At 56.1% G+C, this 137,258-nt stretch overlaps 8 protein-coding genes and 1 non-coding gene across 13 annotated transcripts in view; all 9 read right to left on the bottom strand.

Moving 5' to 3' along the window:
• Positions 1-10,231, bottom strand: part of LOC129401736 (collagen alpha-1(XXIII) chain-like) — a 69,224-nt gene extending 58,993 nt beyond the window's left edge. Inside the window, exon 1 of the mRNA XM_055124549.1 lies at positions 9,995-10,231. Within this exon, the coding sequence (XP_054980524.1) occupies positions 9,995-10,231 (237 nt within the window). The remainder of the gene's footprint in view (positions 1-9,994) is intronic.
• Positions 10,232-17,771: 7,540 nt separating this feature from the next.
• CLK4 (CDC like kinase 4) lies at positions 17,772-33,577 on the bottom strand. 3 transcript variants are annotated; one of them, XM_004615297.2, is made up of 13 exons: positions 33,450-33,577; positions 29,986-30,146; positions 25,370-25,595; positions 24,202-24,292; positions 23,731-23,797; positions 22,753-22,869; positions 22,465-22,631; positions 22,198-22,292; positions 21,933-22,062; positions 20,271-20,353; positions 19,097-19,176; positions 18,339-18,429; positions 17,772-18,256 (listed from the first exon to the last, which is right to left on the bottom strand). In XM_004615297.2, exons 2-13 carry the CDS (start codon positions 30,144-30,146, stop codon positions 18,116-18,118), a joined length of 1,449 nt encoding a protein of 482 aa, XP_004615354.1. In that variant the 5' UTR covers positions 33,450-33,577; the 3' UTR covers positions 17,772-18,115. The 3 variants fall into 3 exon arrangements, with proteins under 3 accessions (XP_004615354.1, XP_054980223.1, XP_054980224.1); XM_055124248.1 differs by lacking the exon at positions 33,450-33,577 and adding an exon at positions 26,550-26,608 and having other exon boundaries at positions 29,986-30,114; XM_055124249.1 differs by lacking the exons at positions 24,202-24,292; positions 29,986-30,146; positions 33,450-33,577 and having other exon boundaries at positions 25,370-25,510.
• A 1,603-nt stretch (positions 33,578-35,180) lies between these two features.
• LOC129402763 (U6 spliceosomal RNA) lies at positions 35,181-35,287 on the bottom strand. Its single transcript, XR_008628808.1, has one exon. It is a non-coding gene; the product is annotated as a U6 spliceosomal RNA (small nuclear RNA).
• Positions 35,288-40,528: 5,241 nt separating this feature from the next.
• Positions 40,529-43,420, bottom strand: MSANTD5 (Myb/SANT DNA binding domain containing 5). Its single transcript, XM_055124548.1, has 4 exons — positions 43,400-43,420; positions 42,387-42,468; positions 41,250-41,549; positions 40,529-40,953 (listed from the first exon to the last, which is right to left on the bottom strand). Exons 1-4 carry the CDS (start codon positions 43,418-43,420, stop codon positions 40,529-40,531), a joined length of 828 nt encoding a protein of 275 aa, XP_054980523.1.
• Positions 43,421-50,533: 7,113 nt separating this feature from the next.
• Positions 50,534-58,287, bottom strand: LOC129401579 (zinc finger protein 354A-like). Of its 2 annotated transcripts, XM_055124244.1 has the most exons (5): positions 58,126-58,287; positions 57,414-57,485; positions 56,988-57,114; positions 55,782-55,874; positions 50,534-53,289 (listed from the first exon to the last, which is right to left on the bottom strand). In XM_055124244.1, exons 2-5 carry the CDS (start codon positions 57,444-57,446, stop codon positions 51,773-51,775), a joined length of 1,770 nt encoding a protein of 589 aa, XP_054980219.1. In that variant the 5' UTR covers positions 57,447-57,485; positions 58,126-58,287; the 3' UTR covers positions 50,534-51,772. The 2 variants fall into 2 exon arrangements, with proteins under 2 accessions (XP_054980219.1, XP_054980218.1); XM_055124243.1 differs by having other exon boundaries at positions 50,535-53,289; positions 57,414-58,287.
• A 3,681-nt stretch (positions 58,288-61,968) lies between these two features.
• PROP1 (PROP paired-like homeobox 1) lies at positions 61,969-64,776 on the bottom strand. The gene is made up of 3 exons (XM_055124257.1): positions 64,581-64,776; positions 63,451-63,668; positions 61,969-63,044 (listed from the first exon to the last, which is right to left on the bottom strand). Exons 1-3 carry the CDS (start codon positions 64,687-64,689, stop codon positions 62,703-62,705), a joined length of 669 nt encoding a protein of 222 aa, XP_054980232.1. The 5' UTR covers positions 64,690-64,776; the 3' UTR covers positions 61,969-62,702.
• A 4,903-nt stretch (positions 64,777-69,679) lies between these two features.
• On the bottom strand, positions 69,680-77,478 carry ZNF454 (zinc finger protein 454). Of its 2 annotated transcripts, XR_008628410.1 has the most exons (5): positions 77,227-77,478; positions 74,291-74,417; positions 73,051-73,110; positions 70,679-72,646; positions 69,680-70,019 (listed from the first exon to the last, which is right to left on the bottom strand). XR_008628410.1 is itself a non-coding variant. In XM_004615347.3 (4 exons), exons 1-4 carry the CDS (start codon positions 77,401-77,403, stop codon positions 71,343-71,345), a joined length of 1,668 nt encoding a protein of 555 aa, XP_004615404.3. In that variant the 5' UTR covers positions 77,404-77,478; the 3' UTR covers positions 70,657-71,342. The 2 variants fall into 2 exon arrangements, 1 of the variants encoding a protein (XP_004615404.3); XM_004615347.3 differs by lacking the exon at positions 69,680-70,019 and having other exon boundaries at positions 70,657-72,646.
• Positions 77,479-83,977: 6,499 nt separating this feature from the next.
• Positions 83,978-100,278, bottom strand: GRM6 (glutamate metabotropic receptor 6). Its single transcript, XM_004615349.2, has 10 exons — positions 99,766-100,278; positions 98,707-98,923; positions 98,321-98,456; positions 96,837-96,991; positions 93,980-94,120; positions 92,746-92,946; positions 89,571-89,716; positions 88,866-89,489; positions 86,180-86,491; positions 83,978-85,135 (listed from the first exon to the last, which is right to left on the bottom strand). The coding sequence occupies exons 1-10, from the start codon at positions 100,276-100,278 to the stop codon at positions 84,935-84,937; spliced, it is 2,646 nt and encodes an 881-aa protein (XP_004615406.2). The 3' UTR covers positions 83,978-84,934.
• Positions 100,279-116,451: 16,173 nt separating this feature from the next.
• ADAMTS2 (ADAM metallopeptidase with thrombospondin type 1 motif 2) overlaps positions 116,452-137,258 on the bottom strand; it is a 100,291-nt gene continuing 79,484 nt past the window's right edge. Inside the window, exons 11-22 of the mRNA XM_055129197.1 lie at positions 136,841-136,986; positions 134,241-134,416; positions 132,434-132,567; positions 130,550-130,673; positions 130,200-130,280; positions 129,377-129,543; positions 127,713-127,872; positions 127,018-127,150; positions 124,992-125,199; positions 123,721-123,850; positions 122,640-122,729; positions 116,452-117,516 (exon numbers count right to left, since the gene is read on the bottom strand). Of these exons, the coding sequence (XP_054985172.1) occupies positions 116,819-117,516; positions 122,640-122,729; positions 123,721-123,850; positions 124,992-125,199; positions 127,018-127,150; positions 127,713-127,872; positions 129,377-129,543; positions 130,200-130,280; positions 130,550-130,673; positions 132,434-132,567; positions 134,241-134,416; positions 136,841-136,986 (2,247 nt within the window). The 3' untranslated portion in view covers positions 116,452-116,818. The remainder of the gene's footprint in view (positions 117,517-122,639; positions 122,730-123,720; positions 123,851-124,991; positions 125,200-127,017; positions 127,151-127,712; positions 127,873-129,376; positions 129,544-130,199; positions 130,281-130,549; positions 130,674-132,433; positions 132,568-134,240; positions 134,417-136,840; positions 136,987-137,258) is intronic.

The following is a 137,258-nucleotide window of genomic DNA, read 5'->3' as shown; positions in this document are numbered from 1 at the left end:
TCTCTCCCCTCCACGGCTTTCCAAGCTTCCTTCGGCTCAGTCACGTCTCACTCCTCAAACAACAAGTGCGAAGGGAACTAAACATCACTGTCACTGTCATCCCGTTGCTCATCGATTTGTTTGAGCGGGCATCAGTAACGTCTCATTGAGAGACTTGTTGTTACTGTTTTTGGCATATCCAATACGCACAGGGAGCTTGCCAGGCTCTGCCGTGCGGGCTTGATGCTCTCAGTAGCTTGCTGGGCTCTCTGAGAGGGGCGGAGGAATCGAACTCTGGTCGGCCATGTGAAAGGCGAACGCTCAACCGCTGTGCTATCGCTCCAGCCCAACTAAACGCCAAGCCACAGGGAGACAGAGTCCCTCTGCCCATCATGCAACTTGCCCCCGGGTCACCCAGAGCAGAATGTCAAGGACCCTCTCATCTGCCCTTAATTTCTGTTTTGTTTGGGGGCCACCCCCAGTCATGCTCAGGGCTTACTCCTGGCTCTGCACTAAGGGATCACTCCCGGCAGTGCTCGGGGGACCTTAAGGGATGCCGGGGACTGAACCTGGGTCGGCCCCGTGCAAGGCAAGTGCCTTACCCACTACTACATCTAAACACTACACCAAACCCGAAACACAAGGCCAGAAAGTGGGGCCCAGGGGTTGTGAGTGATGCTCTGTGATGGGTCCTCAGCTCTCCGTGCTCCTCTCGGCCCTTCACCCCTACAATCCTTTCAGTGGGATCTTGAATCTGGGGCCAAACCCACCAGGACTCGGGTTGTTTCTGGTTCTGTGCTCAAAAGCGCCCCTGGTGGTGCTCAGAGGAACTGCAGGAGAAGCCAGAGATCAAACCTGATTGGCCACAGGCAGGTTAGCGACATAACCCCGGTACTATTTCTCTAGCTCGCTCCCACCTCCAGTAGTTTAGAAGATAATCTGCAAAGGTGTTTCCCTCAGCTGGGGTGCCAGTTCAGCGGGCCCGAGTACACGCTTCACGTACAGGAGACCCTGGGCTGGTGTCTGGCATTACCATCAATAATGGGAGAGTTAGTAGTGATCACGGTACTTGCTTTGCACATGGTTGACCTGGGTTCACTCTCCAGCACCCCCTACGGTCCCCAAAGTCCCGCCAGGAGTGATCCCTGAGCACAAAGCTAAGAGAAAGCCCTGACCACAGCAGGGTGTGGTCCAAAAACAAAGCAAAAGAAGAAAAGGGGCTGGAGTGACAGCAGAGCAGGCAGGGAGGGTGCTTGTCTTGCCTGCAGCCCACCCAGCTTCAATCTCCCGCACCCTAGAGGGCCCCCCAGTTCCGCCAGGAGGGATTCCCGGGCGGACAGTGATGAAGGGGGGGCCCAAAATCCAAAGGAGAAGGGGAAAATCTGCTTCCTCCCGCCTGCCCTGGGAGAAACTCATTCCGTCCAGATTCCACCTTCAGGCACGAACGAATGAAGCCACAGCACTGCCCAGTTGAGGCAGGGAAGGTCCCACTCTGCCGTTCCAAACCGTGTCCAGGGAAGAGATCCCCAGCACGAGGACGGCCGCTGCAGAATCACCGAGACGGGTGACTGGGGCTGCAGATGGGGCCCGCACAGCCGCGGAAGCAGCAGAGCAGCCCTCTCCCTCCCTCTCTGCGCCGGTGCAGAGGGCTGCAAGTCACGAGGACAAGTGACAGAGGCCAGGGAGACTGCAAAGGCTCCCGTGCTGGGACTGGCTGAGCGGGCAGGCTCCGCACGGGCAGGCGCCACTCCATGTCGAGACCGCGCAGCTCCCGGCAGGACCAGGGGGTGCCCCACAACAAGCCAATATGACCTCCCAACCCATCTTCCTCCCTCTTTTCTTGGGAGCTTCGGGTCGCCCTGGAAGTTCCCAGAAGCTCGGGGCTCTGCAGCGCCCCCGCTGGTGATTCTCTTGAGCGGCTCCTGGCTAGATGCTCGGGAGCTCCCCCTGGTGATGCTCAGAGGTTATTACTGGCGCTGGGCTCAGTAGCGACTCCTGGTGATGCTCAAGGGAGCACTATGGTGAGGAGGATGTGCGCAGGGATGCAAAGCAAGCCTCTTGACGCAATGCTCTGCACAGCTCCTTCCCTCTTTAAAAGAACCAGGGCCAGGGGCTGGAGAGATAGCACAGCGGGTAGGGCGGTTGCCTTGCACACGACCGACCCGGGTTCGATTCCCAGCATCCCATATGGTCCCCTGAGCACCGCCAGGAGTAATTCCTGAGTGCAGAGCCAGGAGTTACCCCTGAGCATCGCTGGGTGTGACCCAAAAAGTAAAAAAAAAATTAAAACAACCAGGGCTAGAGTGATAGCACAGCAGGTAGGGCGTTTGCCTTGCATGAGGTCGACCCAGGTTCAATTCCCAGCATCCTATAGTTCCCCCGAGCACCGCCACGGAGTAATTCCTGAGTGCAGAGCCAGGAGTAACCCTTGAGCATCGCTGAAATAAATAAAAAATAAAACTACCACCACCACCACCACCACCTTGCTTCTGGGCTGTAGAGTCGCTAAACCACGACAGAGAACGGACTGGGGAGAGGGGGGAAGGAGGGAGCTCCGAGTCCACCTTTGCCCTGCTGTTTCTGGGTTGGCCTTGCTTCCATGTGACTGTCCTGGGGAACAGAAGGGTAGCCCACCAGCAATAAGCCGCTGCAAGCCAGACTTTTCTCAGTGGGACAAACTACTTCTCTCTCTTTGCACTTTTGCTACAACAAATGCGCATGGGGATACGCTAATAACACATTTACCAAAGGATGTGATGGATCACTTGGACGAGATTGCTAAAACGCTTATTTTATTATTATATTTGTTTGTTTAGCCTTGGGGGGGCATCCCTGGCGACACACCGGGCTCACTCTTGGCTCTGCACACAGGAATTACTCCTGGAAGTGCTTGAGGGTCTCTACGGGGTGACAGGGATCAAACCTGGTTCGGCAGCGTGCACGGCAAACGCCCTACCTGCTGGACTATCACTCCGGCCCTTATTATCATCATCATCATCATCATCATCATCATCATCACCGTGGTTATTATCATAACAGGCTTTAGCCACACCCATGGTACTCGTGTATGACTCCTGCTCTGTGTCCCTCCCAGGTCACTTCAGGCAGCGCTGGGACCAGAGACGGAACCTGGGCCTCCCAAGGCCGAGTCTGCACCACACCCAGACCCCTGGGCCATCTCCCCAGTGCCCCAAACGCTTTCCAACGCCGTCCAGCAAATGCTCGCTTTGTATCCAGAGTCTCGGGTCTTACCAGCGATACGATCACTCAGGACTCTTGCTTCAAAGTTGGTGTTTTCATGTTCTGAAAAACCATTTCTTTGGGAGCCTGGGAAGCAAGGCAGCGGGGCCCGCTGCTCCCGGAGCCCATGAATGCCCCCTTCTCTAGCTCCGGGCTCTTATCAGGCACATCAGACAGTCCCCCAAAACAGGCACTGCCCAGTCCTGCTCCCGGGGAACAAAGACAGTGCAACCCGTATTAAGCTGTGGTTTTTCTTGGATGGAATACTTTTTTTCCCCCCCTGACATTAAAGTTCTGTGTGGTTGGCAAGAATTTTTCTTCTTTAATTGGGACATGACTTCTGCCTCCCAAATGCTGCAAACAAGCTTCTTGGTGAAAAAGGATGAGTCGCCCCGCCCCCACTCCTAACCACTTCAGCTCTGAATTAAAAGGAGGCTTCACTGACAATAAATGAGAACTGAAAACTATGGTCAAACCTCTTTGGAAAAGATTTCCAGGGTCACTATTCATTTGTTCTTCTCATAGTTCTAGGGGGTTGGGGGTTGGGCTGATTCCTGGCTCTGAACCCAGGGCCGAGCCCCAGCTCTGTGCTCAGGAGTCAGTCCGGGTGGGGCTCAGGGGACCTTGGGAGGTGTCAGGGATCAAGCCAGAGTTGTCCAGGGCAAGGCAGGCACCTTCCCAGTCGCACTGTTTCAAAATAACATCTGACACCGGTGATGAGGTTGATGCTGTAACACTGTATAACTTAAAATTAACTATGAATAACTTTGTAACTCGCAGTGCTGTATAAAAAAAAATTAAAAAGACAGGCTAGAGAGATAGTACAGTGGAGAAGGTGCTGGCCTTGCATGCGGCAGGCTTAGCTTTAACCCTCCGCATGCCACACAGTCCCCTGAGCACTGCCAGGAGTGATCCTTAGACACAGGGCCAGGAGGAAGCCCTGAGCACAGCCAGGTGTGGCCCAATAAAACCAAAAAACTGCAAAAAATAGAATCTTTGAGGGCCTTTAGAGATAATACAGTGGGTAGGGTTCTTCTCTTGCATGCAGCCGACCTAGGTTCGATCCCCAGGACCCCCTATGGGCCCCCAAATGCCGCTAGGAGTAACCCCTGAGCACTGCCGGGTGTGGCTCCCCCCAAAAGAGAAATAGTATCTTCGGGACCAGAGAGAGGTTCAACAGGCTAGAGTATATGTTTTGCACGTGAGGGACTGAGTTTAATCCCCAGCACCAGGTCCTTCCCTGAGCACCATCAGGTTCAACAAGAAAACTACTGAGCACTGAAATGGGAGTAGCCCCCAACCCTGCCATGTGTATCCCCCAAATAAAGAAAATATCTATTTTTTTGTTGTTTTGTGGGTTTTTTTTCTTTTTTTGGCTTTTTGGATCACACCCGGCAATGCACAGGGGTTACTCCTGGCTCTGCACTCAGGAATTAACTCCTGGTGGTGCTCAGGGGACCATATGGGATGCTGGGAACTGAACCCAGTTTGGCCACGTGCAAGACAAACACCCTACCCACTGTGCTATCGCTCCAGCCCCAAGAAAATATCTCTTTTGGGGGCCACACCTGGCAATTCTCAGGGGTTACTCCTGGCTCTGCACTCAGGAATTACTGTGCTTGGGGGACCATATGAGATGCTGGGAATCGAACCCGGGTCGCGTGCAAGGCAAATGTCCTCCCTGCTGTGCTATTGCTCCAGCCCCAAGGAAGCATCTTGAGGGGCTTCATGAGCTGTAGCTTCAATCCTCCGCACCCCGTACCCAAAACAACTACAAAATAGTATATTCCAAGCTTTATCCTTGTGCATGTGTGTCTGTGTGTGTCTGTGCATGTGTGTGTGTCTGGGTGTGTCTATGTGTGTGTGCATGTGAGGGTCTGTGTGTCGGTGTGTGTTTCAGGCCTCTCCTGGCAGGGCTGGGGGTGACTTCCTCGTCCTGCTCCCAGTGGAACAGAGCCGGCGACGAGGTGAGCCCTTCCCCCACGCTCTCCCACCCCTGGGGATCTAAGCGATGAGCAGTGCCCACTCCGTCCTGCCCGAGGCCCCCCGCCCTGCCCGCCAGGCGGAGGGGCTGCCCCGTCAGCCGTGCTCCTTCCGTTTCTCATTACAGTGCCGGGAACAGTCTCCCTGTGTGTTTTCCCTGCCCCGCCACCGGCTCCTGGGCTGTGGAGCCACTTGCGTTTCCTTGCTGGTTGTCAGACGCAGCCTTGGCCACTGGTGCATGTGGCGATTTGCTGGTCCTCAGCCGTCCTGCTTCTGCCCGTGCCTGGGTATGCGTGTGCAGCCAGAGTCGGAGGCTATCTGCACCTTGACATGTTCTCCGCCGATTGGTTTCCATTATTTTGTTTTGTTTTGTTTAGTTTCTGAGCCACACCTGACAATGCTCAGGGGTTACTCCTGGCTCTGTGCTCAGAGGTCACAATTGGCCTGGTGCTCGGGAGACCATACGGGATGCTGGGGACTGAACTCGGGTGGGCTGCGTGCTAGGCAAGCACCTTCCCTGCTTTACTCTCTCTCCAGCTCTCTCTTACTTTATATTCTTGACTTTGGGGGGGGGGAGGGAGGGAGGGAAGGAGGGAGGGGCGAGGTGATGGGGATCAAACCTGGGGTTTCACAGGCAAGGCTGGGGACCCACCACTGAACCTTCTCCCCGGTTCAGTGGCCCAGTTTTGACCACGAGCCAGAGGGAAGGGGCCAGAGAGACAGTGCAGTGTGCGTCGGTGCTTGTCTTGCACAACGCAGACCTAGGTGTGATCCCCGGCACCCCACAGGGTCCCCCGGAGTGAAGCCTAAGAGCAGAGCCAGAAGAAAACTCTGAATACTGCCAAAATGAGTGAGGCCCCCAAACAAAACAAAACAAAACAAAACACAAGAGTCGGGGGGGGAGAGAGAGGGAGAAAGAGAGGGGAGAAGGAGAGAGAGAAAGAGGGAGAGAGAGAGGGAGAGAGAGAGAGGGGGAAGAGAGATAGAGGGAGAGGGAGAGAGGGGGAGAGAGAGAGGGGGAAGAGAGAGAGGGAGAGGGAAAGAGGGAGGGAGGGGGGGAGAGGGGGAGAGAGAGAGGAAGAAAGAGAGGGAGAGAGGGGAGAGAGAGGGAGAGACAGAGGGAGAGAGAGAGGGAGGGAGAGAGAGATTTTGTCTAGCAACACTTTGTTCAGGACTTAAGAATCAAATCTTGGGGCTGGAGCGATAGCACAGTGGGTAGGGCATTTATTTGCCTTGTACACGGCCAACCCAGGTTCGATTCCCAGCATCCCATATGGTCCCCTGAGCACTGCTAGGGGTAATTCCTGAGCCAGGAGTAACCCCTGAGCATTGCCACGTGTGACCCAAAAAAGAAAAAAAAATCAAATTTTAGGGATGTTTGCCTTGCACATGGCTGACCAGGGTTCAAGCCCCGACATACTCCTGAGCCCTGACATTGCCGTTTGTGACCCCCCCAAAAGGAACAACTTTAAAAAAATAATCAAATTTCAGGATTGGAGAAATATCACAACAGGCTTAGCACATCCTTCCTTCTTTTCTTTCTTATTTTTGTCTTTGGGCCATGCCCGGCCACGCTTCGGGCTGACTCCTGGCTCTGGGCCCAGGGATCACGCCTGGAGATGCTCAAGGGACCCGATGCAGGGCCGGGAATCAAGCTGGGGTCAGCCACCAGCAAGGCAAGCGCCTTCCCCCGTCCCGTCTCTCCAGCCCCTGAGCCGGGCCTTCGCGTGCAGGAAACCTGGGTTCAGCTCCCAGCACCACGAGGTCCCCCGAGCACTGAGTTGTGAGTTGTGGAAAAAGAAGCTGTGGCTCCCGGGGGCTGGAGCAGCAGGTCAGCGGGAGGGTGTTTGCCTCGCGTGCAGCACGCAGCAGACCCGGGTTCAATCACGCAGCAGACCCGGGTTCAATCCCCGGCATCTGACCCCCGAACACCACCAGGAGGGAACCGTGAGCACAGAACCAGGCTGTGCACTGAGTCAGCTGGGCGGGGCCAAAACAAAAACAAAAACAACAAAAGAAAAAAAGTGTGGCCCACCGACCCAAGGAAATACTTGGCATCTGTACGCAGAGACGGACTCATGAGGGTCCAAAGATAAAGAAATGAATAAAGTTGGAGCTGGAGAGAAATAAAGAACCTGTCTTGCATGCAGCTGACCTGGGTTTGACCCCTGGCCCTACTAAGGGTCCCCCAAGACCTCACCAGGAGTGAGCCCTGAGCACAGAGCCAGGAGTGATCCCGAGCACAGAGCCAGGAGTGAGCCCTGAGCACAGAGCCAGGAGTGAGCCCTGAGCACAGAGCCAGGAGTGAGCCCTGAGCACAGAGCCACGAGTGATCCCGAGCACAGAGCCAGGAGTGAGCCCTGAGCACTGCCAAGTGTGGTCCCCAAACCAAATACAAAACCAAAAATACCATAAATGTTAACACCTTCATTAACTCTTTGGCCTAAACAACAATAAAAGTAAAAACCAGGGAAAATAAATGAAAGGAATTTTCATGGGGGAGGGAGGGAGGGACAGTGAAATATCCCACAAGGGTGAGGTGGGTTCAATCCCCAACAGGGAAAAAAAAAAATTCACATTTCTTAGCACTGACTGTTTTTCCCAGAAGCCCCCTACAAACTCCAACAGGCAGCATTTCTGAGTTCCTCATAAAAGGTTTTACCAGAATTTCCCAGGGACTCCACCGTGGCCGGCAGTTCAGACACTTAGTAAGCAGGTCCCCAGCTAGGGAAACAGGCGGGTGTGCAGAGCAGCAGCGCAGCGGGAGGGCGTGTGCCTTGCACCTGGCCGACCCGAGTTCAATCCCCAGCATCCCAGATGGTCCCCCGAGCACACCGGGATGGGTGCAGAGAATTACTCCTGAGTGCAGAGCCAGGAGTAACCCCCGAACATTGCCAGGTGTCACCCCCCCACCACCGCCCAGGCACACATACAAAAATAAATAATAAATAAATAAAAAGACAGGTGGAGCCATAGGTGCTGCTGGTAGGTGCTCACCTTTCACCTGGCTCACCCAGATTCCATCCCTGCACCACGTATGGTGGGCCGTTGGGAGTGATCTTCCTGACAGAAAAGCCAGAGTAAAACACCAGATATGACACTCCCCCAGAGAGAGGTGGGGGAGGAAGAGAGAGAGAGGAAGGGAGAGAGAGAGGGGAGGGAAAGGGAGTGAGGGAGAGAGAGAAAGGGAGGAGAGGGAGTGGGAGAGGGGGAGAGAGAGAGAAGGGAGGGAGAGAGAGGGAGGGAGGGAGAGGGAGAAAGGGAGGAGAGGGAGTGGGAGAGGGAGAGAGGGAGGGAAGGAGAGGGAGAAAGGGAGGAGAGGGAGAGGGAGAGGGAAGAGGGAGAGAGGGAGGGAGGAGGGAGGGAGAGCCGGCCAGGACAGCGCAGGGAGAATTCGCCTTGCAAGCAGCCCACAGTAGTTTTGACTCCGGGATGCCTGAGCCAGAGTCAGCCCCCGTGGAGTTAGGAATTAGTCCCGAGCACAGAGTGAGGAGCGACCCCTGAGCACAGAGCCAGGAGCAGCTCCAGGTCTCATCAACTTGTGGCCCCCAAACCCCAAACTCAAGTTAAAATAAACACAAAAAACCACCCCAGAGATGAGAGGAATAGTAGAACTGGACCGCTTCTCTAGCCCTCAGCAGGAAACGGGGCGGGGGGGGGGCAGAAAGCACCCCCACACCCGCGTCTGCTCACAGCACCCCCAGAGAGCTCGCACCCCTGCAGGCACCACTGCAGGGGAAATGGGAAATCATTTCCTGAAGCAGCAATTTTGCCCCCATCTGAAGCCAGCCGGACGGGATGCGGCATCCATCAATCACAGCAACTTCAGGGCGGCTGAACTTGAGATGCGGCTTTCCTCGGCCTGAAGGGTTCCCGATCCTGCACGCACTGACCCGGGTCCAATTCCCAGCACCGTGCAGAGGTCCCCGGCAGTGACCCCCGGAGCAGAGCCGGAGTCAGCCCTGAGCACAGCCAGATGTGGCCCAGGAGCCAAGGAACAAAGGAAAACAAGCCGGGACGATGGAAGCCCTTTTCCAAACGTGCGGAGGGTCAGGACAGGCCAGTGGGGAGGCCACTGGCCTTGCACGCGGCCACCCTGGGTTCAATCCCCGGCACCCCATAGGGTCTCCCAAGCCACCGCCAGCAGTGACCCCGGGGTGCAGAGCCAGTGTGTCTCCATCTCCGGGTGAAATCAAAGTACGGTGGGTCCAGAAGGACAGTACAGCAGGAAAACGACTTGTCTTGAATGCGGCTGACCCCAGTTCGATGCCCGACATCCCATGGGGTCACCCAGACCCCACCAGGAGTGAGCCCTGAGCACAGAGCTGGGAGTCAGCCCCGGGCACAAACCTGGGAGCGAGCCCTGAGCACAGATCCGGGAGTCAGCTCTGGGCACAGACCCAGGAGTCAGCCCAGGGCACAGACCCAGGAGTCAGCCCTGGGCACAGACCCGGGAGTCAGACCAGAGCCAGGAGTAATCCCTGAGCACAGACCCGGGAGTCAGCCCTGGGCACAGACCCGTGAGTCAGCCCTGAGCACAGAGCCGGGAGTGATCCCTGAGCACCGCCCTGGGAGCCAGCCTGAGCACAGAGCCGGGAGCCAGCCCGAGCACCGCCCCGGGTCAGCCCTGGGCACAGACCCGGGAGTCAGCCCCGAGCACAGAGCCGGGAGTCAGCCCTGGGCACAGAGCCGGGAGTGATCCCTGAGCACCGCCCGGGGAGCCAGCCCGAGCACCGCCCCGGGAGCCAGCCCAAGCACCCCCGGCGCCCCCCGCGCCCCCCGCGCCGCTCACCTCGCGCACCAGCTGCTCCAGGCGCGGCAGCAGCTGCAGCTCCTGCTCGAGCGCCGCCACCCGCCGCTGCAGCGCGGCCGCCTGGACGCCCAGGCGCAGGCACGCGGCCGCCGCGGCCGCCGCCAGCAGCAGGCAGAGCGCGCCCAGCGCCCAGGCCGGCCGCCCCCCGCCGCCCCCCGCGCCCCGCGCCCCCGGGGCTCCGGGCAGCGCCGCGGCCCGCGCCGGGCCGGGGCTCATGGCGCGCTCGCGCGGGCGGGGGTCGCGGGCCGCGGGCGGGGGTCGCGCGCGCTCGGCGTCGCGAGGGGCCGCGGCGACGGCAGCGGCGGCGACGGCAGCTGGCGCCGCGCTCGCCCCCACCGCTTCCCGCTCGGTGGCCGCGGCTCCGCGCGACTGCGGCCACTTTGGGGGCCGCTTCCTCTATGCAAATCCCCGGCCCGAGGAGGCGCGGGGACCCACCCTCCGGGGGAGGAGCGGCCCGCCCGGCCCCGGCCCGCGGGCGGCGACGTGCTGCGCGCGCCCCGACGACCCCCAGCCGCCCCCCGCGCTGCGCCGCCGCTCCCGCCTGCGGAGCCCCGCGCGAGCCCCGGAGGGCCCGAGGCGCAGCCCCCTCCCGCCGCCCGAGCGAAAGAGCCGGGACACCGTGACCCTGGTTTTAAAAGAACATTGCAAAAAAAAAGAAACAAGTTTGCAAACTTTCCAGCGCTTGGGGACAGCTTCGCGGGGGCGTCCCGGCGTCGCGCGAGCGCCGCCTGCTGGCTGTAAACGCCTCCTGCGCAATCCGCGTGGAGGCGGGGCCGGGGCCGGGGGCGAGGGGGCCGGGGAGGACAGTTAGGGCGTATTACGTGGGGGTGTTAGGGCATAGCCTGCCGTGCTTCAGGTGACACTCAGCTCTGTGCCCAGGACTCACTCCTGGCTCTGTACTCAGGACTACTAGCCCTGTGCTCAGGACTCACTCCTGGCTCTGTGCTCAGGGCTTACTCCCGGCCGTGCTCAGGGCTCACTCCTGGCTGTGCTCAGGAAGCACTCTTGGCACGGCTCGGGAGACGCTCTGAGATACTGGGGCCGCTCCAGCTTGGTGGCATTGCAATACAGGTGCCATAACCCCTCCTAGCTTTTGTGCCCCAAGAGCTTCTTCTTGTCAAACGCAATTTGGCTGGAACTAATGATTCTCGAAAGCAGCAGCTTTCCCCTGGACTGGGGTTTGCAGTAAATGCCACACGGGGAACACCACACTGCAGACAGCCTGAACAACAGTCCAGTGGGGGAAGGCCCACGTCCCTCGGAGGCCAGAGAGACCCTGTCACCCCACACCCCAGGTGTACTTATAGAAGGTGGGTCCCCAGCAGGAGAGAGGGGGAGTTTCTACGTCCAAGAACATTCAGAGAAAGGCAGAACCTTCTTGCTCTGATCTGTAAGATTTGGGTCAACTCACAACTGCTCTGAACAAAAAGGCCTTTATTTCCTTTATTTGTGGGGAGGGGAGATGGTGGTTGAGTCACAACATGCTATACTCAGGGCTAACCCCTATCTCTCGGGGCTCGGTCCTGGCTGGCAGTTGCTTGGGGGGACCATGAGGTGCCAGGGATCAAACCCAGGGCAGCCGCCTGCGAGGCAAGAGCCTTAATCTCTGTGCTCTCTCCAGCCCTTTTCTTCTACCTCTGGGTTATTATTTCCTGGGCCTCAAGACCCTTTTATTTGTTTTTTTTTTCTTTTGCTTTTTGGGTCATACCCAGCGATGCTCAGGGGTTACTCCTGGCTTTGCACTCAGGAATTACTCCTGGCGGTGCTTGGGGGACCATATGGGATGCCGGGGATTAAACCCGGGTCGGCCGCGTGCAAGGCGACCGCCCTACCCGCTGTGCTATCACTCCGGCCCCTCAAGACCCTTTTAAAAGGGTGGGAAACAGACTGAAAGAGATCGGACAGCTGGGAGGCGCTTGTCTCTCATGCGGCTCATCCAGGTCTGATTCCCGGCACCACATGTGGTTCCCTGAGCCCTGCCAGGAGTCACCCCTGAGTGTGAAGCCAGGGATGATCCCTGAGCTCAGAGCCAGGGGTCAGCCCTCAGCACAGCTGGGTGTGGCACCAAAATAAAAGAACCGGGGGTGGGGGGGAAAGGAAAAAGAAAAGTCAGGGCCAGACAGGGGTTAAGTCCTGAGCACTCTGGGTGTGACTCAAAAAAAACAACCAACACTTTTTTTTTTTTTTTGCTTTCTGGGTCACACCCAGCGATACACAGGGGTTACTCCTGGCTCTGCACTCAGGAATCACCCCTGGCGGTGCTCAGGGGACCATATGGGATGCTGGGATTCGAACCCGGGTCAGCCTCGTGCAAGGCAAACGCCCTCCCCGCTGTGCTATCACTCCAGCCTCCCCAACACTTTTTTTTTTTTTTAAAGAAAGAAAAGCAAGAGAGGGCAGGACAATTCAGGAGTAACGGCACTTGCCTTTCGCAGGCCCACCCAGTTCAATCCTGTACCACAGGTGGCCTGATCACTGCGGGGGACACTGGAGCATGCAGCCAGGAAGACCCCTGAGCATCTTTCGGTGCAGCCCAGACCCCTCACCCCAACAGAAAAGCGTAGAAAATGCATTTACAGCCCAGTTCTCTCACTTTATTGGTTTTTAGTTTTTCCTTTTTGAGGGGCCGGGGGGCAGGCAACAGCACACCCCAAAGTTCTCAAGAGCTTTCTCCCAGCTCGCTGCTCGGGGCTCACTCCCCACATCGTCCCACAGCCCCCGTGTGCCGGAGATCAAACCAAGCCCACGCCGCTTGCCTTCCGCACACTAGCCCGCAGCCTCTCCATGGCCTGACTGTCGCTGTTATCTGTGTGAAAAGACAGTCTCTGTGCAGTTCTCAGCGTCTTTTCCAGAGTGCACCGTGCTGACCTGGGTGGTTGATCCTCTCTGGGGAGAGGTCAGCAGGTACCCGCAGCTGGGGTGAAGGACAGCAGCTAAGTCCCTTGCCTGGCATGTGGCCCACAGGGTTGACCGCCCCGCACTACGTACCACGCCTCAGCCCAGCTAGGAGTGGCCCCGGAGCACAGAGCCACGAGTAAACCCTGAGCACCACTCGGTGGCCCAACAGCCCCCACCAAAAAAAAAAAAATGTAAACAAGTGAGCACTTGCCCTGTGTCAACACAAAGTGATTCGCCCATCAACACCATGTGCACCACACTAGTCTCCAGGATGTTCCAGAAGTTTCCACACATTGAAGCCCACAGGCTCCTTTTAACCTTTGGCCTGACCAGCCACCTGGAATTTCCCGCTTGCATTTTTTTTTTCTTTTTTGGGTCACACCCAGCGATGCTCAGGAATTACTCCTGGTGGTGCTCGGGGACCCTATGGGATGCTGGGATTCGAACCTGGGTCGGCCGCATGCAAGGCAAACGCCCTACCCGCTGTGCTATTGCTCCAGCCCCTCGCTTGCAGATTTTTGTCCCATAAGCTCCTCCTCACCTCCTGGTCAAAGATCCCCTGGTCCTGAACCTTTCTGAAAACATCTTCCTCCTTGGCACGCCTACAGTGATGATTTACCCCGCCCCTCCCCACCACACGCCTCACCCCCGTCTGGGTTCCTCAAGGGCTCAAAGTTCTCACTGGCCAGGATGCTCAGAGCTGACAGCAGGCTCCTCCAAGGACTACTCCCGGGAGTGTTTAGGCGGCCATGTGTGGGGCCACGGGGCACACCCCGGCCTGCCACACACGCCTGGCCCAGGGACTCGTCTGGAAACCACTTCAGGAACCAGATTCTTCTCATCTCTCCAAGGTCAAAAGTGTCTAGTGCCTAATGGGAGCTCAGTGTTTGTTGAGTGACTCAAGGGGAAAACACTGCCTCCATCTCCTTGGAGAAGATGGGACGCAAACATGCCCTGTGGTGGCCTTTGGGGAATGAGGGCGAGTGTGGGGCTCTAAGGGGCGATGCAGGGGAGCCAGGAAGCGGCGCTGGAGGCACGTGTGGCTGCTGTCTGCTGGCTGTACGGGATCTTGCGCCTGGGGGGCCATAAACCAGCTCGTGCCACCAGAGTAGCTGGCGTTGGACAAGGGACATGAGCTCCACCAAAGCTGAACTTGGAAGGCGAAGCACGGGGAGGCCCTGGACTCGGGAGATTAAGCGCAGTCTCGCCTGCTTTTATTGTTGGTTTTTTTTTTCTTTTTTTTTTTTTCTTTTTGGGTCACACCCAGCGATGCTCAGGGGTTACTCCTGGCTTTGCACTCAGGAATTACTCCTGGCGGTGCTCAGGGGACCATATGGGATGCCGGGGATCGAACCCGGGTCAGCCGCGTGCAAGGCAAACGCCCTCCCTGCTGTGCTATCGCTCCGGCCCCCTCGCCTGCTTTTATTGGCGAGGGATCCGGCCTCCCCGACATACCCAGGCCGGGCCGAGCAGGAAGCACAAGCGCCGTGGTCCCCTGTGGTCCCCTGCAAGGCAGGTCTAGGTGGCGAGTAACTCGCCTCCATTCTTCCTTGTGCAGATGAGGTGTCTGGAGCGGGTATACAGCGGGTCTTTTCCCTCTGCAACGTCTCAGCAGGAGCCCGTCTCTGAAGATCCAATCCTAGGGGTCGCAGCACGGGTGGGGTGGGCTTGGGTGGTGGTACATGCAGTGCCAAGGTGCGGCAAGGAGCCCAGCGTATCCAGTCACGACTTCTGCAAATCACAGTGTGGACAAAGCGTGGAACCTCCCAGACTCCCCTGCTCCCCACCGGTGTATTAGGGCTCGGGGGGGGGCACGGAGGCAGTGGGTGCTGTGCAAGCTCGAGGCCTGAGCTGGACCCCCAGTGCCTCCACACGAGTCCAGGCAGCACTGCCATTAGGGGATCCCTGGTACAATTCACACGGGGTGTCACCAGCAAAGGCAATCCAGTGTGTGAACTTTGGTGACTGAAATAACGGGTGTAAGATGCTTGCTTGGCACACGTTGGTATGATCCCCAACAGAGGGTCTCTTACCAAGCCCCCCAAGGAGTGATCCCTGAGCACTGCTCCCCAATAAGAAGACCTATCAACATACCACATGGGGCTGGAGAGATCATAAAGGCATTTGTGAGCCAGAGAGGGACAGACTCAGAAAGACTGCACTCATCTGTGGAATATAAAGCCACAGAACAGGGGACTAACACCCAAGAATAGTCAAGATAAGGACCAGGAGGTTTGTTCCACGGCTGGGAAGCCGGCCGCACATGCTGGGGGGAAGGGCAGCCCAAATAGAGAAGGGAATACCAAGTAAAGGGGGTCTGGAGGACCCACTTGGGATGGGAGGCGGGCTGAGAGTAGACTATAGACCGAACACAATGGCCACTCAGTACCTCTACTGCAAACCACAACACCCAAAAGGAGAGAGAGAGCAAAAAGAAATGCCCTGCCACATAGGTGGGGTGGGAGGTGGATGGGGTGGGGGTGGCGGGAGGGATGCTGGGACCATTGGTGGTGGAGAATGGGCACTGGTGGAGGGATGGGTACTCAATCATTTACAACTGAAACGCAGGCACAGAAGTTTCTAAGTCTACAACTGTATCTCATGGTGTTTCACTAATAAAAATTTTTTTTTAAATCTCACACACACACACACACACACACACATTTGTCTCCCATATGGTGGCAGACCCAGGTTTGATGCCCAGCACGCCATATGGACCCAAGCCCACCAGGAGTGATCCCTGAGCACAGACCCAGGAGTAAGCCCTGAGCACCACTGGGTGGGACCCCAAAACTAAGACATTCAAAGCATCATGCCAGACTTGAGCCCCTGCTAGCCTCACATGCCCTGGGTGTGAGCGCCCGAGCCCTGGCACTGCGGTCAGGACCCTGCGCCTTTGTGTCCTGGCAGCCCGGTCCACACCCGCAGCACCATCTCGGCCAGCGAGAACAGCCTGGACGCCAGCCCTGTGACGAGGAACTGCAGGCCTGCTGGAGGGGCTACATCCAACCTCCATAACCTGCCCCGCAGACAACAGCAAAGGCGGACTTTCTTTCATTTTTAAACTGTGGTGCAAACAGTTATAATGGACTTTCCCATGGGAAACTAGGAGCAGCCAAGCAAAGCACAGGCCACCTGGCAGGGCACGCCCTGAAACGGAAGGACAGTGTCAGCATGCCCCACACAGCACGGCTGACACGCTGATTCCTGAAGCCTTGCTTCATCTTTTACTTTTTGTTTGTGATTTGTCTTTATTAAAAAAAAAAAAAAAAGGGCCAGAGGGCAGAAGGCACTTGCCTTACAAGAGGCTGTGGTGGGAACAATGGGGTTAGTTCAAACCCAGTTCCAGAGGGCTCCCGTGAGGGTGCTTCCGAGCAGAGCTAGAATAGTCCCTGAGTAAGAGGCATGCTCCCGAACAGTCACAAATAACCCTTGAGCACTGCCGGGTGTGACGCAAACACATCCCCCCCACCGCGCCCAAAGAAAATGGTACATTAATCTCAGTAAATTAAAATGAAAAGCCAGGGTTAGGGCGATACTACCGCACGTAGTGGTCTGCCCTGCACTTGGCAGACTACACAGTCCACCCAGCACCACCAGGAGCGGTCCCTATGCACTGCTGGCTGTGGCCCCCAAAACAAAAATAAAAGCAAACAAAAAGAACCAATTCCTAACGTAGGCAAGAATTTCGTTTCAACAATGACAGTCTGGAATCTCCTCAAGCTTTTGTCCTAAATTAGTAATGATCTCTTTCATGCAAATATAAATCCCTTATTGAACCTGAATTCTCGGCTGAGCTGAGTGTCAAGCCACGAGAGACATGTCAGACTCAAGACTTGGCATTAGATTCCGCACGGCCAGGAGCCAGACACACAAGTGAGCCTCAGACCTGAACAACTTGCTGCAGTGAGTGACCTCTGTAGACCCAAGTTATCAACCCATAACAAACAATACAGAACACATGGCCTAGCATTGCCTTTTAGGTAGGTGTGAGTGGTGGTGGGCCTAGTCTCAGTATATTGAAGGTAACTAAAGTAGAGAAAGAGAGTCTTGTGCAAACAGTCTGCCACACAGGCAGGGGGAGGTGTGGAGTGGGGGTCGGGGCACTGGGGATTTTGGTGGTGGATAATGTGCACTGGTGAAGGGATCGGGGTTGGATGACTGTATGATCGAAACTCAACATGAAAGCTTTGTTACTATACCTCATGGTGAATTAATTTAAAATAAATAAATAAAAAAGACCTGGCATTTAGAGACTCCAGTTTAAGGACTGGACCCTTTTTCCAGGCTGACACTCCACCAACAGCCAAAGAAAACTCTGTCAAGAAGACCCACAATTGAGATTTTTCATCTTAGCTTCTGGGTCTGACAAATGTGGCCCACCAGCAGTGCTGGGTGTGGCCCGAAAAGAAAACCAATTACTTGTACACTCAAAGAGATATATGTGCCTTTAATAAACTGCCTCGGAGCAGAGAGGGAGGCCAGGGGTGAAGGCATTGACCTTGAATGAAGCAGACCCCAGTTCAATCCCTGGCACCACACAGGGTCATCCTCCCCACTCCCCCCCCCCCCCACCCCAGTGAGTGATCCTTCAACACGAGTCAGAACTCAGTCTGGATCAGGTGTGGTGCCCCAACAGCCCATCACTATGGAAACAGGTGCCTTCCCATGCCTGACTGGTCACCATTCACAGTAACCCAAAGGCACCAGGCACAATCCTTCCAGTGCAATGAAATCCCACGGGTTTGGTTCCCAGTACCGCCTCCTTCCAGGTAATGATGCACTGCCTGGTTCAATGCTAGACAGCTACCTGTACAGCGCAGGGAAGTTTGGAATACAAAGAATATTCACCCAAGAATCAAGTTGCCAAGGTTTCCTTTTACTAAAAAAAAGAACAAAAACCAAAATCCCAAAAAACAATCCTTCTCAAGAATCACCTCCAGGTACAAAAGCCACATCTGAGGAGAGGGTGTCGCAACAAAGGCCTTGAAAACACGGCCCCTGAGGAGAAAGGCTTCGCTTCAGGCTTCTTCAGCAAGATCAGACTTGTTTATAGACAAGAAAGTTGAGACTATTGATACAAAACATACAGTATATACACGTGCCTGTACAAAATAATTTACTGTTTACAAAAATAAGAGAATGTCTGGACGCGGCCAACCGACCACCACAGTCTAAGGAGCCCCCAGAGTGGCAGGCGGCTCATCTCTTGTTCAGCAGGTCGAAGAAAGGGTGCCGCAGGGCTTCGTCCAGGGTGATCCTCTGCACCGGGTCGTACTCCAGCATCCTGCGCACCAGGTCGAACAGCTTCTCGTGCTCCTCGTCGTGGCTCAGCATGAACTCCTGTGAGCAGAGGCGCTTTGCTGAGACGCACGTCAGTGGCCGGCGGGCCTCTCGCAGCCCCCCAGCCCCCCAGCCCTGTTACCTTCAGCGGCTTACAGCGCCTGCGGACGTAGCGGCCGGCGGAGCTGTGCTCATCCCAGTCGAGCTGGTTGTGGTGGAAGTACTTGCGCTTCCTACGGAGGAGCAGAAGTCAGGGGGAGCCCACCCAGCCGCCCCCACACGGGCAGATGTCCAAACACCTCTGCCAGCCACCGGGGTGCAGTGGCTCCAGGGTGAGACCCGCGTTCCACGATACTCTCGTCATCTTGCACCCCAAGGTTCCCTCATCCTGCTTCCCTTGTACCCCACTTCCCCCGACTCCAGGAGCTGCTCCTGAAAGGGCCAGATCTCAGATCTCACTGCCCAGGACGCCCATTGCTAAGCTGAGAATCCAGCGGGGCAGCCCGTCCACACGTGCAGCCAGCCAGCAGCAGCCAACCGGGCCCCAGAGAGTCTGACTCAGGACTCCCTCTCCGGGGCCATGCGGCACCCCATACCTCCGCAGGGCAGATGTGCTAAGGCTCCTTGTGAAAATCCCCCTTGCTGACCAGATCCCTGGCAAGCACTATACTGCTGCTCCAAACACTCAGAAAGGCAAAAAGGAAAACAAACAACAACAACAAAAAATGGGAGTCTTAGAAAAAGCAAGACCAACAAATATGTGTTTGACTCTAAGTTTCCACAAGAACCCTAAATTCTTAAAATTGGAGGCTGGGGTGATGGTTCAGTGGCTACAAGTCCACACTGGGGGCCCAACCACCCCCCCACCCCCCCCCATCACCAACCCACTGATAATCATACCTTGTTTTCTGAATCATATGGGCCGGTATGGGCCCTAATATCCGCTCCATCATTGCCAGGTGCTCCTTACTGTCATGAGTCTGGGAAAGGAGAGGGGACAGAGCTGTGGCGCCCCTTCCCAGACACACAGTTCAGGGACATGGGGCGCTGGGACAAAGGTCAAGAGGATGCAGCCACACCTCCTTGACCCTCCTTCAAATGGGGACCAGGCTTAGCGGCTCTACAGTTCAAGCCCAGTATAACTGGCCTGTCTGGGGCCACACCGGGCAGCACCCAGGGCTCACACCTGACAGGGCGTGGGTCAACCACATACAAGGCAAGTGCCATGACCTCGGTCTTGGTTACAAGGTCAGAGACAGCTCAGTGGATTCCTTAGAGTAGATGATGCAAACTGACGAAGAATCAACAGCTCAGGCTAGAACAGTAGTTTGGTGAGTAGGGCGGGGCCTTGTACAGTTAACCTGGATTGACTCCCAGAACCCAATATGGTTTCCTGAGCATGAAGAGTGAAGAGTACAGAGCTAGGAGTTAGTCCTGAGCACCGCCAAGTGTGGCCCCAAAACAAAATACTCAGGTAGCAGCACTGTGTACATCATCTAGTCTGGGCCACATCAGTGTCTGCGGCCAACGACGTGAGGGAGACCAGTCTTCCCTCAGTTTCAAGGCAGGAAGTAGAAAAAGGAAGCATTTACTTCTTGGTGGGGTCATACTTGAGCGGTCTGCTCAGGAGCTGGGAGTTGAACCTGTATCGGTGGCGTGCAAGGCAAGTGGCTCAGCATGAGAGCACTGCCACAGGCCCAGGGAGCAGACAGATGTGAGGGCCCCACAGGGACAAGTGCTGCCATCTGAAAGCCCCTGAAGTGTTTCCGCCTCAAGGGGCCCCACACCCCAAACCGCACTGCAGAGCTTCTCACTCACCTCAAGGATACAAGCCAGATCTCCTGAGCCCCTATAACCAGTCCTCCTCTGACAATTTCCACATGAAAACTACTAGAAGGTTCTACAGGAGAGTAAGAGGCAGGAGCAGGCAGCCAAGTGGACAGGAAGCGCTTTCCTTCTCCTCCTCCTCCTGCCTCTACTAAGGCCAGGAATGGGGCCGGAGAGAGGACCAGGCACAGGACGAATGCAGGGTAGTCCCTGAACCACACGAGTATGACCTGAGTGTGGGGCATACCTGGAAGACCGTGAAGCCAAGGTAGTACTCGATGAGGATGCACCCGATGCTCCATACGTCACATGGCTGTGACCAGCCGAGGGCTGTGCCGAGACAAGAAATAAACACAATGTCACTGGAATCTGAGAGGATGTGCGGAGCTGACAACCATCACTCCGATCTCCTAACACAACTGCTCAGCACGTCTTGAGAGTGACACCCAGAGTCACGTTCCTGAGGTTTTGTGGGGTTTTTCTTGTTTTGGGGCCACACCGTATGGCCCTCTGCAGTGCCAGGGATTTACCCCTCTGACTCTCTCTTGAGCCCAAATTTTAACAAGTGACACTGGAGTTTCTTAAGTCTGGACTCAGGGAGTCACTCCCCTAGGTGCAGCAGAGAGAAAGCTGGAGAGAACAACCATTGTGCACTGAGTGCGTGCCCTGGCATCCTTTCTCGTGCTGATTCTCAAACTTGGCAGAACTCTAAGCTCTCTCGGCCCACACAGTCACACGGGTCACACGGGTGCTTTACTCCTGAGGCCAGGTGACAAGCACCATTAGAAATTAAGGCAAATCTGGGGCCACTGAGACAGTACAGCAGCAAGGGTGCTTGTCTGGCTCAGGGCCAACCTGAGTTCCATCCCTGGCACCCCACAGGACTGGCAGGAGTGATCCAGAGTGCAGAGCAAGGAGTAAACCTTGGCACCACCAGGCATGACTTCTAGGGCGGAGGGGGGGGGGGGAATCCAACTTAAGATGATGTTTTGACTGAGACACACATCAGCACATTGGGTCTCTACCACAAACACCCCAACTCCAACTCCCTTCTCAGGGGCGCCCAGCCTGGAAGCTCCTTCCCCATAGCCAAGGCGCTCTGTCATCCCTCCTCTCCAGACAGATTATCTGACCACCCCATCACCCCAGGCAGGGAAAATGCTCCAAGGCCCGGAGCACAGGCTGTGCATGCAGGAGCCTCGAGGCCAAACCTGGCACAACCGGATCCCTGGGGCACTGTGCAGAGAAATCCTTGCCAGGCAATGCAAGTGACCACTTGCCAAAGCTGACACAATCATAGAAAACAAGATTTTATACATTGAAAAATGGAATGGCAACTCGAGGCTCACTCACTCCTCGGCCACAGCAATCACACTCTAAGCGCTGATCACGTGGAGCATGGGGAGCACAGCACGGGAAGTTCCTAGTCGCCCCCTGAGCCCTCCCCTCTCCCCTCCAAGAATCAACTCTCGAATCCCCTTGGCCCCCACCCAGTTCCCTCCTGTCTCCAACCCAAGGTGAGCAAGGAAGCCTGCGGCCGCACCTACCTTCTCAGGACTCCCTCACATCCCACGGACCAGGCTAGCCCCCCTCACTCTGAGTCTCGCCCCACTCGACTCTCACTGCTGGTTAACCAAGTGGCTTTCACCACTGCCTACTAGCACGAACATGGCTTTCATCTCTCTGGTTTTGGGGACACAACCAATAATTCCCAGGGCTCGCTGCTAGAACTTGGGTGACCCTATGTGGTGCTGGGGATAGACCTGGGTCAGCCATGTGCCAGGCAGGCACCTTCCCTCCCGGGATCTCCCTGCAGCCCCCTAGTTTTCTCGGAGTGTTCATGGATAGTTTTCCTGGAGCCAGAGTGTTTCCCATGCAGTGACCAGTGCACACGCCTGTGGCTACTAACCCAGAATGACCTCAGGCGCTCGGTAGTGCCGAGTAGACACTAAGGTACTGTGATGCTCGTCGTCGTAGGTGGCACTTCCGAAATCCACCACTTTGATGTCAGTGTTCTTGAGCGTGCGCTCGTCGCGTTTCTAGAGACAAGTCACAGGACGCTCAGTGATGCAGGGATAGTTTTCACACAGCCGAGGCCGCTCTCTCCCACTTAGCTCTCACGGCACCCAATGCACCACCCCGGGGCCTCACAGTGCCAGTCCCTGGGAACTCACCATCTTGGAGTTATATTTGACGACATAGTCGGACTTGACAAACAGGATGTTCTCGGGCTTCAGATCCGTGTGTGTGAGTTTGTTGTGGTGGAGGACTAAAGAGAGCAGAGACAGGGAGAGTTTAGCTGGAGCTGAGTTCATGTGTCCGGGGGAAGGGAGGTGGGCAGTGGATGGTCAGGGCGGGGTCACCTGGGGCCCCTGGTTACCTGGAGCATGCCTGCTCAGTGAGTGACACTGTACCACGCCGAGTGAGCATTAGATACTTACAGTTGATGGACTGGCAGATCTGGTAGGCCATCTGTCGGATGTGGTCAATCTGGAAGGGCAGGAAGCTGTTCTCTTTAATGAAATCGTAGGTGCTGAGCCCCAGCAGCTCAAACACGATGCACACGTGGCCATGATGGTCGAACCACTCCAGCATCTGTACACAGCGACTGCAAATAGGCACCAAGGCCGTCACTCCCGGGGCCACCAACACCCCTGCACGGGGCAGGGTGGGGCAGGGTGAGGTGGGGGAACCCACACAAGCCGACTGCAGCTCCTGCCGGTACTTACAAGACACTATTTGGGTCAGTGCTATTTAAGTGCTCCAACACTTGGATTTCGGACCGAGCAGCTTCACGGTACCGACCAACATTTTTTACAATTTTCACGGCTACGTGCATACCGTCCCTGTGGCACAAAATCAAGGTGAGAACCGTCACAAATGCCTCATCAGGGGGGGACCCTGGTTCAAAAGCATCATCACCAACTGAAACTGTTCCCAAAAGTTGTTTTTCTACAACAATCTGTCAATATTCTGTCTCAGTAAAGTACCATCTTCTCGAACACTTTGAACAGTTTTGAGGGAGCGATGACTCTGATAGTGGCTAGGAATTCTGATGTGTTCACACTCTCCATTTACCTATATCCGCCACCCCCACCCCCACCCCCACCGTCCCCCTTTCTGGGGAGTGCTAAAGATCAAGTCTCACACATGTGAGGAACATGCTTGACCACTGAGCTACATCACTCCTGGTGCAGGGTGCCTTAACCTATGGACTCTGTCTGGTCCCAGGAACAGTCTATGAACTTTGATGTACTTTCTTGCTCCTGTAAGGCTAAAACAAAGCCCCCAAATCTCCTCTGGAAGGCTAAGGGTCTAGGTGCTGGGACTTAATGTCAAGGAATCCCAGATGAAACCCTTTATCAGCATTCCTGATCAAAACCCCACCATCAAGGGGCCGGAGAGGGGCCCAAGGCCCTGAGAGGCACCTGATTTGGTAAACCCCGGGTTCCTGTACCACCCATGGTGTCCTGAGTACCACCACGAGATGCCCCCGAGTAACAAACCCAAAACCCAAGAACAAATAAAATCCATAATCATGGTAGGAAAAAGAATCATAATTTCCCAAGTTTTGAACATCCATACCACCCATTAAAAACTTGTAGTTATCATTTAACATGCCTTTTCATTCAAACTATAGATCTTTCCCCACTAAAGAGATTCTGAAAAAGGACCCGCCCCATCCCTACCCCGTCCCCCAAACTCACATGCCGTGGTCAATGCACTCTACAACTTTGCCAAAGGCGCCTTCACCCAGCGTGTCCACGATTTCATCTACAGGGAGGGGAGAGAGCGGAGTGAGCACCAGCGGTGGGTCACTGGTTGGCTCAAACAATCAGTACTTTAAATGTGGAATAGTCTCTCAAATGATCGCTAGTCAAAGCGTAACTAAGATTTTCAGCACTCAAAATTATTTTATGTTCAGCGGCTATGACAATTAGATTGAGCTAGCTTGCTGGCTCTAAGCTCCAATTCCACTGATTTTTCTTAAATCTTGGAACTTGAGCAATATTTAAATTCTACAGAAAAGAAGAAATTCAAAAGAATAACAAACCAACCCACAACAAAACAAAACAAAACAAAGCAATGAAGAGTTCATTAGCCCCCCGCTGACCAACTACGCTTAAAAAGATTATTCTGTCTGCGAAGTTTAAAAAGTGTTGAAAAATAGTCTATACATCTTGCTCTCAGAACGTCTCCACTTTGACACACCAGATGGCCCTCCTCATCATCCTCTATACTCCTGGATCTTTTCCTTCGGTGGCTCTTCTGGAACCGGCAAGTGGGCAGCACCAAGATCGTCCAGCCAATCAATATATCAGAGTGAATTCAGGGCAGAATACGCAATTCATTCAGCGGGGAGATATTCAGGCATTCAGATAAGCACCAGGCCACGGACAGTTGGCAGGAGCAATTTCAAATTCAGTCCCCAGAAATTCACAGGGCACAGTTTATGTTACAGAAGAAAAACATGGCAAGGAACAGATTTTCAGATAAGATACTTCAAGTGGCAATAGAAAAAAACAACACAATTGTTTCTCTAAAATACTGATTTAATTGAAGTCTGAAATTTAAGGAATGCAATTTAAGGAACACTCTAATCAATCCTTTGCTCTAATAAGAGTATGCTGGGAAGGGGAATGACTAGTTTGTCCGAAAAATGGTTTTCAGGGGTCAAAATTTGTTATTTATCAATATTTTAAATGAGACCATTTAAATCAAAGGGGGAGGGGATAAGGCTAGCTCATGTCGATGCTTAAACTACTTCTACTGGGGAAAAACAGTAGTGTTTTAAAGTGTTTTTCTCCCCAAAAAGCACCTGGGGAGAAAAACAATCATCCAACATTTACTGGTAAGCAGGGGACAATGACTAAGGGTCCATTCCCCATCTTCCCCATTAGCACCCATTTTCCGGACTTTTACTTTAACTAGTAGGAGACATGAACGGCCCTGCTATAAGACCACAGAGCCCGGTCAGTCATGCCCCCATCAAGGTGAGTCTGCACCTGTTTCCTATCAGGAATAGGATTTCTTTCTTAAAGTTAATAATAGCAACAATAATAAAAATGTTTAAGACAGGTGGCTCAATTTTTCCATAAGACCAGAACGACAAAAACTACAAAAATTTGCTGTATTATTTTAAGCAGAATCTGGCCTGTGAAAAGGGAATCCCTGTGGGCCAATGGATACCATATGGACCAACTAGGAACATCTAGAACTTTCTTTTAAGGAGTCAAGCCCTTTTGTCCAGCTACAGTCTAAACTTTCCCAAGCCTTATCAGCTCAGTAGTAGCTTTGTCCACATAAACTAAGTGCCACCCGGAGAGAAACCAAAGGCAATCGTACCGAGTAGGACGGGTGTGCCGAGCACTGCTGGGGATGCCTCCTCCTAGGGCTGCTGCGCCGGCTGCGAACTGAGGACTTGCTGCTGTGAAGCCGGTAAGCGCTGGGCACGGCGTCACGAGGGTACAGCCTAGGGACATAGCCTTCACAGAACTCATGCCTGTACTCATCCACATATCTTCGGTCCCGGTAATCGCGCTTGTGCAGGGCGCGGGCTTCAAAATAATGACTGCAAATACACAGGAGGGGCCAGGTCACCCCCGGGGTCCCCAGGGCAGAAGTGCCAACCAAACAGCCCCAACTTCCCCATCTGAACAACTAACTTGAGACTGATCCCTGCCGATGACCTGGGACCTCACCGACCGTGCCCAGGCGCACGTGAACCAACCCACCCACAGGCCCTCCATCTCTGTCAGGAAGCCCCCTGTCAAACCTGTGCCCCCAAGAACGCAGCCTGGGCCTAGCCCATCAACAGTGTCTCCTGAGCCCCTGCACCTTCAGGAGAAGAGTTCGACAGAATGCTGGCCTGTTCCGCGCAGTGCACCCCCAGACCCCCGTGGCCCGGGAATCTGAGGCAGGGAAAGGAGAACCCCTTTCTCTTTGCACGACTGAGCTGGAGCTATCCCCGGCCCAGAGAGAACTGGTGAGTAAGAGGCTTTCTCCAGCTAGAAGGCCCCCGGAATCCCTTCCAGCCCCTTCCTGTCTGAGTGCTAAGAATTCTAGAAACAACGGGCAGGTCAGGACGGTACATTCAAACACCCACATCAAGGTCTAAATTTTGTTGTTTGGAGAATCGGGGTGGGTAAGTGGGCCACACCCAGCAGTGCTCAGAAGCACTGGGCACTTCCCCAGTTAGTTGGAGGAATCTTGCCCACTGCCTCTCCCCCAGTGCTGGGGCTAGACAGGTCAGCTGCTGGCAAGGCAGCAATCTTCACCCCAGCCCCAATACCAAGCATTCGGGTAAGTCCTGCTCCTGAGTCTGGCCACAGCCTGCCTAGAGTCCCCAAAGGCAGGCAGACTCCCTCCATTCCTGCACGGAAGGTGGCGGAACACCAGCCTCTCTCGACAGACACAAGACCCAGGGCCGAGAGCACGGCACCTGGTCAGGCAGCCTGGGGCCGCAGCCCTAGCCTGTGCCAAGGACATGGATTCAAGGGGCCCGGCTCCCCCGCCCCCTTTCTACCTGGGAGGCATGTCCTCTTCGACAGAGCGCGAAGCTTCGAGAGGGACGCACGGGGAGCACTGAGGGAGAGAGGGGACACCTGCCCAGTCAGACCATGGCTCCCAGTATCCTGCAAGCAATGGCCTGACAGACGGCCACCAGTTGGCCATGGCCAGCCCCTCACCCCCACCCCCAGGACAGATGGTCCTCAAAGCCTAGGGCTGGCTGAGGCCAACCCAGCAGACACACTGGGCCCGGGCAGATACAGGACAGAGCGCCAGGCTGCAGCTCTCACAGTGCACAGCCCACCCACACCCAGGGAGCACAAGGTAGGTGGAGGGCAGTGGGTCTAAGTCAGCGGACCTGGCCCCTGCCCTACTCCCTGGAAGTCTCTGGAACCCTCCTACCGAGCAGCCTTGCCGGCCAAGCCGACACCACTCTATGGCACAAATACTAACTGGGGAAGTGGGTCAGGGGTGCAGTCAGAGTTCCAGATACCCACAAGCAATCAACATGGGGTGACTCCATGAGGACACACTAAGAAGATGAGAGCCCTTCCTCAGTCTGCATCAGCCCAGCAGAGACGGGGACCAAGGCTGGAGAGCTAGAGGTCATGGACACAATGGGCAGGACAGATGGGCAGATTGAATGTCTGGAAATATTCGCTGCTGGGGCAGTGAATATTTCACTGGAGTCCTTTCAAAAGAGCCAAGACTAATGAGGGCATGGTCTTGCATTTCTATTTCCACACGAGCCCTGTGGAAGATAAAGAAACACATGAGGCAAGATTCCTCCAATAAATCTCGAGCAACCTGAGATTAGTCAGTGACCAAAAACCCAGCGGCAGCCATGCCGAGGCTTGCTCACACAACAGGAACCCCCACCCACTGGGCCCCCAAGTTTCCAATGGTGGTGGTGTGGGGCAGTGGGGAGGGGAAGTGGTGGAGACTGAGAGAGGGAGGGTGTTGGTCTATACAAGGGAATCAGGAGGGAGGCAAGACAAAAGTCAAGTTCCAGGGCAGAGAGAGGTGAGGGCCTACCTGGCACCTTTCATTTACAGGCACACCTGTGGGTGGAAAAATCATGACGGAGCCCCCAGGAATGGGACGACGACCATTCCAGCCCATGGTTCAGGGCACACAGGGAGCACAGTCCAATAAGCCACGAGCAGATCACCCAGAGGCTTGTGAGAGATCAAGGGGCCCATCACAGGTTGCTTACAGGAGGCCAAGGTTCCATCCCTGGTACTGCCCGTCACTCCCACCCCAAGCACTTCTAGATGTGGCCTCTCGCCCCGCTCAAACAAAACTAGTCTGCTAGACTAAGGCACTTCAGCTTCTCAAAGGATGGGTCGATACCAAAACCTGGGATTCTAAAGAAAGAGAGACTGCGCCCCAGAATCTCAGCCAGGTAATGGGGACAGGTGGTGTGGCTGGGCTGGAGGGCACATGGCTCACCATGTCTGAAGCCCGGGGTTCCACATTTCACAAAAATGTCTGCATTTTACATACCTCCAAGGGTCCACTAGTAACACAAGGTCTAAGACTCAGTGATGGTTGACAATTAGGTATTATGGTCCCAAGGGTAAGGGCAAGTCTTCTGGTTTTAGAGATATACCTGGCCATGCTCAAGGAACCCTAGGGGGTGCTGGGGATCAAACCTAGGACAGCTGCGTGAAAGCAAGCTCTTTGTATCCCCCCCACTGTGTCAGCTCTTTAGCACCAAGTGGCAGCTAGACTTATCAGGCTGCCTGATACATTCTAATATACTTTGCAGGATCAATTAGGTCTGTAGCAAGAGGTACAACTTTGGAGTATTAGAAAATGATAAAAAAAGGAAAAGTCACGCACACAAACATCAAAGCTTCTATAAATCAGTAAAAACAACAGAACAAAAATAATAAACGATATTAGAAACATGGGCCAGGGAAATAAGACAGACGGGGTGCTTGCCTTGCAGCACACGGCCACGCCAGCTCAGTGCTGAGCAGGGCTCCAGACCAACACAAGAACACAAACGCCAGGGCAGGGGGAAGGGAGGCTCAGTCCGTGTGCCCCAGGTCCACCCCAGCACCAGGCAAAGCATCACAAATAGCCACTTCCTGGGTCCCAAGGCTGGCAGGGGATGCCCCTACTGAAAACAAAACAAAAATAATAAACAAGCCCTGCACGTGTGAGGCCCTGGGCTCCATTTTCAACACCGCCCCCCAAATAAATGCTACAAAAATTAAAAAGGGAAGGAGGAAGAAGGCAATAGAGTACAAAAAGCACGACCACAAACAAAAACTTACTCCAAAAGCCATGTGCAGACAGAACCCCAACCCTGGCCATTCCGGACACCAAGTGACGGGAAGGAAAGCGCGGAGTTCACTGCAGGTGGGGGATACACCAGCACACGCATGGGGCTATGGGCCAGAATCCAGTGGGGCTGATCCAGGAAACGGCCTTTCTCAGAATCCACTTTCTGGCACAAGGTGTGGGCACAGGTCAGCTGCACTGGCACAGACATGGCAGATGAAGCCTTGATACTGAAGCCTCAGGCACGGCCACCCACCTGGTAGGTTGCTGGCCCAACTGAGGATTGCAGCAATCGGAGGAAAGGCCCTGGACACCCATCCCTCAGCCACCTCCTTTCTTTGCCCAAATGCAGGGAAAGCCTGGGGAGCCGAGCACACTCCAGGGGTGCAAGGCTGCTCACAGCAGTCATGGGCTGCATGGTCTGGGACCCCAGGGAGCTAAGGCTGTGAAGGGGCGAACCACGGGCACCTACAAACTCACTGCCTGGTGTGGAGAAGGGGAAATGGACCTGCTGACATGCAGAGAAGCACATCTATACCCAGCAGGGAGAGACCCAAAGGGACAAAACCAGTGAGGCAGTCATGTGAAAGGAAACAACAAGGAGCCACCCCACGAACCTTTCCCAGTCACTCTGTGCCCAGCCACTACACAGCTCCCTCGGGGCTAGTGAGGCCACAAGGGACCAGCCTGACAGTCTGGCCAAGGCTGGGCTGCGACTCCCCCATCCAGGCTGTCTCCAAATGCAATCGGCATGTGTAGAACCAGAGGCTCCTGTGGGGCTCCACTCTGAGCTCACTCCCTTCCGAGAGAGCTCTGGGGAAATTCTCCCCCGGAAGAACCCTGACCCCCCCAGTTCCTGTTCATCTGTGGGGCACGAAAGGAGCCAGCACCCCAGTAGTCTCCACCCAATAGCAGACTGCAGCTGAGACCCGAACCCCTTCTCCACCTCTGCCCTCTACCCCAGGGTGCCAGGCAACAAGACCTGTGTGGTACTGTGACCCCACAGGTGCCAGCCCACCAGTGAGCAGTGGCCGAGAGAGCCGTGTGTGTGCACCCGCACACACCACACACACAGCACCCCGGGACAGAAGCATTTACCAATGCACACCCGCACGCTCGCACACACGCACACCCCCTCCACCGAGGCCAGAGGCATTTACCAATCCGAGTCCCGGAAGTGGCGTGGGCCGCGGCAGCGCCTGCTCTCCTGCGTGCTGCTGTGGGACCGCCGCCGCCGCTTGTGGCTGCAGCTGCCGCTCCCATGGCCCCAGCTCTCCCGGCCCTCCCACTCCGGGCAGTGGGGCCGTTTGGAATGCCGCATCTGAGGAGAGAAGGGAGGTGAGCAGGAGTGCCTTGGAATCCCTGCGGGGTCTCCATCGGTCTGGCTGTCCCGCTGTGTCCCCAGCGCTGGGGACTGTGAGGAGCTTCCAGGAAGAAAATCAGCCACAACTTTTTTTTTTTTTTTTTTTTTGCTTTTTGGGTCACACCTGGCGATGCACAGGGGTTACTCCTGGCTCTGCACTCAGGAATCACCCCTGGCTGTGCTCAGGGGCCCATATGGGATGCTGGGAATCGAACCCGGGTTGGCTGCGTGCAAGGCAAACGCCCTCCCTGCTGTGCTATTGCTCCAGTCCCGACAGCCACAACTTAACCACTCGGCCAAGTCTGAGTTGGAACCAGACCTTCTCTCCAGGGCAATAGTCATCTTTGAATGACTGACCTTTACGAAATCACTTGCCTTGCACACAGCCCAACCAGGGCTCAATCCCTGGTACCCTATTCGGCCTCAAGTCCACCGGGAGTGATCTGAGTGCAGAACCACTCAGTAAGCCCTAAGCACCACTCGGTGTTATCCCCGCCCCCCAAAAAGGTGATTTTAAGGTGCACCAGGCACTAGCTTTGCATGTGGCCAACTCCCACTGGATCCCCACCTCGTAAAATGCCCCCCACCCCCAGCCTTACTAGGAGCAGAGCCAGAAATAGCCCCGAGGTCCACCAGGTGTGGTTCAGCCTCCCCCCCCCCCCATTAAGTTATATAAAATAATGCCAGAGAACTATCAGGTTTCATGTAACTTTGGTCAAACATCAACCAGTACAAATAACCGGCAGATGAGCGCTGTTGAGCAGGAAACCACGGAAATGACCGGCTTACCCGTCAAGAGCCACTCAGAGGCTTTCCCCGTAAGACGGCGTAAAGACCCTTTCTTTCTCTGAAGCTCCTAGAAGGGGCCCAGAGCGACAGCACAATGGAGACGGCGCTTGCCTTGCACAGTGACCCAGGTTTGATCCTGGCATCTCATATTGGCCCTTGAGCCCACCAGGGGTGATCCCCGAACACCTGGTGTGTTCCTCCTACACTGCCCCTCAATATAAGTCCAGAGAGGTTTCAGGCCCAGGATGACTGTGTAAGGTGAATAAAGGCACAGATAACAAACGGAGCCGTTCGAGGCAACAGAAAGACGCGGTGAACTCCTTTCCCACCCGACAGAAACATCTGGTCAGCCTGCAGTTAGGGTATTTCAAAGTTGCCCCACCATGAAAACTCACAAAAAACCAGACCTGCTCTCCAGAAACGTGCCCAATGCGTCAGTACCCCCGCCCCCCACTCTAACACCCAGCAGCCCTTCCTGTCTGCGCCAACTACCTGGTGGCTGCGCCTACTCTGAGCCACGTTCTCAGCAGATGTGACAAGGCTCAGAGGGCTCACCAGAAAGTGTCTCCACGGGGCACCCAAAAAACCCAACCAGCCATGCCTCCCTCCACTAACAAGCTTCTTGTTTTGGGGCCCCCGGGGCTCTGGGGTCACTGGGGGTGATGCTCAGGGGACCCTGTAGGGTGCTCTCAACATAAGAATCACTGTCCATGTGACTTTGGTCTTTTATTTTTATTTTCCACTTTTTGGGTCACACCCAGCGATGCTCAGGGGTCACTCCTGGCTCTGCACTTAGGAATCACTCCTGGCCGCTGCTCGGGGGGCCGTATGGGATGCCGGGGACCAAACCCAGGTCGGCCGCGTGCAAGGCAGATGCCCTCCCTGCCGTGCTATCACTCCGGCCCCTCAAATGACTTTGTGACAGACTCCTGCTGCCCCCCCCCCCCATGTAACCAAATAACTAAATGTTTAAAAACAAAGTGTGGCCACCCAGAGCCCAATCCTCAAACAGCCTCGCCCATATTTCTGACAAGCAGAGAAGTCTGCTGGGAAGTAGAGAAAGCAAAGGACCCCCACAGTCGGGACTCAGCTGGCAACGGGAAGGAGAGGGAGAAAAGCTGGCCAGACGGGGTGGGGGAGGGCTTTGCTTGCACAGAGCTGACCCTCCTTTTGCTGGATGTGCCCACCTTCCACCACCCAACAAATTTCTCAGAAAACAGGCACTGGTCAGACCAGCACCTCCGTGCTCAGTACTAAGTGAGCACCATGGGGCGATGTAGCAGCAGCACCAACCTAGCAGCACCCACCTAGCCACACACCAGGGCGGTGGGGCAGGGGTCCAGGCAACAGGACAGTGGAGATGGCCCCGGGCTGACCCTGCTTCAATACCCCAATCCCACACGGCCCCCGGGGCGCCATCAGGGGGCGAGCAGAGCCGGGAGGAGTAGCCTCGATGCCCAGCGGGTGTGGCCCAAACCCTAACCGATAAGATAATAATCAGAGGCGGCAGCCTCCGGCAAAGCCAGCACTGGCCCCTGTGCATTGACATCTCACAGCTGACACCTCGGTTCCTCTCACTCATTCCCCGGCCCCTAACCGGATGTGTGGGGGGGATTCTCGGGCGGCCCGTCAGCGGCGACACCCAAATATGAGGGACGAGGCGGGGCGTCAGACGGGGGAGGGGCGTTTGCTTCGCACCAGCGAGCCGGTCCCAGCTTCAGGTCCCGCTCCGGGAGCGCCGCCAGGGCGAGAGCCGCGCCGCGGGGCTGCCAGTCCCGGGAGGAACCGCGGGCTAACACGGGTTCGAGCCCCGGCACCTCACAGGATCCCCCCATCCAGTCACCGCCGGGTGTGCCCCCCCAAAGGCAGGGAAGGGCTGGAGCGGGCGAGGATCCCCTCAGAAGCCCCCCCACGCACCGGGCAGTCCGAGCGCGGCCTCGACCCCCCGGAGCAGTAGAGACGTGGCTCCCTCCGCGCCACAGCGTCCCCGCACGCCTCAGGGCCAGGACGCCTCAGGATCAGGGGGTCCCCGCACGCCTCAGGGCCAGGACGCCTCAGGCCCAGGGGGGTCCCCGCACGCCTCAGGCCCAGGGGGTCCCGCACGCCTCAGGCCCAACGCCTCAGGATCAGGGGGTCCCCGCACGCCTCAGGATCAGGGGGTCCCGCAGGCCTCAGGGCCAGGGGGTCCCACACGCCTCAGGCTCAGGGGGTCCCCGCACGCCTCAGGGCCCGGGGATCCCGCACGCCTCAGGCCCAGGGCTGACACCGACGACCCGCGGCGCCCCGGGCTCCCAAAGCTGCAGACCCGGTGCCCTCGGGCGAGGGGCTCCCGGCGCCCACGCTCCCACCCCTCAGGACGCCCGGCCGAGCCCCGGGTTCGAGGCCCCCCCGGAGCTCGGCTTGTCACCAGACGGCTTCGCCCCCGCGACGCCCGGGAGACTCCCAGGCCCCCAATCTGCGCCCACACCTTACCTCGGCGGAGGCAAATGGCCTCTTCGCCGAAAAATGTCGCCGGGCCGCCGTGCAGGCGCTCCGACCGCTGCGACAAACACCGCACAAAATGGCGACGGCCCCTTCCCTCCCAGCCCGGGCGGCCTCTGGCGCCGCCCACCGCGCTCGCGCCAACGCGCCTGCGCAACAAACCCCGCGGGCTCCGCCCCCCACGTCAGGGGCGGGGCTTTGTGAGGCAGCGGGGCGGGGCTTCGCTGGCCCGCGCAGGTGGGGCCCCACCTCCCCACTGCGGCTGCGCAATTCTGCCGGTCCGCTTCCGTTTCCCTCCTCTCGCCCCGGCCCTAAATTCTAGGGGTGTCGCCGAGGCGTCCAGATCGGGTTAAGAGCCCGGGTGCTCTCTTAGGAAGAGATGCCGTGTCCTTCCCCGAAACTCTGACTTGCGTTGAGTCCTCCAGGGGGGCTTTGGGGCTGCAGTCCCCGCTCCCCGTGACCCCGTGCGTTGCCACAAACCGAACCGGTTCTGTGCTCTCTCTCCCAGAACCCAATCAACTTTCTTCTTTTTTTAATTTTTATTGTTTTTTGGGAGTCACAGCTTCTGGTGCTTTTATTTAAGCCATGTGGAAGAAACGTGCGCTAGAGAGCACACGTTAAGGAGCTGGCAGAGAGCTGGAAGTGTGTGTGTGTGTGTGTGTTTTTTCTTTTTGGGTCACACCTGGCGATGCACAGGGGTTACTCCTGGCTCTGCGCTCAGGGATCGCCCCTGGCGGTGCTCAGGGGCCCATATGGGATGCTGGGAATCTAACCTGGGTCTGCCGCGTGCAAGGCAAACGCCCTCCCTGCTGTGCTATTGCTCTGGCCCCAAGAGCTGGAAGTGTGTTTTGCAGCTTGTGAGACTCCTTGATCAGAAGGGGAAGGCCGAGTCCCCAGTGCTGGGAAAGACCAGGCCAGAGTCGCGCAGAAGCACGGACAGGGATGTGAGCTCCGGGGAAGATGTGCCGCACGGCACACAGGAAAGCTGGTCTGTGTGCTCATGGGAGCTCCGCTGCTCGGGACAGCTGGAGGGAACTGTCACGGAGTGACCCAGCAGACACGAAGACCTGGGCCACCCGCTCTGGGTACACGGAATTGGTAGAGGGGTGGCGAGGTGAGGTGCGTGGGGCAGAGTTCAGTCGGCTGGACCCGGGCAGAGAGATGGAACTGAGCTTCGCACATGCTGTCTTTTTTTTTTTTTAATAGTTTATTTTTAATTAGTGAGTCAACGTGAGGGTACAGTTACAGATTTATACATTTTTGTGCTCATGTTTCTCCCTTACAAAGTTTGATAACCCATCCCTTCACCAGTGCCCATTCTCCACCACCAGTAAACCCAACATCCCACCCCCCCTTCCCAGTCCCGTCTCCCCCCACCCCACACTGCCACTATGGCAGGGTATTCCCTTTTCCCTTTTGTTCTCTCTCTCTGGTTAGGTGTTGTGGTTTGCAATAAAGGTGTTGAGTGGCCATTGCGTTCAGTCTCTAGTCTATATTTGGCCCGCATCATCTTTCCCCCACATGACCAACAACCACATTTTACTTGCTGTTCCCTTCTCTGAGTTGCCCAGAATGAGAGAACAGCCTCCAAGCCATGGTGACAACCTCCTGGTACTTATTTCTACTATTCTTGGGTGTTCGTCTTATAGTCTATTATTCTATATTCCACAGATGAGTGCAATCTTTCTATGTCTGTCTCTCTCTTTCTGACTCATTTCACTTAAAAATATGGAACGCTTCACGAATTTGCGTGTCATCCTTGCGCAGGGGCCATGCTAATCTTCTCTGTATCGTTCCAATTTTAGTATATGTGCTGCCGAAGCGAGCACTTCGCACATGCTGTCTTTATTGTAACAGCCGTAAATCACTATCACGGTCATCCCGTTGTTGGTCAACTTACTCGAGCGGGCACCAGTAGCGTCTCTATTACACTCGGCCCTGAGATCTTAGCAGCCTCTCCTTACTCGTCTTTCCCAATGATTGGAGGCGCTTTCAGGGCCAGGGGAATGAGACCTATCGTTACTGTTTTTGGCATATCGAACACGCCACGGGGAGCTTGCCAGGCTCTGCCCGAGCCATAAATATGTTTTGTTTTTTGTTTTTGGGCCACACCTGGCAATGCTCAGGGGTTACTCCTAGTTCTGCATGCAGAATTACTCCTGGTGGTGTTCAGAAGACCCAGGTGGGATGCCGGGGATTGAACCCCGGCCAGCTGTATGCAAGGCAAACAAATGCCCTACCCGCTGTACTGCCACTGCGGACCCAGTCAGAAATATCTAGATTGAACACTTGAAATGATTTTTTCTAGTTTGGGCCCATACCTGCCAGTGCTCAGAGCTGACTCTTGGCTTTGTGCTCAGGAATCGCTCCTGGTGGGATGTGGGGGGACCCTATGCAGTGCCAGGCAAGTGCCTTACCCACTGTACTTACTCTAGAGCTACATTTTCAACCTTCCGTTTTCTCAGTTCTTGTGGGGCCAACCCAGTGGTGGTTGGAGGTGGGTTCACCGGTCCTAAGGGAACTTGTTCAGTGCTGATACCATGTAGAGAACATGTGTCACATGTGGAAGGCCATGGGTTCAATCTCTCGTGTTGCGAAAAAACAACTACAAAAACACTGCACCGGGTATACTCTAGCAGGTTGGGCTCTTGCCATGCACACGATTGACACAGGTTTGAGTCCTAGCACCTTTAGGGGTTCGCTGAGCCCTGCCAGGCATGATCCCCAAGCACAGAGCCGGAAATTAGCCCTGAACCCCACCAGATTGGCCCAATCTGCCCAAGACCCTCCCCTAAATTGGTTCATAATCTTTAAAAGAAAGGGTTTTTTTGGGGGGGCTGGAGCGATAGCACAGTGGGTAGGGCGTTTGCCTTGCACATGGCCAACCCGGGTTCGATTCCCAGCACCCCATATGGTCCCCTGAGCACCGCCAGGAGTTATTCCTGAGTGCAGAGCCAGGAGTAACCTCTGAGCATCGCTGGGTGTGACCAAAAAAGCAAAAAAAAAAAAAAGGGTTTTATTTTGGCTTTTTTTTTTGGGGGGGCACACCCAGCCATGCTCAGGGGTTACTCCTGGCAGTGCTCAGGGGACCATATGGGATAATGGGGATTGAATCCGGGTTGGCCGCGTGCAAGGCAATCGCCCTCCCTACTGTGCTATCTCTCCAGCCCTTAAAAGAAAGTTTTGCATAATGGTCACATCTCACTTCTTTGTTCCCTCCTTTAAAAAATCCAGTCTTACTTGTTAAGGAAACTTTGGTACATCTACACAGTGGAATACTATGCAGCTGTTAGAAGAAGATGAAGCCATGAAACTTGCATATAAGTGGATCATGATGGAAAGTATTATGTCAAGTGAAGTGAGTCAGAAAGAGAGGGACAGGCATGGAAAGATTGCACTCATCTGTGGAATATAAAGTAACAGAGTGGGAGACTAACACCCAAGAACAGTAGAGATAAGTACCAGGAGGATTCCTCCACAGCTTAGAAGCCGGCCTCAGATAGAGAAGGGACCACCAAGTAAAAGGTGCTAGGAGGGCCCGCTAGGGATGGGAGATGCATCCTGAAAGCAGACTATAGACTGAACATGATGGCCACTCAATACCTCTACTGCAAACCACAATACCCAAAAGGAGAGAGAGAGTGGAAGGGAATGCCCTGCCACAGAGGCGGGATGGGGGATGGGGGATGGTGGGAGGGATGCTGGGACCACTGGTGGTGGAAAATGGGCACTGGTGGAGGGATGGGCACACCACCATTGTATGACTGAAACGCAAGCATGAGAGTTTCTAAGTCTGTAACTGTACCTCACTGTGAGTCACTAATAAAAAATTAAAAAGAAAAAAAAATCCAGTCTTTGAAGCTGAGAGGGTTTTGCCGTCGGGGCGGATGGATGATGGAAGGCTGAGGGCAGGTAGAGATACCGTGCGCTCCTGTTCCCGCTGCTGACTGGAACCCTTCTGGGACCGCAGGGCTCCAGCTGGATCAACGTAACACTTGGCTCACTCACTGACCAGGTCAGCTGTGTGGGTTAACAGACCTCCCAATCTCTGGGAATAGTTCTGCAGAGCCAGGGTGAGGAGGGCGTTTCGGAAAAAGGGAAACAAAGTCCCAGTAGGGGCGAGGGAGCCTTTGGTAGAAGGCTAGCCCCATCATGCTGGGTTTCCAGAAAACCCTGCGCAGTCTGGACAGGTCCGCTGGGGTGGGGTATTGGAAAGTGGAATTCCTGCTTTCTTCAACTGTCTGCTAGGGGCCGAAGGGATAGTACAGTGGGTAGGGCCTTTGCCTTGCACGCAGCCAACCCGGGTTCGATCGCCGACATCCCACATCCCAGCACCTCGAGGAATAATTCCCGAGTGCAGAGCCAGGAGCCAGTGCTGAGCGGTGCTTGGGTGTGGCCTGAAAACAAAACAAAAACAACCAGCTCAGTTGAAACCCACAGGGTGCGCGAGCACCATCTGGTGGCCACGAGACCACATTACCCCAAGCGAGGCACAAAACGGAGCAACCAGTGGATACTGAACTAGGAAAGAGCCCCCCAGGAACCGCAGCAAAAAACCCCAGATGGTCCCAAGGTGGCCTCGTGCGTGGGACTAGAGGTTTGGTGCAGGCTCAAAGCCGGCCGAGGTCCAGGCGCCGGAGAGCTCGGACAGGAGTGTTGCAATATGTGCTGTTTGCCTGTCCTGGTAACCACACGGCATTGCTTATGCACGGAGCTACGAGTGTGGTTCCAGAACCCGTCAGTAAATCTTGGCAGCGTTGGCAGCTCCTGGAGAGGATCTTACCCCTGCGACATCTTTAATAGCAAATTTCTTCTATTGACTCATTTTGTATAAAGTGTTTTTGTTCTTTTGTGGAGGAAGAGGTCGGATGATACCCACAGTGCCCAGAGCTTCCTCCTGGCTCTCTGCCCAGGGATCACTTCTGGCAGTGCCCTGGGCACTCTTGGAGGAATTTGGGGGTTGGTTTCAGTGTCCCAATTCCCATTACATTCTCTTAGTTCTCATCACAGTTTCATAATTCTCATTACATAGTTCTTTATTTGCAATTTCTTTTCTTTTCTTTTTTTTTTTTTGCTTTTGGGGTCACACCAGATGATGCACAGGGATAACTCCTGGCTCTGCACTCAGGAATTACCCCTGGAGGTGCTCAGGGGACCATATGGGATGCTGGGAATCGAACCCGGGTCGGCCAGGTGCAAGGCAAACGCCCTACCCGCTGTGCTATCACTCCAGCCCCAATTTGCAATTTCTTTTTTTTTTTCTTTTTTGGGTCACACCTGGCGATGCACAGGGGTTACTCCTGGCTCTGCACTCAGGAATTACCTCTGGCCGTGCTCAGGGGACCATATGGGATGCTGGGATTTGAACCCGGGTCGGCCGCGTACAAGGCAAACGCCCTACCCGCTGTGCTATCTCTCCAGCCCCTGCAATTTCTTATTTGTCATTACAAGGGGTTAGTCCTGGCTGCACAATCAGGAATCACTCTTGGCGGTGCTACAGGAACCACCCGGGGTGCCAAGGATGGAGCCTGGGTCAGCCTCGTGCAAGACAAGGGATTTACTCGCTGTGCTGTCTCTCTGTCCCTCTTTTTTGTTTGTTTGTTCTTTGGGTTTTTGGGACACACCCAGTGATGCTCACAGGTTATTCCCAACTCTGCACTCAGGAATTAACTCCGGGTGGTGTTCGGGAGACCATATGGGATGCCAGAGGTCGGGGATCAAATCCAGGTTGGCTGCGTGCAAGGTAAGCAACCTACTCGCTTGACCTTCTCATTAACCCCTTTTTTTGGGGGGGTCACACCCAGCGATGCACAGGGGTTACTCCTGGCTCTGTACTCAAGAATTACTCCTGGCAGTTCTCAGGAGACCATATGGGATGCTGGGAATCGAACCCGGGTGGGCCGTGTGCAAGGCAAACACCCTACCCACTGTGCTATCACTCCAGCCCCCCCCTTTTTTCTTTAGACACAAACACGAGACCTTCTCTTCCCTCGAGCCCCACTGCCTCCCCTCCCAGCCTGCGCCAGCTAGGCGAAGAAGGTGAGCGGGACTCTGATATTTTGCCTGGTAGATTTAGGGTGATCGAGATTTACTTAGGAGTTTCCCAGATATTCACAGGGGAGTGTAGACACCACAGGGGGGGCGGGGAGGCGCATACAAGAAACAGTCAACGGGAATGGCAGAAGGAATCACTGGGCATGACCTAGTACAGAACTGAAAATGTAGCAAAGCGGTTTCTCCCAGAGAAGGGGTTCCCCTACAAAACACTGACCGCCGATGGACCAGCCAGCCCACCCCAGTGCAAAGCATAGCTCTCCGGACGTCTTCTAGACCCTCGGGAGGAAGGAAAAGGGGAGCCGCCAAGTTGGGGTGTCATAACATTCATGTCTGCTGCCGCTCCTCTGCCATGGGTCTGTGTGTATTTGTTTCTTCTGCTGCCTCAGAGGAGCACGGATGAGGTGGGGCACCCCACCAAGACCCCCACATTTATTTATTTATTTATGTTTTAATTGAGACACCGTGAGAACAGTTACAGGGCTTTCAGGATCAAGTCTCAGTCATGCAATGATCAAACACCCATCCCTTCACCAGTGCACGTGATCCACCACCAAGAACCTCAGACACCCTCCCTCCCTCTCCCCCTCTCCCTGCCCGCACATTTATTAACTCACTCAAGACTCACTTATTGGGGGGAAGATCATTTTATTGAAAGTCACACTCAGAGTTCACAGTTGAGAGGAAGTTCACATTATTGAATGTCAGTGTCATATACTGGTTTTTATGGGGGGGAGGGGAAGGATTTTTTTTTTTAATTTTTTTTTTGGGGTCACACCCAGCGAAGCACAGGGGCTCTTCCCGGCTCTGCTCTCAGGACTCACTCCTGGCGGTGTTCGGGGGACCCTATGGGATGCTGGGGATCGAACCCGGGTCGGCTGCATTTGACAAGGCCTACCCGCTGTGCTATCGCTCCAGCACCCCAATTTTTTATTTTTTTTTTTACTTTTAAAATTTTTTGCTTGGGGGCAGGCTAGTGGGGATGGGGTCAGGAGGAGAAAGATCTGGCCTGGGGGCTACTGGGGGGCGGGGACAGCCGGGAGGCTGAGGGCTACTGGGGGCTGGTGGCCGTCCAGGGGCTGGGGCCCATCGGGGCTGTGGATAGTCAGGGAACTGGGGGCATTTGGGGGGCTGGAGGCCTTCAGGGGGCTAGGGGCTGTCGAGGGGCTGGGGACAGCGGGGAGTTTGGAGACCATGGGAGGCACAAAGCCCAGGGGCACAAAGGCAGGCAGGCCTGGAGGGAACCAGAAGGCCGGGGCGGGGTGACCGGGCTGCCAACTGACCCACTGGGCGCCTGCAGGGACCACGGGCAGCTGCGTCCACGGAGCTTCTATCACCGGTGGGGGCGTCCACAGTGGCCCCTCAAAGGGAGCTGGTGGTCCCCAGGCCTGGGCCTGAGCCCCAGGAGCAGCGAGACGGACCCCACACTCACTGGGAGGATCTGTGGGAGAGAAAGAAGGATGAGGCTCGCAAAGGCACCTTCTTGGGGAGAAGCTCCCTGAGAACTCACCTGGCTCCCACACCGGGACCAGTCCCCGCATTTCATTCTGCCCACCCCAGCGGGCCCCTATCCTGCCACCGCGGAGCCCCCAGACCACCCCACTCCGAGCTCGTCGGGAACCAACGCCCCGCGCCCCTGGGGCCCCTGCGCGGGGTCGGTCCTGGGGGGACGCCGGCGGGGCCAGGACGTCCAGCCCCCACCCCCGCCCGGGACCCCCCGCGTGGGCAGAGACTCACCGGAGGCCGGGTGCTGCCCTCCGGGCCCCAGGAGTCGGTGCAGGGCTTCTCCGAAGGGGCAGGGCAGGGGCTGGGCGCGCGGCCGCTGGTTGGCGCGGTGGACGGTCCAGTACATTTCTCGCAGGTTCTCCAGCATGCAGAGACACTGTTTCCGGCTCCTCAGGATGCCCCTGGCCCTCAGCCTCTGTGCGATCGCCTTAGCCGTTTTGATATCCTTCCTCCCGCGTGGGTCGCCCAGGAGTTCCCACTCACGGATGAAGCACCGGATTTCGTCCCCGCTCCAGGGCTGAGCCTGCGGGCCTGGGGGTGGGCGGAGAGGGGGCTGCTGAGGCCACGCCTACCCGGGCCCCCCAATAGACCTGCCCCTCAGCCTGTTCCTCAGCCCCCTCCCCTGAGCCACGGCCCCTGTGACCTGCATCTAGTCCTTCCGTGGGTTTTTTTTTGGGGGGGTGGTTGGGGTGGGGGCAGTGGTGCTTAGAGCCTCCTCCTGCCTCTGTGCACAGGGCGGGCTCCAGGGTCCCTATGAACCTGGATCTGTCACCTGCAAGGCAACAGTACCTTATACCTAAGTACCCTATAGGCTGTACTGCCCCTCCGTCAGAATTTTTTTTCTTTTTGGGTCACACCCGGCGATGCTCAGGGGTCACTCCTGGCTCTGCACTCAGGAATTACTCCTGGCAGTGCTTGGGGAACCATATGGGATGCTGGGAATCGAACCCGGGTCAGCCAAGTGCAAAGCAAATGCCCTCCCTGCTGTGCTATCGCTCCAGCCCCCTAGCCCATCAGATCTTGGGGAGGAGGGTGGTGACCACTGCCTGAAGGGGGTCTCCGTCACCCCTCAGTACTGACAGCAGCAACAGAGGAGTCCCAGGACACCAAGCACCCCCGCTCACCCCGAGGAGAACCCTAGCGGGGCCTTGGGAGAAGGGGTCCGTCTCCTCGAGGAACTTCAGGCACTGAGCAGAGACGCGTTGTGCCAGAGTCTGTCCCAACAGAGGGGGGCTCTCCCCAGGTCACTGGGAACAGATGACAAAGCGCTGAGCGAAAGAGAAGCCCAAGCACTGACGGTTGTGGCCACCCTCCCCCTCAAAACCCAGAGTCAAGTTCTCTCCAGGGCAAGCAAACGGGCTGTGGTACCTAAAGGCTTCGGGGCAGCGGCTGCTTCCTGCTGGTCCTCCTGCGACTGTTCAGCAACGTCACTCTTCATCGCCATCAGCATCTGTGTCCAACAAAGAGCAGCAGGTCAGAGACATGCCCAGGGCTAAAGCCACAGGTCAGAGGGCGGGGTATTGGCCTTGTATGCGGTCGACCCGGGTTTGATCCTGGGCATCCCACCTGGCCCCCAGCACTGTCCGGCGTGATTCCTGAGTGCAGAGCCAGGCATGACCCCTGAGCATCCCCGCTCACTCTGCCCTCGCTCCAGCTTCTAAATAAATTATTTCTCTTGTGAGTGTAAAGTTTTAAAAAGATGCTCTCTCTCTAACCCACTCTGCACTTGGATGAACTTCCCCGTCCCAAGCTAAGAAAATGTTGATTCTAGGGGCTGGAGCGATAGCACCGTGGGTAGGGCGTTTACCTTGCATGCGGCCAACCCGGGTTTGATTCCCAGCATCCCATATATATGGTCCCCTGAGCACTGCCAGGAGTTATTCCTGAGTGCAAAGCCAGGACCCAAAAACATAAAAAAAAAAAAAAAAAGAAAAGAAAATGTTGATTCTAGAAAACTCCCTCTAGACACAGTGATGGGTGTTCACGTGCAAGCAGCCACCACCTTGCTTGAGCATGAAGCAAAGCAATGATGAGTCTGCAGTGACGCCCTCTGAAAACAGGCTCTTGGACCCCTGCACTTTGTCTAAGGCTTCAAGTGCTTCCCTTGCCCAGACACTTGGGTCTGATGAACCGGTATAAAAAAGACTTCTCATTCCCCTGCCGTGGATGCTCTTGGTGTGTTTGATTTAGCGAACATCCATCGCAATGCACACAGCAAACCCCAGTATGATCCCAGCCCCACATATGAGCATACACTCAGGAGTGAGCCCTGAGCACAGCTGGTGTGTCCCGCCAATAAAGTGAAATAAAATTAAAATGAAGCAAACCACCAAGATTTCCTCCTCCCCCCGAGATGGGAAGCGGGGGTCCCCACAACTCACTTCAGTGGTCTCAGCTGCCATCGAGCCCAGGAAGGTGGTGCAGACCCAGGTGGTCCTCCTGCCTGCTGGAGTTCAGCTGAGGGTTCCTGAGGATGAAGACAGCTCGTCTGTCCCCTCTGCTCCTCGCCTTCTCAGAGAGGCAGAGTGGGCTCACCCCTTATAAAGAGGCTGGAGGGCCTGGCTCAGCCCCACCCTACCGATGTCTTGGGAGAATGGGTGGGAGCCTTAGGGCGGATGGGATTATTTCTGCAAATCCCGTCCAATGAGATTCCTTTGCTGACTGGATTGACTGCGCCAACCCAGCCTGATCTCCAATTCCACCTGGGAGGATCCTGGGGGTTCAAGTGCAAAGGGAGAGGTCATGCCCAGGCCACTGAAGCTTCCCTGATCCACAGCTTGCGGCCAAGGGGCTTTGGGGTAGGCCGGAGGATAACGGTGCATGGTGGTTTGAATTTCATATTTATTTTTATTTGGGGCCCACACTGTTGTGCTCAGGCTTTTATCTGCCTCTGTGCTCGGGGATCACTCCTGGAGGGACTCGGGACCTAACCTGGTGCTGGGGATTCGAGTAGGGTCAGCCGCATGCGAGGCAAACACCTTCCAGCGCTACCTCTGGCCAGCGTACTTGGTTTTGGTTTTGTCTTGGGGTCACACCCGGTGGTGCTCAGGGCTCATTCCTGACTGCACTCAGGGATCACTCCGGGCAGGGCTCAGGGGACCCTAGGAGTGCCAGGGGTTGAACTCGGGTTGGCCTTATGAAGGCAGTTGCCTTACCTACTGAATTAGTCCTAGCATTGTCCTGGTCTCTGCCAATGTACATTTTTGGGGGGGGGGGTGGGGCGGAGGGGAGCATGCCTGTTGCTGCTCAGGGATTATTCCCGCTCTCACTCCTGGGGGTGTTCTAGGAAACTTCTGGGTTTCCAGTGATCAGACCTGGGCCTGCCGTGTGCAAGACAAGTGCCTATACACTACTCTCTGGCCACTACTGTTTGCTCTTGTATGGACAACTTGGTAAATTCTTTGAGCAACCAAGCCTCTCTGGGCCCTTGGAGCGCTGACCCAAGGGAACGCCTTAATCCCCCTCCACACAGTCCTTTCCCTATGTCCATGAGAGTATTCGTAGCTAAGACTGAAGCCGTGGACAGTGTCAGAGACACACAGGAGTCCCTTCTGTGCTCCACACCCCTTCCTTTTGCCACACCCCAGTACTGTGGTCTCATGGATTCAGATACTTTCTGCAGAATTCAGAGAGAGAGTGGGATTCATGCAGACTCAAAGTCCTTGCCTGGGAAGGGCCTTCCACAAAGACCTCGGTTTAGATATCACTGTCATCCTGTTGCTCATAGATTTGTTCGAGTGGGCACCAGTAACGTCTCCATTGTGAGACTTGTTGTGACTGTTTTTGGCTATCGAATATGCTATGGGGAGCTTGCCAGGCTCTGCCGTGCAGGCCGGATACTCTCGGTAGCTTGCTGGGCTCTCCGAGAGGGACGGAGGAATTGAACCCAGGCTGGCCACACGCAAGGCAAATGTCCTACCCGCCGTGCTATCGCTCCAGTTTTATAACATTACATATTTCCCCAACCTTACTATTTCTGCTGATTGGTTACACTCAGACCATGGAATGAACAACCAATCTGGAGGTGTAAGAAATGAGGGTGTCGAGTCATCTCAGGACGATCAATCAGATTGCACATGCCCTTGCAGGAGGACTCAAAATGCTGTCGAAATCTCCTCCAACAAGTGTGGTTTGGATAGTGGCCAGTCAGATTACATACGTAAATTAGGCTCTGTGATGTGATTCCCTCAGGGGTTTGACTTCCCCCTTTTCTGACTAGTCCTTCTTCCTTTTTTCCCCATTAAATTATTTTTTATTTCACTCTATCACCTGTATCACTGTCATCCCGTTGTCTGTCGATTTACTTGAGCGGGCACCAGTAACGTCTCTATTCCTCTCAGCCCTGAGATTTTAGCAGCCTCTCCTTACCCCTCACTGGAGAGAGCACAGGTGTTGGGGCCTGGCCTGTGGCCCTTCCCGTTTGGAATTCCTGTAACACATGATCCTCTGAGCACCACCAGGCACAGCTCAGTGTGGCCCCCAAGACTCCTCACCCCCAAAAATAAAAAATATGGGTGTGGGCCAAATAAAGATAGCATGCCAACTTGGCTTTGGGGACTTTGGGTGGGATCACACCTGGCACTGCACTCGGAAACTTCCTGGCAGTGTTCCGGGGACCATATGGGATGCTGGGGATCGAACCCAGGTCAGCTGTGTGCAAGGCAAACGCCCTCCCCACTGTACTATAGCACCGCCCCCTGAAAACACTTTCCATAAAACTTCTGTGCCCTGTACGTAAGCAGTTTGGCCCCCAAATATTGAGGAGTATAGGACAGGATCAGAAGTTTCTGACAAGGGCACCAGAAAATTAGGGGGGATTGGGTGCTTTTGTTTCACGTGGAAACTGCACTTGGGAGCCCCCTTGGTGACGTCCTGGGAGTCCGGAGGGGGTGGGGGGCGCTGAGCAGATGGGCCCGACCCCAGAAGGCTGAGGGGAAGGCGGGTGGCCAGGGGAGAGTGTCCACCTGTGGGACTGCCTCGTGCATCAGACCGGGAAGCTTCAAAAATAAATTCTTGGATATCGTATCTCTCAAATTCCGCCTAATATTTTTTAAAAATCAAAGCACAGAGTAATCATTTCAAGGTGTCAATTTTAAGGCATCATGTGCTCGCAGCTCCTAAGGTCATTTTAATACACTCAGTAAATGTTCTCTCGATGTCAGATGCCGTGCCAGGCTCCTTGGAATTAGTTGGGTATAAAATAGAAATAGCTGCTCTCACGGTGCTAGTATTCTCATGGGCAGGCCAGTTAATACGTGAATTCAACATGCAGCTTGCTGCCCTCAGTGCCGAGGAAGGCCGTGGGGTGACAGTGTGGGAGGGGGGACAGAAAAGTGGAAGCACTAGTGTATGCATCCACCGAGGCACTTGCTTCCTTGACGACAGTCACGACCCTTGCCGCGCTGCCTTGACTCTGTGCACCAAGAAATAACACCTGAAGGCCCAGGGTGACAGTACAGCGGGCAGGGTGCTCACGTGCACAGTGCCCGGCACCCCAGCTGGCTCCCGAGCCCCCCACGAGTGACTCCTGAGTGGGGAGCAGGAGTAACCCCTGAGCACTGCCGGGCGGGGGGCCCACAGCCAAAGGAGAAAGAGAAATACCAGGAGTGTAGTCGGAGGAGGAACGGGCTAGTGGTGACAAATGGTGGCGGGGCCACCGTCCAGGACAGCCCCCAGACGGCTGCTCAGTCAGCACTGGAGAGCCCCTGAGGACCTGGCCCCCAGCTGCGTGGCAGTTCAGTCACGGGTGGTAACACTCAGAATTAAAGCTTGCGTGCATTTGGCCCTAGGCACTGGGCTGGGGAGGGGGTCTCTGGGCTCAAATGAGGGAGGGAGGGTCTCTGGGCACATTCAAGGGAGGGGTCTCTGGGCTCACGTGTAGGAGGGAGGGTCTCGAGCGAATGGGAGGGAGGGGTCCCTGGGCTCACGTGAGGAAGGGGGGGTCACTGGGTGCACGGGAGGGAGGGGGAGTCTCTCTGGGCCAATTTATTTACTTACATATTTATGTATTTATTTATTTATTTTTAATAATTATTTTTCTAGTCCCTCCTGGACAAGGACAGCAAATTGGAGTTGGACTGTTAAAATGGTTCACGTATGAATTTTACACAGGATCCGAATGATCAGATGAACTTTCTATCTGAAGAGAAAACACGGCTTTCTGTGTGCCTGTGCAGGGCCGCTCTACTCCGAGCCCTTTCGCGTCCTTCGCTCAGTCTCTCCACGCTACCTCCAGAACCTTCTTCCTTAATTTTAACTTTGATTTTAAGTTTTTGTCTTGTGTTTGGGTCACATGTGGCTGTGCTCAAGGGTTGCTCCTGGCTCCGCACTCAGAAACTAACCTGGTGGTGCCAGGAGACTGTGGGACGCTGGGGGTGGAACCTGGGTGGGCCATGTGCGAGGCAAATGTCCTTCCTATTGTACCGTCACTCGGACCCCTTTGATTTCAACTTCAGGTGTGGCAAACAGGTCTTTTAAAAATCGTTTTCAGGGATGGTAAACGGGTCTTTTAATAATCTGCCCCATGTGAGCCAAGCTACTGAGTTTCCTGCCCACACGGCAGAGCCTGGCAAGCTCCCCGTGGTGTACTCATATGCCAAAACCAGTAACAATGATGGGTCTCATTCCCCTGACCCTGGAAAAGCCTCCAACGCGGCACCACTGGGAAGGATGAGTAAAGAGAGGCTGCAAAAATCTCAGGACTGGGACGAATGGGAACATTACTGGTGCCCGCTCGAGCAAATCAATGAACAACAGGATGACAGTGATACAGTGGTACAGTGACTGTGAGCCAAAACAATAATACAGCGGGTAGGACGTTTGCCTTCTATGCAGCTGACCTGACCCCTAAGCACTGTCAGGAGTAATTCCTGGGTGCAGAGCCAGGAGTGACCCCTGAGCCTTGACATGTGTGCACCCTCTGCTTACCGCCCCCCCCCCAAAATCCTACCCTCTTCTAGCACAAACTTTTTGGTTTGGGGGGCACACCCAGTAGTTCTCAGGCGGGGGGGGGGAGCGTGGGTACTGACCCTGCACTTAGGGATCCTTTCTGGCAGTGCTCAGGGGACCATATGGGATGCCAGGATCGAACCTGGGTAGACCACATACACGGCATCCGCCTGACCCACTGTACTATCTCTCCAGCCCCAATTCTGACACACCTTAGCATCTGTCATTTCCCCTGCTCATTTGTCCTTTCCTTGAATTGTCACAAAGCTATCCTGGTGTTTCCTCTCTGTCCACTAAGTGTTTTTTCTTTTAGGCCACACTGGTGGTGCTCAGGGGGCACTCCGGGCAATGCTCAGAGAGGGGCCAGAGAGAAAACTGGGACCAGCCATGTTCAAGAAATGTTTTCTTAATTTTTGTTTTTTGGGGGTCCTACCCAGTGGTACTCCGAGGTTCTGGTTCAGAGGATCTGATCTGAACCAGAACCAGATCCCACCAGGAGGGATCAGAGGGCCATGTGGGATGCCAGGGATTGAACCTGGGTTGGCTGCATGCAAGGCAATTGCCTACCTGCTATATTCTCGCTTAGGCCCTGGCACTGTAGCACTGTAGCACTGTCGCCCTGTGGCTCATTGATCTGCTCGAGCAGGCACCAGTAACGTCTCCATTGTGAGACTTGTTGTGACTGTGTTTGGCATATCGAATACGCCACGGGGAGCTTTCCAGGCTCTGCCGTGCGGGCGGATACTCTCGGTAGCTTGCCAGCCTCTCCGAGGGGGATGGAGGAATCAAACCCGGGTTGGCTTCATGCGAGGCGAACGCCCTCCCCGCTGTGCTATTGCTCCAGTCCAGGCTCTGGCACTGTTCTTTATTATGTGTTTATTTATTTGGTTTTGGGGCCCATCCAGCAATCCTCAGGGCTTTCCCCTGGCTCTGTACTCAGGAATTACTCCTGGCAGTCCTTGGGGGATCATGTGGGATGCCAGAGATCAAGCCTGGGTCAGCTGTGTGCAAGGCAAGTGCCCTACCCGCTGGCTCACCGTACTTCTGGGCGGTCTGCTAATCTTTCAAGGATGAACTCCAGCATCCTTGCCCATGTACCGCTTCCTCTTATGGCTCAGGTTGCTTTCAGTTCAATCTCATCCTCCAGAAGCTTCAGTCTCATTGTTGTGTGGCAATATAATGTCCTACAGAATGTTTAATAAGAAAGACTCATGTCCAGGTTATCGTTGGCTTAGGTGCCTCAACTTCAAGCCCATTCTTGGTGACTTCCAGAAGGTTCGGGTATTCCCTAGCCATGAACCTAGTCCAAAGCTGTTTGTTGTTTGTTCTGGGGGCCACACCCAGTGGTGCTCAGGGGTTACTCCTAGCCCTGCACTCAGGAAGCACTCCTGGCAGGCTCAGGGCACCAAAGGGGATGCTGGGGGTTGGGGCTGGGGGCCGAAGATGTAGCACCGTGGGTAAAGCGCCTGCCTTGCACTCAGCTGACCTTGGTTCAATCTGTGGCATTCCATAGGGTCCACCAGGCACCACTATGAGTAAATCCTGAGTACAGAGCCAGGAGAACCCTTGAGCATCGCCAGGTGTGGCCCCCAAAGCAAACAAACCAAACAAAAATAAAACTTCCAAAAGGGGGAAAAAAGAAAAAGAACCAGGTCTGGGTGCAAAGCAAGTAGCCTACCTGCTATTCTATCTCTCTGGGCCCCAAAGTTGGTTTCTGAAGCAAGAAAGAAAAAGAAAAAAAGTTGTTTGTGATGTGATTCCTTTATTTTCTTTAAATAGTGTCTAAGTAGCAGCAAGAAAATCCTTTATTTTTTTTTTAATTCACAAAGGATGGATGTCCCTTCTAAAATTCTGACACAGGCCCCGAGATTCATGAACATTATTTTGATAATCTATCCTTTGGTGTTTCAATATGTATCTGCTTTTATTTCCACTCAATAATATCTCATGCAGAGCCATAATATCTAATGCAGAGTCTCATACCCCACGCCAGGCTGTCTTCACCAGGGCCCCTCGGAGGGGGGTGGGTTGAGTTTCCCTTCCCACCCCGAGCAGAGCCCTGGCAGCTGAAGACCTCTGGAACCCAGCCACAGCCATGCTCAAGGCCACTCTCCACACGCTCAGGCGAGCCTCACGCATGAAGGAACCGGCAGAGGAACCCAGGTGTGCAGGACCCGGAGCTGAGATCTCCAAGCCTGCTTGGATCAAGATTGGGCCTCTTCCACCAGACCCTCCATTTCCCAGTAGCTTGGCAGTCACACACACAAACTGCCCCCAGAGCCGTATAATCCCATCAATGGCCAAGACCCAGAGACTATAAAACAAAGCTCCCGAAAGTGCACGGCTACGACCTCTTATTGTCTAGTTCTCCCTCTCAGAGAGACACAATGGTGGGTCTCATTCCCCTGACCCTGAAAGCGCCTCCAATGCAGCACCATTGGGAAGAGAGGCTGCTAAAATCTCAGGGCTAGGACAAATGGAGACGTTACTGGCGACCACTGCAGCAAATCAATGAACAATGGGATGACAGTGATACAGTGATACAGAATATCTAAGACCCACAATACATAGCGTGTACAGATTCATAACCAAAAGATCTGAGCAATTAAATTCTGAGAAGTGAATTAGGAAGCAGATTGCTGTGGATGGGGACATCCACAGCAATTACTAGAACCAAAGGAAGAAGATAAAGGATATTTATCTGAATCAATTTCAATGCACAAAACAATGCTGGATACACAAAAGGACAAGCCTCAGAAACTGAGAGGTAGCTTAGACTCCATTACTTATTTATTTATTTTTTTGGTCAGGGGTTACTACTGGCTCTGCACTCAGAAATCACTCCTGGTGGGCCCAGGACACGAAATGGGATGCCTGCGCTAGAACCCAGGTTGGCTGTGTGCAAGGCAAACGCCCTCACCGCTCTCCTTTGCCTCTGGCTCCCGAGTCCAGTTTTATCTTTAATTTAGTCCCTTCCTCTAAAAATGTGTAATTCCCTTCATCAGGTTTGCATATACTACTAAAATGTTGCTATAAAAAAAGATACTTAAGAAAAATACCAATGAGGTTTGTTTTTGGCTTGTGGCCACACCCACAGTGCTGAGGACTTGCTCCTGCCTCTGTGCTCGGGGATCACTTCTGATGGGGACCAGGGGAATCAAGCCTGGGTTGGTGGGATGCAAAGCAAACACCCTCCTGCTGTCCTCTCGTGCCCGCCCCCAATCAGGTCTTTCAGGTGAGAACTCCAGTGCACATCTCTGCCCACGCCATGATGTTTAAGAACTTGGCACACGCTACCTAGGACTTGATGCTACAGACAAAGACGAATCGTTTATGTTCCACATTTTATTTGTTTTTAGTTTTTTTTGCTTTTTGGATCACACCCGGCAATGCACAGGGGTAACTTCTGGCTCATGCACTCAGGAATTACTCTTGGCAGTGCTCGGGGGACCATATGGGACGCCGGGAATCGAACCTGGGTTGGCCGCGTGCAAGGCAAACGCCCCACCCACTGTGCTATTGCTCCAGCCCGTGAGGTTTTTTGTTTTCTTGTTTTTTTTGCTATGTTCCACATTTTAAAAGTCCATGTCTCCAGTTTAAGTTCGACACGTCAGTGTCCAAAGTGCCGGACCCCAAAGAATTCCCACTTTCCTCCTGATGCAGCCAAGGTTTCTTCTTGTAATCGAATGCCTCTAAGGCCAAAACCATAGAGAAAAGCGGGCTTTCCCAGCCATTCCACTTGTGCATTATCCTATTCTTACGGCATGATGTCCAGTCACTTTTGGCTTGAGGGCCACGGGGACTTTCTAGGTGTCTTCCTCCATGTGCACTTTATAGTGGTTGGTTAGGGAGGACCTGTGGTTGAAGAGCTTCCCGCACGTGGCACACTCATAGGGCTTCTCCCCGGTGTGGATCCTCTGGTGGGCAATCCGGGACGAGCTCTGGCGGAACGTCTTCCCACAAGTGCCGCACTGGAACGGCTTCTCGCCGGTGTGGATGCGGCGGTGCTGAATGAGCGCCGAGCTCTGCCCGAAGGCCATCCCGCAGGCCTCGCAGCGGTAGGGCTTCTCCCCGGTGTGGATCCGCTGGTGGTTGCCCAGGGACGAGTTGCACCTGAAGCTTTTCCCACACTCGCCGCACCGGTAGGGCCGCTCCCCGGTGTGCATCCTCTGGTGCTGAATGAGGGCCGAGCTCTGCCGGAACGCCTTCCCACACACCTTGCACTTGCACGGCTTCTCCCCCGTGTGGATGCGCTCGTGGATGATGAGGGTTGAGTGGGAGCTCAGCGCCTTCCCGCACTCGCCGCAGCTGTAGAACTTCTCCCCGGTGTGGATGAGCCGGTGCCGGTTGAGGCGGGAGATGGATGTGAAGCCCTTCCCGCACTCGTGGCACCGGTACGGCTTCTCGCCCGTGTGGATCCGCTCATGCTGGATGAGCGACGCGCTCTGGCTGAAGGCGCGGCCACACTCGCCACACCGGAACGGCTTCTCCCCCGTGTGGATCCGCTGGTGGTAGCGCAGGGACGAGCTGGATTTGAAGGCGTTGCCGCAGGCGCTGCACAGGTAGGATTTCTTGCGGGCGTTGGGCCTCGGAGCCTCCGGGAGGGCAGATTTCCTGCCCGGGTGATACTTCTGCGGGTTTTCTCCCACGTGGATCTTCTGATGGATGAAGAGGCCAGAGCGGCGGCTGAAGGATTTCCCGCACTCTTTGCAGCGGTAGGACTTCTCCACCGTGTGCGTCCTCGTGTGCTTGTAGAGCGACGTGCTGAGGGTGAAGGCCTTCCCGCACTCGGGGCACATGTAGGGCTTCTCGCCGCTGTGCGTGATCTGGTGCTGGATCAGAGCCGAGCTCTGGTTGAAGGCCTTGGAGCACTCTTTGCACTTGAACAGCTTCTCCCCGCTGTGGTTCTTCTCGTGCTTGCGGAGGGACGACGTGTTGATGAAGGTCTTCTCACAGAAGCTGCACTGCAAGCGCTGGGGCTCCGTGGGCAAAGCCGGGTTCCATCTGCACCGCTTTCCCGGTAGTTTGCTGGTGGGCGGTGGGTTTTCCTGGGGAACCCTCTGCTGCCCCTCGAGGTCTGTCTCTGGGCGCCAGGTCTGGGCAGGGTCAGCATTCCTGGGCCTCCTTCCTGCGGCCAGCGCCTTCCGGTGGGCGAGCAAGGCTGGCTGGACACTTTCTTTCTTCTCCGCTCTGTTTTTGGGGGCGCAGCTGTTGGCTGCTTTGAAGTCCAGGGGCCCCTTCCTGGTAGCGCTTTTCCCCGTCAGCTCCTGGCATGAGCCTCGGGTGCGAGTCGGCTTGGCCGTCTGACTGCTGCCCTTCCATCCTGAAGGAGAGGGGGGAGAAATTGGAGACGGTTCATGTTGATCTGGAGACCAAGAAGAAACGAACGGAACAGTGGTGGGGTCTCAAGAGGGTCAGGGTATCTGACTGGGAAAAAGAGGGGGAACGCAAGAGAGCAGGGCAGGACAGAAAAGTGGTTGGCACTAAAGACCAGAGTCCCCTCTTCTGTCTGTAAGGATCCCTAACCGGAAAATCTCCCCTTCATTCCCTCAAGCCAAATTCCTCCACGTCGATTAGATTCATCTCAGATCTCCGTCTGGATTCAGGGGATGTTTCTGAGTCCTTTCTCAACCTGTACCTGTAATCCACGCTCCTTACAATAGCAGGTACCAATGTGCTTAGTGGGGCGTGGTTATATTTTCATATCATGGTATAGAATATATATGGCTTGATATTTTTGGTTTTGGGGCCAATGTCCAGCAGTGCATGGGGAATACTCCTGGCTCTGTGCTCGCCCCTGAGCCTCCTGGAGGGGCTTAGGGGACTCCATGCAGTGCCAGGGATCAAGCCGCCAGGGTGGCCATCGCAAGATAAATGCCTTATCCCATCTAAACTCTCTGTCCCCTCCTAATTCAGCTCTCAAGAAATATACCTCCTTTTCCTCTCCTTTTTTTGGGGGGGATCACACCCAGTGATGCTACTCCTATCCAGCACTTATTCCTGGCTCTGAACTCAGGAGTTACTCCTGGCAGACAAATGTGTGTATGTGTGTGTGTGTGTGTGTGTGTGTGTGTGTGTGTGTGTGTGTGTGTGTCTTTGGGCCACACCTGGCGGTGCTCAGGGCATACTCATGGCTCTGCTCAGGGATCACTCCTGATGGGCTCAGGGGACCATATACAGTGTCAGGAATCGAACCCAGATTGGCCGCGTGCAAAGCAAGCACCCTACCCGCTGTCCCAGTGCTTTCCCAGAGTTGCTAATTTATTTCTAATGAGAACAGAGTCAGATATCTCCAGTGATGACTAATTTCTCCCGCACGCCAACAAGACTCGAGCACCTGCAGATGTGACCTGCAGGAACGAGCATCACATGGGCCAGGGGAGGATTTCACAGTCCATGTACACAGAGAGGCGTTGCCTGGATTTATCGACACACGCGCCACAGGTAGGCAGGAAGCCAAGTGTGGGCCGGGCCCCCTCTGTGCACCCAGAGAGGCTGTGCGCGGGGCCGGGCAGAGCAGGGCTCGGTGACAGGCACGCCTGGGAGAATGACACAGACTCACGTCACGCCGAGAGGCGTGGATGGATTTGCTCGCACTGGTAGCACCGTTGTTCAACAGTTTAAGGCAACGCCTGGTGGCGTTTCTGGACGTGCTGAGGGAGTAAGTCTGAGCCTCAAACACGCCTCCCCCACCAGGCCCGTGGCCCCCCAGCTCAGACAAGGCCTCACAGAAGCCTTCGCCACACGGCCCAACCAAATCCCTGACTGGAACTGGGCATTCCCCCTCTGGAATGTTCCAGAACATGTGCCTCAGCCCCCATAGGGAGTCCCACCAGTACTGGCCGGTGTTCTCCAAGCCGGACTTCTTGGCCCGGCACGGAGCCCAGGTGCGAGGTCTCCCCCAGGGCGGGTAACCGCGGGCCAGGCCTGAACCTCTGGAGCCAGAGTCTCTCTCCCGCTGTCCATTGCTCCGCTCCAGCCCCTGCCACAGCCGTCCCTGGCTCCCGCGGCTTTCTCCGTCAGCCCGGGCTCTTCAGCCTTCTCCTGGCTGATGAAGGGGGGGGGCCCGGGGGGCGGCTCTGCTCTGCTACCCCACAGCCCTAAGCTTCGGCACCACCCAGCACCAGCCCGACACTCCTCTGTCCCCCTCCCCCCTCACAGCAGTTGTGACCTCCCTCTGTGTCCTTCACACGGCCCTGACCTCCCTGTGTCCGTCACGGCAGCCCTGACTGGCGCCCACCGTGCAGGTCCCCACAGCTCGATCCTGCTTTATTTTTTATTTTTATTTATTTATTTATTTATTTTGGTTTTTGGGTCACACCCGGCGATGCACAGGGGTTACTCCTGGCTCTGCACTTAGGAATTAATCCTGGCGGTGCTCAGAGGACCATATGGGATGCTGGGAATTGAACCCAGGTCGGCCTCATACAAGGCAAATGTCCTCCCTGCTGTGCTATGGTTCCAGCCCCTCGGGCCAAGAGTTTTGCTCGAAGACCGAGGACCCTGTGTTTTCTGGCTCAAACCCCTTTCTGGATCGTCTGACTCCCAGGGCAGAGATCCTGCTCACAGCTGTGCTTTATAAGGCTGTGGGGTGCGACCCCCCCCACCATCCATAACCCCGGTTTTCTAAACCCAGTTCCTTCCATCTTCCAATCCCCTGAGCCTCTGCGGGGGGAATCAGTGATTCCTGGCAGACTGTCTGTTGGCGTGATCCTGTTGAATGCACATTCGACCAGCAACTACGGCCACACACACCCCCACCCCTGCTGTGGCTGCAGCTGTCTCCAGGCCTCCCTCCTTGCCCACCCCCCTCACCAGGACAGGCGTCTCCAGAACCTTCTCTTTTCACCATCCAGGAGTCTTCTCTCTGCAGCAAGGAGATCACGCTGGGTTTGGTCAAGGATAATCCTGTTCGGCCACCGGGAGAAGAAAGAGACGGTATCAACACAGAACGAAGAGAGGCGGGGCTGAAGAGACACCCTGAGCATCGCCAAATGTGCACCCCCCCCAAAAAAAAAGATGTGGGGAGCCTCATTGGTGATAATACAGGATTTGGGGGCAGGTAAGGAGGAGGAGGGAGGGAGGGAACGTCTGTTCCCAGCACCTGATGGCAGTGTAAAGAGCAGCAAGGGACAGGCGGGACCTGAGTAGGTGTGAGTTCTGTATTAGAAACCTGAGAGCTGCACAGCCCTGACAAGGCTGACACTTCCTACAGGAGGAACCTGCTAGATGAATACACTGGATGCAAATATGTGAGAGAGCTAACCAGGGGCTGGGGCTAAGGAGTTTGCCTTCAAACCCGTGCAGCACACAGGGATCATCGCAGGGAATGAACCCCAAGCACGCAGCCAGGAGAGCACCAGAGCAATGCCAGATGCTGCCCAACCCTGTCCCCCCTCCCCAAAATAATAAATTCATAGGCAGGTATCTAAGAAAAGGGCCGGGGGGACCACGGAGAGAACACAGCGACCTGAGAGACAGCACAGAAGGGAAGGCACTCGCCACACAGACACCCTGACCTGGATTCGTTCCCTGGCACCCTGGAGGGCATCCCAAACACCACCAGGGGTCACTACTGAGCACAGGGCCAGGAATACTCCGGAGAACCGTCAGGGGGCGCTCCTGAGCACCTGAGGGTATGGCCCCAAACTCAAAAAAAAAAAAAAACCCAAAAAACCCTTATAAATTCTCGGGCAATAATGCAATAGGTAGTGAATAGGGGCCTACGTTGCTGCTGCTCCTTTAGAGAGCTCAAAGCCAGGGTAAGTCTCCAGCCACCCCGCAGGTCCGAGCCGGCAAAGTGAATGACTCCAAACAACGCCAAGGAACGGGGGAGGGGGGGCTATGGCTGAGGATGTGCTGACCAGGGCGGGCGCCCACGGGACACTCTGCGCTCCTTCCCCCGCCCACGAAAGGGACTGGCTCCTCCTTTTCATCCTGCAGAGTCCCGGGCAAGGCTGCCCCGCCCTGCCGCATCGGGCACCGAGGTTCCCGGTTCCAGCACCCTGTTTCCCGGCTCACCCAGGGAGACCAGGTGGCTGTAGTTCTCCAGCATCACCTCCTGGTACAGACGTCTCTGCCCCGGGCCCAGCCGGCGCCACTCCTCACGGGTGAAGCACACTGCAACGTCCTCAAAGGTCACAGGCACCTGCAAGACCCGCAGCTGCTGGGCGCGCCCGCGCAGGGGTGGGGTGGGGGGGGAACCTGAACTCTGGGAGCCCGGGGTCCCTGGTGTCCCGCACCGGGACGCAGGGACAAGACTCTGGCGACCCGCAGGAAGCCAGAACCCGGCCCGAGTGGGCCCTTGAGGGAGGCGGGGGCGCCTGAGACAGGGCTGCAGTGAGAATGAGACACTAACGCGGAATGCTCAGGATGAGACAAAGAAGCCTGTTCTCCAGGCAGGCCAGGGTGCAGGGCCGGAGGGGACCCGCGGAAGCAGGGGCTCACCTGGGCCCGGGGTGGTCTCTGCTCAGCAGCCATAAGCTTCGCTCGGGGACGGGGGACGCCGGGGGCCTCGACCTGCAGGACAAAGCCAGGAGGGAGCCCCTGAGGTTTCCCCTCCAGCGTCCGGCCAAACGTGCAGCCCTAGGGTGGGGTGGGCGGAGAGAGCAGCACCCGGCCCAGGGACCCCCACGCCAGGGCCTGGCCTCGGGGATCCCGCTCCCACTCGGCGGGGCCGGGAGCATGGGGCCAGGCACGCCCCCACCCCCCCAGCGGCACCCCACTGCAGAGCAGCACAGGTGGCACGCCCGGGGAAGGAGCACTGGTCCAGTCCACACGACCCTGGGGAGTAGATGGGGGGGAACCCCAGAAGTGCACGGGGTACGGGCTGCAGCGCGATGACCCCCTCCTGGGGCACGGACAGGGTCAGGCTGCAGGAAACACTTTGCTCTCAGAGCGATGCAGAGGTCGCAGAAGCACGGGGTGGGGGGTGGGGGGGGCGTGGAGCGGGAGGCGCCTGGTCTGAGCGACCGAAGCTAGTGGGGCCAGGTCAGCCTGGGACCCCACGCCCCATGTGACGCTTCAGGTGCCCAGACCGGGGGCGGCTCCTGTCCTGCCCGAGCCCCTACCTAGGGCCCCCCTGATTCTCAGGCGCCACTTGGCCGCAGCCCGAGTGCGTCTCCTCCCTCCCGAATCGCGCCCACCCTGCTCCGCTCACCCGGCCCAGGTCTTGAGGACTCCGGGGGCGGGGGGTCGTGGCTGCCCAAGCTGGGCGGCAACCTCGAGTCGGAGGTTGGGGGGTGGGGGGGCGCGGAATTCCAGCCCTTGCAACGTTGCAACGCCAGGGCCCACCGAGAGACACTATCGCTGCAAAAGCGCGTTCGGCTCAGGGGCAAGAGGGGCGGGGCGGGGGCGGGGCGTCGGCCGCTCAGGCCTCTGGGAAATGTAGTCCCGTGATAGCCACCCGGGACTTCCGGGAAATGTAGTTCTCGGGTTAGTAAGGCATGGCTTGGAAAAAACCCGCTGCTTGAGCTGGAGGGTCTCTCCAGAGCGGGGGGACTCTAGATTTCTGGTATAGGACCGTGGAGGGGATGACTGATCTGTGCAAGTCGGTTGGGAACCGTCTTCCGCAACGCCAGGGACACACACAGTTGCAAAAGACCTCGGGGACGGCTCGGGGGGCCGCTTAGTCCTCTGGGTCCCGCGGCCCCGCGAGCAGCGTGGGATTCTGGGAAATGTAGTCTTCACGCTGTGGGCTGGCTAGCGGGAGCGCTTGGCTTCCCAGACCAGGAGTGAGGGTTGGAGCAGCAAGACCCGTTCCCGAGGGTGCTTTCTGGTAGCTGTCTTTGAGTAAAGGATAGTTAAGCTGTAGGCGACCTCTGGGGACAGACTGCACAACTCCAGCCTCGAGCTAAGGGAGGAACTGTGCTCACAGTGAAGAGGCGTATTACTCAAAGGTTGAAATGAGCCAGGAAGAACGAGGTCCCTGTAAGTGAATAGACATGTATTTATCATCATAGCATATGTACCTCTCTTTACTCGTCCTTTCCAATGGTGCCACATTGGAGACTCTTTCAGGGCCAGGGGAATGAGACCCATCATTGTTACTGTTATGGCATATGGATACGAGTAAAGAGAGGCTTCTAAAATCTCAGGGCTAGGACAAATGGAAACCTTACTGAGACCACTCGAGAAATTTGACAATCAACGTGATGATGATGATAATGATCGTATGTACCATTTTCACATTGCAAACTGAGGCAAACCAAGAGTGATGTCTGAGCACAGAGCTAGGAGGAAGCCATGAACACAGAGTGGCCCTGAAACTGAACGAAAGAAGGGGTGGGTGTATATCTCAGCGAGGGCTGATGGTACAGGATATTCTCAGTGGCCTTCAGGAGCCCGGGCTCAGGCACGCTGGGGTGTGATGGAATTCAGGGCTCTCGAGCATCAGGGGCTCTGAACGCAGGCCAGGGCGGGTCACAGTGGAAGGTCACAGTCCGGTTCCCAGCAGAGGACATGGGATTGGGAGTGGAAGCCAGCGGAGGGATGTTTATGGGCATCAGCACTCAGGTCAGCTGCAGTGACCCTGCGGGGGCCTGGGGGATTCTGAGGAAGCAGGAGCTGGCTGGCAGGACTCGCACTTGGACTCCGCTTCTACCTTCATTCTACTTTTTATCAAGTCTCCTTTCTTTTCTTTTACCCTTTATTTGGGGGAGGAATCATTTCCCTATGTTTTCGCCATCCGTGGAGACTCCCAGATAATTTTCCTGGCTTTGTGCGGAGGAGAGTGCTGGGGCGGGGATCAAACCCAGGCCTCGCGCCCGCCAAAAGAGGAGCCCACTGGCTGAGTCACCTCTCTGGCCCTTTGTCCTATTTCATCGTTTCCTCTTTTTTCATCTTCTTTTTGCCTCTTCTGTCCTTGTTGAAGGAACTATTTGCAGACAATGTTCTGTGTTTGGGGGCTGCATCTGGGGATGCTCAAGGCTTAGTGCTGCTCTGTCCTCAGGGATCACTCCTGGCCAGCTCAGGGGACCATAGTGGTGCGTATGTGGCACCTGGCTCGGCTCTGTGCAAGGCAAGTGCCGATACCTCTGTTCCATGCTCTTGCTCTGAGGTGTTCACTGTTCACAGTTCTCGGGGGCCAGGGGCAAACACCCAGCAGTACTCAGGGCTCACTCCTTGTTCTGAACTCAGGGATCACTCCTAGAAGACTCGGGGGACCATTTGAGGTGCTGGGACGGCCGCAGGCAAGGCAAGCACCCTGCCCACGTACTATCATTCTGGCCCCAAGTGTTCACTTTTTTTTTTGCTTCTTTTGGGTCACATCCAGCGATACACAGGTGTTACTCCTGGCTCTGCACTCAGGAATTACTCCTGGCAGTGCTCAGGGACCATATGGGATGCTGGGATTCGAAAACGGGTAGGTGCGTGCAAGGCAAACACCCTCCCTGCTGTAGTATTGCTCCGGCCCAGGGGTTCACTTTCAAATGGAGCTACTAATGCTTCTTTTCCTCCTAGGTCTGAGTCCCTGGGCAGCTATTATGTTCTTGGGACCTAAGTTTCCCTAGCAACAAGGCTGGGGATGCATGTACCCCTTATTCATCTCTTTCTTTCACCCTCACTTCCCACTCACAGCCTCTCCTTCCGACCTTGCAATCTTTCTATTTTCCACGTTATCTGCCCTTGTCACATCTTTTCGAGTTACAGAAAAACGAATAAAGGTGAGTGAAAACCAGCCCCAACCCCCACCCCCCTGAAAAAAAGAGAAAAGCAGGAGCCTGTGACGCTGCAGTTCGTGGAATGGCCCCGTGGAGCGCTCAAGAGCCAAAAGCCCGGCAGGCCCCTCCCCAGGGCGCCCCTGGGCTCCCGCAGGGTGCTAAGGGCCAAGCATCTGTCCCTGCCCAGCCTCCCCCTGCAGGACTCAGACAAAAGGTGCGGGGAGGGGGCTGGGAGTGGGAACAGGAGCTCCTGGCCCAGATCCCAGGACCCGCCGCCAGGGACCTTCCCAGGAGGTGCCTGGGACCCCGGAAGGGGACCCCGCGCTGATTGGAGGGTCCAGGGCCAGGCCAGGTCCCCTCTCTGGGCTGTGGGAGAGGCGGTAGGGGGTGGCGCCCGGGACAGGAGGAGCTGGGGCGAGTCAGAGGCAGCAGGAGGGGGGGCGGGGGGTACACCCAGGTTGGGGGAGAGCAGAGGGGGCGGTCGCTCAGCCCAGGGTCCCAGGAAGGCGGCAGCCCCTGCACCGTCTGCAGAGGCTTGAGGGGTTCGGGCTCCTGGGTTGGGGGCTCCCGGGCACAGGAACTCCGGGGAGTCTCTGTCCGTACCATGGACGCCAGGACCAGGGGCGCCGGGGAAGACCCCGAGGGAGAGTGGGCAGCATTTGCCACAGGGAATCCCCCTGCTAGCTGGACCCCCGCCTGCAGGGTGAGGGGGGTGGGGGCAGGTGGGTTCCTGGAGAGGTCACCCCAAGCTGCCCCCACCGGGTCCAGAGTGTCCCCTACACTGTCCTCTGGGAGAAACGGGCGGGGTCCACACTCAGGGGAGGGCATGGGGTCTCCCAAGCACACCCCGGAGGGAGCCCGCGGCTGCCTTAGCTCAGGGCTGGGTCCCAGGTGTCCCCTTCCCTGGAGCCGCCCCAGCTCGCAGACTAACCAGTGTGGGGGCGTCGGGGGTGTGGGGTGGGGGCCTCCAGCTCTCCCAGGGGCTCAAGTTCCTGCAGCGGGTGTGGGCCTGGATGGTAGGCGTAGAGTTGGGGGGGCCGAGCAGAGGAGGGGCCCCTCATCTTTCCGGGGGGGCAGAGGGGGTCATGGGCAGTGACTAGAGCCGGGAGGAGTGGGGGCCGGGGCAGGAGTGTGGGTGCAGGGGCAGGAAGTGAGCGAGGGCAGGAGTGGGCTGCAGGCCCCAAGGTGGCCCAGGGGTGTGATGGTAGGGTCGCAGAGGCACAGACAGAGCCGGAACAGCAGAGGGGCCGCGGGGTCAGGGTACAGCACCTTCACCAGGGACTGTCTGCCCTTCTCTTTATTATGGACTCATGTGAAGATTCGACTCCCGAGAGGATTCCCCAGCTTTGCAAAATGACAGGGCGCACCTTCTTCGGAGGGGGAAGTTGTACATTGGGAAGATATTCATAATTCTAATTATTTTTCTGACAGGGGTCAGACTCGGTGGTGTTCAGGCCTGCTCCTGGCTCTACACACAGGCGTCTCCCTGGCGAGCTCAGGGGACCATCTGGGGTGCCGGGAATCGAACCCAGATGGCTGCATACGAGGCAGTGCCCTCTCTGCGGTGCTCTCGCTCAGGCCCGTCCGTCATTCCCCTTCTCGAGGGAGGGAAGGCGGGACAGTGACGCTGGGGAAGGAGGGAAGCAGCTTCACGGCAGGGAGAAGGTTCTCGGCCTCCCCTGAGTCCGTCTGCAAATGTGGCTCAGGAAACGCCCTCAGGACCCCGTGGGCCGGAAGGTTCCGTCGAGCGAGGTGATGGGAGGGCGGGTTCTCCGGGGAATTCCACAGGGTTCCAGAAGAGCAGCGCCAGGAAACGGGGCAGGAACTTTCTCCCGTGACCTCTCTCAGCCAACCAGAGAGCCTGAGCAGGGCATGGGTTGCCAGACTGTGGGCACCGTGGGCAGCACTCGGGAGGGCCGGGTGTGCCCTGGGCAGCAGTGTGCCAGGGTTGGGCCGGGGGAGGCCCAGGAAAAGGGTGTGGTACGCCCACACAGTGATGCGCCCATTGCTCAGATGCCAGCCTGGGTGCGCTGGGGCTCTGGGTGACACCCACCTGACCAGGACCCTTGAGAATTTAGTTCCAGGAGGCCGGAGACTCCAGGATAAGGGGGAGCAGGGCTGCGGGCGGGGGGCAGGGCAGGTGGCCTGCGGGGGCCGGGGCCCAGCTGGGGTACCAGTCTTCAGCCTGGAGGGGTCTTGCCAGGGCCGGCGCGGGGCAGGGCTGGGCGGAGACAGCATAGCCAGAGCCCGGGGCACCCAGGCAGCAGGCCCCGGGGGCGGGGGTCCCTGGGGAGCAGTAGGGCACCGTGGGGGGCGGGGGCAGGAGCCCAGAGAAGGGGGCCGGGGAGGCGGGGCGCGGGGGTGGCGGCCCCCGCTCCTGCTTCCTCTGCTTGGCCCTGCGGTTCTGGAACCAGACCTGGTCGGAGAGGGGCCAGGTCAGCAGCGGGAAGAACCGGGCGGGCGCGGCTCGGCCTGGGTAGGGGTGAAGCGTCCCCCCCCCTGAGGATGAGGGGACACAGGCAGGACTGTCAGGGAGGCCTTCCCGGGGGAGGTGGGACACAGATGGGGGAAGGTGGCTGCAGGGGGCAGATCCCAGAAGGCGGGAACGTCGGAGATCTTGGGGGCCCCGGGAGGGGGTGACGCTCAGCTCGGGGGTCCTGCTGCCCTGAGCAAGAGGCCCCCGCGGAGCCCCTGAAGGAGTCGGGGAGGGGTCCCCGGGACACGAAGACGCTAGGCTATGCCTGGTGCCGGGGTGCAGGGCGGGACCCCAGAAGTGACTCCGATCCCCGGCTCACAGCGCGTTGCTCCTGCCCGCGCCTCACCTGGATCCTGGCCTCGCTGAGGCCGGTGTCGCGGGCGAGGCCCTCCCGGGCCCAGACGTCGGGGTACCGGTTCCCCCCGAAGGCCGCCTCCAGCTGCTGCCGCTGCCCGGGGCTGAACGTGGTGCGGTGGCGGCGTCGGGAGGTGGGGGGCCCCCTCCGTGCTGCGGGGGGCGGGTGCCCTGGGGGCCCCCCCGCGGCCCCCCGAGAGAGGGTCCTGTCTGGAGGGTGGAGAGAGAGGGGCGCCCATCTCACTGGCCCCGCCCTAAACCCTGTGCCGCCCCGTCTCAGTTCTGCCCCCCCCGTTTCTCCCAGAGGCGCTGATCGCCCAAGCTCCCCCCACACTCTCACTCCTGCACCCCTGCACGCTCCCTGCTCCCCTCAACCCACCCTGGGGCTCTGGTGAGGGCGGAACCCCACCCCGTACCCCCTCTGACCCGGCCCCTGGCCATCACACCAGGTCATCCCACACACGTGCAGCCCACATCAGCTCTGAGCCAACACCCCCATTCTCCCCGAGTCTCCCCTCACCCCACCCCCACAACGCTCATCCTGTCTCTGACCGCCCGCCCCGTGCCCCCTCTCCTGGGCCCCTGCACCTGGCCCCCTCTGCGTCCCTGGGGAAATGAGGCACCTTGTCTCCCCTTTAGTGTCCCCCTTTCCCCCCAGCCCTCCTGGCCGCGGCCGGGCTGCAGGAACCTGAACCCCTGGGAAAGCTGGCGGCCCCCCACCCTGAGCGCCCTAAGCCCCTGCACTAATTAGTCTGAGAGCGAGGGCGGCCGAGGAAAGGGGACACCTGGGAACCGCCCGAGGAAAGGGGGTGTTGGCCGCTGAGGCCCCACGGGGGTCCCTGGCCTGGGTCCCTGTCTTCTCGGGACCCCCCTTCCTGCCCCCGAATCTGAGCCCAGCTCACTCTCGAGGGCAGGGCAGGGCTGGCTCCGGAGCCGGGACGGAGGCCTCGGGTGGTGTCTGTGTACCCCGAGCTGCCCGTGCTCCCCACACAGACCCTCCCAGACTCGGGCCGGCGGTGGTCCCACAATCACCTCTGAGCTGCATGGGGGTCTGCGCAAGTGCAACGCCCCCAGGAGCCCGGGGCACCGCAGCTGCCCCAGACCCCCACGGTCTCTACTCACCCTGCGTGCAGGTGGGGTTCCACGCGGGGGGAGCGTTTGCTGGCCAGACGCTGCTGTCCACTCTCCCCTTCTGGGTCCTCCCTGGCGCCCCCTGCTCCTGGGCGTCCATGGTCAGACAAGGACTTACCTGGGGGTCCCCTGTCCCCAGGAACCCCCGAGCCCGAACCCCTCAAGCCTCTGCAGACGGTGCAGGAGCTGCCGCCTTCCTGGGACCCTGTGGCTGAGGGGCCGCCCCTCTCTGCTCTCCCCCAGCCTGGGTGTACCCCACCCACCCACCCCTCCTGCTGCCTCTGACTCTCCCCAGCTCCTCCTGTCCCGGGTGCCACCCCCTCCCGCCCCTCCCACAGCCCAGAGAGGGGACCTGGCCTGGCCCTGGACCCTCCAATCAGCGCGGGGTCCCCTCCCAGGGTCCCAGGCACCTCCTGGGAAGGTCCTTGGTGGTGCATCCTGGGATCTGGGCCAGGAGCTCCTGTTCCCACTCCCAGCCCCCTCCCCGCACCTTTTGTCTGAGTCCTGCAGGGGGAGGCTGGGCAGGGACAGATGCTTGGCCCTTAGCACCCTGCGGGAGCCCAGGGGCGCCCTGGGGCGGGGCCTGCCGGGCTCTTGGCTCTTGAGCGCCCCACGGGGCCATTCCACAAACTGCAGCGTCACAGGCTCCTGCTTTTTCTCTTTTTTCCAGGGCGGTGGGGTTGGGGCTGGTTTTCACTCACCTTTATTCACTTTTCTGTAACTCGAAAAGATGTGACAAGGGAAGATAACGTGGAAAATAGAAAGATTGCAAGGTCGGAAGGAGAGGCCATGAGTGGGAAGTGAGGGCGAAAGAGATGAGTAAGGGGTGCATGCATCTCCAGCCTTGTTGCTAGGGAAACTGAGGTCCCAAGAACATAATAGCTTCCCAGGGACTCAGACCTAGGAGGAAAAGAAGCAATAGTAACTGCATTTGAAAGTGAACCCCTGGGCCGGAGCAATACTACAGCAGGGAGGGTGTTTGCCTTGCACGTGGCTGATCCAGGTTCGATCCCGGCATCCCATATAGTCCCCCAAGCGCTGCCAGGAGTAATTCCTGAGTGCATCAACCAGGAGTAACCCCTGTACATCGCCTGTGTGACTCAAAAAGCACACAAAAAGAGGGGGCTTGGGGAGAGGCCCAGAGTGGGCCAAAAGGCCCTCCTCCTACCTACCTGCCACCCTCAGGATTGACCATTACTTTACGACCCGTTCCCTGGAGAACAATTGTTGAAATATCTGGTTTGCTGAATTCTGGGAAGAGAATTTTAACTGCAAACTCACCGGCTCACACACCCAGCCAGATATCCCACCCGCAAGTGTACAGGTGAGAGAGGCTTGGGTGGCAGGGAGACCCAGTGGGCACAGGACAGCCTGTGTTATGTGTGTGTGTGCATGCGTGCATGTATTTGTGTGAATTGTGCCTGTGCATAATTGTATGTATGTGTGCAAGAGTGTTTTCGTGTGTGTATGAGTGTCTACATGAGTGCATGTATGTGTGTTTGTGTGTATGGGTGTAGATGTGTATGTGTGTGAGTTTATGCATATGTGTGTGCATAAGTGTATGTGAGTGTATTATGTGTGCATGAGTGCTTGCACATGCATGTGTGGATGTATGTGTGTGCATGTACGCATGAGTATATGTCTGAGTGTATGTTTATGAATCTTCGAGCTCAGGAGCGCCCCCTTATGGTGCTAGGGGTGTTTCCTGGTACCGGGCTCAGGAATGCCCCCTGGTGGTGGTAATGGGGTACTCCTGTCTCTGAGTTTAGGAGCGCCCCCTAGTGGTGATTAGGGGATCTAGTTCTGGTTCTGTGCTCAGAGCTCTCTGAGCACCCAATTAATCTATGTGAACTTCATGAGGAATGCCTTCCCCCATTTGTGGACATCGTAAGGTATGTCATGTGGGTTCGTCTATGTTGTATACAAAGTGGACTCTCTTTGTCATTTCTCTCCATGCCGCTGCTATCAAATAGTTTTCCCTTGGTACGAACATTCTTTTCCAGTGAAGGGGGTTCGCGAGGGGAACTTTCTACATTACGGCCACAGTATTTCTCTCCGTTTTGAGTTCTCTCAGAGTCTCACTATATATTTTTTTTTTTTTTTTGCCTTTTGGGTCACACCTGGCAATGCACAGGGGTTACTCCTGGCTCTGCACTCAGGAACCACCCCTGGCCATGCTCAGGGGACCATATGGGATGCTGGGATTTGAACCCGGGTCGGCCGCGTGCAAGGCAAACGCCCTACCCGCTGTGCTATCTCTCCAGCCCCAGTCTCACTATATTTTGCTATAAACTTTTAATTACTTATCTGTAAGGGTAATACCCATGTCCTACATACTGAAATTTCTAATAAGGGCTTTTAAAAATGTTTGATATATTTGTATTTTTCGCTGCCGGGAATTTGGGAACAGATTCATTAATCATAGCTTCGTCATATGTGTTACATTGTGTACTCCAGATATGATATACCCCCAATTTAATTCTATCCATGGGCCCTCATTTCACCTCATGACTTTTTGTTAAATAAATGCAACTCTCCCTCAAATTTGAGTTGGCTCTTCTGTTGCTTTTGAATTTATTATTTTTTAAAATTTTTTGGCCACACCTTTCTGTGCTCCAAGGTCACTCCTGGTTCTAGCTCAGGAATCATTCATGGCAAAGCTCAGGGGACTCCATGGGATTGCTGTGGAATGAACCCAGGCTGACCATATCAAAGACAGATACCCTCCCCCCTGTACTATCACTCTGGCCCAACAAATTATTCATTTTGGCTTTGGGGTCCCTCCCAATGGTGCTCAGTGCTTACTCCTGGCTCTGTATTCAGGGATCACTCGTGACAGGACTTGAGGCACCATATGGGATGCCGGGGATTGAGTCAGGAGAGTAAGTGCCCTACTTGCTGTCCTAGTTCTCTGGCCCCGGATTTTTCTATAGTGTTATTAATTGGCAAGAGGCTTAAAATGGAACGGACAATTCCTCTGGAAACGATTATGTTGATCTTTCCTCCTACGGATTTGCAGTGCCAGTGACTGAGCCTGCTCCTTGCATGTACAACCCACACCTGCAACTCCCAGAGTTACTTCCTCAGCTTCGATCTCTTTGTCTCAAGATGAAAAATTATTGTGCACGTTTTTCACACATTCCAGCTCCACGTATCTAGCACCAGGATGTTGGGTTTTTAGAGAACACTGGGCCTGAGGGGCTGGCAGAGAACCAGCCTTAGCTTGGTGTAGGATAAATCGGGTCTGTCCTTTCTCCTCCATCCTTTCTCTCTGGCCTCAGAGAGCTTAGGTTTATTGTGTTACACCCACCCCAGTGCTCCTGGGGCACCCTCATTCCTGTGTTTATCTTTAACTTCTCTGTGCTCTGCTTCCCCTATCTGTTAATCACCTATATACCTAAACCGGACTTGTAAGGTCAGATTCTTCTAAGGACTCTAAGTTCTGTATCTGTAAGTGATATACTGCTTTTCTCTTCCCTATGTCCTTTGCGTAATTTTTTTCATTTTTTTTTCTTTTTGCTTTTTGGGTCACACCTAGCAATGCACAGGAGTTACTCCTGGCGGTGCTCAGTGGACCATATGGGATGCTGGGAGTCGAACCCGGGTCTGCCTCGTGCAAGGCAAACACCCTATCTGCTGTGCTATCACTCCAGCCCCTGCGTAGTTTTCGTTAGAGCAACTTTGTTTTGTATAGACACAGGAAGACATTTAATTCTATGCTTTTATAACATGGGAGTTAATTGACTCCAAATAATAGTTACTCTGGACATCTGTCTTATTTACTTAAGCCTCAGTTGCTCTTAGTTCCTAGCACCCCCAAAGCATGGTCCCGATAAAAGCATTTGGTGGAGGGGCCAGAGCGATAGCACAGCGGGTAGGGCGTTTGCCTTGCACGCGGTCGACCCGGGTTCGATCCCCGGCATCCCATATGGTCCCCCAAGCACCGCCAGGAGTAATTCCTGAGTGCAAAGCCAGGAGTAACCCCTGAGCATCGCTGGGTGTGACCCAAAAAGCAAAAAAAAAGCATTTGGTGGAACCCAGGGTAAGCTATAAGCTACACTGGCATCAAAAGGGAATAGGCCAAATGCCATGAAACTTACAAAAGAGGAACTGGAGCGATAGCACAGCGGGGAGGGCGTTTGCTTTGCATGCAGCCAACCCGGGTTTGATTCCCAGCATCCCATATGGTCCCCCGAGCACCACCAGGAGTAATTCCTGAGTGCAGAACCAGGAGTAACCCCTGAGCATTGCTGGGTGTAACCCAAAAGGGAAAATAAATAAATAAATAAATAAATAAATAAATAAAAATAAAAGGCAGTTCTGGAAGAACATCAGAAATCTGCCCGCTGCTATGAGCATAGGGGGTCTGACCAGGTGCCCATTTCCTTTGCTCTGTGTCTCCCAGACGACCTTCAGCTGATGAGGGAATGGAAATCCCGTACGCATCACTCCACAAGGCCTAACTCCATGCATGACGCTGGGGACATGGTCTGTGACCTCCAGTGCCTGAAGCCATCACCGTGATGAGCCAGGGCCCCAGGTCGCCTGTGCAGTGCTCACATGACCCAGATGGCCACAAGATGCACCTGGACACGTGGTTACTCAGCCCTTGTGGACTCAAGGGAAAGGGGATGCGGATCGGGCAGCCGGCAGCCGGGACGCCGCGCTGAGCTCTGCAGCTCACGGCGCAGATTTCTGTTTCTCACGTGATGTGGGTGACAGGCACAAGGACATGCATGGGGCACAGGGGTCCATCACTCATGCGGGGTCCTGTGCTGCCCCCACAGTGGCCTTCATCAGGTCGGGTGGAAGCTGCATTTGGAGAGTTTGGGCTTGGGAGATGCCAGGGACGTGTATGATGTCCAGGAGTCCCGCCTGATGGGACTGGACCAAATCTGAGAACTGGAGCTCAGTAGTTGTGACAGTCCACTGTGGAGGGTGGTAGAAGGGAGCATCTACAGACACCGCCAGCGAGGACACAGGTGTGCCCACGGGACAGCCAAGAGCTGGGAGAAGGTCAGGAGCTGCGGCTGTCTCCCCGACTCCCGGACACAGGGGTGTGGCTGCCACTGCCTGGTGGCCTGGCCGAGCCTTCCCATCACAAGGATCCCAGAAGGAAATCCCACACTTGAGTGACAGGAATGACGCCACAGAGGACGGGGACAGTCAATGCCTCAGGGAACTGGGCCAGAGCAGGGCAAGGCTGGGCGGTGGCGACTCCTGGGCATGCAGCGATGGGCTCCCAACAACTCACTTGGGGGCTGCAGCCTCCTGTGTGGCTACAGAGGAGAATGTGGAGACTCTGGGGAGGGAAAGCGCTCACACTGCCCCAGGGCGGCCCGGGGTCCTCGCACAGGAAGTCAGGTCTTTGGCCCGGAGGTCAGCTGTCATGCTGGACCCCAGGGGGTCATGGTGGAACTCAGTGGAAACCTGCCCAACATATGGATGAAAACTGTGCAGGTTAATGTTTGGTGTCACACACACACACACACACACACACACACACACACACACACACGAGTCAGAGTGAAGCTAAGGCCCAGAGGCATGAGTTAGCTCAAGACTTTTTTTTTGGTATTTTGGTCATGCCCAGCTCAGCGCTTACTCCTGGCTCTGTGCTCAGGGACCATCCCTGGTGGGCTGGGGGGAGCCTCTGGAGTGCCGGGAATTGAATCCAGGTTGGCAGTGTGCAATTCAAAGACCCTTTCAGCCGTCCTATCACTCTGCCCCCTCCAGAGACATCTGATCCAGTCCCAGATCTGAGGCTGGGTTTGGAGCAGAGCCCCCCTGCCCCCTACACATACACATATGAAGGGGCTGCAGAGGGTGCTATGTGCTGTTGGAAACAGTTCCAAGGGGCCGTGCAAGTGACTTGTCTGTCTCCAAAGAAGGAAGGTAAGAAACCAGTGAATCCAGAGCCCAGGGAGAGTGGACAAAGGTTTGATGGCGGGGAGTGTGACCGAGGCTCCGTCAGTGGGTAGAAGATGTGGGTGAAGAGAAGGAAGGGGCCCACAGAAGGCCAAACCCGCACCCCACCCCCAGCGGCCCCCCCCCCCAACGAGAACAGGTGGTGCAGAATACTTGCTGACCATTTTGCATTTCTGATTATTTTGCTGGTCTTTTGATTATTCAATTTCACTGTTTCTCTTGGGACTCCAAAGGTCGGGGTCAGAGAGGCGTCCCCAGGGCTAGGAACGGAGGCTGTGCAGATGACAGGCCCAACTCCCACCCCCACCACCAGTGCCATCCACGGGAGCACGGGGGCTAGACAACAGCCCCTGAGCACCACGAGGCCTGGCCCCCGAACAACGAGACTCAAGAGTCCAACTCTGTCGGGGTTCAGAGAGCGCCACTGTAGCTCCACTCCCCGCATGAGTCAGAGAAATGAAAAGAGGGCGGCTGGGGGCTGGAGCGATAGCACAGCAGGTAGGGCGTTTGCCTTGCACGCGGCCGACCCGGGTTCGAATCCCAGCATCCCATATGGTCCCCTGAGCACCGCCAGGGGTGATTTCTGAGTGCATGAGCCAGGAGTGACCCCTGTGCATCGCCGGGCGTGACCCAAAAAGCAAAAAAAAAAAAAAAAGAAAAGAGGGCGGCTGATTCTGAACGAGCGCCGGGGGAGGGAGGGGTTAGATGCGGCCACGTGAATCCTGAATCCCAGTCCAGCCGAGCTCGCCTCTCGCCCCGCAGAAGGACGCGTCCCGTGGTCACCCCCCGAGTCTGCCTCCCGCCGGGGTCCCCAGCCGGCCGCCGTCACTTGTCTGCCCCGTGGTGGCGCTGGTGCTGGATGAGGTTGGCCGTCTGGTTGAAGGCCTTCCCGCAGCGGGAGCACTGGTAGGGCTTCTCGCCCGTGTGGATGCGCTGGTGCTGCGTGAGGTGCGTGGAGCGCAGGAAGGCCTTCCCGCACACCTTGCACGCGTAGGGCTTCTCGCGCGTGTGGATGCGCTTGTGCTGCGTGAGCGCCGAGTGGTCGCTGAAGGCCTTGCCGCAGCTGGGGCAGGTGTAGGGCTTCTCGCCCGTGTGGGTGCGCTGGTGCTGGCCCAGCGCCGACTGGTCCCGGAAGGCCTTGTGGCACAGCCCGCAGCGGTAGGGCCGCTCGCCCGTGTGGATCTTGCGGTGGCGGGCGAAGGAGGAGTTGTCGCGGAAGGCCTTGCCGCACTCGGTGCAGCGGTAGGGCTTCTCGCCCGTGTGGATGCGCTGGTGCTCGGTGAGCGACGCGTTCACGCGGAAGGCCTTGCCGCACTCGGGGCACTCGAACGGCTTCTCGCCCGTGTGGATGCGCTGGTGCTGCAGGAAGCTGGTGCTCTGGCCGAAGGCGCGGCCGCACGCGCCGCACTTGTAGGGCCTGTCGCCGCTGTGCGTGTTCTGGTGCTTGGTGAGGTGCGCGCGGCACACGAAGGCCTTGTCGCAGGTGTCGCAGCGGAAGGGCTTCTCGCCCGTGTGCAGCCGCAGGTGGTGGGCCAGGTGGATGCTGCGGATGAAGGCCTTCCCGCACAGCTGGCACGCGAAGGGCTTCTCGCCCGTGTGGATCTTCTGGTGGTAGGCGAGCGAGGAGCTGACCGAGAAGGCCTTGCCGCACTCGGTGCACGCGTAGGGCCGCTCGCCCGTGTGCACGCGCTGGTGGTGGATGAGGTGCGTGCTCTGGCGGAAGGCCTTCCCGCACTCCCGGCACGCGTACCGCTTCTCCCGGGTCGGCGAAGGCGCAGGCGGCCCGCTGCCGTGCACCCGCCGGTGCCGCTGCAGGGACGAGCTGCGGGAGAAGCATTTCCCGCACTCGCCACAGGCCAGGGCGGCCCCGCCGGGCGGGGGCTCCGGGCTCGGGACAGCCGAGGGCCCCAGAGTGGGCGAGCAGACCCTCCCCGGCCCAGCCTGGCCCTGCCCGCCGCCGCCCCCGGCCCACGCGGCCGGCCGGGTCACAGGACTGAGTGGCCGCGGTCCCTGTGGGTCTCTGCTTCCCCGCCCGACCAGGCGGGTGGGCTCCCGCCGCCGCGGATCTAATTCTCCGGGAAGAGCTGCCTGAAGAGTTGACTTTTGACTCTTGAGCACTGTCAGCCAATCTGAAAGACAACAGGCCGGCACTGAGAAGACCTGCACCGCCTCGGGGGCTGGGGGAGAGGACACCCGCAAAGGGACAGGGACAGTAACGGGGAGCTGAGCGGGGTCTTTCTCTCTGGCAGGGGCAGGTCCACACCCAGCGAGACTCAGGGCTCACTCCTGGCAGTACTCAGGGACCCTATGGGATGCCAGGGATCGGACCCGGGTCAGCCACCTGCCAGGAAAGCGCCTTCCCACTGGACCTCGGGTACATCCCTGCTCTGGCCCCTGGCATGAAGCGCAGGCACCTGCACACACACGCACACACACACACACGCGTGGCCAAGGGAAGCGGCAGGACACAGGTGACTGCAGGGCTGGCCAGGGAGTCAGAGAAAGTGCTGACTCTGCAGAACACAGGACTCACCAGGGCGGAAGCTGCTGCCCACGGCCCCACTGTGCAGCTCCGGTCTGGGCCCCACGAGTCCTGTTTCAGAAGGAAGAGGGTTGGTCACTCCAGGGCCGAGTCACGGCCAAGCTGACCTCTGCTGGACAGAACGTAGTCTTGACCGGGGTTCCCAAGAGGGGGGAGGGGAGACAGCTTGGGTCTACCGCCAACCCATAGTTTTGGGGGTCTGTGGTGGGAAGGGCAGGATTGGACCCCGTGATGTGAGCCCCAGCCACCACCGTTCCCTCGTGGAGAAGCAAAGGCCCTTGGGGCAGAGTGACAGCACAGCAAGGAGGGTGTTTGCTGTGCAGGCTGCCAACCCGGGTTCAATCCCTGGCATCACACAGAGTCCCTGGAGCACTTCCAGGAGTAACCCCTGAGCACAGGAAAGAAGAGGCGGAGGAGGGAAGGAATGCCGACTGCTGTGGCAGAAACGTCAGCCTGGGCTGGAGGAGGGGGACGAGAGGGGTGAGGCCCCGCCACAGAGAGTCAGTCACTGATTCACAGACATGATCTTCCCTCCGGTGTATGAAAAGTCCCCCTGGGTGCTGGAGAGTTAGGACAGTGGGGCAAGTGCTTGCCTTGAACGCGTCTGATTCCTGCCACCCTAAAGGGTCCCCAGAGCTCTGCAAGGGGACTCCTGAGCACAAAAAATAAGAACAGGAATAGCCCCTGAGTCAGCGCTGAGCATCTCCAGGTGTGCCCCCGCAAATAAATAAATCCCCCATCTGATTCCAATTCCCTGATAGAGTGACTCCGCTAGGTGCCCAGCCCCCTGCCCCACCCAACAGACGCTCACCCCGTCCCCGTGTCTGTGCTCCTTCCCTCCTCCTGATGTCTCTGTACCCCTCCTTCTTCCTCGGCCCTCCTTGTGCTAGGGGGGTGCTGCCCGGTTTTCTTTACGAATAAAGAACCTCCATTTTCCCACGCCTCCCACCAGGCTACGGAGCCTTTGGAACCCACAGAAGACACGGACATAGGGGGTTCAATGACAGAATAAGGGTCAGTACTGGCAGAAAACTTAGGGGGCTCACGGAGCAACCCCACCCCCTCTTTTAGGCATTTAGAAGCAGGAGGTCGAGCCCTGACAAGCAGGCAGCACCCTCTATCGAACGCTCTTTCCTCTCAGCTCACGGGGAGCCTACCATCCCGCAGGACCCCCCACGCTCCCAGCGGGTCCCGCAAACACAGCTGGAGTCCCTGAGGTGCCACGGCTTACCCAGCGCCACCAGGTGGCTGTAGGTCTCCAGCATGACCTCCTGGTACAGGGCCTGCTGGGCCGGGCTCAGCTGCGTCCACTCGTCGGGCGTGAAGACCACCACGACATCCCCGATGCTCACAGCATCCTGCAACAGCAATAACTCCAGTAAGGCCATCCCACCCGCCAAACTAAGAAGGGGGGGCTGCCCGGCCGGGGGGCTCACACTGGAAGCAACAAGCAGTGCAGAGAAGGGAAGTTTCTGTCTTTTGGGTCACTCAAGAATTACTCCTGGCGGTGCTCAGGGGACCCTATGGGATGCTGGGAATCGAACCCGGGATGGCCGCATGCAAGGCAAACACCCTACCCGCTGTGCTATTGCCCCAGCCCGAGAAGGGAAGTTTCTTGGCACCTGCCCAGAGGTGCTTCATTTCATCTGCCTGGCCCTGTCCCAACAGCCACCACCCTTAGAATCCATCCCCAGGGGCTGGAGCAATAGTACAGCAGGTAGGACATTTGCCTTTAACGTGGCTGACCTGGGTTTGATCCCGTAGGGTCCCCTGAGCACTGCCAGGAGTAATTTCTGAGTGCAGAGCTGGGAGTAACCCCTGAGCATCACTGGGTGTGACCCAAAAAACAAAACAAAACAAAAAAATAAGATACTCACCAAGATCAGAAGAGAGATGCAATATCAAGATAAATATTCGAAAGTAACAAACAGAAATCAAAGAGATGGACATAGTTACTGAACAAAAAATAGAGGTTCAGTGTCAAACTAAATGAAACAGAAGAAACAGAAAATTCAAATCAAGATAGTGAAATGAATCCAACTACGTGAATTTTTTGTTAAGAACAAAAGAGACTCAAGTTGACTTTAGTAAGTAACTTTACCTTAAGTAACTTATGGAATACCCTCAAATGAGCTAACATATGCATATAAATGAACTCCTAGATAAACCTTCACCATCATATTCTAAAATTCCCTCAATATATTGTAGGCTATTGCCCTAATAAATGAACTACGTGTCAATCCTTGGAAAGCGGATGGAGGTTTGAGAGAGACAGTACAAGAGTTGGGACGCTTGCCTTGCGTGCATCTGAAACAACCTGATCTCCGGCACCCCCAGTATCTCAAGATTTGATCTCAAGCACCACCAGGAGTGATCCCTGAGCACAGAGCCAGCAACCACCCCTGAATACTGCCCGCTGTGGGCCGAAAACAAAACTAAAAGAAAGAAAAACTGATCAAAAGTTCAAAGAAATAGTAAAGTAGGAAGGGTGCTGACCATGCCTGCAGCCGATCCAGGTTCAGTCCCTGGCTCCATACATGGTCCCTGAGCCCTGAAGGAGTGACCCCTGAGTCCAGAGTCAGGAGCAAGTAAGCCCCTAGCATCGACAAGTGGAAAGGGAGAGAAAGAGAGATAGAGAGACAGAGAGAGAGAGGGAGGGAGGGAGGGAGAGAGAGAGAGACAGCAGAGACAGAGACAACAGAGAGAGAGACAGAGAGAGAGAGGGAGGGAGGGAGAGACAGAGAGAGAGGGAGAGAGAGACAGAGAGAGACAGAGAGCAAGCGAGAGAGAGACAGAGACAGAGAGAGACAGCAGAGACAGACAGAGAGGGAGAGAGAGAGGGAGAGAGAGGGAGAGAGAGAGGGGGAGAGAGAGGGAGAGAGAGAGGGAGGGAGGGAGGGAGAGAGAGACAGCAGAGACAGAGACAACAGAGAGAGAAAGAGAGAGGGAGAGAGAGAGGGAGGGAGGGAGGGAGAGAGAGACAGCAGAGCCAGAGACAACAGAGAGAGAAAGAGAGAGGGAGAGATAGAGAGGGAGAGAGAGGGGGAGAGAGAGAGACTGACCAATGCAATGACCCGTCTCCTGCTGACTGCCTGGACGCTTGTCTCTGGCCACGCCCTGGGCCAGGGCTGCCCTGCCCAGCCCTGCCCAGCCTGCACTCCAGCCCTGGAGTGTCTGCGTGTCCCAGCTCTGGAGACAGCTGGCACGGACTCCAGTCTGGGCTGCAGCTCTCTCTGGCCTGGTCCGTTTGGGTTTGTGGTTGTTGTTGAGGGACCCCGGAGCTGCTCTGGGCTCATCCCTGGCTCCCCGGGCTGGGTGCCAGGGCTCTGTCCTGGGTCAGCTGTATGCCGGCCCAGCGCCCCGCCTCCCTCTGTCTTAGATCAGCGGCCTGGCTGGGCCGTCGGGGGGGTCCCTCTGGCAAGAGGCAGCTGGCCCAGGGCTGGGGATGGGGCGCTGGGGTGAGGGGTCCCCACCTCAGCCCGCAGCTTCTGACCTTCCTGTCCCACCAGCCTGCACCACGGCAGACCCTGCCGGGCATTTCTCCTCCGGGCAGAGTCCCTGTCTAACGCCTTCCGGGCGCCTGTCAGAAGACAAGTGCAGTGGGGAGCCCCCCGACCTGGGGGTGCTGCAGCCCTCCCGTCCGGCCGTGCTCCAGACCCTCCGCCCCGGGCCGCTCCCTGCACTGGACGCTCCGCTCCCGGGTTCCCCGTTCCTCTCTCCAAGTCCTGGGACTGTTCCCGAAGGGGGGCCCCAAACTCTTCCCCGACACCCCACCCTAGCCGCGTCTTCGTGGACTTTCCGCGCAGAAAAGGCGCCTCCAGACCCACTTCTGGGCTCCACAGCAAAGGCGGCGCCAAGGCTGGGCGAGGGCGCGATCTGGCGAGTGCATTTGCGGGGAGGGGCGGGGAGGGTCCTCGGCTGGGCGGGGATCGGGCTCGGGCCACCCCTCCCACCGCTCTCCGTCCCACTGGGCCCCCTACCCACATGCAGCCTCTGCCTGCAGGCTCCAAGGGGCGTCCGAACCTGGAGGAGCCAAAGGAGCCCTGCAAGGCTTTGCACCCGCGCCGGGAACCCCGCAACACCCTGTCCCCGCGCGGGCTGCAGAGTCAAGCCCTGGACCCCCGGCGCCCACCCCGCCGACCCCGCCCATACGCAGCCGGCCCCCACCTCACTCCTCCCGGGAAGTCCGGCGCGACCGGACCCAGCACGCGCCCCGAGCGGGACCAGCTCGGCCTTGGCCCCGGCCTTCTCCGTTCCATCCACTCCGTCCTCCCAACTCTCGACATGGGCCACCGGGCGCGGTGTCGCCACCGCGTCGCCGCCGCGAGCTCCAGCCTGCCACATCGCAGGCTGCACAATGAGCGGGAGCGCAGCCTCCCGGCCAGACACTGCGCCTGCGTGTCGCCCTGGGAACCGCCGCCACCCTCAGCCCGAATTCGGGGGCGTGCTGATCTGCGCGTGCGCCGAGGCCGCGGTGGGCCCTGAAACTACATTTTCCAGAGGCCTCGGCGAAAGGGCCGCTGTCCCTGACACAACTCACTCCCCCCGTGCGCTACCCGAACGTGCACTATTGGTTCTGCCTGGGTTTCTGCATCGTAGGAAATCCCTGGAAGGCATAAACGGGGGAGATGTTGGGGCTGAGTCCAGGGGTCGGGAGGCGCCTGCTCCCTAGAGGGAAGCGGATCGGATAGGCCGCAGCCATGCATTGGTGGGCCCTGATGTTTGTGAGCAGCAGTTTTGCAGGCACCAATGAGGTCAGGCCCCAGTATATCAACCCCAGAAACTGGGCAGTGTTTGCCTTGCACGCTGCAATCACGGGTTCGATCCCTGGAAGCACATATGGTCCCCGAGGATTACTCAGGAGTAATTCCTGAGCGCAAAGTCAGGAATAACCCCTCTGTGGCCCCGAAACTCTTGTGTCATGATTTTCATGAAGGACAGGAAGTATTACAGCTCAAGGAAATGAGACCCCAAGGGATGTCGACGCCCCTCTGCTCTGCACGTCACCGATGTCTCTGCTAACTTGGCCAGTTTTCTGTTACTGTCACCTCTGACCTCCGGACCTTCCACTCTTGTTTAGCTACTGTTTTTCTAGGCCCTTCACTTGGGATATTCAGACCCACAGAAGTTCCCCGAACTCGCCAAGCCACCACGCTGTCAGTGAGTTGTGCATGTTTTTAACTGTGGCACTTTCCGTTTCCTGTTATTCTCATAAGAAACGGAAGTAAGGGGTCAAGGCCATAGTACAGTAGGTGGGGTGCTTGCCTTGCACGTAGCTAACCCAGATTCAATCCTTGCCATCCCTTATACTCCCCTGAGCCCACAAGGAGCACTGTTGGGTGTGAAAAGACAAAAACAAAGTACAGAAATGAAAGTTATCCTAGATAGATTCTTCCTCCTCACCCAAATGCCCACACTTCAGTTCATAAATACCTTCTCCATATGCTGCCTTGGGCTGGAGAGGTAAGACAGTGGGTACGGCGCTGAGCCTGCATGCAGCCAAGCTGAGTTTGATCCCAGCACCCCTTAGGTCCCCTAGTCCTACCAGGAGTGATCCCTTAGCTCAGAGCCCGAGTGAGCCCTGAGTACAGCTGGTGTGGCAAAAAAAGAAGAAGGAGGAGGAGGAGGAGGAGGAGGAGGAGGAAGAAGAAGAAGAAGAAGAAAGAAGAAGAAGAAGAAGAAGAAGAAGAAGAAGAAGAAGAAGAAGAAGAAGAAGAAGAAGAAGAAGAGGAAGAGGAGGAAGAGGAAGAGGAAGAGGAAGAGGAAGAGGAAGAAGAAGAAGAAGAAGAAGAAGAAGAAGAAGAAGAAGCAGCTACCTCAATACAGTTAAAGTCCCCCTTTCCCTCTTGTATCCTACTGCCTGTTCTTAGTTTAGCCCTGGGAAAACAAAGGACATATCTGACTTTGATTTCCTAATAACAGAAAACAAACCGTTAGCACTTATTAAATGTGTGAAAGAAATGAAACTGTCAGGGCTGGACAGATAGTGCAGAGGTTAAGGCGCTAGACTTGCATGGAGCCAACCCTAGTCTGGTACACCACATGGCACCCAGAGCACCACCAGGGCCACTGCTGAGCACACAACCAAGTCCCTAAGCACGGTCAGGGGTAGCCCCTAAGCACCACCAGGAGTCACCGCTGAGCAGAGAAAGAAAGAGGCCAGGGGTGGCCAAACCCCCACCCCCCCCACCACATTCAAATGAAACTGTCTTACCCCAATCAACACACGTCTAAAATCTCCCCCATTGCTTAAAAAACACTCTGAGTTGCAGAGTCACCCTTCCCATCCTGAAGTGGCCGGTCTCGCCTCTTGGCACTTCCATCCCAATTCTGGTACTAAAAGAGTCAAAGAAACAATCCACCTAGATTGTTTCCCAAGCAGTTTCTTGAATAAGAGTTTGCTGATGGAGAGCGCCTGACAACACGCAGCTGCATTAACATCTGCCCAGTTAGTTCCTCACCTGGTGGCAACCAGCCTGGCTTGGAGCAGTGCAGACTGGGTGGGTGGACTGGGTGGGATCACAGGAGTTGGCGGAGGTAGAGAATCTGGCTGTGGAACATCCGAGGATGCCAGGCTGTGGGTGACAGTGATGTTGGGGGCCCCACGCATGGCTTATGTGAACCGGGAAGGAGAAAGACAGTTCTTTCTCCCCATCCGTCTCTGCCACCCTGGACCCAGAGTTACAGGGTTCTTGTCTTGCTTGCAGAAAAGAATTTCAGGAGTAGACGAGGGGTAAAGTAGAAGAGATTATTTTTGGAGATTTTTGTAGGCAAAAAGGGAGAGAAAAGTGGGAGAGAGAGTAACGCACTCGAGAGAACCGGGCCTTTTCCAAGGGCGGAGAGAGCCCTTACACACATCCCAGCATTAGATATGAAAGCATGAAGTACACATTTCAAGAGGGGAGAAGCGGGCGACACATGTGCTCAGGTGACACATGTGCTCTCCACGTGGGAACAAGCAGCACGTGGACGCGGGCAGCATATGCGCGCCCTTCAAGGTGGCTTTCATAGTTTTATTTTCAACCTGCTCCCACGTGGGGCTTCTACCTAGTATAAGTCCATGGCTAAGGAGACTGCCAGGGGTTGGGAGTAGTGATGGGTTGTTCGAGATTCCTTTCCTGGCCTTTATTTCTGCTGGAGCTTCTCTGGGTCTGTTGCTGGCGCCTGGTGAGGGTCTTATCAGGCCCTAGTTCCTGTTTTCAGCAACGCTGGCTTTCAAAACTTTAGGGCTATTACTTCCCAGGAAATTTACCGCCATAGCCTTGGGAAGGGACCTTCCCTATCTGCCTGCCTGCCTATATCAAGAGCATTAGTCTCCTTCTGTCCCCAGGGTCAACAAAAAATAATTTCCCCCCCACGCTCCTCCTTACTCTGTAGCACATGAGTGCACGACATCAGTTCTGGAAAGATTCTCAATGCAGAATCCCCCACTAGCCACTCATGCTGGAGATTTGCGTGTCACACCACACTCATCGGACACCCCAGTGCAAACTGCACATCTCCATGTTTCGGCGTTGAGTCTAAAAGACTGTCAGGTCAGCCCCGACACCGAGCCAAAGTCTCTGGCTCCCTCACATCAGGTGTTTTCTTGGGGGGTGGGGGGGGTTCTGCATGGAGAAACGGCAGCGACCTGCAGCAGCCCCCAGCTTGTCTCTGTCGTGCGGAAAGGGTCTGTGTCGTCCCTGACGACAGCTGTCCGTGTGATGCTGCCAGGGGAGCGTGTTTCTGGCCCCCCCACAGCTCTGTTCACCTGTGTGGTCTCGAGTGCCGGGTGACGTGGGTGGGCCTGTGCCTAGGGCTTCTCTCCCTCTTCATTCCTGACGACGACCTTCCAGCACCCACTGAGACGGGGACAGGGGGTTGCAGGGTGCTGGGGCAGCTAGCGTCAGGCTGAAGGCCCTGCCCTGACGGAGGGCTGCTCTCGGTGTGCCGGCCCCGTACATGGCAGGGGTGAGCAGCCTGAGAGCTGGCTACACAGTGGCAAGGTTAGGACCGAGGGGGGTGGGGTACACCCAGGCTGGGGGAGAGCAGAGAGGGGCGGCCCCTCAGCCCAGGGTCCCAGGAAGGCAGCAGCCCCTGCATCGTCTGCAGAGGCTTGAGGGGTTTGGGCTCGGGGGTTCCTGGGGACAGGGTACCCCAGGTAAGTCCTTGTCTGACCATGGACGCCCAGGAGCAGGGGGCGCCAGGGAGGACCCAGAAGGGGAGAGTGGACAGCAGCGTCTGGCCAGCAAACGCTCCCCCCGCGTGGAACCCCACCTGCACGCAGGGTGAGTAGAGACCGTGGGGGTCTGGGGCAGCTGCGGTGCCCCGGGCTCCTGGGGGCGTTGCACTTGCGCAGACCACTGTGCAGCTCAGAGGTGAGTGTGGGACCACCGCCGACCCGAGTCTGGGAGGGTCTGTGTGGGGAGCACGGGCAGCACGGGGTACACAGACGCCACCGGCGGCCTCCGTCCCGGCTCCGGAGCCAGCCCTGCCCTGCCCTCGAGAGTGAGCTGGGCTCAGATTCGGGGGCAGGAAGGGGGGTCCCGAGAAGACAGGGACCCAGGCCAGGGACCCCCCTGGGTCCTCAGTGGCCAACACCCCCGATCCTCAGGCAGGTTCCCAGGTGTCCCCTTTCCTCGGCTGCCCTTGCTCTCAGACTAATTAGTGCAGGGGCTTAGGGTGCTCAGGGCGGGGGGCCGCCAGCTTTCCCAGGGGTTCAGGTTCCTGCAGCCTGGCCCCGGCCAGGAGGGCTGCGGGGGAGGGGGGGCACTAAATGGGAGTGACCCGCCAAGTTCTTCCCGCGGCTGACCTGGCCCCTCTCCACCCAGGTCTGGTTCCAGAACCGCAGGGCCAAGCAGAGGAAGCAGGAGGGGGGGCCGCCACCCCCGCGCCCCGCCTCCCCGGCCCCCTTCTCTGGGCTCCTGCCGCCGCCCCCCACGGTGCCCTGCTGCTCCCCAGGGACTCCCGCCCCTGGGGCCTGCTGCCTGGGTGCCCCGGGCTCTGGCTGTGTTGTCTCCGCCCAGCCCTGCCCCGCGCCGGCCCTGGCAAGACCCCTCCAGGCTGAAGACTGGTACCCCAGCTGGACCCCGGCCCCCCGCCCGCAGCCCTGCTCCCCCATATCCTGGAGTCTCCGGCCTCCTGGAACTAAGTTCTCAAGGGTCCTGGTCAGTGGGTGTCACCCAAAGCCCCAGCGCACCCAGGCTGGCATCTGAGCAATGGGCGCATCACTGTGTGGGCGTACCACACCGTTTCCCTGGGCCTCCCACGGCCCGACCGTGGCACACTGCTGCCCAGGGCACACCCGGCCCTGCCCTAGTGCTGCCTCTGACTCTCCCCAGCTCCTCCTGTCCCGGGCGCCACCCCCTCCCGCCCCTCCCAAGCCCAGAGAGGGGACCTGGCCTGGTCCTGGACCCTCCAATCAGCGCGGGGTCCCCTTCCGGGGCCCCAGGCCCCTCCTGGGAAGGTCCCTGGCGGCGGGTCCTGGGATCTGGGCCAGGAGCTCCTGTTCCCACACGCAGCCCCCTCCCCGCACCTTTTGTCTGAGTCCTGCAGGGGGAGGCTGGGCAGGGACAGATGCTTGGCCCTTAGCACCCTGCGGGAGCCCAGGGGCGCCCTGGGGCGGGGCCTGCCGGGCTCTTGGCTCTTGAGCGCCCCACGGGGCCATTCCACGAACTGCAGCGTCACAGGCTCCGGCTTTTTCTGTTATTTCCAGGGGGTGGGGGTTGGGGCTGGTTTTCACTCACCTTTATTCACTTTTCTGTAACTCGAAAAGATGTGACAAGGGAAGCAAACGCGGAAAACAGAAATATTGCAAGGTCGGAAGGGAGAGGCCGTGAGCGAGAACAGGAGTTCCACGCTGACACCGCACCCGAGCCGGCACACGGCGAGCGGCCGTCCACGCGCATGCGTGGTGGGGAGGCTTCGCGCGGGCCACGAGGGCCACGGAGCAGCCGCGGCCGCACGCCTGGAGGGCAGGGCTGTAGGACGGCCACCAGCAGCTGCACGGCACCAGCGTCTTCACGCGGCCTCTGGTCCTAACCTTGCTCCATGCAAGTCTCGCGCCTTAACCTTTGCACTCTCTGTCCAGCCCTGAGAGTTTCATTTCTTTCTTTTTTTTATTAATTTTTTGGGGGGTTGGGTCACACCCAGCGATGCACAGGGGTTACTCCTGACACTGCATTCAGAGCACCCTCCTGGCGGTGTTTGGGGACCATATGGGATGCTGGGAATCGAACCCGGGTCCACCGCAGCAAGGCAAACGCCCTACCCGCTGTGCTATTGCTCCAGCCCCGAGGTTCATTTCTTTCACACATTTGATAAGTGCTAACTGTTTGTTGTTCGTTATTAGGAAATCAAAATCAGATATGTCCTTTTTTCCCCAAGGCTGTTTCTAGAGGAAACAATTTCCAGAGGAGTTGTCCGTTCCATTTTAAGCCTGGAGCCAATTAATAACACTATAGAAAAAGCCGGGCCAGAGAACTAGGACAGCAAGTAGGGCACTTGCTCTCCTGACTCAATCCCTGGCATCCCATATGGTGCCTCGAGTCCTGTCACGAGTGATCCCTGAATACAGAGCCAGGAGTAAGCGCTGAGCACCTTTGGGAGGGACCCCAAAGCCAAAATGAATAATTTGTTGGGCCAGAGTGATAGTACAGGGGGGAGGTATTTGTCTTTGATGTGGTCAGTCTGGGTTCATTCCACAGCAATCCCATGGAGTCCCCTGAGCTTTGCCACGAATGATTCCTGACCTAGAACCAAGAGTGACCTTGGAGCACAGAAAGGTGTGGCCAAAAATTTTAAAAAATAATAAATTCAAAAGCAACAGAAGAGCCAACTCAAATTTGAGGGAGAGTTGCATTTATTTAACAAGAAGTCATGAGGTGAAATGAGGGCCCATGGATAGAATTAAATTGGGGGTATATTATATCCAGAGTACACAATGTAATGCATGTGACAAAGCTATGATTAATGAATCTGTTCCCAAATTCCCAGCAGCGAAAAATACAAATATATCAAACATTTTTAAAAGCCCTTATTAGAAATTTCAGTATGTAGGACATGGGTATTACCCTTACAGATAAGTAATTAAAAGTTTATAGCAAAATATAGTGAGACTCTGAGAGAACTCAAAACGGAGAGAAATACTGTGGTTGTAATGTAGAAAGTTCTCCCTCGAGAACCCCCTTCACTGGAAAAGAATGTTCGTACCAAGGGAAAACTATTTGATAGCAGCGGCATGGAGAGCAATGACAAAGAGAGTGCACTTTGTATACAACATAGACGAACCCACATGACATACTTTACTATGTCCACAAATTGGGGGAAGGCATTCCTCATGAAGTTCACATAGATTAATTGGGTCGTACAGAGAGCTCTGAGCACAGAACCAGAACTAGATCCCCTAATCACCACTAGGGGGCGCTCCTAAACTCAGAGCCAGGAGTACCCCATTATCACCACCAGGGGGCATTCCTGAGCCAGAGCCAGGAAACCTCCCCAGCACCATCAGGGGGCGCTCGTGAGCTCATAGCCAAGCATAGCTTCTGTGTGCTACCAGGGGGACTTTTGACTATCCGACTGGGCCAGTCCATGCCTTTATGATGACCTCTACATGAGAGGATATTCAGTCCCTCTCTTGGGTGGGGTCCTCTTGTTCCCTTTGTGTGTGCAGAGACCTCGAGTGCAGGCAGGAAGGGCGACACGGTGCACAAACAGGCTGGGGTCCAGTATAGCGCCTGGCACGAGCTCTGCCCGGCCGCCCTTCCCTCTGCGGACCCCTGACCCCTCTCCCTGAAGAGCTGGATACTCCACAACCCAAGGAAGTGAGGCAAGAGGAGGCAAGAAAAGGGCCCTGTCCTCCCGGTGGGCGCTGTCCCCCAGCCACCCCCACTCGCTACTGGGGGTCCTCGGCCTGCTGGCCCTTGGGCGGAGCCACTGTCACCGTCGGGGTTGTCTTGAGGCTCCGCTTCCGCTTCTGCACGTTCAGCTCGGGGTGGAAGAGGATGGTGTAGGCCTTGGGGATGTAGAGCATGCCGAGGGACACCGAGGCACTCAGGCTCAGGGACACCGTCAGCGTGGTGGTCTGGATGTAGATCTGCGGCATGGAGGGAGGGATGCGGTGGGAGTCGGCCCCACACTCTCCCTCTCCCCCCGGCCCACGCACACAGCAGCAGGGGTGGGAATGAGCACCAGGAAAAAGACAAGAGCGGAAAAGCACAGGCCGCGAGGCTGGACGCAAAGACGTCATGACACGGCTCCGGAGTGCGTAGGAGGGAGGGTGAGTGACAGAAGTGAGGGGACAGGTGGCCAAGGAAAGCGAGGAGTTGGTCTCATAAACTCACAGAGGGAGAGCCCGTCTTTATATCTGGAAGAACCCCAGCTCTGGGTGGGCATGAATGAATGGATAACCCGTACAAAAAGAGGAACGAAGGAGCAGAAATTGAGGAAGAGAGAGACTGGAGCAATAGTACAGCAGCTCAGGCACCGACCCTGGCATGCACCAACCCTGGTTCAATTCCCGGCATCCTCTATGATCCCCCAAGAATGGCAAGGAGCATCACCAGGTGTGACCCCCCCAAACAAAAATTAAAAATAAATTGGAGGTCGGGGCCATAGAGATAGTACAGGGGTGGATGTGCTTGTCTAGCAGCTGGTCGACTTGGGTTCGATCCCCAGTACCCCATCGCATGCGCTGAGCCTTGCCAGGAGTGATCCCTGAGTTCAGAGCCAGGAGGATGCCCTGAGCACTGCTGGGGGTTGACCCACGATGAAACAAATAAAACAAAATTGAAAGGAGTGGAAGGCTACGGGGAGGCTGGTGGTAATGAAACAGGTGTGTCTCTACACATGAATAAACATTTGAGCAGTGATCGGATAGAAAGGTCAGAGCCTAATGGACAGAGCACTGGAGAGGTCGTTGAACCAACCGAGAAGCACAGAGCCTGGAATGAATGAATGGATGGATGGAAGAATGGATGAATGGATGGATGAAGTGGGAACGCCCAGGAGGAGATTGGAAGAACACAGGAAAAACCAAATATTGAAGGACACGAATGAATGAAGCAAGCAACCAAAAAGTCCCCCAGAAAACTCAGCCCAGATCCCCCCTCCGGGGATGCAGAGGAGGCGCCAGGGCTACCTTCTCGGCCGACTGGGCAGTGCCGAAGAAGATGGGAACGAAGGCCAGCCAAATGATGCAGGTGGTGTACATGGTGAAGCCGATGGGCTTGGCCTCGTTGAAGGTCTCGGGGACGCCCCGCGCCTTGATGGCGTACACGGTGCAGGTCACCATGAGCAGCAGGCTGTAGGCCAGGCAGCCCACGAGAGACACGTCCGACATGTCGCACTTGAGCACCCCACGGGCCTGCTCCGGGTCAACCGTCCGCTGCTCCTCGTAGTCGATGATGCTTTTGGGGGGCTGGGCCCCCATCCAGGCCATCACACCCACCACCTGAAAGAGACCGTTCGGGTCTGGCTGGGGGCCGGGGAGCCCAAGTGCAGGAGCCGTCGTTGTCTGCATTTCCAGTGCGGACCCCTACTCCAAAGGGGTGAGCTTCCTGCAGCCACCTGGCTAAGCAGGAACCAGGTGCCGCCCTTGGCCCTGAGACTGTGATGGTTCACATCACTGACCGCCTGAGATGAATCCTGGGGAGTGGGCTTGCGCCACATCTGGGGGCTCCGGGGTATCCCTGGCATTGTCTGTGCTCAGTCGTGGCCTCTGGTGGTGCTCAGGAGCGCCTCCTAGCGGTGATGAGGAGCCCTCCCTGCTCAGTGTACAGGAGCGACCTCTGGTGGTGTCCAGGGGACCACGTTGGTCCCAGGGGTTGAACCAGGCTTGATAAAATGCAGACAAGCACCTTAATCCTGAATTCTCTCTGACTCCTGTTCCTTTGATCGATCTTGCAGTGCTTGGTTTTACTTATACTTTTTGGGGGGTTTGGGGTAATGTGATGGGGTTGCTTTGGTTCTGGACTCAGGGGTCACTCCCAGTAGTGTTCGCAGGATCATGTGGGTTTAAACCCAGACCTTCCAAATGCAAAAACTGAGCAGGTCCCAGTGAGTTATCTCTCACCAGGAATGAATGAGCATCTCTCTCTCCCTCCCTCTTTGGCTGTCCTCCCTTTCTATCTTCCCTCGTGGGGGCAAGAGCAGGAAAAGAAATGACTCTTTTTAAAAACTTTTGTCTTGTTTCATTTTGGGGCCCCAACTGGCAATGCTCAGGTCTTACTCCCGGGTCTGCTCTCAGGAATCACTTCTGGCAGTGCTCAGGGAACCATATGGAATGCCGGGGATCAAACCTGGTTAGCTGCGTCGAGGCAAGCACCCTACCCACTGGATGACTGCTCTGGCCCTAATTTGCATGTATTGGGGGTTGGGCCACACCCCACAGTAGGACTCAGGGGTATTTGTAGATCTGTGCTCAGCAGTGCCCCCTGGCAGAGCTCCTGGGCACAGCGCGTTGCTGGGTTTTGAAACATCATCCCCATGTGTCAGGCAAGCATCTCCCCTCTTTCTTATGTTCTCACCAGCCCTACCCAACACTGATCTTTCTCTTTGTTTTTAATTCGTGGCCATTTACATTGAGGGACTGCGATTTACAAACTGTTCATGCACTCCACACGCAGCACCACACCCATCTCTAGAGAACCCACCCGCTTCTCTCTGCAGCACCCCAGGGGTCTGCTCAATGGCCCTCCAGGTGGTGACTCAGTTCTAGAGGCAAAAGCTTCAGATAACTTTGACGATTTCCTTTTTCTGTTTTGGACCACACCCAGTATTGTTCAGAGGTTGCCCATAGTTCTGCGCTCAGGGATCACTCCTGGTGGACTTTGGGGACCGTATGGGGTGCCAGGGATCAAACCCAGGTCGGGTGCGTGCAAGGCAAGTGCCCTACCCACTGTGCTATCGTTCTGGCCTGGTCTATGCTTCTTTTAGCCTAGTGTAAGAGATCTCTCTTTGATTATATTGTTTACTATTATTATTATTATTATCTGAGTGTCGGGTCACACCCAGTGATCCTAAAGGATTACTCCTGGAAGTGCCCAGGGGATCAAACCAGGGGTTGGGTTGGTGCAAGGCAAACACCCTCCCTGCTGTACTATCACTCTGGCTCTGTTTTATTTTTAAATTTGAAGATATAATTGAATCTCCTGAGATACCACACAATTGTCAATCAATGATAAATTGATAGAGTAAAATATTTTTTCACAAAATGAATTTTCTTTTTTTTCTTTTCTTTTCTTTTTTCTTTTTGAGTCACACCCAGCGATGCTCAGGGGATACTCCTGACTCTGCACTCAGGAATTACTCCTGGCAGTGCTCGGGGGACCATATGGGATGCTGGGAATCGAACCTGGTTCGGCTACATGCAGGGCAAACGCCCTACCCGCTGTACTATTGCTCCAGCCCCAAAATGAATTTTCTTTCTTTTTAAATGTTTTGTTGGTGTTTGGGCCCCACCGGTGGTGCTGAGGTCTTACTCCTGGTCTGTGCTCAGGGCTCATGCAGTGTGGGGCTCAGAAGCCCAAATGTAGTGCCAGGACTGAACGCAGGCCAGACAGGTCTAGGTCAGCTGCATGTAGAACCCGTACCTGCCCACTCTCCTGTCTCTGCAGCTGCTCTCGGATTTGTGTGTGGGGGTGGGGGGGCACTCAGTGGTACTCTGGGCTTACTCCTGACCCAGTGCTAGCAGTTCTCAGGGACCCTGGGAGATGCCCAGGATGGAGCCCAGGGCGGATGCACGCCAAGAAGGCGCTCTGGGCGCTGTCCCCGCTCCTATGTGCTGGGGCGGGAGTCACCCTCGCCGGGGTCCCCGCGGGGCGCACCTGCACGGCTGTGAGGCTGAAGGTGATGACGAGCTGCGAGGTGGGGCTGATGAAGGGCGGCGGCGTGACGGAGCGCTTGCCGCGCTCGAAGATGCGGTAGATGCGGTTGGTCTTGGTGAGCAGCGCCGAGTAGCTGAGCGCCGTGCCTAGGCCCAGCAGCACGCGGCGCGCGGCGCACACGGCCACGCCCGGCTCGGCCACCATCAGGAAGGTCAGCGCGTAGACCAGGAAGATGCCGGCCAGGAGCACGTAGCTCAGCTCGCGGCCCGACGCCCGCACGATGGGCGTCTCGTGGTGGCGCACGAAGGTGGCCAGCACGGCCGTGGTGGCCAGGATGCCCAGCACGGCCAGGAGCAGGGGCAGCGCCGCCCAGGGCGAGGCCCAGCTCAGGCGCACCACGGGCGTGGGCCGGCAGCCCGTGTGGTTGGCGCTGGGCCGCAGGTGGCCCGGGCACGCCTGGCACGTGAACTCGTCCAGCTGGTAGAGGTAGCCGTCGCACGCCTCACAGTGCCAGCAGCAGGGCACGCCCTTCACCATCTTCTTGCGGGCGCCCGCCGGGCACGGGAGGCTGCAGAGAGACGCGGGCACCGCCTGGCGCTGCCCGGACCACTGCAGCGCCTCCACCTGCGCCCGGGACATGGCGTGCCTGTCGCTGCTGTCACCGCCCCCCGCGCCCCCCAGCCCGCCCGCCGCCACCACACTCACATCCAGCCGCAGCACCTCTGCCCACTGGCCCACGGCCTGGTACCCGCCGCTGCCCGCGCTCCCGTTGGCGGCCTGGTACTGGAAGATGTCATAGCGCCCTGGGGCGTCTCCGTTTTCATTGAACATCACGGGAGTCCCCGCGCTGCCTGCGAGAGAACCCGACCCCCCATCAGGCCTCAGTAGAACGTCTCCGAGGGCGCCAAGACCCAGTCAGAGGGGGCCGCCCTGGGTGGACGTTCAGTCAAAAGGAACCAACGCCAGTGTCATCAGAGAAAGGCACACAGGCCACCCAAGGACACTGAGTCCCGCCCAGAAGGACGGCCGTGGCCCCTGAAGTGGAAAGGAATGTGTGGGGAGGGGAGCCCGAGATGGGGTGGGGGGCCCGGATTCCATACAACCCGGCTTGGAAGCTGCCCCTGGCTCTAGCCCCAGGTCCTGGAAACGGTATTTCCAAAAGAGATCTTCATTTCTATGTTCATTCACAATAGCCAAGATTTGGAAACAACCAAATGTCTAAGAACAGAGAACCAGGTAAAGAAATAGTGGTGAGGGCCAGCGAGATAATACAGCAGGGAAGGCACTTGCCTGGCACACAGCCAACCGAAGTTCAATCCCCGGCATCCCATGTGGTCCCCTGAGCACCACCAGGAGTAATTCCTGAGTGCAGAGTCAGGAGAACCCCCTGAGCATCGCCAGGAGTAATTCCTGAGTGCAGAGTCAGGAGAAAGCCCTGAGCCAGGTGTGGCCCAAAAACAGGAAGGAAGAAAGAAAAAACAAGAGAAAGAGAAAGAAAGAAAGAGAAAAAGAGAGGAAGAAAGAAAGAGAAAGAAAGAAAGAAAGAGGGGCTGGAGCGATAGCACAGCGGGTAGGGCGTTTGCCTTGCACGCGGCCGACCCGGGTTCTAATCCCAGCATCCCATATGGTCCCCTGAGCACCGCCAGGGGTAATTCCTGAGTAAAGAGCCAGGAGTAACCCCTGTGCATCGCTGGGTGTGACCCAAAAAAAAAAAGAAAGAAAGAAAGAAAGAAGAAAGAAAGAAAGAAAGAAAGAAAGAAAGAAAGAAAGAAAGAAAGAAAGAAAGAAGAAAGAAAGAAAAGAAAGAAAGGAAGGAAGAAAGAAAGAAAGGGAGAGAGAAAGAAAGAAAGGGAGAGAGAGAAAGAGAGAGGGAGAAAGAGAGAGAGAGAGAAAGAAAGATGATGGGGGCGCTGGTGAGCCCAGCACCCACCCCAACAGAGCCCCAGCAGCTGAAAACCTCCAGAAGCAAATCACCACCAAGCCAATCTCCACACACTCGGAACAAGCCTCACACATAAGAGTGACTCTGCTGAAACACCCCAGGTATGTGGGATTTGTGACCAAAATCTCCAGGCTTTCATGGAGTCAAGAATGGGCAACTTCCCCCCACCTCCCTGTTCTTCCAGGAGCCTGGCGGTCATGCCCACGAACTGCCTCCAGTGTCATATAAGCTCATTAATGGTCGTGACCCAAAGGCTCACAAATAAATCTCATAAGAGAGTCACAACCTGCAGAGATGCCTCCAGACCCCAAAGTCACAGTTAAAAATTTAACTCCAACTCTATCACCCTATTCAAAATTTTAGAATTTCTGGAGCAGACGGCAGCATTCCTGGCCACGTGATATCTCATTCTGTAAGCCACTGATGTAGCAAAAATAACACACCACATCTGATGGAGTGTAAAGTAGAAGGCAACCGATCTCGATCAAAATACAATATTAGCAGACAAGGCTCAACTTGGTAAACATGTTAGTAATCTGTTATACAAGAGCTTCATGTCTCCAGGGTGAGATACAACAATCTTTCCTCCAAGACAACTTTTTGGAATCATGGTTAGCAGATTATTCATAACAAGCAATACAAAATAAGTAGTTTAGCATCTGCCTTTGGGGCAGGCTTGGGTGGTGGTGGTAAAATTCAAAATAATGATTGTGGAAAGGTTTAATGGTGGTAGGATTTGGTGTTGGAATATTGAATGCAATAAATTATTGTGAACAACTATAAAAATGAAAATAAATAAAGGTGATGGTACATGCAGACTCCTGGTTCTGCACTCAGGAATTACTCCTGGCGGTGCTCAGGGGACCATGCAGACAGCAGAATACCACTTGGTTGTCAGGAAAGATGAAATCATGCATTTTGTTGCCAGGTGGGTGGATATGGAGAATATCATGCTTAGTGAAGTCTGTCAGGAGAGGGAGACAGATCTCACATGTCCGGGATATAAGGAAGTGCGGTAGGAGAATAACAAATAATATGTGTTATTCTCCTACTACGGTAACAGCTTCCAAAAGTCAGTCTACAGATCTGAGTTTACTGAGACACTGAGGAGGGATGAGGCTGGGAACACTGATGAGTGTGGTGTGTTGGGGGAGTGATGCTGGAACAACATCCGATACTCCAGCATTAACAGACACCGACCAGACACCAGTGTTAGTGTCTCAGTAAAAATGAAACACGAGGACGAGTCGACAGGACAGGGGGGCAGATACCAAGTCTGATCCCTGACACTCCATATGGTCCCTTGAAGCCTACCAGGAGTAATTCCTGAGTACAGAGCCAGGAGTCAGCTCTAATCATTGCTGGGTGTGGCCCCAAAGCAAAACAAAAACTAAACATAAAATGCAGTTAAATTAAGACATTTCCCTAAAAGAGGCTGGAGAGACAGGACGCTTGCCTTGCTCGCTGCTGACCTGGGTTCAAGCCCCGGCAACCCATCAGGCCTCCCCAGCACCGCCAGGAGTGATTACTGAGTGCAGAGTCAGGAGTAAGTCCTGAGCATCACTCGTGTGTCCCAGTAAAAACAAAACAAAATTTTCCCGTTTTCTTATTTCTCAAAACCGGTTTCTTTCTTTCTTTTTTTTTTTTTTTGCTTTTTGTGTTACACCCGGCGATGCTCAGGGGTTACTCCTGGTTCTGCACTCAGGAATTACTCCTGGCGGTGCTCAGGGGACCATATGGGATGCTGGTAATCGAACCCAGGTCGGCCACGTGCAAGGCAAACGCCCTACCCGCTGTTCTATCACTCCAGCCCCCGTCAAAACCGGTTTCTAACAGGTTCAATCTCCTGCTCTCAAGCCCAGCCCACCCCTCTGAGTCCCCTCGCTTTCCCTCGGCCCCCCGAGATTCCATGAGAACTCCACCTCGCACGCCCCTCACCGTTGAAGCGGACGGCACGGATATACTGCAGCAGCGTCCGCCCGTCCGTGGGCTCCATGGCCGGACACAGGCCCGCGAGGCCGGGACACAGCACCTGGTGCATGTTGTGCAGCGCGTGGGCGATGGCGTACACGGCGTCGATGACGAACTGCACCTTCCCTTCCTGCTCATAGCTGGAGTCCCGGCCAATGCGTTCCTCACCTGCCCTGCGCACACCAGAGGAAGTGACCTGGTCCTCCCACTCCCCCACCACACAGCAGGTCCCTGTGTACACACATACACTCATACATGTGTGCACACAGGCACAGGCGCACACAAATATGCATTCATGTACTCATACACATGCACACATTGACTTATGCACATACACTCACGCACACATGCAAAAAATATACTCCCCACACATACACACCTGCACACACATATACTAAAAAACACTCCTACATTCGCTCACCCACATACATATACTTATGCATGCACACGCAAACATATACATTCATGCACACACACATACACCCATGTACATACATATACACATGCACATATACTCTCACACATACATTCACTCATGCACACAGAGATACTTGGGCATACACATGTAGACACATACAATCGTGCATGTACACTCACACATACACACATTCACTCATGCACACATACACAAACACATATACAGTCATGCACATACATACACACACGCACACAATACACTCACATATATGCACTCATACATACATTCACATAATACATTCACTTACGCATATGCATGGAAACATTCACACATACATACACTCACACAAACTCCTGCTCACACATGCACTCATGTGCATACATGCACACTGCACAGGCACATATCTTCATATTCATGCACACATACATTTATGTATATGCACACAATGCACTCACACACATGCACACTCATACACTGATGCATACACACACTCACACGCATGTGCAAACACTCATGCACATATACATATACTCACATACACTTATGCACACACATTCACACACATACTCACACATTTACACCCATACACTCACACATACATACACTCATGTAGACACTCATACACATACACACACATGAAAACACTCATGAACACATACATACAATCATGAACATGCATAATTCACACAAATACATGCACTCCCATAAAGAACACACAGGCACACACATAACACACGCTGTCCTGTGCCCACTGGGTCTCTCTGCCACCCCAGCTGCTCTCACCTGTACACTTGCGGGTGGGATCATCTGGCTGGGTATGTGAGCCGGTGAGTTTGCAGTTAAAATTTTCTTCCCAGAATTCAGCAAACCAGATATTCCGCCGATTGTTCTCCAGGGAACGGGTCGTAAAGTAATGGTCAAATCCTGAGGGTGGCAGGTAGGTAGGAGGAGGGCCTTTTGGCCCACTCAGGGCCTCTCCCCAAACCCCCCCTTTTTTTTCTTTGTTTTTTGGGTCACACCTGGCTATGCTCAGGGGTCACTCCTGGCTCTGCACTCAGGAATTACTCCTGGTGTGCTCAGGGGACCATATGGGATGCTGGGAATCGAACCCGAGTTGGCCATGTGCAAGGCAAACGCCCTACCCGCTGTGCTATTGCTCCAGCCCCCCCCCCAACCCCTTTGATCCTTGCCCATGCCAGGGACATTGTTCAAGGAGTACATCTTTACCTGCTTGAGGTCCTGGGTTCCAGCCCCAGCCCCACAAAGCGTCCTCCACAGAATCACTGGTGCGACCCCACAACTAACCACCACCAGCAGCACCAAAAGCCATTGGGGGCTCCAGTGTAAAATGTACTTTGAGATGCAAACTTGAGCCTCACTTCACAAAAGACTTTGGCGCTGTCCCTTGTTTCCAGGTTAGGGTGCTGTGGTGATGATGAAATGGGCAGAGCTGCAGCAGCCTCTTTGTGATGTCCTGTGTTTGTGTCCCCCGGAGCAGAGAAGCCCAGAACCCACCCATAAAGCATAGCAGGTCCAGGGAGTATCGGGGAGCAACAATCAGGGATTTATGAGTCATGGTCCTGAACCCGAACTACTTGCTGGCATGAACTTCCCTCTTGCCAGACCACTGGTGGACTCACTTCATGACTCAAACCACACTCCAACTAGTCGATTCATTTCAATAAAATACATTTCCAGTGGACAGTGGTGGGAGACAGCACAGGGATTGTGGGTGCATGGTGAGCGAGCATGGAACACTTACTGGGTTCCCAGCACCACTTTCTCCCCACCAAGCACTGCTAGGCCCAAGAGTGCCACGCCCTCAGCCACCAGCACCAAAACATCAGGTTCCAATGCAGGTCCCATTGTGTCTCTTGGCTCCCTGAGCGAAACTTGGGCATCTACCCCCACCCCCAACAAAAAAGAATATGGAGGTGTGCCAGTCTCTGTGTGTGAGATTGTTTTGATTTGCATCTCATCGTTTTGATATGCATCCCCCTGATGATAAGTGATGTTGAGCAGAAATGCCATCTGCACTTCTATGGTCATTGCAGCACTGTTTACAATAGCCACAATCTGGAAACAACCCAACTGCCCAAACAGATAACTGGATAAAGAAACTATGGTATATCTATGTCATGGAATACTATGCAGCCATGAAGAAGACTGAAATCATGAAATTCGCTTGTAAATGGATGGACATGGAGAGTATCATGCTAAATGAAATGAGTCAGGAGAAGGATAGACATAGTATGATCCCACTCTTTTGTGGGATATGTAAAACACAGTATGAGACTAATACCCAAGGACAGTGGAGATCAGGGCCAGGAGGACTGGCCCACATCTGGAAGCCAAGGGAGAGGAGTAGGAGAGTGCAGTTAAGATAGTGAAGGGACCGCTCTGACAAGGAGAGTTGGGAAGGATCACCCTGGGCAAGAATTGAGTGCTGAAAGTCGGCAAAGGGATATATATGACGACCTTTCAGTACTTGTATTACAAACTAGAATACCCCAAAGGAGAGAGACAGACAGAGAGACAGAGACAGAGACAGGGAAGAAAAGTGCCTGCCGTGGAGTCAGACTGGGGTGGCAGGAGGGGAAATTAGGGACACTGGTGGTGGGAAATGTGCCCTGGTGAAGGGACTGGTGATGGAACATGGTATGACTAAAACCTAATCAAGAACAGCTTTGTAACTGTGTAGCTCATGGTGATTAAAAAAAAAAGAATATGGTGGAGGGTGCTGGAGTAATAGCACAGTGGGGAGGGCATTTGCCTTGCACATGGCCGACCTGGGTTCAATTCCCAGCATCCCATATGGTCCCCTGAGCACCGCCAGGAGTGATTCCTGAGTGCAGAGCCAAGAGTAACCCCTGAGCATCGCCGGGTGTGACCCAAAAAGCGAAAAAAAAAATGGTTGGGGGCCAAGACCTGGCTAGTCGGGACTCTGCCCCCTCCCAGGAGCTGTGCTTTATGAAAGCTCTCGCCAAGGGGTTTTTGGTCCCCTTTGGGGACAACAAGGATCCAGGTGTAGAGGCCTATCTCTGCTGCAGCTGGATTCACCCCGGGGCACATGTAGGTGGCAGCAAAGGCAAGACCAAGGGCACAATCAGGCTGGCGTCTAGCTGACCCTCTCCCCAGGCCCACTCTCCAGCCAATTTCTGCAGCGCTGGCAGAAATACAGACATTGAATGATAAGATAAAACAAGCAGAGAAATAGGACAGCAGGGAAGGTGCTGGCCTTGCATGCGGCCGACTCAGTTCAATCCCTGGCACACCCTCCTGCCCTGAGCCCTGCCAGGATCGATCCCTGAGCACAGAGTCACTCATGATACCCCAGCACAGAGCCATGAGTGATCCCCAAGCACAGAACCAGGAGTGATCCCTGAAAACCACAGTGCGTGACACAACCCCTACCCCCCAAAGAAAACCCAAACCAACCAAGAGACCATATAAAAGGCTGAATCTGTCTCTGTGAAGGGTGGAGGAGAGAGAGAGACAGAGAGAGAGAGAATCAAAGAATCAGAGAGTCATGGGATCGAAGAGTCCTAGACTCTGGGAAAAGGCAAAGACACGAGTCAGAGCAGGATGCTGCACAAAGGTCCCCCAAACGGGGGCGTGTGGGGCCCATGCTGGAACCTACCATCAATGGAGGCCCTTTTGGGCAAGACGGTGATGGCCCCCTGGGCCACGTCCTCCAGGTGCAGGATGGGGGCGGTCTTGGCTCCCCAGCTGTCCGAGCCCACCCACAGGAAGTGGTTAGTCAGGTTGGCTTGGCGAGCAGCTTCCAGAACCCTCCTGGGACGGACAGGGGCATGTGACTCAGGGCCCATGACCTTCTTCCAGGGGACCCCCCCCAGAGTGGTCACGTGTTCCCTGCCCCCTTCCCATCACTCACCCTCCCCTGTGGGTGAGGGGGGAGGGGAGGAGGAGGAGCAGGAGGAGGAGGAAGGAAGAAAAAGAAGAGAAGAGAAGGAGGAGGAGGAAGAGGAGGAGGAGGAGGAGGGAGAAATTCAAGATATAATTTGTCTGAGTCCCCACCAAGAAGTGCTGAAAACAAGGGCTGGAGGGAGAGGAGAGGGCTGAGGCGCTTGTTTTCCCTGTGGCTGACTGGGCTTGATCCCTAGCTCCACATCTGGTCCCCTGAAGCTTCCCAGTCCCTCAGAGCCATCCTTGAGTGCAGGAGCCAGGACTAAGCATCTCCAGGAGTGACCCCAGAGCACAGAGCCGGGAGTCAGCCATGCCAGCAGTGATCCTGAACACAGATCAAGACGAAGCCCTGAGACGTGATCCGCAAATCCCAAAAGCGAAACAAAAATGTCTCTAAAGATCAGTGAGCTTTCAGTGAAACTTGAACATTTCACCAGCCCCTGGAACTGTGGGTCCCGCTAAGCTCTGATCCACAGTCACCTAAGTAAACTGTGGTTTTCCAGAAGGGTTTGCTTGATTTGATGGCAGAAGGTGGCAGAGGATTGTGGGTAGGTGGTCCAGCCTCCGTTGACCCTACATTCCCTCACAACAGCTCTCCCTTGGAAGGAGGTCTTTACTTCTGGAAGCTTCTCCAGATTCAGAACCTGCACCGGGCTCAGGGTTGGTATCTTTATTCTCCTGTGGCCTACCCCATACTAGTTAGTGTTTGCTCATCCACCTGTGCTCAGGGCTTACTCCTGACTCTGTGCTCAGGAATCACTTCTGGTATGGTTCACGGGACCACATGCGATGCCAAGGATCGAACCTGGGTCAGCCGGGCGAATGCCCCACCTGCTGTGCTATCACTCCAGTCCCAAGGACTTAGCTTTTATCCTTTTTTTTTTTTTTGGCTACATGTGACTGTGCCCAGGGCTTCCTTCTCACTCTACTCAGGGATCACTTGGCGGGCTGGAGCCTGCCAGGGGGTACTAGGGACCAAGGACAGGTGAACACTGTACGGCAGTATCTCCCTGCTGCCCTGGCTAGCCGCTCTGCACAGTGCTTCTTGTGTGATCCTCCGGTTACGCTCGGGGCATCCGCACGCGGACGGAGCCTGGCTCATTTCGGGAGCACACAGCAGCAGCAGGGAACGGTGTCGGGCGGGCTGGGAAAGGAGGAGGAAAGAGCTCTGAGGGTTCTTCGCGGCGGCGTCATCACCTGATGTCATCCTCGTTGGCAAAGATGATGATGGCGCGGGCGTTGGGCGTCTCCAGGAGCCTCCTGATGACCTTGTCGAACTCTCCGGGCTTGGGTTCCCGTGGAATCTTGATGGACTGAGCGATGCACACTCCCCCTGGGCTCCGAATAGTCGCAGGTGTCTCAGTCGCACCCGCGCACACACGGGACTCCCCGACCCTTCCCCCTCACGCTGCGTGGACCTGGAGCTGTGATCTACGCTCCAGGCTCAGCCCCACTCACTGACCAGGAGGCTGAGTGATCCTCCCTAGGAGAAAAGGGGCTGTCCGCACCCTGGGGAATACTACCCAGCACCCCCGTCTCACCCCTGGGGAGAGCCTCCGTCTCCCTGCTTCGCTTCAGCTCACCAGCCTCCCGGGATATCTGCACAAAAGCCTCCACTCCGCTCTCGCCGTAATTGCCCTCCGAGGCCAGCGTGGACACGTAGTTCCAGCCTAATGCCCGGACAATGTCCACCATGGCCTGGGCTTGGTAGGAGTCGGGCGGAACCACGCGGGAGAAGAAGTCGTAGCGGGTGGAGTCGCTGAGCTCGGGGGCCGTGGAGGCGTAGCTGATCTGGGGGATCTGCGCGGCCAGAGGACACAGGGCTGTCTGTGACCGGGAGGGGAGGGCCAGGGGACACCCACCCTCTAGGATTACGGGGTCCTGGGAACCGTAGACACCAAAAGATAGGGGGAGAGTGCGCATTTTGCGTTTGGATCTGGCTGGAGACTGGAGACACCAGAAGCCAGCTAGCGGCTAACCCACATCCAATCACTGCAAAGGGGAGGCGGGGCTAAGTCAGTCTGCAACCAATCCACATAGAGTCATTGCAATGGAGGCGGGGCCAAGTCCAGCCTGCAGCCAATCCACCTAGACTGACCCATTGCATTGGGAGGAGGGGCTAAATCCAGTCTGCTGCCAACACACAGGACCACTGCAGGGTGGAGGCAGGGTTAGACGGAAAGCAGGGATTAGGGCTGGGAAGGAGAGGACACGTGGGAATGGGAGCGAAGCCGAAGACAGGGATGAGTCCTTCAGGTCAAGAACGAAATTTCCTGGAGCGGAGGGGGTGGAGATGGCTCAAAAGACCCTTTATTGTCATTTGGGGGAGGGAGTCTGCAACCTAGGAGCATTGGGGGCACTCAGTGGTGCGGGGGATGGGGCTCAAACTCTTGTTCAGGGCTGGGCTTGCGCTCCAGAGCCTGATCCTTCAGAGCCGAGCATGGCAGACTGTGTGCAACTGCAAACAGCGAGGCTGGGGCTCGGACCCTCGGAGCCCCAGGGCCGCTCTTTGGGCGCCCCGAGCGACGGGGAGTGATCTCTAGCCCCACGCGCTCCGGAGAACGAGTCCAGGGAGAAACAGAGGAGCCCGCTGGGGGGTGGGGGGCTGTGGGTGATGCGCGAAGCAGACGGGCGATGCTCACCGCAAACAGGCGCAGCACGTTCGCCACCATGATGGACACGGAGCTGGCGGAGGCGCCCACCACGGCCACCACGCGCTCGGGGGGCGCGGCGCGCAGCGGGGGCGCGCCGTCGGGGCAGCGCACGGCCGCCTCGGGGCCGTCGCCGCGGCCGCGGATCAGCGCCTGCACGAAGCTCAGCGCCTGCTCCAGCGCGTACGTGTCCCGCGAGCACGTGTCCAGCAGGCGCGCGCCCAGGCGCACGCCGGGCAGCAGGCGCGGGTCGGCGTTGATGCGGTCCAGCGCGTACAGCATGGCCTCGAGCCGGTGCACGCCCTGCTCCTTCTTGAGCGGCCCGCACGCCCGGCCCGCCGCGCCCCGCGCGTGCACCGGGAACAGGCCCCCCAGCGTCAGGCCGCCCGCCAGGCGCACCGAGCCCGCCGCGCGCGCCGCCGCCGCGCCCGCCGCCCGCGCCAGCGCCAGCGCGCACAGCGCCCCAAGCAGCGCCCCCAGCGGCCGGCCTCGGAACTGCGCCATCGGTCGCCGAGGGCTGCGGAGGAAAGACCAGCGCCTAGTCCCGGGTTCCGCCTCCCGCGGCCGCGGGGGTCAGGCCCCGCACCCCAGAGCCTACCCCAAGATTGCACGGAACACAGAGTCCGTCCTGAGCACGGCCGGGTGCGAACAGCACCCCCCGAAACAGCAGCAAAAGGACAGGGGGGAACAGCCCTTGCGATGGGAGCCTGCGCCTGCACCCCCGCGCTCGGGTGGGGGCCCGGGAGCGGGACGCCCACCGTGCAAACGGGGCTCTCTCGCCCCACCTGCGTCTCAGCTTCTCCAGTCTCGCCGCTTCCCCACACCTCCAGCCCCACCCAGCCCTGGTCATTCTTGGGATCCGTCCCCAGCCCCCACACACATGTGTGTAAGGACCCCTTTACACACACACACACACACCAGCCCTGATCTCCCTTACACACACACCAACCCCATCACTCACACACAACAGCCCTGATCACTCACACACACACACACACACACACACACACACCACATCACACCACCCAGCCCTGGTCTCTCTTACACACACCAGCCCTAACCTCCCTTACACACACACACACACACACACACACACACACACACCACATCACACCACCCAGCCCTGGTTTCTCTCCCGGGAACTGCCCCTGGGACACGGTGGCTGCTCACCTCCGCTGGCCCTGTGGGCTGTGGAAGCGCCAGTGCAGATGCAGCGAGCTGGTATTTAAGGCCTGGGGCGGGGCTGGAGGCTGGAGGACAGGCCCGGCTGAGCTCCACGCTGTGCCCGCCCCTACCGTCCCTCCCACTGTGGGTGGGGACCCCAGGCTTGACCCTCTCCCCAACAGGCTCTTTCTCTCTCTCACACACACACACCGTCCCTCTTGGTAACCTTCCTCTCACACACACACAAACATGGGCATTCTCACAGGTGCACACCCTTCCTCACACACAGAATGACAGGTGCCCACCCTCACACACAGTCATGCATAGTCACAGCCCTCCTAGGGCCCCTCGCACATGCATGCACGTTCATGCACACCATCACACATACCCACACACACAAACACATACATCCTCTCACATGATCATTCACTCTCACATATACACGCACACTTTCCCATGACCACACACTCACATGATCACAGGATCACAGACACACGACCTCACTCGCTCACCCTCTCCCACACACACACATTCACCCTGGCTTCCTCCCGTCTTCTTTTCTCAACCCCCCCCTCCCAGCCTCACCCCATCTCCTCTCCTCTCTTTTCCTTTCCTTTCTTTTAAAGTTTTCTCTGCCTGGGTTTTGGTGTGCTGAGGGCCCATGCAGCCTCGGGGTGGTTCCCAGTGGCTCTGGGGGCTCCGGCCTGCCAACACGCCCCCGCCCACTGAACTCTCCCCCTCTGCCCTCGCCACCTGGGTTTCTCACAGACTGACCCTCCCCAAGGCCTGTCCATTCCTAGGCACCCTCCCGTCCTGAAGCCCAAAGCAAGGAGATGGACTTGTTCTGCCATCCTCGGCAGAGAGGTGTGACACTGGGCCCGGGAAAGGTCTCCTGGGGACAGGCAGTGGGGTCTGTCCCAGAGGGCTTAGCGAGCTCGTCCTCAGCGCCCTGAGCTGACTTCCATTAGGCTGGGATTAGGGTGACTGCGGGGATTTGGCTAATGCAGGCAGCCGGAATCGGAACCCCCTGCACCCCAACCCTGCACTGCCTCCCAAGCCCCCTGCTCTTCTCTGAGCCATCCAAGAGCTAAACGCTGGCAGAGGCGGGTGGAGGTCTGGGGGTGGTGTCCAGCGTGGTTTCTGTTACTTTGGGGGGGGCAGAGGTGGCGTGGGAGTGCTCTGCAGATACTCTGGACTTCAGTGCTGAGTCGCCCCCAGAGTCCTCAGGGACTGCCAGGGACCAGCCCTGGATGAACAGGAGCAAGGATGCCGCAAGGATTATGGGAAGAGAGTAATAAGAAAGAAAAGGCGTGGGTCGGGGGCTCACAGCCTCGCGGCCTGAGCGCCCAACTGTCCTTCAGTGGGTAGGACTTAGTGTTTAGAAGTAGAGGAACAGCATCTTTGGGTAGGTGCTTAACTGTCTTTATCTGGGTTAGTCTTTTACCTCACCAACTAACCACACTGGTGCTTAGAGGTTGCTCCTAGCTCTGAGCTTAGGAATCACTCCTGGGGGCCCCCATGGGCTGCCGGATATCGAACCCAGGTTGGCTGCGTGCAAGGCAGATGTCTACCCATTGGCTATCGCTCTGGCCCATGAATGAACACTTTTGCTAAGTGCTTTCTCCGAGGGAATCTTTCTAAGAGATAAAGCAGATGCAGGAAGCTCTAGGGCAGCTTTCTGAATGGAAGGGTCCCTTAACTGCCCATCCTGTCCAGCTCCTACACCTGGTCCCCAACCTCTCCCCCTTCTTGCTTCGCTGCTCCACACACTGGCGGTCTCTTCTGCATCTCAAAGGGCAGAAGTCTCTAAAGCGAGTGAGTTTATTTTGAAGGAAACGTCACTGAGAGAGGCAGCAGAGAGAAGAATGCTCCCATGGGGACGTTTTTTTCCCCAGAATGCCAACATTCCCACTTTCCATGGAAGGAAGGGCCCATAAATCACTCTATCCAGCATCTCTCTCCAGGCTGATCTAATTAATCTTTTTCTTTTTTTTACCCCACACCCGGCATTGCTCAGGGGCCTGATCCTGGCTCTGTGCTCAGGGATCACTCCCGGAGGAGCTTAAGGGATCATATGGGATCCCGAGTTTTCGAACCTGGGTCAGCTGCCTGCAAGGCCAATGTCCTACCTGCAGTACTATCACTCCACCCCCAGATCTAACTAATCTTTTAGGCTAGGCGTCTCTGTTTCCCTAAGTGTATGCACATCCAGCAGGGACCAAACCAGGGCTTGATCCTGAGTTCTTCCCTGCAAAGGTTTGCTTCTGCCTCTGACCTGTGTCCCCAGCCTGGCAGCTCTCTCTCTGGCAGTTGGAGTACTTGTCTGACCTGCTACAGCTCCACTTGGTCTAAACCAGTACGTTGGAGGTGGAAGATCTGCAGCTGGACTCACAGAATCTCCTCACGGCTCTTCCCGTTTGCACAACAAAAAACAGGTCACAGCAGACACCCCCGCCCCCGACACACACACTCACACACCACCACCACCACCACAAATAAAAGCACTGTTCCAAGTTGTAAAATCAGAGGAATCTGCCAATTCTTTTTTTTCTTTTTTGGGTCACACCCTACATTGCACAGGGGTCACTCCTGGCTCTGCACTCAGGAATTACTCCTGGCAGTGCTCGGGGGACCATATGGGATGCTGGGAATCGAACCTGGGTCATCTGCATGCAAGGAAAATGCCCTCCCCGCTGTGCTGTTGCTCTGGCCCCCTAAATCTGCCAATTCTTGAGTGTAAGAGAAAAGACGGAGGAGAGAGGGGTGGGGGCACCATGTCAACAAAGGGAAAAAGAGAAGTTGAGGGTCCAGAGAAAAAGGAATGGAGGGAGGTGGTAAGGCGATTGCCTTGCTTGCAGGTTCCCTAAGTTCAATCTTCAGCACTGCATAGAGTTCCTGGATCACCACCAGGGGTCACTCCTGAGAACACAGCCAGAAATTACCCCTGAGAACCATCAGGGTCGCTCCTGAGCATAAATCAAGAGTAAGCTATGAGCAGTGTACTGTGGCCTCCAGGCCAAAACCAAAAGAAACATAAGATAGGCAAGGGCTGAAGAGATGGCTCAGTAGCTTAAAGCACTTGCACTGCATGCGGGAGGCCCTGGGTTCAATTATCGGGACTGCAGTACTCTGAGCACCATCATGGTGACTCCCGGAGCACTGAGATGGGAGTAGTCCTTGAGCACTGATCGGCCATGGCTCCCAAAACAAAACAAATGGGAACAGACAGTACCAGGGAGAGGAGGGCATGCGAAAAGTTGGTGCTCTTGTGAAGCCCCTAAAGGCGAGCATATGTCTGTGGTCAGCTAAGACAGGACTCAAAAGCAAGGTAGCAGAACAGTCTTTTTTTTTTGCCCCCGTAGGGGTGATGAACTACACCCCGTGATGCTCAGGAGTGACCCCTGCTGGTGCCCTAGGGCTATGCCCGGCTCTGTGCTCAGGACTGACCCCTAGTGGAGCTCCAGGGGCCATGTGCAGTGCTGCTGCTATACGCCAGGAAGAGGAGCCTTGCTGCCTCTCCCATTCTATGTTCCAGAACACTCCTATTTACGTTAAAATTTTTTTGTGGGGGGCACACCTAGTGGTACTCAGGGCATACTCCTGGTTCAGTGCTGAGATCACTCCTGATGGTGCTCAGGGGACTATAGGGGGTGCTGGTGATCGAACTTGTCCTGGCTACGTGCAAGGCAAGCACCCTTTCCACTGAACTATCTCTCTGGCCCCAGGAACCATTTCTATTTTCTCCAGTACTCCTGCCTCCCCCTGTGTTGGATTACTTGCATTTCTATGCTTTTTTTTTCTTTTTAGGTTACACCCGGCAATGCACAGGGGTTACTCCTGGCTCATGCACTCAGGAATTATTCCTGGCAGTGCTTAGAGGACCCTATGGGATGCTGGGAATTGAACCCGGGTCAGCCACGTGCAAGGCAAATGCCCTCCCTGCTGTGATATCGTTCCAGCTCCAGTTTTTTCTTTTTTTTCCACATCAGGAGAGTGCTCAAGGCTTACTCCTGGATCCACCCTCAGGGATGACTCATGGGCGACCATATGGGATGCTGGGGATCAAACCTACGCCAGCCATGTGCAAGGCAAATGCCGTATCCCTACCCACTGTACTCTCTCCAGACCCTGAATTTCTACGCTTTTGTTTGGTGTGTGAAATACTACCTCGCAAAAGCTTGCACTGCAGTAGAACACACCTTCCAAATTAGTGTTTAGGGTTGGGGGGTTTGGGTGGGAGCCAAGAGCTGGTACAGCAGGGAGTCACAAGGCAAACATAGGTTTGATCCCAGCACCCCATATTGTCCCCCCAGTCTACAAGAGCCAGACTAAGCCCTGAGCTCCTCTGGATGTGGCCCCCAAAAAGGACAAAAACGGAGTTGGATGGGGAAGATCATACAGGGTTGAGGCACTGGCCTTGCATGCAACTGATCCTGGTTCAATACTAGTTCTCTGAGCACTGTTATAAGGAGCATTGAGCACAGAGTCAGTAGCAGCTCCAAAGCACTGTTGGATGTAGCCCCAAGCCCTAAAGCTCCTAGGATGGGGAGATAGCTCAGAGGGTTGGAGCACATGCCTTGTGTGCAGAAACCCTGGGTTCTATACCCACACCTGCACAATCCCACAGGTTCTACTGGTGTAACACTAAAAATTTTTTAAAAAAACGTTTTTTAGACTCAAACAAGAAACCATTTGTCGTTCATTTTATGAGGTTAGAACAAGAAATGAAATTTAGAGTCAGTGGAGAAACATGCTTCAAAACCCCAAATCAAGGCTGGAGCAATAGCACAGCGGGGAGGGCGTCTGCCTTGCACGTGGCCAACCTGGGCTCGATTCCCAGCATTCCATATGGTCCCCTGAGCACTGCCAGAAGTAATTCCTGAGTGCATGAGCTGGGAGTGACCCCAGTGCATTGCTGGGTGTGACCCCAAAAAGCAAAAACAAAACAAAACAAAAACAAAAACAAAACCCCAAATTTCCAAATATTTGCAAGCTGAAAAAAAATCCTAGTTGAGTCTGGTTTGTCCCAGAAATGTACTTGAACAGATTAGAGACTTAGGACATTTATTTCTGATCCCACGCATTAACAGATAAAAGAGAAACCATGATTATAAAAATGGGAGCAGGAGAAAAAAAGACTTTTATACCATCCAATACCTATGCAGGATCTTAACATCTCAGCATCCTTCCTTAGCCTGCTAATTTTACCAAAAGCCAAGAGAAACATCCGCAGTAAATGATGATTCATTTACAATGTTTCTTTTCCTTGACTTCCTTTTTGTTTCGTTTGGGACGACACCCAGCGGTGCTCAGGGCTCATTTGTGGCAGTATCAGGACAATATGCTGTGCTGGGGATTGAATCCATACCTGCAGCATTCCAGAAAAGTGCCTTAACCCTTTTTTGCTTGAATTCCAAATGGGCTAGCAAGTCTAGGGATCACTTATAAAGGACCCAAGTCAATGTAAAATTAAGCAAGTGTGCCTGGATTAGGAAACCATGGCGCGTTGATGTCATAGATGATTTTCTAATTGTTTTATTCTGGTGTTCCCTGAGGAACAGGCCATGTTTTTGCCAGGTATTGCTGAGTATTCTGAGAAACTCATTACACACATGGCATCAAGCACTGATAAGTATTGAGGACACATGATCACATGAACCAAAAGAGTGTGGGGCAGCATTTCAGGGCGAGAAGTCTCTATCGCAAGATGATCACGCATCCACATATATATGGGCTTCTGGGCTCTGTAAGCTGCTCCCTGGATCTATTTCTGTTTTTTTTTTTTTGGTCTCTTGGGTCACATCTGGTGATGCTCAGGGATTATTCCTGGCCCTGGCGTTGAACTCAGAAATCACTCCTCAGGCTAGAGCAATAGCACACAGTGGGTAGGGCATTTGCCTCTCACGTGGCTGACCTATGTTCAATTCCCAGCATCCCATATGGTCCCTGAAGCACCACCGGGAGCAATTCTTTTTTTTTTTTTTTGCTTTTTGGGTCACACCCGGCGATGCACAGGGGTTACTCCTGGCTTTACACTCAGGAATCACCCTTGGCGGTGCTCAGGAGACCATATGGGATGCTGGGAATCGAACCCGGGTCGGCCGCGTGCAAGGCAAACGCCCTACCCGCTGTGCTATCACTCCAGCCCCGCCACCGGGAGCAATTCTTGAGTGCATGAGCCAGGAATAACTCCTGTGCATTGCTTGGTGTGACCCAAAAAAGAAAAAAAAGGAAAGAAATCACTCCCCGTGGTGCTTCAGAAGACCATAGGGGATGCTGGGGATTGAACCCGGGTTGGCCACGTGCAAGGTAAACGCCTTACCTGCTGCACTATCGCTCCAGCCCTCTATTTATTTTAAGAAAGGTGTGCTAGAATCAAACTCAGGATTTCAAACACGCAAAGCCAAGAATGTAGCTCAATGCTCCAACACTTATCACACAAGTATGAGGTCCTGGGTTCAATCTCGGACACCACAAAAATTAATAAGAACTGGAAAGATCGTAGAGGGGTTAAGGTGCTTGCCTTGTCATGCAGCCAATCCTTGTTTGATCCCCGCACTGCAAGTGATTCCCTGGGCACCAGAGTCAGGTGTGTGTAATAAGTCATTCTGAGTACAGAGCTAGGAAGATCCCCACAGCACCACCAGGGGGCACTCCTGAGCAAGAAACCATGAAAAGCCCGTGAGCACCACCAGGGGGCGCGCCTGATCACATGCAGAAAAGCTCCTGAACACTGTGTGTGGCCCAAATTCACCTCCAAATAAGACTTTGAGTGGCTACAGCTCCTGACCAGGAGAAAAACTCAGACCCTCACCCCCAGCTGCTCCCCAGCCTGGAGAAGAACCATTCCCTCCCTGCCCATCTGCACCTCCCTGTGGGGGTTACATCCCCAACTCTGGTGTGAGAGACAGTACCCTGGAGGGTTTCTTGCAGGAATGTCACTGGGGAGTTTCAGGCAACTGATAAAATGAAATAGCCCCTTTCTGGGCAGACATATTAGAGGTGACTTTTTCCTTTCTGTCGTTTAGACTGTTTCTGGGCACAGGGGCAGAGGGGACTGGACCCCTGCCTGCAGCTCTAGGTGAACAGCATTTCCCAAAAGGCTCCTTGACACTCCCACAGCTGGGAAGGAGCGAGGCTAGAGTGTGATCCTGTTAGGAGCCCCAGACTTCAGCAGCAGCTCCAACCACTCAATTATTAGCATAACAAAGCACAGATATGCCAATAGAAAAGAAAGCCTTTTTCATTCATTTTATTATATTTGGTTTACAATACTACTAATAATGTTTTTTCAAGGAATACCATACTGATGGTTTCATGCGCATCACCAGTAAGCCCACCTCCCTCTCCCCAGGATGCCAGCACCCCTCCTTTCACCCCCTCCCAATTCAATTGTGTAAACCACTTCTCCCATTCTATTGCCTTTGGCCCTTTGTTGTTCCCTGGCTGTGTAACGTTAAGTCCCACATAAGAGCAAGTTCATTCTGTCTCTATCTCTTTCTCTTAGACGACTTTACTCAGCATAATATCTTCCAGTTCTGTGCATGTTGTTGCAAATTGCCTGATTATGTTTCTTAGACCTGCAGAGCTATCTATTGTGAACATGTATCACAACTTATTTTGGTGGGGAAGGAGGGACTTGGGCCACACCTGCCAGTTCTCAGGGGCTACTCCTGGCTCTGCACTCAGGAATCACCCCTGGAGGGTTTGCAGGACCTTGTGGGATGCCAGGGACTGAAGTTGGGTCAGTGGCATGCAAGGCAAGTGCTCCCTATACTATCTCTTTGGTTCCCCCCTTTTGTGGACCTTTATATACTGTCACTCTCACTGTCATCCCGTTGCTCATTGATTTGTTCAAGTGGGCACCAGTAACGTCTCTCATTGAGAGACTTATTGTTACTGTTTTTGGCATATCCAATACGCACGGGTAGCTTGCCAGGCTCTGCTGTGTGGGCTCGATACTCTTGGTAGCTTGCCAGGCTCTCTGAGAGGGGCAGAGGAATCGAACACCGGTTGGCCAAGTGAAAGGTGAAAGCCCAACCGCTGTGCTATCACTTCAGCTCCTTTGTATACTACAAATTTTATTTTCTTTTTGGGTCACACCCAGCGATGCACAGGGGTTACTTCTGGCTCTGCACTCAGGAATTACTCCTGGTGGTGCTCTGGGGACCATGTTGGATGCTGAGAATTGAACCTCATGCGTGCAAGGAAAACTCCCTACCCGCTGTGCTATCACTCCAGCCCCACAAGTTCTTGATCCATTCACCACCTGTAGTTGAACATTTGGGTTGTTCCCATATCTTGGCTATTGTACTGTGGTTATGAACATGGGCGTGCATATGTCCTAAGTGGGTGCTTTTGTGTTTGGAGGATAGATGGTATCACTCGGTAATATGAAAATTCTATTTCTTTTTTTTTAAAATAAGAAATTTACATACTGAAGAAAGTTTTGTGTGTGTGCGTGGGGGGGGGGGGTTGGTCCACATCTGGTGTTGCTCGGGAATCACTCCTGGCTCTGAACGCAATGATTACTACTTCTTTTGGGCTTGGAGAGCCTCCATGTGAGGTTCCAGGGATTGGATCCAGGTCAGCTGCGTGCAGACCAAGTGCACTCCTCTCTGAAGGAAACTCTGTTTCCTGAGGAGATGAGATCACACTTTTACATCCCAGACTTGAGAGCTGTCCAAGTCACAGCTTGGCGGGAAAACTATGAAAGAAACAAAATTTTGCTTCTTTAAAGACACATATTTATTAAATTCTCTTAAGGACTGGAACTGTTAAATGGAGCCTTGGGATTAGCAAAACTAATCTGTTTCATTCAGGCAATCTGTAATGACACGTCTCCCCTAACACAGAGACAGGATTTTGAGACAGAAAGGTTATTTTCGGAGATCGTCCTAAACCTGGACAATGTTCCCCAATAGTCATTCATCTAGGTAGCTGACGGAGAGAGAACGAGAAACTACCTAATTTTACATTTTACCATCCACGCGTAAGGGTTACAGCTTCTCCGTCTCCTCACCAACCCCTTTTCTATGTTGTATTCGGTATTTCTGGTGCTCCTACCGTAAATAAAGTGGTACCGTTAGGGCAGCCGTGAGGAGGGCGGGGCCAGGTAATCTGGACCTCCCCGTGGGGGTCCTCATTAACATGCACCATCTGATTGGTCAGTCCCACAAACTCATTGACATGTAGTGTAACCAATCAGGTAGCAGGAATGGCTAAGCGTGAGCTTGTAATAACACATAACGGGTCACTGGTATGAGGGAGTTCGCTGTGGTTGCGGTGGATGCTTTGGGGAATAATCTCTATTATTGCTGCTACTGATTCCATTTAAAGAGTCAGCCCCGAAGCCGTACCTAGGAACGCAGGAAATACAGAGAGGAAAGCCTGACGATAAGCACTGGGTGCTGAACCAAGTCAGGTTTATGGAGTGAAATCAGCGCTTCTGAGTTGAATTTTTCTAAATGTTCCTCTTGTGCCTTTGCTCTCTTTTATCATTGGCAAACAATTCATGTGGTGCTGGGGATCAAACCCTGTGGCTGCATGCAAGGAATGTGCTTTAACCCCTGTACCATTTCTCAGTCCCCAGTTCACTGTTTTATTGGGGTGAAGATGGTAACCCTCCCACTGCATGGACGCCCTGCTGGAGGCCAGGTAGTGACAGAGACGGAATATACTCCTTTTTTTTTTTTTTTTTTGCTTTTTGGGTCACACCCAGCGATGCTCAGGGGTTACTCCTGGCTTTGCACTCAGGAATTACTCCTGGCAGTGCTTGGGGGACCATATGGGATGCCGGGGATCGAACCCGGGTCGGCCGTGTGCAAGGCAAATGCCCTACCCGCTGTGCTATCGCTCCGGCCCCGGAATATACTCCTTAAGGAGTCATTTTAAAAGAGGCATTCGAGGTAATAAAAAGGGAATTTCGGGGACACGGAAAGACAGTAGAACAGAGAGGGTGCTAATTAAGCAAACTAGCTTACCTGGATTCAGTTGTTGACTTTACGGAGTCCCCTGAACCCTTCTAGGTCCTAAACATAGAGCCAGTAGTCAGCCCTGTGCACCGCCGAGTGAGTCCCCAAAATAACAATAAAATGGGAGCTTTAGGGACTGGATCTAGTACAGAGATTAAAGCTCTGGCATTGAGAGATATTGACCTGGGCTTTATGTTCAGTCCTGCATAGAGGGTCATCGGAGCATAGCGTAACTCAAGAGCAGGGCGTTCAGTTGAAGTTTTTGTTTTCACCCACAATGAGCTTCACTTAAAAGTAAAGTGGTTGCAAAATCTTGGGCATGGCAGAGCTGCAAGCTACCTGTGGCTTATTCGATATGCCAAACACAGTAACAGCGAGTCTCACAATGGAGACGTTACTGGTGCCCGTTCCAGCAAATTGGTGAACTACAGGAGGACAGTGCTACAGTGCTACAGAATTCGCAAAAGAAAATCCGAATCCAACTCTCACCAAGATCTAAGTCTTTCTCGTGCTTTGGACCTTTCCCTCTTTACCACTGCTGCGACTCAGTAGAAGGAGTACACAGATATATTTAAAAAATTTTATATTTCTGTATTGTTATTATACCGAGTGGAGATGACTCTGATTTACAGGTTTGCCTAGAGAGACCCTGTCCGTAGTCTTGACTCCTCACGGACGCCGTAGGCCGGCGGGCCGCAATGCCTGCTGGGAAATGTAGTTCGGAGCGACAGCGCGACAGGGAGGGCGCGGCTCACCTCTGCGCACGCGCTCTCGCATCTGAAGCGGAAGCGGCGCCAAAAAAAAAAAAAAAGGGAGTCTTGGCTTCTGGGGTTCGGTTCACGCGTTCGTCGCGGTGGGCCCAGGGTCGGGGCGCGTGGCCCCGGCACATGAGCGGGAGCTGGAGAAGGTCTCGGCGGAGCGACCCCACGAGGCGCGGAGTTCTCGCTCTCCACTCGCGAGACTTGGTGCTGTCGAGCACTGGGTCGCGAGTCTCGGGCCATCGGGGCGGGGGCGGGGGCGTCTCTCTCTAGGCGAGTTTGGGTGGAGTTGCCGCGCGGAGGGGAGGACGCCGGTGTGATGGGTCCTGGGGTTCGTCCGGTGCAGTGTAGACGTCACCCCGCAGCCCCCAGTGTCTCCGTGACCCGGGACACCTTTGTCTATATCAGTGCTCAGGAGCTCGGGCGGGCCTGGACTGTCCTGGGCGCGCCGGGGAGGGGGTCGGGCGAGTGTGCCAGTTGCCAGCTCGGCAAACATCGCCGGGAAAGATGTTGGTGCCGAGTCTGGGTCTTTCTTTCTTTTCTTTCTTTCTTTCTTTCTTTCTTTCTTTCTTTCTTTCTTTCTTTCTTTCTTTCTTTCTTTCTTTCTTTCTTTCTTTCTCTTTCTCTCCTTCCCTCCCTCCCTCCCTCCCTCCCTCCCTCCTTTCTTTCTTTCTTTCTTTCTTTCTTTCTTTCTTTCTTTCTTTCTTTCTTTCTTTCTTTCTTTCTTTCTTTCTCTTTCCCTCCCTCCCTCCCTACCTCCCTCCCTCCCTCCCTCCTTTCTTTCTTTCTTTCTTTCTTTCTTTCTTTCTTTCTTTCTTTCTTTCTTTCTTTCTTTCTTTCTTTCTTTCTTTCTTTCTTTCTTTCTTTCTTTCTCTTTCTTTCTTTCTTTCTTTCTTTCTTTTTGCATAACACCCAGCGATGCTCAGGATGTGGCCCCGAAAGCCAAGCAAACAAACAAAAAGAAATACCCAAGCACCGATGATCTTATGGTGGAAACAAAAACGAAAGAGAAGGGCGGGGGAGGCAGAGCCGAGGGTCCCGTGCCTGTACTGCAGGCGGTCAACCAGCCCCACCGCCACGACCCCCCACGCGCGAAGCCGGCAGCGCGACCCTGCAGCCAGGAGCCCAGAGCCCGGAATCAGCCCCGAGCGCCTCGCGTGTGGTCCAGTCTCCCCGATGCTCAGGGGTTATTCCTGGCTCTGCACTCAGGAATTACTCCTGGCGGTGCTCAGGGGACCCTATGGGATGCTGGGAATCGAACCCAGGTCGGCCGCGTGCCAGGCAAACGCCCTCCCCGCTGTGCTCTCGCTCCAGCCCCTGAGTCTGGGTTTTTGAATAGAGAGATCATTTTTCTGGAACACCACTGAAGTGTTGCGCAAACCACTTTGACTACAGGAAACGTGGAGAAGGAATGCAAACTGGTAGGGGCTGGAGCGATAGCACAGTGGGGAGGGTGTTTGCCTGGCACGCGGCCGACCTGGGTCTGGTTCCCAGCGTCCCCTGTGGTCCCCTGAGCACTGTCAGGAGTAATTCCTAAGTGCAGAGACAGGAGTAACCCCTGAGCATTGCCGGGTGTGACCCAAAAAGGGGAAAACAAAAAGGAATGTAAACTGGTAACCTGAATCTTCCTCACTGACCATAACCCACTTTTTGGTTATTTAATAATGTAAAAGGAAATGTAACATTGGTGGTTAAAATTTGGAGGTGCTGGGGGGCTGGAGCAATAGCACAGCGGGTAGGGCGTTTGCTATGCACGCGGCCAACCCGGGTTCAATTCCCAGCATCCTATATGATCCTCTGAGCACCTCCAGGAGTTATTCCTGAGTGCAGAGTCAGGATAACCCCTGAGCATCGCTGGGTCTGACCCAAAAGAGAAAAAAAAAATTGGAGTGAGAACCAGTGCATTAATACAGCAGGTTAGGTGTTTGCTTTGCATGCGGCTGACCCAGGTTCAATCCCCAGCACCTAGAGGGTCCCCTGAGCCAGCTAGCAGTGGTCTCAGGCTGGATGAATTCCTGAGCACTGCTGGATGTGACCTCTGCCCACCCCACCCCCACCCCCACAAAATTAGAGGTGGTTTGACTTGTTTTTTCCCCGTAAACTTTTCACTTGAGAAGAAAATCTCTTGTCAGCTCTGCAGGTTAGTGATGAGCCCGTGAGTTTCTCTCAGACAATTTGTCCCAAACTTCAGTCTTCTTGATGCTGCCTGATGTTCCCCGGTGCAGGGCACTCACGACACTGCACTTGTTCCCTCGGGCAGGAATTGCCTCTCCCGTGTTGAGGACTAACAGTCTCCAGACACAGCTTTGGCAGACCCCGGGGTACTGAGCTCTGCCAGGGGGCGACTGCGAGCCTGGGGCAGACTCCCAGCCCCCCTCCCTGGGAGTGAGGGAACTGCCCCTTCTCGTTCTACTTGGTGACCAGACTCGCCCCCCCATGCCAAAGGCCATCGGACACGAAGCGACCTCTTTGCCTCTGAAAATGAACCTGTCGGATCCCTCAACAAGTGACTCAGATAACTATTATTGTTAATATTAATTATTAATAGTCAATAAACACCACCTGATTATCACCATCAGTTGCTCTTGATCACTAAATTACTAATTATTTGCTAACCATTAATAAGCACTAGTATAAATTGTCAACTTCGAGTAGTAATGATTAACAGGTATTTACTATCACAAATTATCATTGGGCTACACTAGCACACAACAGGGACAAATGGAGATGTTACTGGTGCCCGCTCGAGCAAATCGATGAGCAACGGGATGGCAGATGATACAACTATCATAAATTATTAGTATTGATTTGTGGAAACCAACAAAGAATGGCTGATCACGCTAGTTAATACCAACAAACCACTGTTAATGCTCAGTTATTTAAACCTACCAATCGTAATCAGCAATGATTTAACTATTAATCACTGTCGAGTTATTAGATGAATAGCTGTTAATTAATGGACATCAGTCCATTGCTTGTTGGTTATCAGGGTATCTGAGTGAGCACCTTGAGGACTGCCAGGTTCAAATTTCTGGGGGAGGGGACGCGGTGGGGTGCCGGAAGGGGCCCAGTGCAAGGAGAGACCAAACGCACGCAGGCTGAGTGCAGAGACCGGAGTCAGCAATTTCCACTTTAATAAGTTAGAGAATGAGGCGTACAATTGTCCTGTAACGTGAGCGGGCGCGGGGAGGGCCCCAGGAAGGTGTTTTTAGGGGGCAGAGGGGTTGCGGCCTGGGGGCCGGGCCATTACCACGGAGGCTCGTGGACAGCAGAGGGGACTTTGTGCCCTGGGCCCCCAGAGGGAGCGAGGCCGGTGCCCCGCAGGCCCGAGGCCCGGGGCTGTCCCCCTCTGCAGCACTGGGGGACAGCGGCTGTTTCTTGCTCTAGCAGGAAGACCCCTACCAAGACCCACTTGGGCGATCTCCCGGGGGTACCCTAGGATCACCCTCAGGCATCCCAGCCCTGCGGGACGGATTCAGCCCCCAGCTTCCCCCCTTCTGGAGCAGTACCCCTGCCTCAGACAGCTGGGGGGTGCGGGGGGACAGATCTAACCCCGCCCCACTCCTGGGTGCCCACACATCCTGGCCCCCAACACCTGGTTCCCAGAAAGGGGTGGTAGCCCCTACGGGGTCCTGGCAGGGGGAGGTGGGAGCGGGAACCTTTTCTGCCCCTTCATTCCCTCCTCTTCCTCCTGCAGTGCCCCTGGTCCACCACGTGGGAAAGTGCCAGGGCTAGAAAATGGCGCCCCCTCCCCAACCTCACCAGGACGGGACCCTGGAGGTGCCTCCAGGAACCTCTGGGGAGAGCCTCTGCGGACCCCTTACAAAAGGCCAGGCCAGGGGTCCCAGCTAAGCAGCCAGGGACATGTTCACCCCATGGTGTGGGGCTAGGGGGTTCGGGGCGACCCAGAGACCCCTGGAGCACCCCCTTACCACAGGAAACCTGCTGTCAGGAGGGTGGAGGGCGGCTGGTGCTTTCCCAGTGAGATGGGGGGGTGGGGCCCAGCTACCCGTTGGAGATGCAGCCCGAACTCGAGTGTAGGGAGGGGTGTGGGCGCCCCCCGTGCTCCACCCTCAGAACAGCACCAGGAGGCGGCTGCAGAGTCCGGATCCACAGGTGCCTTCCAGAACTCTCCTGACACGTTAGATTTGAGGGAGCAGGAGGGGGCCACTCTTAGGTCAGGAAGGCCTGGGTACTCCCATCCAGCCCCTCCAACGGGGTCGGGCCCTGGCTGCGTGGATGAGAGAAGGCAGCCCCCAGCCTTGGGGGTCCCCACGGGTAATGTGAGACAGAGCCAGGAGTCCAGCACTGGGGGGCTCCCCGGAGGATTGAGAACACCCAGCACTTGGGGTTCCTCTGGGGGGTTGAGATGTGCCCCCTCCACACCTGGCGCTCCTCTGAGGGATTGGGACACACCCGCCCAGCACCTGGGGGGCCCCTGGGCATTGGGACATGCCCCCTCCAGCACCTGGGGCCCCCCTGGGGATTGGGACATGCCCCCTCCAGCAACTGGGGGGGCCCTGGGAATTGGGACACTCCCCTTCCAGCACCTAGGGGGCCCCTGGGGATTGGGACATGCTCCCTCCAGCACCTGGGGGGGCCCTGGGAATTGGGACACTCCCCTTCCAGCACCTGGGGGGCCCCTGGGGATCAGGACACACCCACCCAGCACCTGGGGGGCCCCTGGGGATTGGGACACACCCAACCAGCACCTGGGGAGCCCCTGGGGATTGGGACACGCCCCCTCCAGCATCTGGGGGGCCCCTGGGGATTGGGACATGCCCCGTCCAGCACCTGGGGGTCCCTGGGGATTGGGACACGCCCCCTCCAGCACCTGGGGTTCCCTGAGGGTTGGGACACACCCCATCCAGCACCCGCGGGTCCCTGGGGGCACTGGGACACGCTCCCTCCAGCACCTTCTGGGCTTGGGTCCGGAAGGCCCGGTCTCTCCAGACAGGTTCCCGCCACTCTCTGCCTGCCCCTCCCCTCCACTCGACAGGCTCTAGAACATTCCGGAACCTGAATGGATGGATGTTGGCCTTCACCTTGTTTCCTAGCAGGCCCCAGGGCCAGGCTAATCCCAGGAAGGGAGTTGGGGGGTCGCTCTTGAAGCAAGAAAGAAGGGGGCGCGCGGGGGCTCTCTCCACTTTATTGCATCTCTGGGTGCTTCTCCCGCCGCCTCTTCTCCTCCATGAGCTCCTGGATGCGCCGGTTGCGGGTCTTCTCGTAGCGGCTGGGTCGCCTCGGGATGAAATTGCCCACGTCAGGGCTGGGGGTTTTATAGGGCCCGTCCACGGCGTTGGTCTCGGGGCGTTCCTCAGTGGCATTGGGGCGTGAGGCATTGAGAGGCGTCTGCAAGAGGGTGGGCGCTGGGTGGGTGGGCTCCGGTTCTTCCTGCAGGTGGAGGGTGGGCACTGGGTGGGTGGGCTCTGGTTCTTCCTGTGGGTGGAGGGTGGGCGCTGGGTGGGTGGGCTCCGGTTCTTCCTGCAGGCGGAGGGTGGACACTGGGTGGGTGGGCTCCAGCTCTTCCTGCAGGCGGAGAGTGGGCACTGGGTGGGTGGGCTCTGGTTCTTCCTGCAGGCGGAGGGTGGGCACTGGGTGGGTGGGCTCCAGTTCTTCCTGCAGGCGGAGGGTGGGTGCCAGGGACGTGGGTTCCAGCTCCTCCTGCAGGATGTCGTTGTTCGTCTGTGGAGGTGGCAGCGGCTGGGCACGGTCATCCCAGTGGGTCTGGTTTTCCTGCAGGCTGCAGGATTGGCAGCAGAGCTTGTGGTAGCCCGCTATGGAGCAGTACCGTGACAAGACCTCCATCTTACAGAACATGGACTTGTCCCCTTGGCAACGGCCCTCTGCAAGACAAAAGGGCACAGGTCACCAAAGGACGGGGCGGGCAGGGGCCAGGAGGGGTGGCGGCTTGCCAGCGGTGCTGGGAGGAGCCCAGAGACAGTGTTGGGAACAAGCAGGTGCACAAGGACAGTGGGAATGCTTCCAGGGCGGGTGGGGGTGCAGGCACCAAGCTGTGAGCAGTGTCCCCTCCTCCAAGCAGACCTTCTGGGCATCTCTCAGCGTGGGAGATAAAAGCAGGCCTGTGGGGGGTGAAGAGCGAGCATCTTGGGCCCGCTGAGATGCCAGGGCGCAGTTAGACTCGGCTGCCATCCGTAAGCAGCAATACAACATCAGCAAACCTAGAAGAGTCAGCCCCTAAAGTCCTGTTGAGCAAATCCCAGAGGCCAGGCTCTTCCCTTTTGCATTTGCGTTTGGGAGTGGGACCACAACAAGCGGGGCTCCAGAGCTATTTCTGTCTGTATCTGTGCTCAGCAGCGCTGCCTGGTAGTGTTTAGAGACTATTCCAAGTTCTGTGCTCAGCAGCGCCCTCTGGTGGGGTTTAGAGATTATTCCAGGTTCTGTGCTCAGGCGCGCCGCCTGGTGGGGTTTAGAGACTTTTCCAGGTTCTGTGCTCAGGAGCGCCTTCTGGTGGGCTTTAGAGACTATTCCAGGTTCTGTGCTCAGGCGCGCCCCCTATTGGTGCCTGGAGAACATTACAAGATGCCTGGGATTGGTTGCAGGCAAATCAAGGGCCTTTATTTACCCCCTGTCCTATCTCTCTGAACCCCACGGAATTCTTAAAACCTTTTTTACTGCTTCGTAGGTCACACCTGGTGGTGCTCAGGGCTTACTCCAGGCTCTGTGCTTGGGGATGACTCCTAGCAGGGCTCAGGGAATCACACCTGGCTCTGTGCTCAGACATCACTTTTGGCTCTGTGTTCAGCAATGGCTGCTGGCAGGACTCAGGGGACCCTATGAGGTGCCAGACACAAAATCCAGGTTGGCTGTATGCAACCAACTGCCTTCCCAGTTGTACTATCTCTCTGGCCCTCACACAATTGTTTTTAGTTTTTGGGTCACACTGGGTTGTGCTCAGGGATCACTCCTGGCGGGGATCAGGGGATTGTATGAGATTTCGAGGATCAAACCCTGGTCGGCTGCATACAAAGCAAACACTCCACCCACTGTAATAATGCTCTGTCCCCTACACAATATATTTTTAAAAAACACTTCACATAAAGATTGCATCCCTACCCCTCCCACTCCAAATTGGCATCAAATCTGCAATCGGGATGCAGTGATTTATGGTATTGGATGCCTTATCAATCTTTGACTTCAATGATTCCCAGCCAATCTACCATAATTATTCTCTGCTGGTTTTTGGAGTCATACTCTATGGTGTTCAGGGCTTACTCCTCGCTCAGGACTGGAGTTGGGCGTCGTTACTCCTGATGATGCTTAGAGGGTCATGGGGTGCTGGGCCTTGAACCTGATCTCCCCCAGGTCCAGCCATATATTCTCTCCTTGTACCCTCTCTTCTCTGAGCTTCTCTGCAAGAGAGCAGGAGAGGGGCAGGGCCACCTCTTACGTCTACTTACGTCTGATGAATATCTTCTCCAGCTCTTCTGGCAGTCCTGCCCCATCCAGAGATAGTGGGCTTTAGGTTTCCCCCCAACTACTGCCCCCTGCTGGTGACACATGAGACCACCTCTGTCTCCCAGAAATTCACACGTTTGGGGGAGGGCGCGCGGAGAATTTCCCAAGCAATGCAAAGCAGGGTTGAGCAGTTCCCATCCCGTCAGCGATTCTTGCCCCACTTGTCAGATTCAGTGCAAAGTGCAGGAAGGGGGTCACACTGGAGTGCAGCAGGGTGGGAGAGGGAGACGGGCCTCCAGAGCTGCTCCTCGCAATGCCATGTGTATGTGTGTGGACTAGATGGTGCAGGTGAGGGAGGATTCGAACCAACATCACAGCTTTATGTGCACTGAACCTTTGCACTATCTCCTGGGCTTTGGTTGTCTTTTCAGTGCTCAGGGGATCAAACCTGGGGCCTTAGGCACTGCCCAGGTCAGCCTCTTTGGAACTGTTCAGAGCCTGCTGTCAGGATGCTCTTGCTGACTTGAGGCTGTGCCTCTCCTTCCCCCTCACCCTAGCACTCCCTTATCTCCCCTCTCTCCACATACAGTTTCAGGGTCCCCAGGGCCCCCCACTTCCTGGGGAGTGTGGGGCTCCTCTGGGATTCAGGCCAGGTAGCCGAGACCGACCTTTCCATCTTTGAACATCCCCTGTGTGCTCAAATATATTTCAATCAGAAGGGGGAAAAAGGTGATGAGGGGCTGGAAATGAATTTCACAGATGGGGGCACCGTTGTTGGACTCTGCGCCTCTCAGAGGAAGGATGGAAGAGAAAGGTGGCAGCAGAAACCCCTCACACCAGGGATGAGAGTGGCTCAGGAGACACCCTGGTATTTCCAGCTCAGGGATTTGGTCCATAACCTGGCTCTGGGTTTGTGGGGGAACAAAAAGTGAGGAGAGGGGGAGCTATGACCACCTCCTCCAGGCAGGCAGGATTTTGGGGTCCCATTTTATTTGAATTGGGGTTTGGGTTCGTTTATGCTCTGAACAAAATTAAAAATATCACAACAGAGGCCAGAGAGACCCATACAGGGCAGAAGGTGCTTTTGCCTGGCACGAGACCCCCACGAGGCTCCACCCCCAGCACTGCCAAGCCCCCTTCCCAGTACCTCGAATCCTTCCTACCTACATGCCCCAAATTAAAAGAATTAAATATTGGCCACTTTGGAATTGAGCGTGAGGTGGGGGAAGTTAGAGAACGGCAGTACTTGCTGTCCTGTGAGTTGGGGGATTACAGCCCCAGCACCCCGTTTCTGGGATTTGTGCTATAGGACTGTCACTGCCCTGTGTGGCACTAGCCTCCACTGAGTCACTTTGGTGGTGGTGGATAAACTCACCGAAGGACCCCAGGGTTCCCCAGCCCACCACCCGTCGATGGGCTCTGTCCTCACATCTGCCATGGGGCCACCTCCTGCCTTACTCTCTTGACTTCCCTCCTCTTTGGCAGAGGGACCCTCACCCCATCACACGAGGGGTCCTGGGTCCTTAGGGGGCGATGCGTGGCACCCTGTCTCACTGATGGTGGCCAACCTGTAGCTTGTTTTTCTTGGTGGGTGTTTGGATACACCTTCCACCAGGACACCCCAGGGTGACTCACTTTTCCAAAGCAGGGAGCTGGAGGCTGCGGTAAACCCCCACTGGATCTCTGCTACCCCCAAGAGAGAGCCACTGGCCCATTCTCTGCATAGCTGCCTTGTTCAGCATAAAGGATCCAAATGCAAGAGCAGCACGGTGGGGTGTCCTGGACTGGGAAAATGCTCAGGGGGATCCCTAACACCTCGCTGGAGCCAGAAGTACCCCCGCACCTATTCAAGCCCAAACAGATTTACCACCCACAACACCACCCTGTCGGCAGGGCTCAGCCCAGGGCTAAGCGGGGTGGGGTGGCGGTGGGGACAGAACGAAGCAGGAGGAGCAGCCACACCGCAGCACCCAGTTTCATGGGACTTTTATTGAGTTTATTAGAGGGGTGCATCACACGGAGCCTTTTCCGCAGGAGGCGCGGGGTGAAGGCTGAAGGGGAGAAAGTGGATTTTCACAGTCACTTTGGCACACACTAAACGTCTTATAGAAAACAAAAACTCGGCGTGGGGGGACACGGCGGCTGGGGCCTGAGAGGCGCCGTCATCATCATCATCATCATCATCATCATCATCATCATCATCATCATCAACAACAACATCATCATCATCATTGAAGCATTAACAAAAGGCGAAGGAAAGATCCCTGATGTGCTTGGTGCGGCCAGAGCGCCCCCTGCCGGCCGGCGCCCCACGCCCGCCCACCCCGGCTAGTCCAGGGTAGCAGTTAACAGTCGAGAGAGAGAGAGAGAGAGAGAGAGAGAGAGAGAGAGAGAGAGAGAGAGAGAGAGAGAGAGAGAGAGAGAGGGAGAGGGAGACGGAGAGAGAGAGAGAGAGAGAGAGAGAGTCGTTTGCACATACCCGAGTATTTACATTAACAGTAGTCAGTGCCGGGTGCGGGAGGCCAGCAAGGGGCGCTGTGCACTGGTGGGGGTCGCGGGGGCGGGCGGGAGCAGCGGGTCACCCTCTGTAAGGCAGCTGTCAGAATGCCCTGCGGGCCTCCAAGCAACAGTCGACGCCAGCGGCCAGCTGGGGACACTGAGGGGACGGGCCGGGCGTGCCCGGGGCCCCGAGGCGGGGGCGGGGGCGAGGAGGGGGCACGCAGGGGCCGCCTGGGTTTGGCAGAAGGTGCCACCGGACCGCCCCCAGCCCCAGCCTCCTCCCTGGAAGGCGGCGCGCCCCCTGCCCCCCCAGTAGCCCATCTGGTGTGACCTGGGGAACTTTAAGGCATTTTTTCCCTTTCTCTCTACATAGTTTTCTCTAAGCTCAGAAGCAATAAAAATTGAGGTAATTCTGTGGTTGTCTCACGGCGGCGGGCGGCCGCGGGCACTGGGCACGGACTCGCAAGGCCACAGGAAGCACACCCCCGGCACGGCGCCCGCCGGAGGCCCGAGACCCCCACCCCCACCCCCGGCTCTCGCCTCCCCAGGGAGCAGCGGCGGCGTGGGGGGAGGGGCTGGTGGAGGGGGAGAGGGTGGTGGGGTCGGCCCTCGAGGTCCCACCGGCAGCTTCAGCTTGGAGAGGAGTCCCCTTCCGACTCCGGCCTCGGCCCCTCGGCCCACACGACAGATCTTTGCCCCTTGACAAGCCAGCATGGGGTGCCCCCGGGGCCGGGCCCCCGCCCCGGCCGTGAAGCCACGCCCAATGAGACACGCCCACACGAAGCCACGCCCGAAGGCCACGCCCCCGGGAGACCACGCCCCCGGAGGCCACGCCCCCGGAGGCCACGCAGTCAGCTCCAAAACCAGACAGCAGCCGAGACAGGCGAGAGCCACAGGCCCGGAGCCGACAGTCAGCCGAGAAAAGCGCTCAAGGTGGTGCTTGGTCAGGGGAGCTTTCCATAGAGAGAGAGAAGCGGAGCCCAGGGCAGAGCCCACAGCGCACGGGGCATGCGCGGAAGGGCGGGGGCAAAGTTATAAACCGGCCGGTTACTTGAGGAGCTCTTCGGCCCGGGGGCGTCGGGGTCTGGGCGCGACAACCACTGGACCACGTAGCTCTTCTTGGATGGGTCCGAGAGGTTTCCTGAGGGGGGGGGAGGAGAGCAGAGCTACAGCATGGGACAGCCTGACTCAGGGGTCCCCAATAAGGCTTTCCCGGAAGCACGTGCCTCTTTCCTCCCCACTATGGGGGGGCCCCACCTCTCAGTCAACGGGGCTTTACTCTGAGTTGTTTCAGGGACACACCTGGCTGGGTGCCCCCTCCATGGCACACCTGGGAGGTGTGCATTCATGACCCGGGGTTCTGGGAAACCTGGGTAACCCCAGTCTGGCAAAAATGCCCTGTGGGTGCAGGGGACAGGGGTTGAGTCCTCTCTTCTCTCCAGGAGAGGGAGCATGGTGGGGGGCCCTAAGCTTATGAATGTGGCAATCTGCTCCCTCCAAGCCCGGCTCAGGTGCCAGGAGAGGAGGAGAGCATGCTTCCAGGGTCAGGACAGCAGGGGAGTGCAATTCTGGGGATAAGACAGCAGAGGGGACATACTTATGGGAACAGGACTAAGGATGGAACAGTAGAGATGTCGTTACAGGGAGGAGGCAGCAGGGGGCATCATTATGGGGATGGGACAGCAGGTGTGTGTGTAGTTATGAAAACATGACAGCAGGGGGCATTCTTACAGGGACAGCGCAGCAGGCATGTAGTTACAGAGACTGGACAGCAGGGGGCATTGTGGCGGGGGCATGGGACAGTGGAGGATGTAGAGGATGTAGCTACAGAGAGTAGACAGCAGGGTCCTCCTTACTGGGATGGGCAGCAGGATGTGTACTTAGAGACTGGACAGCAGGTATAGTGACAGAGCAAGCAGCACAGGGTGCAGTTACAGAGAGCCAGACAGCAGCGCGTGTCATGTCCCTGTAGGCATCTCGGGGTGTACTTACAGGGACAGGACTATAGGGGGCGGAGTCACAGACTCACAGAGGGGGTGTGGTTACGAGGATGGGACAGCCGGGGCTGTAGTTCCAGAGAGCACACAGCAAGGAGTGTGGTGGGGAGGCTGGGGACGCAGGGTCACACTTACGGAGACAGGGGCCAAGCCTGCAGATCCGGGCTGTCTCAGGTCGTGCCTCCCGGCAGATCCCAAAGCTGTCATCTGCGGTGCGGCAGAGCACTGGCCGCTCCTGTGTGCCGTTGCCGCAGGTCACTGAGCACTGTGAGAGTGGGGTGGGGGTGGTCACTTCTGATCCCCTGCACTGGTAGTGGCAGGTGTTAGAGGACTTGCTATACCCTGGGACTACTTGGAGGGAGTCCAGGCGATCTTTCACAGACAGACAGACACATACATACACACACACACACACACCCCAGGGAAGGGCCCCCAGTGGAAGCAGCTGCACCCAGACCTCACCCGCCTGTCCTAGAACGTTCTGGGTCTGACTTCAGCACTGGCCCTTGGACAGCTCCCAGGAGCGCCCAGTGCACACTTGAAGGGGGTGTCTGCACAGGTGCTATTTCTGCTGCCTCACTGGCGTCACTTCCAGTAGTTACCGAGACCTGCTACGGCGTACTGGCCCTCCAAAGCTCTGGACACTCAGGGGTGTGTATGCATGGAGGGGTGAAATGTGTCACACGGGATGTCCACATTGATGCTGGAAAAGGGTCAGGACACCACTGAAAGGAATGCCCTGAGCCTAGACTCCCTGGCTGGGTCTCCTCGAACTACCCACAAACCTCCTTGTGCTGATTCTCTGCTCCGCTTTATTTTGGGGCGAATCACCTGCAGTGCTCGGAGGGACACCACGTGGTACCAGGGCATGGAAACTAGGTCTCTTGAAACTCCAGCCCTTGGAGTCAGCACCCCAGCCCCTCCTTGATGCTTTTGATGTCTAAACCAGTGGTTTTCAAGCGCCAGTCCATGCAGGCCGGTGTGAAAAGGTCCAAGGATGAGGCGCTAAATTGAAACTGGGCAAAGAACTGGATGTTCTGAGACAGGCCAGTGAAGTGCTGAGTCCACGCTGCTCCTGGGAACCCTGAGTGCCCCACCAGCCTATGGGTGATGGACATGTCAGCACTACCCCGTCCACTGAGCCCACCCTTGCGTGCGCCCGCAGGGCTAACCTCCCCAGACCCCACCTGGGATCTGTTCTTCCATTGCCAAGCCCAGGATTGGATCACCCTCCTGGAACTCGCTCCGCTCTATTATCATGGAGGGCGGGGTTTCTCTGGGAGGGGCGGGGTTTCTCTGGGAGGGGCGGGGTTTGCCCGGAAAGGCGGGGCTTATCAAGGACCGGTGGCGCTTGCCTGCCGAGCTGCGGGGCTTGCATGGGAAGGGATGGGTGAGTCGAGGCTTACCTGGGACCAGGGCCCAACGCGCCAGCGGCCAGGGCAGAGCTCCCGGTTGCAGGGCCGGCGACCCTCCGGCCGCGCGTCGTTGCAGTGTTTGCTGTGCACGGAGCGCGTGATGTTATTCTGCAGCGGCTGCACACAGCGCACCGAGCGCGCCTGCGTGCCTGTCCGCCCGCAGCTCTGACTGCACGGCTCCCACTCGCCCGTCACCCACCTGCGGGGCAGAACAGCACAGGCTAAGTTTCCCCGCCAGCCTCCCCGGGCCAGCCTCCCTTGCTCCCATGGGTGAATCCCAGCACAACCACAGGAGGAGGTGCTGCCTTTCGCTGTACACACCGGCTGAACTGAACAGTCCCGGGCGGACCTCCTGCCCTCTCCCAACCATCCAGCTCTGCTGCCGAGAGTGGCTTGGGGAACCTCGGAACTGGAAGCAAACCCTACACCCTCTGGGCCTCGCTCCCCCCATTGCTTGGTTTTATTTCAGGGTAGAAGGGTCTGGACCACACCTGGCAGTGCCCAGGGCTGGATCCTGGCTCTGTGATCAGGGATTATTCTTGGAGGGATTGGGGGACGCTAGGCAGTGCCAGGGACCTACCCAGAGTCAACCATGTGCAAGGCAGGTGCCTTCACCCCAGCACTATCTCGCCAGTCCTGTGGGTTTCTGTCTTGGTTTTTGCATCACCCCCAGTGTATTCTGGGAATGCTCCTTACCATTTCCCAGTCCCAAAGGCATTTTCTTCTTTGTTCTTTGGTTTGGGGGCCACACCAAATTGTGCTCAGGGCTTACTCCTGGCTTTGTGCTCAGGAGTCAATCCTGATGGGCCTCAGGGACAGATGAAATGCTGGGGACTGACCCCAGGTTGGGCATGTGCAAGGCAAGTGCCTTATCCTCTGTACAATCTCTGGCCCTCAAAGGTCATTAAATTTATTTTCTTGGGCAGCACAGGGAATTGAACCCAGAAGCCGACATATGCAAGACCTGTGTCCCACCGCTGAACCACTGTGCTGGCCCGTCTTTAATTTTACTAGGGCCCCCCTTGGCAGTGCTGGGCCGGCAGTGTGGGCCAGTGGGGTTGATGCTTTTAGGCCATGACTAGTCTGGGTGGTACTTGGTGGTCCACCCAGAGGTGGGGATCGAACTCAGGGTCTGCATATACCAGGGCATATGCTTTACCCTCTTTGAGGCTTATTTCTGTCCCAAAATTTTAAAAAATACAATTTAATGATATATTTAAAAATATATATATTTTGGTCAGGCTGGCGCGATAGCACAGCAGGTAGGGTGTGACCTGGGTTTGAATCCTCTGTCCCTCTCGGAGAGCCCGGCAAGCTACCGAGAGTATCCCGCCCGCACGGCAGAGCCTGGCAAGCTCCCTGTGGTATATTCCATATGCCAAAAACAGTAACAAGTCTCATGATAGAGACGTGACTGGTGCCCGCTAGAGCAAATTGATGAGCAACGGGATGACAGTGATACAGTAATATATTTGGCGGGGGGAATTTAGGGCTACACCGAGCGATATTTGAAGATCCACCCAGGCCTCACATACAAATTAGGAACACCAGCTTTTGGAGCACCGTGTCTGGTACACACCTCTCTCGCTATCACTCAGGAGGGGTGGGGAGCCCCGCGGGGGATTCTTAGTGGACTGGGCCAGAAGGTCAATGTCGGGGCTTGAGGATATATTGCTACGCAGACCCTGCAATGCCTGAATCTCGGGGCCATTCTGGCAGTGCTGGGGGCCTCCAAGGCTCACTCAGCAGTCCTCAGGTGACCATGAAGTGTGCTGAAAATCAAACTCGCGTCAGACTCGTGCCATAACCACTGTACTGCTTTTCAGCTCCTTCCTGCCCCGTCTGCTCACTGCTGTTACTTTTAGACGTCCTGAAGCGAGACTCAAGCAGGCCTGCGCAGAGGCTGATGGCATCAGAGACCCCACAGAAGGCGGTGAGAAAGAACTCACTGCTTGTGCCTGGGAGGGGCGGCTCCAGTCACCTCCCTCCCGGAAGCCCCTCCTTCAGGAGCACTCACACAGGCTGGGAGCACTCTTGCGGGTTGCAGGCACGGCGGATGGCCTTGGGCTTAGCCACGGCGTCGCAGAAGCCCCGTTGCACCATCTTGTGGTCCAGCCTCCGGCGGCAGCCGTACTTGGTGAACTGAGACCCTGCAGATGGATGAGGCCGTGTGTGTGTGTGTGTGTGTGTGTGTGTGTGTGTGTGTGTGTGTGTGTGTGTGTGTGTGAATGGGGTGTCTGGACAGGATGGAGCCTGAGTCTGGAGGTGGGTGGGGCCTCAGCCCTATGATGGACAGGGGGCCTGCGTCCACAGATGGGTGGGGAGGGGCGGAGCCCGAGCCAGCCAATGGATAGGAACTGAATCCTCCAATGAGCAGTGCGGAGGGTGGGACAGGGCCTGAGTTCTCCAATGGGATGATGGGGGCAGGGCCTAAGGCCTCTGATGGACAAGGCGTGAGTCCTTTGGAGGACAGGGAGCTCGGTCGTGGGCGGGTCTGAGCCGGCTATAGGTGGGTGTGGCCTGAACCCAGAGGCAGGGCTGATCGGTTTGGAGACCATGAGTCGCCCCCCACCCCGATGAGTGGGGGTAAGAGGGAGGTAAGCGGGATCCCTGGCCCCCAGGAAGCGTCCGTGTCCCCTCCAGGCCCGAGCCGTTCCCTGCACCCCAGTCGGCCGGTGCGGAGGCTTGGTCCGCGCGCCCCGGTGGCCTCACCTCCCCCGCAGGGCCGGGAGCAGGGCGACCACTTCTTCAGCGCCCACTCGAAGCCCGCGGAGCCGTCCTCCAGCACGTTGTTGCCGTCCACGTTGAGCGCGTCCTCGTGGATCATGTACTTGTAGGTGAGCGCGATGCGGGCGTCGCCCTGCGGGACCACCTGGACCCCCCGCGCCATGAGCAAGGCTGCCCCCAGCGCCAGCGCAGTGCCCCCACGCCCTTTGGGAACTGGCTTTCTAGGAACTCAGGGTCACTGAGCCCCGAAACGCTGAATCCACCCTTCAACATGGGCTGCTGCAGGGGCACTTAGGGACCCGGCGGATCAGGTACTTCGGGAGCTGTGGGGAGCCATCCCCCGGGGTTTGGAGATGTCTTAGTGGAAATGGGGGTGTCAATCACTCCCATCCCCCAGTGCCCTGACTCAGGCCTGCAGGCTGGCCTCAGGGGCGCTCAGCAGCCCCCCAATTTTCACCGACACCCATGTTACTGCCAATGAGCCAAAACTTAATTAATTTTTTTTTGCTTTTTGGGTCACACCCAGCTTTGCACAGGGGTTACTCCTGGCTCTGCATCAGGAATTACTCCTGGTGGTGCTTGGGGGACCATATGGGATGCTGGGAATCAAACCCAGGTCTGCCGCGTGCAAGGCAAATGCCCTCCCCGTTGTGCTATTGCTCCAGTCCTAAGTACCAAAACTTTAAAATTCAACTTGGAGATGATAGATGCTGAGGCTGGTCCAGCACCCCCTGGAGACCTCAGCCCACAGGCCCCACTCTGTACAGTGAGTCTGGGGGAGCAGCTTGCACCCCAACCACAGAGCCAGGCTTAAGGGACCTGGACTTGGCCTGAGGCTTTAAATTATTATATCTTTGGTTTTGTTTTGGGGTCACACCTGGGACTTCCTTGTTATGATTTTTCTTTGGGGAGGGCACACCCAGCTGTGTTCAGGGGCTACTCCTGGCTCTGTGCTCAGGAATCATTCCTGGCAAAGCTCAGACGACCATGTAGGGTGCTGAGGATTGGACCAGGGCTGCTCCGAGCAAGGCAAATGCTCTTCCTGCTGTCTCTGACTCTGCTCCTCCCGCCATGCTTTCTGTGGAAGGGGAAGTAAAGGGGTCATCCCTGATGGAGCTCAGGGGACCATACTGTGCTGGAAGCGGGAAACCCCCACATGCAAGTCTGTGCTCCAGCCAGCTAGGAAAGCTTTGGATGTCCCTTGAGCAAATAAAATATGCTCCATATGCAATAGAAAAAAATTGGGGGGAGCCTCATAAATTGTGTTTAGAAAGTTCAGGGGCCCCAAGGGTGATTTTTGGCCAACCGGGTGGGCAGTTTGGTGCCAGGGTCCAAGGATGTGGTGCTTCTGTCTCAGGCGGTGAAGGACACTGGGGTATCCAGAACACCTCAGCAGTGCTGCAGGTCCCCAGAGCTGCACCCCACAGTGCTCAGGAGTCCATTGGTGCTGGGACTCGAACCCAGGAGGGGTGCATGCTAGCCAGTGGTTCCTGACTGCGGTGCTTTCTCTTAGCCAAGAGTAACTGGAAACACCAGCCCCTTTCCTCCTGTCACACAAACAGCCTGACCTTGGAGACTACGGGACTCCATGGGGTAACAGGATGCCCCCTCCCGGGCTCCCCCCCCTGGTGCTCACCCCCCCGCCTCACCAGCACAGTGATGGCGCCGTGCAGGGGGCCCATGGTCTGCAGCGTCTCGCGGCCGTCCTCGGCCCGGAGCTCCCACTCCACGCCCATGGAGATGAAGGCCCTGGACGCGGGCGGCCCATCTCTCTCGTCATTCAGGATGAACTTGCCTGTCTCCAGGTTCTTGACAGCTAGGAGAGCAGGAAGGGGGCCCTGTTATGAGAGCCCGGGGGCCCGTGGCTGCTCTGCAGAGTACGTCAGGGCGCACAGCTGATGTCCAGCTGTCCCCTGCCAGACGCTCATCCTTGTCCACTGACAGGTCAGGCCCCTTTTTGGGAACCAGCTGGAACAGATGAGCCCTGCCCAGAGTAGAGGATCCTAGCCCGGGCAGTGCGTGCCCTTCCCCCAGGAAATAGAGGCCTCGCCGGCAGTGGACGCCTCCTACGGAGTCAGACACCTGCCTTAGAAGGGGACAGCTTGTCAGGCAATGGCAAGGAGTGGACAGGACAGTTTGGGAGCCCCAAACCAGGGAAGCTCCCAGGAACTTCCCAAATGACCCGGTATCATTTTAGCACTTGGGGACCCACAATTCCCCAGAGAGGGCCGCCCAACTTCTTGAGGAGCAGGTGCAGGCGGGTGAAGCCCCCGCCCCCTGCAGTGGCCCCCAGGCTGGGGCGTTTTGCTGAAGAACTGCAGCAACACCTGCATTTCGAGAGACACTCCCCAGGTCAGGTGCCTGGACTGTCACTTGAGACGGTGTGCAATGGGTGATTGGGAGGGGCCCAGGGTACAGGGTCCCAGGAAGGATTCCTGAGGTCAGCAGAGAGGGGGGTGAGCGGGGACTCACCCAGACGATGGCCGGTGCTGTCCGTCTCCTGGATGAGTAGGTGCCTGGCTCCCGCAGGGATCTCAAACATCTTAATGTAATCTTTGGGGGTGGGGTGCAGGTGAGGAGACTGAGTCAGCGGGAGGTGGGAGGTAGTTCCGGGAGCTCCACAGAGGGGCAGCTCCCTGCTTGCAGACGCAAGGACCACCTCGCCCTGGGCACTGCCAGACGGGACTGAGTATCACAGGAAGCCGGGCCTGACCCCCATCCCCACCCCAGAGCATGGAGGGGGTAACGTAAATACAGTCCCAGGCACCCAGACTCGTCCCTCCCGTCAGCTCAGCCTCAGACCCAGGAGGGGAGGCACTCACCCAGCTTCTTTGGGGCTCGAGAGAAGGTGCCTTTGACCACTTTGCAGTGGCTGTTGTCCCCGCCACACACGCCACACTTGTCCTCCTGCTTGCTCGAGCCGATGACGCCGTCACAGCCCACCTTCTGCAGGGGTGGGGGATGAGGACCACTGAGGTTCTTCTGGAACTGCCCTCATCCCTCTGACACTCACTGGACTCTGGCCTGGGTGGCAGCTGGCCCCACCCCTATCCTGAAAGCTCAGGGAAGGGGCGATATGCACCCTACCTAGAGGTCTTCTTAGCACAGGGTGATTTCCTGCAGGGCCCTCAAAAGGTTTTTAACAGGAAGACTGATGGCCCCTTACCACCAAGGGCACTAACTGGCTAGAAGAAGGAGTGTGGAGAATTGATAGACAAAGCTATGTCCTTCTCTCCTTCCTTCCCTTTCTCTCACCCTAGCTCCCTTCACTGTTTTTCAGCCACTTCCAGTCATTCTCAGGGCTTAGCCCCATCTCTGTGTGCAGGGATGTCTCCTAGTCGTGCCTAGGTCCTTCCACCCTATGCATGGAACCCAGAGCAGCTCCATGCAAGCCTGGTGCTCCCCAGTGTCCTAATGCTCTGGCCTCACAGTCTGTGTTTTTTTAATATATAGTTTATTTGCTTTATTGAGAGCTTTATTATGGTACACAAAGGCTCTGTATTGTTGCTTGCAAGCTTCACGATGAACTTGAATGAATTGTATATGGGTTTTCTTGCTCAGCTTCTGCTGTTTTTGTCAGTTAGTTTTCTTCCAGGGTCAGGGTGGGTACTCTCATATAAAATCTTCTTTTTAATTCCTTCTCTGGCAATTCTTTCCTGAACTTTTTGCTTTGCATAATTATATCTACAGTGGAATCAGCATCCTAAAGCAACCAAGATAAATCCTCCTAATCCAATATCACATGATCTTTTAATTCTACTAGTTAACAAAAAGTATCCAAGGCCAGCCACAACAGATCCAAGTGAACCATGTAATAATGAATCCTGGGCACAGGATCTAAAATTCCTAGGACCTTAAAGGGCTGCTGCACTGTCTCTTCAGTCCATGGTCTCAGTTATTTTAACAGCACGTGTTCAGTCTATCACAAGGTTTGTCCACTTTCCCTTCCTGGGTTCGCCCAGCTCCTGCGCGGCGGCCATGGGCACGAGTGGGCGCCCCTCACAGTCTGTATTTTATCAAAATGGCAACGCTTGAAGAACGCCCCTGTGGGACCCATTTTATTCCTGACTTTGTAGGCATGTGTACCCTTTTAAAACCTGCAACTTTGGTGGTGGCTGTCACTTCCTAAACTCACCCTGCAACCCCGCCTTTACCCCCGAAGCTCCACCGCTAGACTGTAAGCCCACCCCCGCAGCCAGCACTCTCTGCAGCCCCCGCCCACTGAAGACCGCCCTCCTTGCTGCCAGCATTCACTCTGGATCCCCGCCCCTGCGTCCCCTGTAGCTCACGCAAACACAGTCCCGGCCCACAGCAGCCTAGCCCTCCTAGGCTAAAGCCGTGCGCCCCTGCTAAAGCCGTGCCCTCCACGAGGCCCACCCCACCAGACGTCGCAGAGACCCTATCTCCAGCCTTCCCAGGAAAGCCCCCTGGCGCTGAAGCCCCACACTCCTGCAGCCAACATACACCCTTGCAGCATTCCCCTGCAGTCCCCGCCCTACGCTGAAGCCCCGTCCCATCAATCAACCTTGCCCCTTAAGCTCCGCCCCCGGGTCCCCCAGCAGAGCTCTGCCCTCCCATCTCACAGGCACCCAATCAGCCTTGCCCCTTAAGCCCCGCCCTCCGCGGAGCCCCGCCCCCACCGCAAGGCACCCAATCAGCCTTGCCCCTTAAGCCCCGCCCTCCCTGCTGCCGCCCTCCCTCCTCACCTTGCAGTCTCCGCGCACGCATAGGCTGAAGGGGTCCTTGTAGGAGCAGCGCGTGCCGTCGTGCACCATGCGCTTCATGGACACCACTTCCCCGGTCTCGCGGGACTCGCAGTGCAGGTGGCACCTTTCCTTGGCTGTGAGAGAAGAGCAGAGTAGGGGCGAGTGGCAGATGCCCAGCGCCAGGCTCTGCAAGGGGCTCCCAGGCCCCCGGGCCAGGGCAGAGGAAACACGCCCTCTCCGGTCTGTCTTGGCCCCATCGAAGCGGCAACTGGTGGTGCAGTCTCTAATCTCTCAAGATGTGCCCGAGCACCCCACCTTGGGGTGGCTCTGCCTGAAGACACTTCTGCGTCTACTCAGACTCCAGAACAAACCTTGTCTTCAGGGCTGTGCCTGCTGCCCTCCGGCCCTGGGTCAATGACATGGGGTCAGACTCTGCTGAACTCCAACCACAGGGCAGACCCCCAAGCTAGAGGAGGCTTCTCTCTCTCTCTTCCCCCTCCCCCTCTCCCTGTACTGCACCCCTAGTCCATGGTGATTCACGGTCAGCTCCTCCTCACTTGCCTGAGCCCTGCAGATACAGGCTGCGGTCGGTTCATAGCTTTCTTGCTTTATTGAGAGTTTTGAGGCCACAGCTGACAGCATCTGATGCTGCTCCCAGCTCTGTGCTTGGGGGTCACTCCCTGTGGTGCTTGGGGAACCCTGTGTGGTGCTGGGAATTGAATCAAGCTCTGTCATGCGTAAGACAAGTGCCTCAATCCCTTCTCTATCTCTCCTACCCTGCGGCTCAGTCTTACTGGGGGTCATTGGAGTGGGGCTCAGGTAAATGGAGGCATAGGGGCTGTGAGGCGCTGAGTTCAAGCCCCCCACTGCAATCAATCGATCAACATAAATAAATACCATACTTCACAACAGAATCTTCACCACATTTTTTTTTTTTTTTTGCTTTTTGAGTCACACCTGGCGACACACAGGGGTTACTCCTGGCTCTGCACTCAGGAATTACTGCTGGCGGTGCTCAGGGGACCATATGGGATGCTGGGAATCGAACCCGGGTTGGCCGCGTGCAAGGCAAATGCCCTACCCGCTGTGCTATTGCTCCAGCCCCAACCACATTTTTATATATTCTAATGTTGCACCATAGATATTTAAGTAATGAATCATATTTAAGTAAGACACGCACAATTTTTTTTGTTTGAAAAGCTTCAGAGTGGTCACACATCATGTTTTTGTAAAATCGAGGAAGAAAAAAAGGAAAAATAGGGGCAAAAATAAAAAAAGGAAAAGGAATGTATGGCAAAAAGGGTCAGAGTGATAGTGCAGTGGTAAAGCACGTGTTTGATGCATCTATATGGTGTTCTGAGCCGCGCCGGAGTGAGCCCTGACTACAGCGCCAGGAGTCAGTCCTGAGCACTGTAGGGTGTGATCCATCAAACAAAGCAAAAAGTGTGCACTGATTATGTGGTGAAATACAGGATGAGTAAAATTCATTACAAATGGGGAGTCACCCAAAGGTAACAATATGTTCTGAAGCCCAGGATAAAGCCAGGCCTCAATCCTGAGTCCTAGACCCTGACCTGCATCCGGTGTCATTAGGGGTCCCGCCGCTAAATCTAGGCCATGTCCAAGTTCTCGGCCCCTCCCCTATGTCCTAGGCCACGCCTGTGTTCTCGGCCCCGCCCCTGCATCCTGGGCCATGCCTGGCCCCTCCCCTCTATCCTAGGCCACACCCTGAGCTATGGGTCCCGCCTCATTACCCTAGGCCACGCCCCCAAGTCCTAGATACCACACCTAGGTCCACCAGGCTCACCGTCGCGGTGCTCATGAGGCAGCCAGTGGTGCTGGCCGTCCCCGTGCTCGAAGTACAGGTCCCACTGGCGGCACTGCTCTTCGCGGAAGTCAGCCAGGGCGTCTGGGCAGCCCTGTGGGCTGCACAGCTGGAAGTCGTAGCCCAAGCCGGAGCAGGTGCGGCCCCCGTTGGCCGGGCTGGAGAAAAAGCAAAGTTCTTGCAGCCTGGGAATGCCAGAGAAATCACCAGTCCCGGGGCAACCCCAAGGTGGCTCTGCTGAGGGTAGGGAGCTGAGCAGAGCCCTCGCCTCCCAGATCTTAGATCATGACGTAGAGCAGGGGCTGGGAATATGGCACAGTAGTTAGCAATGCCTGGCATGCATGAGGCCCTATGTATGAGGTCTTATCCTCAGCCAAAATAAAACATTGTTTAAAAGGGGTAAGAACGTTCCGGAGAGTTAGGACAAGAGGTAATCACTTGCATGCAGCCAATCCCTTACATCATGAAGTGTCTCCTGGACACCACCAGGGGGCGGTCCTAAGCACAGAGCCACTAGCAAACCCTGAACACGGCCACGGGTCAGAGTCAGGAATAGTCCTGAAGCACCACCAGGGGGCGCTTCTGAGCACAGCCCCAGGAATTGCACTCCAGCACCACCAGGGGTCACTCTCGAGCACAGAGACAGGAACAGCCCCTGAGCACTGCCAGCTGTACCCCCTGGTTCTCTTAAGAGTCTGGAGGATGACTTAGTGGACTGAGCACAGGCTTTGTATGGGGGGCCCAGGTCTCACTCCTGGCACCGCACAGTCCCCTGAATATTCCTAGGAGCTGCCTTTGGCTACTGCTGACTGTGGCCTTTCCCTGAAAATAAAACAAATCGATCGGGAGAAGGGGCGAGTGATTCCCATCTGGGAACCCCCTTCAGTTCTCACCACTGTGATCATGAACCCACAGTGACTGTGGCAGGCCACCAGGCTCTGCCTGCTTCCCGGGGATCCCCACGCATGCCCGCTGGGACCCAGAGCAAGTGCCTAAAAAACAACTCCAAGATTAAGGAGCCCAAGTAAAGAGCCTTTATCGTGTCCGCACAGGGGGACACTCCCAACCTTGGCCGCTTTCCTGCAAATCCCGTATTTCACTGGGAGTGACCCTCCACCAGGGTCACTTCCTGCGGGGAAGGGTCTTCTGGGGGGTGGGGCAGAGGAGTGCAGCTCAGTCCATGGAGGGAAATAGGACCAGGGACCCGTGCTGGCAGTAACTGATGTGACCAGCAGAGGGCACAGTGCTGGGGACCTCAGAGTGGGGTGAGGGCTCGTGGAGATCTGGGGAGCAACCTTCACAGAAATAGGGGGTGGTGGAGCAGGCTGGTGGTCACTGTCCCCACTGCAGAGGGAACACCTCTGAGCTCAGAGACAGTCTGGCAGCTATACACTGGCCGCAGAAGGGCCGGATGGGGGCGGGGCTGCCTCATCTGACTTCTGGTCCTCATCAGTTTCACCCGCCTTGTCAATTTCATCATGGCTCCTGGCACTCTGGAGACCAGCAGCAAGCAAGGTAAGACGGGATGCGTGTTGGGGCTGGGGCAATAGTACATTGAGTAGGATGCCAGCCTTGCATCCAGTCGACTCAGGTTTGATTCCCAGCATCTCCTATGGCCCCCCAAGCACTGCCAGGAGTAATTCCTGAGCACAGAGCGAGGAGTAACCCCTGAGCATCGCTGGGTGTGACCCAAAAACAAACAAACAAAAGTGGTGATGCTGGTGAGTGTGTGGGTTAGACTGACAGGCTAAGGGTGGCCTCAGCCTCTTTTATTTTTGTTGTTTTTTGGGTCACACCCAGCGATGCACAGGGGTTACTCCTGGTTCTACACTCAGGAATTACTCCTGGCAGTGCTCAGGGGACCATATGGGACGCTGGGAATCAAACCCGGGTTGACCGCGTGCAAGGCAAACGCCCTACCTGCTGTGCTATCGCTCCAGCCCCTGGCCTCAGCCTCTTACGGGCACTTGGAATTGGGGTATGGGGTGGGGGCTGGTTCCCGCCCCTGACTCTCGCCAGTGCTCTTATAGGCACTAGGAACTGGGGTTTGGGTACGGAGATGGGGCTGGTTCCTGACCCTGCCTCCTGCCTGTTCTGTGAGTAGCAGTTCCCCACTGCAGGCTCCGACACACCGGCCCATCTCATCTCTCACTTCCTGTCTTCTGTGCCCTGAGCCAGAAGTTCCCAAATTGACCAGATCTACCACCCGATGCCCCCCCTGGCCCTCACCTTTTTCAGAAAAATAAAATCACTCAGTACCCGCTAGAAATCTGCTCTCTTTAGGGCAATGGGCAGACAACTCCCCCTCGTGGCGTTTGATGGTACTACCACCACATAATGAATAGCTCCAATACCCCCCAAATGGGTGGGATTGGGAAATGCCCGTTTCTTCCTGGCAAGACGGGAAGGACTGGCTGCGCGGTGGGGCAGAACGTCCCAGATTGTTCTTGGGGAGCATCCCTCTGTCGTAGGCTGTGGGGCTGGGGCAGGAGCCCTCCCTTTGCTGAGTCTTGGCTGGCAGAGAGGATGGGCTAGAGGCTGGGGGACCCTGCCCCCCGCCCCGGGGTCCAGGTCCCACTCACTGTGGGTTGTCACACTGGCGGGTGCGGAACTTCACGCCGGTGCCGCAGGTGCGGGAGCATGAGCCGAAGGGGCTCCAGGCGCCCCAGTTGCCGTCACGTTTGAGGATATCGGGGGTCAGCCACACGCAGTGACCCTTGAAACAGTGCTGGAAGACACGGGCTGGCCTCAGTCCCTGCAGACCCCTCATGCCCCCCTTCCTGCTGCTCCCAGTAGCAACCTGGCTGAGCTCCCCCACACCCGCTGTGGCCCAGACCCGCATCCAGCCAGCAGTGCCCACCCCAGCTTGACTTTCCCCAGGGCACATCTGTCCCCATTAAGGGCTACCCAGGGGCCATAGGTAGAGTCCAGCATATCGGGCACTTGCCTGGCATGTGATCAACTCGGGTTCAATCCCCAGCACCCCGTATGGTCCCCCAA

The sequence above is a fragment of the Sorex araneus genome, chromosome 2 (assembly GCF_027595985.1).
Source record: "Sorex araneus isolate mSorAra2 chromosome 2, mSorAra2.pri, whole genome shotgun sequence".
Lineage (NCBI taxonomy): Eukaryota > Metazoa > Chordata > Mammalia > Eulipotyphla > Soricidae > Sorex > Sorex araneus.
This window is presented reverse-complemented; position numbering and strand designations above follow the sequence as displayed.

Bases quoted from the DNA above. Each gene is read 5' to 3' on its own strand.
- ZNF454 (XM_004615347.3), bottom strand. From the start codon at position 77,403: ATGTGGCAGGCTGGAGCTCGCGGCGGCGACGCGGTGGCGACACCGCGC. The intron at 73,111-74,290 runs GTAAGCCGTGGC...CTTCTGAAACAG, and splicing joins CAGCCACCTGGTGGCGCTGG to GACTCGTGGGGCCCAGACCG. The intron at 72,647-73,050 runs GTGAGTCCTGTG...GTTGTCTTTCAG, and splicing joins GGGCAGCAGCTTCCGCCCTG to ATTGGCTGACAGTGCTCAAG.
- MSANTD5 (XM_055124548.1), bottom strand. From the start codon at position 43,420: ATGGCAGCTGAGACCACTGAA. The intron at 42,469-43,399 runs GTGAGTTGTGGG...TGTTGGACACAG, and splicing joins TGGCAGCTGAGACCACTGAA to ATGCTGATGGCGATGAAGAG. The intron at 41,550-42,386 runs GTACCACAGCCC...GCCCACCCCCAG, and splicing joins CGCTGCCCCGAAGCCTTTAG to GCCCGCAGGCTCAGCCCTGG.
- GRM6 (XM_004615349.2), bottom strand. From the start codon at position 100,278: ATGGCGCAGTTCCGAGGCCGGCCGCTGGGGGCGCTGCTTGGGGCGCTG. The intron at 98,457-98,706 runs GTGAGCTGAAGC...TTCGGAGCCCAG, and splicing joins GCAGATATCCCGGGAGGCTG to GGGGAGTGTGCATCGCTCAG. The intron at 89,717-92,745 runs GTGAGGGGCGTG...GTTCTCTCGCAG, and splicing joins CCGTGCCGTCCGCTTCAACG to GCAGCGCGGGGACTCCCGTG.
- PROP1 (XM_055124257.1), bottom strand. From the start codon at position 64,689: ATGGACGCCCAGGAGCAGGGGGCGCCAGGGAGGACCCAGAAGGGGAGA. The intron at 63,669-64,580 runs GTGAGTAGAGAC...TCCACCCTCCAG, and splicing joins GAACCCCACCTGCACGCAGG to ACAGGACCCTCTCTCGGGGG. The intron at 63,045-63,450 runs GTGAGGCGCGGG...CTCTCCGACCAG, and splicing joins TCAGCGAGGCCAGGATCCAG to GTCTGGTTCCAGAACCGCAG.
- CLK4 (XM_004615297.2), bottom strand. From the start codon at position 30,146: ATGCGGCATTCCAAACGGCCCCACTGCCCGGAGTGGGAGGGCCGGGAG. The intron at 25,596-29,985 runs GTAAATGCCTCT...GTGTATTTGCAG, and splicing joins CACTTCCGGGACTCGGATTG to TCATTATTTTGAAGCCCGCG. The intron at 18,430-19,096 runs GTATGATTATCA...GCTCCTCCGTAG, and splicing joins CATATGATTCAGAAAACAAG to GAAGCGCAAGTACTTCCACC.
- LOC129401579 (XM_055124244.1), bottom strand. From the start codon at position 57,446: ATGGCTGCTGAGCAGAGACCACCCCGGGCCCAG. The intron at 57,115-57,413 runs GTGAGCCCCTGC...CGGGTCTTGCAG, and splicing joins AGAGACCACCCCGGGCCCAG to GTGCCTGTGACCTTTGAGGA. The intron at 55,875-56,987 runs GTGAGCCGGGAA...GTGGCCGAACAG, and splicing joins CAGCCACCTGGTCTCCCTGG to GATTATCCTTGACCAAACCC.